Source organism: Mastigoproctus giganteus, chromosome 2 (assembly GCF_048544385.1).
Source record: "Mastigoproctus giganteus isolate SK-2022 chromosome 2, ASM4854438v1, whole genome shotgun sequence".
NCBI lineage: Eukaryota > Metazoa > Arthropoda > Arachnida > Uropygi > Thelyphonidae > Mastigoproctus > Mastigoproctus giganteus.
The window spans coordinates 235812739-235942671 of NC_143576.1; the positions used below are offsets into that span (position 1 = coordinate 235812739).

At 37.5% G+C, this 129933-nt stretch overlaps 1 protein-coding gene across 1 annotated transcript; it reads right to left on the reverse strand.

Annotated features, from left to right (window-relative positions):
• Window positions 1-26037: 26037 nt before the first annotated feature.
• On the reverse strand, window positions 26038-119715 carry LOC150090266 (protein NipSnap-like). The gene is made up of 9 exons (XM_090389789.1): window positions 119618-119715; window positions 94256-94401; window positions 82947-82992; window positions 82686-82774; window positions 70023-70234; window positions 61868-61899; window positions 54286-54374; window positions 40199-40282; window positions 26038-27575 (listed from the first exon to the last, which is right to left on the reverse strand). The coding sequence occupies exons 1-9, from the start codon at window positions 119689-119691 to the stop codon at window positions 27511-27513; spliced, it is 837 nt and encodes a 278-aa protein (XP_090245915.1). The 5' UTR covers window positions 119692-119715; the 3' UTR covers window positions 26038-27510.
• Between the last annotated feature and the right edge of the window lie 10218 nt (window positions 119716-129933).

Sequence of the window (129933 nt, forward strand, 5' to 3'; positions counted from 1 at the left end):
CTAGATGATCCTGCAATGCTTCTTTAACCAGTGGTTCCATTATTTTCCCCGGAACACAAGTTAAACTAACAGGTCTATAGTTACGTGTCAGCTTTTGAGCCCCCTTTGTGAATTAGTGATACATTTGCACACCTCCAATCCAAGGAAGCTCTCATAATTATGTCTAAGGGTTTGCTTACTTCCTTTGCTACCTCCTTTAATATAACTGGATAGATCCTGTCCACACCAGGTGCCTTATTTATGTTTAGCTTCAACAATTTCTCCTCCACTTTGCTCTCAGTTATTACAAAATCACTTAGCTCCCTGTTAGAGTTTGATAAACTTCTGGCATTCTTCTCATTGAATAAGGTCTCCTGTGTGAATGTAGATGCAAAATACTTATTCAGTTTATCTGAATGAGTATTTTGCATCTACATTCACTGATCAATCTCAGTCAATGATCATGCTCAGTCACCTGAGCATGATCACTAATAGTCAACCCATCCATGTTAAGTGGCCCAATCTGATTCATTCCTTTCCTTCTAGAGTTTACGTAAGTAAAGAACTCTTTGCTATTTTTCTTTGCATCCTTTGCCAAAGATTTCAAGTAAAATTGCCTTTGCCTGCCTAACCTCCTTTGTGACTTGATTACAGACTAGCTTATATTTGCCATAGGCTTCTGTGTCACCTGATATGCATCCCATACATTTTTCTTCTCTGCCACAAGCCTCATTAATTCATCTGACATCCATTTAGGCCTAAACCTTGAACATTATTTCTTAGTTGGAATGAAAAGTCTAGCCTCCAAAATTAAGTCCCTAAAGGCTTCCCATATAGAATTCAACGTTGGTAACATCATCAGTTGATCCCACTGTACAGAATTTAAAAACTGTCTGAGACCACTGTAGTCACCTTTACGAAAGCAAAAGCCCTTCCCTTTAGCCTTGATGGTAGTTACATCTTTAAGTAATTCCCACATCAGTACATTGTGATCACTCTCACCCAGTGGTTCCTTTATCTGCAGATTCTTAATGCATGAATAATCACTGCTGATAATCAGATCAAGAACTCCTTCTGGTTGCCTCTGAACATGTTGCTATAGAAAAGGATTCATCCAGTAAATCCGCAATAGTCCTGCTAGTGTGCGAGTGACCAATCTACAAGTTCCAGTCAATATCTTGAAAGTTAAAATTCCCCATTATAAGACATTCTGATTTACTGGCCCACTCTATTTCTCTGCACAATTGTTCATTAGACTCAGATTCATTAGGCCTATAACACACACCTACTCTCATTTTTCCTTTCCCAGTGCTTATGTCACACCAAACAGACTCAACACTGCATTGTCCTCCAACATCAATTGGATGCACTTCCTTAGATTTTGTGTTTTTAACTAATGGCATAACCCCTCCTCCCTTCCTGTCCTGTCCATCCTTTCTGTACACATTGTTCTCCCCAAATTCCAATTCTGCACTGCTTATGTATGTGTAACACCACGTCTCTGATATCCCAACAATATCTGCCTTTGATGTCTTGGCTAGCACTTCAAGCTCATCAAATTTATTGACTATACTCCTAGCATTGGTGTAAATGCAAGTATACATGCACCTGTTTCTACTCTTAGTCATAACACAGCCCATATATTTACTTGTTCCACTATGACTCCCAGCAGTCCTGGAAATCTCCATTGCCTTGCTGTCCAGGGTGCCCCTCATCTAATAGAAGCAGTGCAAGGATCACTTTTCCCTCTGCCTGCGGTCACTGTTAACCTTTTAGTCTGTGTACCTCCCCAAGCTAGCAGTTTTCCGACCCACCTAATACTGCCTCAATAGCATCAGCAAATATTCTTTCACCCTTTCTATATTTAAGTGTACCCTATCCTTGTAGAAGCAATCTCTCCTGTCAACAAGCACAGACCAGGTTGAAAAAAATTCTACCCCTTGAACCTTGCACAGTCTCTCCAGGGCCGAATTGATCGACAAGGCTCTCATCATATACTCCCTCCTATCGTGTATGGGCAGAATTGCAGACACTTTCACATTCAACCCTAACTCGAAAAACTTTAATGTCATTAGTTCCAATGTGTACAACAATATCACCTTTTGTGCCCTTAAAAGATGATATCTGCTCTAGAACATCATCAACTTTTGCCCTTGGCAGACATACCCTGGTCCTGTTCCACATATCCTTCTTGCATAGTATATTCCCCATCTCCCTGACAATAGTCACCAACAATAACTAGTTCCTGTGGGACCAGCGCATTCTGCCTTGGAAATTGCCTCTGTGTTGCCTGATGCACAGGAGTGAGCTCTGTCTTTGAGCTGGGCAGCCAAGAGCTTGATGGGCCACCTTATATTAATTTCTTCAAGGCTATTTACCCTACACCTCAAGCTCTCATAGACGCCTATCAGAACATTGAGTTGGCGCCTAATCTCTTGACACTCTAGACACCCAGCACACACAAAGGCATCCTCCTTGGCTAGATCATGTCCTGTTTTAGAAAGGTCGGCAACCATATCACATTTCGCACATTTTTTGAGACTGTTATGCATTGGAGAATCTCCCCCAAGTCACAGTACTCTCCCTAGTCTGTGATCTTTGCTTCACAGCTCTAGTCTGGGTCATGATTTCTGTTTAAATACAATTTAATTAACAATGAAATTGAATAAGATTAATAATATTTTTGATTAATTGCTAATACTAAAATGAGCTAACAGATTCTTAATACAGTGTTTCGTATTACGCTATCTAGTTTTACATTATACCTTATGCTATCAGTTCGAGATATATATATATACGTTACACTATTTCTTATTGACTACAATATGGTGGCTAGTTCAACAATATTGGTGCCAAACCGGGAGTGTAACTTCCAAAAATCTCTAGTTAAATTCAAAATAAGAAGCTAACGAACGCTGTTAAACCTATTTAATATCTCTGTAAAACACAATGTAGTATGTTAATTAAAGAATATGGTAAAAAATAAAAATATTTATCCTTTACAGCAGCCAAAAATACACCGACTGTTCTCTTCTGCAACCAGAGCACCCTCTGAATATATGTATATTGTCCTGGCATTAAAATCTCGACACCTACATATCTACAAATAATCTTTATTTAAAGGAAAATTAATAACATGTGCTGAAACTTTTAGCCTCTCTGACAGTCTGTAGCCTCTGTGGAACACTCTCTGCCAGCTTTTTGTAGCTGTCCACTGATATTTTCCACCATTTGGCCTTCAAAGCAACGACCAGTTCAACCCCCCCCCCCCTTTTTTTTTTTTTTCAGACAGTCTCCTGACACACACATAACCAATGGTTCCAAGCCCAAGTATGAAAAACAGTTACAGACCATCATGCTATCTGCGCCAAACTTCACTGTTGGGATGATACAGAGTTGCATATAGCTTTTTTCAGGAATCTGCTACATCCAGACATGACTGTCCTTGGTAGACCATGTAACATAGCTTATCATTCCAAAGCACAGCTTTCCATTGGTCTGCCTTGAACTGCAGGACTTACACCAAGCTAGATAGCATCTGTCATTAGTCTGGGTGATAAGCGGCTCTGGGACAGCTACACAAGTGTGATAACCCATATCATGTAGCTTCCTGTACAATGTACTGGTGCTACTGTGTGTCCCAATTGTCTCACTAAGGGCTTGTGTGTACTGCAGCAGCAACAACAACAACTTGCATAACAAGTGGATGATTCTTTGCAGGGTTTTCTAAGTCATTCTGTGTCTTTCACAAGTCAAAATCTTTCCAATCAAACAATGTGAATGAGTGTGCAGTCATAGTGAATGGGAATGGGTGTAATTTGAACTACTCATAGAGTTAATATCTTGTGAACACTGGAAATAGGCTTGTATTAGCAAAAAAGTACACAAAATAGTTATGCATATCTAAAGGTCATGGGCAGAAACAGTAGTTTAGGTTCTAGGAATATAGTAGTAGTAGTAGTGGCATGTGATGCAAGAAAGCAAGTGTATGAGCTTATGCAGCATCAGCCAAAAAAAAAAAATCACACCATTCCCTCCAAATGCCTGTCCAGTTCCTCCTTAAATCTATTCAACTTATCAACTTCCACAATGACAGATGGAAGTTTGTTCCAGCAATTAACCACCCGCTGGCTAAAGGCAAATTTCCGCACATCTATTCTTGTCCTTTCTTAATTTGAATTTATGCCCCTTTAGGTTCGTAATCTTAACAAGTGGAAGGATCCCATCAGAATTCAGTGTGCTCAACCCATTCAAGGCCTTATACACCTCAATCAGATCACCGTGCAGGTGCCTAGTCTCCAGCCATTGCAATTTGCAGAACTTAAGCCTCTCTTGGTAAGAGGATCCCTTCATTCCCCTCACCAATCTTGTTGCCCTTCTCTGTACATGCTCAAGTAAATCTACATCCTTCCTAAAATGAGGCCTCCAGACCTGTACGCAGTACTCAAGGCATGGCCTGACCATTGCCTTATACAGAGGGACAATCACCTCCTTCTCCCTGCTAGCAAAATTCCTATATATCATTGACAAAACCCCATGACCTGCCCTGGCAGGCTGTCTGCATTGCTCAGAAAACTTCATATCTGACTGCACAATTACTACCAGGTCTTTTTCATTTTCTACCACCTTAAGTGTAGTACCACACAGTTGGTATGTTTCTCTGGGATTACTTCTACCCATATGCAGTACTTTGCATTTGTCAAGGTTAAACTTCAGTTGCCACTTCTTAGCCCATCTGCCCAAATATCTAGATCCTGTTGCAGTAGCACACTGCCATTACTGTCATTAACAACCCTGCCAACCTTTGTATCATCTGCAAACTTCGACACTAAGCCTGATATACCTTCATCAATATCATTGATAAATATACAAAACAACAGAGGCCCCAACACCGAACCCTGTGGGACTCCACTAATAACATTAGTCCACAAAGAGCAGCACCCATTACTTACCACCCTCTGTCTTCTCCCACTTAACAACTTACCCTTAATACCATTCTGCTCCAATTTGTACAATAGTCTTCCATGCGCAACAGTGTCATAAGCTTTCCTGAAATCCAAATATATGATATCAAAATTATTTTTTGCATCAAGTTCATTTGTAACCACATCATAATATCCTATCAAATTTGTCAGACAAGACTTTCCCTTAACAAACCCATGCTGTGTCTGAATTATTGCTGCAGTCTTGTCTAGATGATCCTGCAATGCATCTTTAACCAGTGACTCCATTATTTTACCCGGAACAGAAGTTAAACTAACTGGTCTGTAATTACTCGTGTCACCCTTCAATCCCCCTTTGTGAATTGGGATACAATAGTCCTAGAAAAGACTTGGTTCACTGGTGGAACAAAATTTTCCCCACCGACTGCCATCCAGAAAAGTGCCAACAGATATCCCTATATGATTTAAATACCGAATGAAAATAATCAACAAACTAAACTAACTTTTAAATTGTAGAGAGCAATGCCTATGATATAAATCATGTTTATGTTTTAGTTATTACTTTTTGTCCTGATCTGGTTCATATAGGGACACCTATTAATACTTTGCTGGATGACATTCAACAACTGAAATGTGATCCTTTTGGAATTAACAAGGGCTGACATTACCCTACAATATTGGTCCGTGTGGATGCCCTGTATTTATTTTACTTATTGTGATGTGGTACTCTTCCTTTTTGCGAGTATGAGAGTCTGTCAGTCTGTCTGTCTGTCTGTCTGCTTGAGTGGAGAGTCATGCATTTGCACTGCTAGAGGTATCAGTTTGTTCTTTAATTTTATGTTTTCATTTTACTTTGAATGTTAAAGTACTAGGGTAGCAAAATTGCACCTTTCCAAATATGACCTAAGTGTTGCATTAGTATATGTTATATAACTTGGGGGCTCAGTAATGTTATTTTTTTAGGCATGTTTTGGTAGATCTAAAAGGAAGCTGATAGTGGATGAAGAATATGTCTGCTCAAACGTGTCTGGAGAAACCTTGGGAGAGTATCTCGTACAACAGCTTTAAGTCGTGGATTTTGTTTGTAGGGTTTGAAAATTTTTTGAGACTAGAATGACTATAATGTTTCCAGTTAGAGCGGACCAGTCAGTGCCTTAACAAGAATTTGATTGCACAGGATCCGGCAGAATCTGACAGTTTTGTAAATGTTGTAACGTAGGTACTATTGCGAGGTAGTGATGGTGGTTAGTGCTGTGTATACCATTTCAATTGCCAACACGGCGTGGTTGGGTGAACACCGAGCTTTCGCTATTGAAACATATTTCAAAAGTAATGATTCTGTTGTAACACAGCATTTATTTCGAAGACATTTTAACTTAGATCGAAACGTGAGTATTCCCAGTAGGAATACGATATTGCTGTGGGTAAATAATTTCAGAAATACAGGTTTGGCTTTGAAAAAGAAATCTCCTGAATGAAAATGTAGTGTAAGAACACCCGAAAACATTGAAGCCATCAGGTTAGCCATAAGATGTTCTCCACGTCATTCAGCCACAAAGCATGCTCAAGTGCTAGGAATTTCAGATCAAAGTGTAAGGCGAATTTTACACGCAGATCTGAAATTTCATCTGTACAAATTGATGGTTGTATAGGAGTTAAGTGCAAATGACTGTTTTCCGCAGAGCAGCTTGTGAGGCCATTCTCGAAAACGTTGAAGCCAATGCCATTGTTCTTTCCAGTGATGAAGCTCATTTTCACCTCTCAGGATGTGTAAATAAGCAAAATTTTCATTATTGGTCCGAAACTAATCTGTGGGAACTTCACCAACGTCCACTTCACAGTGAACGTGTGACTGGTGTGCAATTTCAAACTACGGAATCATAGGCCCATACTTTTTTGAGGAGGACAATCATGTGGTGACAGTGACTTTGAATCGATATGTGCAAATATTGCGTGACTTTTTAATAAGACCGAAGCTCAATGAATTTGGAGATCAGCCTATTTGGTTCCAACAAGATGGTGCCACCGCCCATATGGCAAGAGATTCTATGGATATTATCAAAGAATTCTTCCCCGGGCATCTCATTTCACGTCATGGTGAACTTCCATGGCCAGCGTGATTGCCCGACCATGCAGTGTGTGATTTCTTTCTTTGGGGCTACCTCAAAAATAGAGTTTAAAAGCAGACATACTTCTATTGATGAACTCAAGGATGCTATCCAACAAGAAATCGCAGAAATACCACAGGAAATGACCCGGCGAGTGATGACAAACTTCAGAGTGAGGCTACATGAGTGTGTGAGAAAAGAGGGCAAACATTTGGATGATTTAGTTTTTAAGATGAAGTAAAATTGTAATAATTACTCTATACAATGACATATTAAAAGTTCGAATATGATGAGTTATTTCTTTTTCGCGGTCGAAACAAAACTGTCAGTTCATTCTGCCGGGCCCTGTATAAGTCAAATAAGATGTATGATAAAAGGAAACTCCCAATTTTAAAGACAATTTAAGCAGCTCTAAGGCAGTAGAGTCAGAGAGGGAATTGAATAGTTACATTTGGTGCAAGTGGGGAGGACTGGATTGCAGGAAATTTTGTTTTTGCCAGTGAGTTGTTAATTAATGAAATAAGTTGCCTCTATGGGTGGTTAAAGCTGACAGTGAATTCAAGGCTCAGCTGGATAGCTACTTATGTGAGGAGCATGTAAAATTGGTGGTTTATTTATTTATTTTTATTTTTTATATTATTATTATTTTTTGCTGGTGCAGAAAAAGCACAGGGCTTCCTTACACCATACCACTAATACACAGAATAGATAACATGCTGGTAACTAGGAAATTGCCAGAAACTGGATTCCTTTATGAAAGAGAAGATACACTAAATCAGATGACATGGTTATCTCAAGGCTCTAGGTGAAAGTATATTTGTGTGAGCTTGTTGCAGATTCCCTGGCCACATCTAGATATGACATAGACAAAAAGAACTTGTACCTTAGCAGTGTTAAACTAATCTTTTGGCTCACAGAATGCTTGAAAACGATTCTTTACATTTCCGATAGGCCTTTTATTTGACTTGATTTGCCATTAAAGTGGGATTCCACTATGGTTTACTGTGAGCTGAGAAGCAGAAAAACCTTAGAGATTGCAATTTTGAAAGGTGACACTTTGTTAATCATAATGCTTTTTTTTTATGTTTAATCAAAGATTTTTCTTCTTCGATTAAACTTACTTTTACTCAATACAGTTGAAGTCAGCATAAGTTTGCTAATACCTGTCACCTAATGACAGATCAGTAAGTCTCAAAACAGCTCTCACAGAGATGCCTCAAGTTTTAAATAAATTTTGTGAATACAATAATACCCCGAAGTTACGCAATAGGTGGGTCCGATGAAAATCGCTTAAGTCGAATTCATGTAAGTCGGGGTACAACTTTGCATATAAATTTTGTTTAATTGGGGCCAAGGACTAACAAAAACACTAGTTTAGAAGAAAAATATTTAATAAAATTGCAGTTCTTTATACATATTAATACAAAATATGTATTAAAAAAATAAATGAGTTACGTAAAAAAGTTATTTCGATGTCGATGGCTTCATAAAATCTAACAAATTCGTCTGACGACACAGTGCCTTGTTTTCTTCACGCAGAATTTCTTCGTAGCAAGCTAATAATTTTTTTATTCCTTGATTTGTAGCTATAACGCGTTCTTCGTTGGAGTTTGTTTTCTAAAATTTTTAAGCCCTTTTCAATTGAGCTGAGACCTTCTGTCAAGCTTGCAATTGTTATGTGCTTTTCTGGTGGAACTGGGTCTGAAGTGTCGGATACTTCAGTGACGTTTTGCTCATGCATCTCTATGAGCTCATTCATTGTCAGCTCCTGACTATGTGAATCCAACAGCTCGTTGACATCATTACCATTGACTTCCAAATCTAATTGCCTGTTGCTCACATGAGCGACATGATCAGTTTCTGTAGTTGTTTTCGTCTCGTTTTTGAAAAAAAAAAATGGACAAAGTTTCTTCCAGACACCATTCAATGTTTTTTGTGAATTTCATCCTAAGATTCTTCAATGATTCTTATGGCATCTAAAACATTGAATTGTTTCCAAGAGTCTTTAACAGATATCTCACTATTTTGTCTCATAGCTTCATTCAGACGTACAAACGAACGAACGTCTCGTGTAATAAGCCTTGAATGTTTTGATGACTCCCTGGTCCATCGGTTGAAGCAAGCTGGTTGTGTTTGGAAGCAAAATTAGGGTGGAAGGAGGGTGACCAGGTGCATTGTCAATAAGAAGCATCACTTTAAATGGAATCTGTTTAGACTTGCAATAACGTTCGACTTCGGGTATGAAGTGGTGACCAAACCAGTCCTCAAAAACGGAAGCTGTCACCCAAGCTTTATGATTTGACTTCCAAATCACTGGTAAGCTAATTTTAGATATACACCAAATGAAAAAATCAATAACCACGTAACTCCGAGTTCGCGTAAGTCGGGGTATTACTGTATAACTGAATTAAAATGTGTAGCTAAAAATATCACCTTAAAATATATGTATTGTTATTATTATCAGTACATTATTTATTACAATTTTAGGTATCTTGGAAAAAGTTATGAATTGTAAAGTTAATTTTTATATGAAAACTTTCTTACACTTCTTTATATATACTTGCAATAATGCCATTTCTTTTTAATATATACAGAGTGGACTTCAAGATGTAGATATTGGCATCATAAGTCCATACAGAAGACAAGTTCAATTGTTGCAGGACATGCTAAAAAAGTATAACCTTGGTAATGTTGAGGTAAATACTGTTGACCAGTATCAAGGAAGAGACAAAGAAGCCATTATCATGTCTTGTGTGAGGAGTACAACAGATGAAAAAAGTGTAAGTTTACACTATTATATTTGCTTCCTTGACTTTGATTTAATTAATTTAATGTCTTTATGACATTAGTTAGTGCATTTGATGATTACTACCTAGTTGAATTTTTTAGACAAACCAAAGTTTGTACATTGGCATCATTATTGTAAAATCTCATATTGCAAGGATAGGTGGAATAGGACTAGAGCATGTCTGCCGGGGGCAAAATTAGATGATGTCATAGAGCAGATACAATCTTTTAAGGGCATAAAACATGATATTGTTGTACACATTGGCACTAATGGTATTAAGAGTAAGAGATCTGAGGACTTACTTAACAAGTAATTCATTGCCTTAAGCCAGCAGGTGATTGATTGCTGGAACAAAGTTCCATCTGTTATTGTGGAGCTTAAATAAATTCAAGGAAGAACTGGACAAACTTTTGGAGCAAATTGATGGGTGAAATGGGAAGTGTTTTTTTTTTTTTTTTGGCTGATGTATAAGAATATAAAAATATACTTAGATACGTATAACAGGTGTTTGGAGGAGGATGTCTTTCCCCAGGCCTGGAAGGAGGCACAGGTGAAGTTTATTTTGAAAGGAGTTGATAAACTTTTAAATGAAACTGTTCCATATCGCTCCATTGCTCTGCTGTCTGTGCTGGGAAAGACTTATGAACGATTGTGTATCAATCGTTTCATGATTAGTTATAATATGAAAGGTTATGGATGCTGTATATAGCTTGATTCAGGCAGTGGATAGGGGGCTTACACTACCGGTCAAAATCTTAATACCGGTATTTCGGTATTTTTAATTTATGAAACCAGGATACTGGTATTCCAAAAAAAAAAGTTTTTCTCAATGAATTTTGATGACAATTAGGTGCAATAAAGTAAGAAAAAAAACAAGTACTGTAATTACTTGAATTCATGTTTTAAATAAACTTTTATTGCAATAATAAATATTCTGAAAAAAATAATTAAAATACAGTTATTCTAAAAACAAAAAAATACATATTGTTACTGCAAAATTTAGTTATGTTTAAGCATCCACACTACTTGTTCGAATAAAGTGAGCTCTTAAGAAACATGAGCAATCAATAGTATGATCATTTAAAATGGATCTAATTTTGGTACATACAGTATTTGATTAGCAGCAGAAAATGCCCTTTCGGATTCTATTCTGGTACTATTGTACTGAGATAATCGTAGACGATCTCAGTCCATATTTTCTAGGCTTTGAACTTTTTTAGCAAAAATAGTTAAAAGTATTTCATTAATTTCCGACTCAAGTTCATCTTTTAAAATCTCATTGGAGTCAGGCAATTTCTTATTTTGGAAAGAATTTGTGGAACACTGATGTTCTGTTCCATGTTGGTCTTCCCTGGTTGAATTATGTTCATCATTTTCTGAAGGAGAAAGACATTTTATTAAGCGAAGTATAAATTTCACTATAGTATCTTTACTGAGTTTGGGAGAGAGCAAAGAGTGGGGATAAGGAATAAAGAGAGCAAAGAGTGCAGTTAAGGAATTCTTCACATATATAAATGCAAAGAACAGAAGGACAAATCAGATTGGATCCTTATGTAATGGACGTGGAACACTATCAAATACCACAGCTGAAGTTGCAGATGAACTCAACAGTTACTTTGCATCAATATTTACATAAAAAAAAAACCCTTTGTGTCAATGAGATATTATGGAAATGAAGTTGAAAAAGATGTAATTAATGATGATTATTTAATGAGAACTTTCGAGCCTACAGACGAGTAAGGCTCCTGTGGTTGATGGCATATACCCTATAATCTTAAAGGAGATGGCAAGTGAGTGCATTGAACTATTAAGGCTAGTTACAAGAGCATCACTAGACTTGGGAGAGATTCTGTTGGATTGGTGTAAATTGGAACATAAAGGCGGTACTAGGAGTGTAACAGGAAATTACCGACCGGCCAGTCTAACTTCAGTAGTAGGGAAAATCATGGAGGAAATGATCAAGGGCGGAATTCAGGATCATTTAGATGTAAATGGAATTCTGTACAGCATGGTTTTGTAAAGGGAAAATCATGTTTAATTAATCTGGTTAGTTATTTTGACAGGATCACTCAAGAGCTGGACTTTGGGAATAATTTCGACATTGTTTATTTGGATTTCAGCAAAGCATTTGGCTCAGTCCCACGAGCGGTTACTTTATAAGTTGGAGCAGGCTGGAATTATAGGGAAAATCCTTAGGTGGATAGCACGATGGCTTGAGGGCACCAGGCAGAGGGTTGTGATAAATGGTTATTCCTCAGATTGGGTTAATGTAAGAAGTGGGATTTCCCCAAGGATTTTGATTATCTTAAATGACATCTATGAAGGGATGGAGGGCGTGAGGTCTTGCGACTTGCAGATGATGTAAAGATCAGTACACTAGTTAATGATTGCCGCCAAGCAGAGCTTCTTCACAGTGACCTAGATAGACTTCTAGGATGGTCGGAAAAGTGGCAGCTATGCTTTAATTCAGCAAAATGCAAGTTCTTACGCCTGGGGAACAGCAACCCCAAAATAACTTATACACTTGGTGGAGTTGAACTAACGTCAGTAATGGAGGAACGGGATTTGGGAGTTACGATACAGTCAGACATGAAGTTGTCAGAGAGTTGTGGACAGGTTGCAATGTTGCATGGTGTCCTATCGATGATTTATCGAACATTTGCTAGTAGAGATAACAATGTCATAATTACATAAAGGTGATTTTATAACCTTTATGTGATTAAATTATAAACAATTATTTTTTTTAAATTAGTACCGTAAAACCAGTATTTTTTGTATCAATACTGGTATTTCAATAGCGGAAAAAAAAACACGACCAGGATCCCAGTATTGTAAGCCCTAGCTGTGGGGACCGGTATGTGCTAGGAATTTTTATAGATTTTAAGGGTGCTTTCAACAGGTTGTGGTGGGGCGGCATCCTTGCTTGTATAAGAGCAACAGAGTGCTCTGTTTTGTTATATAAAGTATCTAGAGACTATTTTAATGATAGGAATGTGAGTGTAGAAACTACGTATACTAAAGCTGAGAAAGTATTACAAAGAGGTTGTCCTCAGGGCTCGGTTATCGGTCCCTTTGCATGGAACATAGTCCTTGATGAGTTTGAATGCACACATCTTCAATTGTGCTTCAGCTGAATTTTTGTATTAATTTGTAAAAAAAAAAAAATTTAAATATTAAAAATTTTTGTAAGTACATACATACATTATTGATTCTGAAGTCAAATATTTGTAAAATAATGTGGCCATTACTACCTCTTATATACAATGACAAGTCCCTTAATGCACACCTCTTGTTGTGGACACTCAAGTTTGGGGCCCTTGCCAAAAGTATTAGAAATTACTTGTTAGAGGACCTCTCTAAAATGGACACTTTCAAGTGTAACTGGCATGTGTGTGCTTTTGTCGGTCAACAGGATTAGCAATGAAGGCAAGTGAAGGTCATTGCATTAATATGAATTAAACTTGTGATAGCCATAGATTACTTACTCATGGAGCTGATGATCTGCATGCGATTCAGTTTCTAGCCCCTAAAAAAGTGTGGAGATGCAGCTATAATACATTCTTTCAAAGAAAAAATAAATAATACTATACCAGCAGACTGCATAAGTAATTTTGACCAGTAGCCCATGGGAATTTTCTCATCCACAAATATGCTTTGATAAAAATGCTATATGAAGTTTACCTTTAGCCAGTGGGTATTTGATTGTTGGAACAGACTTCCATCTGTTGTTGTGGAAGTTGATAGCTTAAATAAATTTAAGGCTGAACTAGAGAAACATTTGGAGTGACTGGATAGGTGAAATGGGAAGTTTTTTTTTTTTTTTTTTGTCTGATGCTCTATAAGCTTGCTTTCTTGCATCATATGCCTAATGCTAATTCCATAATTATCAGTTAGCTAGTGTAAAAAAAAAAGTAAACAAAATTAACGTGATATAAAATTAGGAACTTAATCCCATGTTTCTTATACATGATTTTCAGTTTGTGTTTCAGTTTGCTGTCTGCCAGCATTAAATAATTTGGCATGTTATACATCATGCCTTTTAAAGTTCAACTCAGATACCGTGTCTAGTTCAACTCAGATGCTGCCTCTACAGTAATGTGAACTAATTAATTAACAATGTGAATGAACAAGTTAGTGTAAAACATCATTTTGCACACCTTAACAATTTTTTTTTTTTTTTTTATGTAAACCCCAAACATGAGGTATTAGAACCTATAGTACTTAGTACCGTGCTTGGGTTGGAGGTTGAGAAGACGAAAGAAGATATTTGTTGACATTGGACTTGAACTTCTGTAGACTGTAATTTTCAGGAAATATGTATGAAGGAAGGTTGTTCCAGAAAACGGCAGTTGAATGATTAAACGAGGAAAATGAAAAGTTGGTTCTGTGAGTTTGAAGTTGGACAGTAAATGGATGTTGGCGGCACGAGTTCGGACTGTTTTGAAAGAGAGAGGGGAATTATAGAAGCCAATTCAGAAGAACAGTGCCTGTGGAAATACCTGTACAAGAGGCATGCAGCAAAACAGTACATCTATGAGACAGTGAGTGGAGAGATGAATCATTAATTAACCTAACTGCCCTCTTCCGAATGGAATCAAGAAGAAGCCTGAGAGAGGTTTTGGGGGCACCACCCCAGATGTGGGAACAATATTCCATGGTAGGGCGGATTTGCGATTTATACAGAGTGAGCAGCTGTTTGGAAGAAAAGTAACGCCGAGAGCGAAAGAGAAAGCCAAGTTTTTTAGATGCAGAGGAAGCAATATTTGTAATGTGCTTCTTTGTAATGTTGTAATGTTTTTGTAAATATTTGTAATGTTGCCAAGAGAGATTAGAAGTCAGGGTAATCCCCAAAAGAGATATCATTTTGCCTAGAAATCAGAGTGTCACTAAAGATAAGCATAGAGCAGAAGAATCCTTTTTGCGAGATATAAGACAAGACTGAGTTTTAGAAGGGTTGAAATCAACTAAGTTGTCTTTGCCCCACTGGAGAATTACCTGAAGATTGGCATTTAAGGAATTGGTAGCAGATATTCGATAAGTTGAAGCTGATTGAACAGGGCAAGGTTTCTCAAAATGGAAAGTGGAATGCAATGTGCTATCATCGGCAAAACTATGAATAGGATTTCCAGTCAATGTGAATTAATTAACAATGTTGACTCATATAAGGCAATAGATATGTACTTTGAGTCTATCTGATATTGACTGGGAGTTACATGGTTTCATTATAACAAAAAGGAAGAAAACTGGAAGAGAAATTGTAACAGCTAAGAGTACACAAAGGATCTGGGGCTGATGGAATCCATCCAGTTATATTTAAAGAAGCAGCTCAAAATGAAATCAAAAACATTTAGCTATAATAATGAGAGCATCCTCAGAATCAGGAGAAGTTTCTTACAGATTGCAAATGAGTAAATGTCTTTTCTTTTCATAAGAGTGGTTAAAAAGGTATAGTGAGTAATTACAGGCCCATAATTACTTCACCCTCACTTTCCTTTATTTCTTTGCCAGGAAATTATGGAGTTAATAATTAAAGAAGTAATGTAAGTGCATCCGGATAGGAATCTATCTATAAGGCAATCACAGCATCAATTTTTTTTATTTTTTTTTTTTTCTTGCTTGACCAATCTAAGTGGCTGCCATGATATCTGTAAAGCTTTTGATACTCTCTACATTGGTAGGTGTTGTAATAATTAAAGCAATATTACAGCAGGAGTGGCCAACGAGAATTGAAGCAATATTACAGCAGGAGTGGCCAACGAGTTGATCGCAATCTACCAGTCGAGTGCGGCTTTAATTTCGGTCGATCGTGACGAATTTTAAGTATACAGTCATCCCTCGATTTGCACAGTCAGGTATACTACCAAAATTTTATATTGCACAGCGGGTTTCGTTATCTGCGCGTTATTTATTTTTTTAAGAAGCTTCAAAAATAGGAATGAAGACCAGATTTTGAAAATTTATTTATTTATTTTTATTTATTTTTTTTTTTTTTTGCATGATTGAAGATTTCATTGAAGGAGAAACAACACATTTCACCATAATAATGTAAAATCCCACAGAATTCCAGCTGTTGGTATTATTGCAAATGCAATAAGATTGAGTTTACTACCCGTTTATAATTAGATTGCACTAACAGAAAAGCCCAGTAAACCAGAAAGTGCAAATTGTTTCTATTGTTTTATGGTTGTGACCTCCAGAAATAGCTTTAGAGAAATATCACAAAGGCATTCAGAACTGATTATTATAAGGATATAACCAAACAGAGCAATAAATGGTAGTGTGTTTGTCTGGTTATTTTGGAAACAACTTCCTCATTCGGGAATCCTCTTCATCAGTTATCCTACATTAGCTGTCAGACAATATTTTTACTGTTCGCGCAACTTAAAAAAGTGTTTTAATTGGTAAGCATTGCTTTTGCTGATTTAATAACTGGACAGTACTTATATGTTAATTTAATACCTTTTGATTTAAAACGAATACTACGAAAAGAGTAAAACTTATAATTTTCATCGAGAGTGGGAACTAGAATACTGTTTTGTAATGGTGAAAGAAAAATGTTGCTGTTTGATTTGCAATGTTTCCGTGGCTATACCCAAAAAAGGAAATTTACAAAGGCACTTCAACGCAGTCCATGGTAAATACAATCGGATTTTCTGCCGAATAGTGACCTCAGAAAAAATAAATTAGAACTTAAATCCAGATTATTTACGCAACAAAATTTCTTCATGACACCTAATTTACAATCTAAAGCAGTAACTGTCGGATCATTTAAAGTGAGTCATCTTCTTTCAAAAAAATGCAAATCATTTTCTGATGATCAATTCATCAAAGACACATTTTTAGAAATAACAGATTCTCTTTTTGAAAATTTTAAGAACAAAAATGAAATTAAAAGTGCCCTTCAACATCTGCAATTATCTCGAAATACTGTGATGCGACGCATCGAAAAACTGAGTAAAAATGTAAGCGAACAATTGTTTGCTGATATTGCTAATTGTGTGTCCTTTTCTTTTCAACTGGATGAATCTACAGATGTCAGTTACAGCTCAGTTACTCATTTTTATTCGTATGGTTTTCAATGATTCTGCCTCTAGAGAAGAACTGCTGGGTATGGTTTCGTTAAAAGAAAGAACTAGAGGTCTTGATATCTTTAACTCATTCAAACATTTTATTGAAAAGATTAAATTACCACTATTCAAGCTCGTATCAAGTAACAACAGATGGAGCTAAAGCAATGGCGGGGCATCTTAATGGATTCATCACACTGTGCCAAAAGGATGATGAGTTACCACTGTATATTCACCAACAAGTGTTAGCCAGCAAAAGATTAAATACTAAAAGTGTTATGGACACCGCTTTCAAAATCGTGAATTCCATCAGAGGACAATCTCCTCGAAGGAGACTTTTCAAAATGCAACTCGATGAAAATGAACCAGATCTGATATTACACAGATGTGAGGTGTCTGAGTAAGTTTCTACAGAGATTTCGCAATTTGCTGAATGAAATAAAAAAATTTGTTGATCAGAGGGGAGCTGATTATCAGCAGCTACAAGATACAGAGTGGTTATGTGATCTGGCCTTTTTGGTAGATTTTTACCAGTAAATTAAGTGATCTGAATTTGGAATTACAAGGAAAAAATAAAAATGTGGGTGACATGATTAGTAGTATTTCTACATATAAATATCAATGGCTAAGGATCTCAAAGAAAAAATTCGACCATTTTGCAAATATGCAAGATCATTTGCAAAAATATCCTGTTTTTGAATTTAATAGTGAGAAATATGTTTCTGAAATTGAGAATGTTGTGGACGATTTTGAAACCAGATTCAGTGATTTTAAAACAATTGAAGACATTGTTCAATATAATTCTTATCCATTTAATGTCAACTTAGATATGAAAAAGTTGTAGAAAAAAAATCGCTGCGATTTTTCACATGTAGAAAATATTACTTGAAAATTAGATTATTACATTGCAAAATGATATCTTCCTAAAAGCCAGATCATCAGAAAAGAGTTTTGGAAATATATTTGCCGAGAAAAGTACCCAAATGTAAAAAAAAATGCAGTGAACTTTTAAATTCCTGTTTTGGTTCCACCTGTCGATGTGAATCGGCCTTTTCGTATTTGAAATAAACAAAGAATCGCTCTACTCTTATGGATTTGCATACAGAAGATTCTTTACGGTTGGCCTTATCACAGTATATCCCCAATTTTGAAAGCTTGGCGGATGACATGAAGACACAAACTTCGCATAAATTAAAATTTTAAAATTTATAAACATTTTTCAATATGTGTAGATTAACTTTTTTAACCTTGTGCAATGAAATTTTTGAAATGGTAGATCGCAGCACATTTTGCCACCCCTGGTATATAGGGATGGTTAGATGGCAGGAGACAGTGGGTATTAATGGCCATCGTTATGAAGGGTGTCTCTTGAGGTTTAGAATTGGGCTCCCTTACTATTTTCACTATTTATTAATGTCATCAGTATAGGCATATCAAGTTTAACGTCTAGATTTGCTGATGACACAAAGGTTAGCATAATGGTTAATGAGAGTAATCAGGGTATACTATAAGACCTGGATAAATTAGGCAGACTTGGCTGAAAAGTGCTGCACTTGAGTAGCAATAATCTCAGAATAATTGGGCCTTATACACCTCAATCAGGTGATCTGATTGAGGTGAATAAGGCCTTGAATGGGTTGAGCAAGCTCAGTGCTGATCGGATTCTTCCTCTAGCTCAGATTAAGAAACTGAGGAAAGACAGTTGTAGAATAGATGTGCAGAAGTTTGCCCTTAGCCAGTGGGTAGTTGATTGCTGGAACAGACTTCCATCTCTTGTTGTGGAAGTTGATAGCTTAAATTTAAGGCTGAGCTGGATAAGCATTTGGGGTTTTGGCTGATGATTGATTTTGGCAATAAGCTTGCTTTCTTACATCGTATGCCTCTGCTAATGCTAACAGTAGTATCTGGATTTTTGGCTGAGGGATGATAAAAGTAAGCGACACAGAAATGGAAGTCTGTTCGTCTATGGAGTTCCCCCCCTCTAGAATACTAGTTAAAATTTTCCTCTGCATTAACATTGATTGTGTGTTACTTTTTCAAGAAATGAAATTTCTTGTTTATGGCAGGGCCATATGTAGATTAAAAAGACCAATGAATACAGGCTAAAACTAGTAAGTGATCTAATTATCCATAATGAAATGTTCTAAACAAAGCAATTTATGTTCATTTTTTTTACTGAAGGTTAACTGAAACACATATGTACAATGATAATCAATAAACAAAACTCTGAGTAAGCAGTGAATTTCGTTTTTCTGAATTACTGAAACTGGCTGCACTGACCCCTGCTTTAGAGAGGTTTCACTGTGTTAGAAAAGTGCAGTAGGATTTATACAAGTAATAGTTCTTTAATAATAATTTTGAGCAATATTCATGATAAAATTTTGGTACTATGAAATGATTTTTTTATTGTGGTTCATTATAATAGGATTTTACAGGGCATGCAAATCTGAATAACTCATTTAAGTTTTCCCACAAGATAGGCATTTTGCTTGCACTTCCTGAATGTTCCCATTTTTGAAAAATCAGTTTCCGTCTGTCAATTGTGCCATATATTCATTTACTGAGATCAGTACTCATATCAATATTGATATGTTGAAGCATGTGGTGTCTGTGTAGTAATTTTCAATTTAACATGATTTCTCAATATGCTTTTTATGATTATATAATTAGTCAGTATTTTCATTTAATGTGGGACATGCCTGACATTATGCAGCCAATAACAAACCAGTATCTTGGGAGTTGTTTGGTAATTATTATAATTATACTTTAATTTTTAAATTGGAATTCAGTTTGCAAAGTTAATTTTTTTTAATAAAAACTGAAGTAAATCTAATATTTCCTAGTTAGATATAGCAATTCATCTTCATCAGAGCTACAATAATTATTATTAATTTTCACTAACATATATTTTCTTCCCTACTAGGCTGGTGAAATTCTTCATGATGAACGACGTCTTAATGTGGCAATTTCCCGTGCCAAGCACAAGTTGATAATCATAGGCAGTCAGTCAACCCTCTTATCATATAATCCTTTCTACAGATTTTTAAACTGCTTACGTAACGAGCAGATCATTGTCTTACCAACTGGTGCTAATCTCAAATTACAGAATTTGGAATCTTGATGCTGTGGACAATGTACTGAAGAACTTTAAGGATAGTGTTCTTATATGACATTAATGGCACTTATTTATTAGGAATGGCTTTTTCACATATAATTGTGTTTGGGATACTTCCAAAATACAAATCGATGTTTTAAAATTGACAACAATGGACCTTAAATCAAACAAAGGTTTAATGGAACATTGGTATCATTTACTTTAAATTTTAATTTGTGCACAGAGTTGTTCAAATGGCAGCAGTGCTGTACTTAGTACGGAACAACAAACCTTTGCAATGGTTTTTGCTGGGGTAGTGGTGCAAATCTATTTCATGTCTGGAGCCATGAAGTGTAGCTAGGTTTTTTCCTGTGTGCATTCCTTCATGCTACCCACACACAAGCAGTCTAGTGCTGTTAAATCAAGTCAACATGTTCCTGAAAAATTAAAATTGAGGCATTTACTAACATTGCACTAGAGATGCAGGTCTGTTTTATTTAAATAAATAAATTTTCTGTTTATACTCCTTCGTAATCAGTTAGTTTCCATAAATGGAGATCAGTGGTGTATTTTGTATTGCCATTTGGATTTGAACCTTTGACACACTGAATACCGCCTTGAAAACCACTCACTCTGACCATATTAAGTTCTCTCATATAGCTGATGAATGGCAGGTATAATGGAGGTTTCAGCATCAATAACAGTCCCCTCAAAGAATTTTCTCCACAGTACTCTGCAAGGCATACTATCAATCCTAGAAGATTTTGCTACCATATCTATCTGAATATTTAAATTCTTAGAAACCAGTATACTACAGTACCATCTTCACTTTTGGCATGTAAAGCCATGGCACTTCAGTTTTCAGAAGCTATGCACTGCCTTATATGTGTAACTGCTTACAAAAATAACATTGCTCTCATCATGTGTGAGGTCTCTCAAAATGCAAATCATTCATACTGTACCATCAACCTAACACCTGTCACAGATTCTCAAAATTATCATGTTGGTGATTCAGTTGCATATTTCTTTTGCTACCTTCTTTACACCTTGCACATTCTTTTTCTAATGTAAATATGACACAAGCAGGCTTGTGTCATCTTAATGTTGCCCAATGATGTGCACTCATTCCACGTGTTAATGTCTGTGCTAAGTGTGGGTTGCACTAAGCCTGAACTGTTTGTTGTACTTTTGATTTAGTAAAGTGCATATACATTTGGGTTACAGTGTATTTGTTTTATTTTATATAATGAGTGTGGCCACTTTATTAAATACGCCCATTGTTATTTTTTTTTTAAATTTGCGAGCCCATTGTTCAGACGATCATTTATTTTACAAATGAAATCCTGAATGCAATTATTGAGTATCTAGAGCCGAAACTACGGTGGGGCCCCATTCCCAGTATTTTAATGGCGCAATCAATCGGTTATGTATTTTATTTTTGATTTAATTACAGTCGGACCTCTGTTTAACGAACTTCTTTATAGCGAATTTTTTTGATTCCCCATAACGAACGGGTTAGGAGAGAACTTTGTTGGAAATTGTTCTTACCTCTGGCCTTTAGGTAATTAGAAAGCTCGAGTTAAGGGTGAAAGGGATTACCATTTCACAATGTTAGTGGTGTCCATAAAATCTCTGCAGTCACACACTGAGAAGTCGCACTAGTCAATATGCTTTCCATAGCCAGTCAGAGGATTAAGAAGCTTCTCGACACGGATTATACCCCTGGTCAACCTGTGTCGTGGTTCCCCTTTACTCCTACAAGAAGTCATGTTTTTTTGGAGAAGTGAGTAAACGTTGCCTTCCAGTAAATGTCTCCTGTCTATATTTACATGGTCACAGTAGCAGAATATTCATGTGATTCCAACATTTTGCACTGTATTCAAAGAACTAGTGAGAGTAGCAACGTAGTGTGTGTGTGTGGGGGGGGGGGGGGGGAAATTGAGGCAACTAAGATATTATATAAGCTTTACGAAGAGGAAATGTTGGCAGATTTTGAAACTTCGTCATGGCTTTCACTGTGCAGAAAATGTTCTAAAATATGGCATATGGACAATAATTAAAAATAAAAAAAAAACTATCACCAATCTCCAAAAAACCAGCGTGAATTAAAGATGATTGCTAAAGAACTTGATGCGGAAACTATAAAGATCGGTCGTGTGTTCGGGCCACAATGGACATCTTGTAGCTTACTGACAGCAATTGAGGGTTGGAGGAATTATCCCGCTTTGTGCAATGCAAACATTTTGAATCAGAAAGTTAATTCAATCTGGAATTTCTTAACGATTTAGCACTAATGATCGACATCCTGCAGGAGCTCTCTTACCTTAACTAGAAGCTTTACAAAGTCGCAGCATCATTATAGTAAAAGCAGATAAATTAATTATTCTAACTATCAATGCTATTGCTAATTTCAAAAATTCTGAAGGAAATTATGAAGCTAAAATTGAGAGCATGTTGAAGTTGAAAGAAAGAATTTGAAGGAATCGAAAGTAAGAACACATTTAAAAAATTACCTCGTGACACGTTATTAAGAATAAGTTATTAATGCAACAGAGTAATTTTAAATTAAATAATGATACTATTGACATTGAGGAATTGAAAGAAATTTTAAACATATGCTACCTGGAATCGTGGAATGCGAAAGAACTTTTGTCTCCAATGTCTACATGACAGTGAAAAATGAAGAAATTTAAGTTTTCTGATAAAACATGAAATAAAAATTAGGGCATCTCCATAGCCAGGTGGGAAGGAGCAGCCGTACGTAGCACATGCTTCTTGATTAGACCCGGGGTTCAAGCCTGTCACCACCAAATACGGAAAGGTCAGGGAATGACCACCGCATATTCCCAGAGCAATATGGCCTTAATTGCTAATGCTCCTAAATAACAAACTCCTCTTCAATTATAAAAGCCAGAAATATCTTTGAAACCACTGCAATTAGCAGTGCTTTCAACATAAGGAATAATATTGTATAAATGAATGAATAATGTTGACCATACAGCTAAATGGAAAACCATTGCTTCAATTTGATCCAGATCGTTACGTCAAATCATTCCTCTATAATCATCACTCAGCTTGAGCAAAGCAGAAGATCGACAACAAATATTAATAAAGAAGTAAATTGTATATGGCAATTTTTCATTTTTAGAAAATTTTTCTTGAATATTTGTGTAATAATTTTTTTTATGTAATCTGTGATTTAACCCCGGGGGCTCACATCTGGTGAGTATGAGCTTGGCACACCAAGGGTCCTGAGCTGGATATCATCATCATTCTCTTTCTTGGTGATTCCCTTCTACTTTTCTCGCTCTCTCAGGGTAACTCGGGATTTTTTTTTTTTTTTTTTTTTTTTGGCTGGTGCAGCATAAGCCTCAAGCTTCCTTGCACCATATAGCTAATAATAATAATAATGTACCTTTTCTAAAAGAGTTTGTTTTTTATTTAATATTTGTTTTTATATTGTAGAATGTTTTGTAATATGGGAAATATTTCATGTTATTTTTTATTCGCAATATTAAAATATTTATCTTCCATTATATTTCCCTACTAAAAAAAGAGAGACGAATAAAAAAGTGGCGCGTGTACCGAGCACGCGCGGTACATTGTTTTATGTGAATCCTTCGCGTTTCTTTTAGGTATTTTGATTTGGACATTGATTACGAAATAATAGAGCTTTTGTATTGTAAATATTTTATTGAACATTCGCAAATTTTTATAATTTCTGCAAGACAAGAAGATACAGTGGATTTATGATAACTAAAATAACTGATGTGTACCTGCAATTGCAACGTATCTAATGTCTAGAAAATAGCTTCGATTGAAGTACCGACCTTGTAGTTGAAATGACATATGCAGCTGTGCGGGGTGCCTAACAATGGAATGTTACGAAAATGCGAGACGAAAAAATAAATTGTTGACAAATATTTGTATTGTTGCAGTCATACTTACTTGAAGTATGATTGTGACGTTATACTATTACAAAAAAATCTAAACAGAACTCGAGATACTATCGTATCCAGGTATCATTGTAAAGAGGGGAGGGTGGCATGATGACCAAGCTGACTTGAGATATCATACCGGTCACGAAAAATGCATCATGCGTTCTAATCACACTACTAGTGAATGCTTGGTGCAGACTAGTAGTGTGAACGTGGGAAGTGCCTCTGGCGGAAGCCTGCCGCAGATGACGTCACTTCCATGATGTCATCCGCGGCAGGAATCCCCCAAGGATGTTTCACATCAAAAAGCCGGCAAAACTGCGAGCCCATTGTTAAAATATTCATAGCTCACCACTGGATATGCCTACCCTTTTCACATCATGCCCTTTCAGCATTGTGTTTATAAGATGTAATACAAAGCAAATGAACAGTTATGCAGGGATGCTCTATATGTGTAAATTGTTACGAGGATGGACAATATGAAAAGTATGAGTGGCTTTAAAGGTCTATGCATTGGTGCCAAATATGTACCAGAAAGCACATGAATTTTTTATGTGCATGCACACATCTGGTAACATCCAATAATTTTGATGATGTTATTTTAAGATTTCTACACTGGAGAATGTAAGATAAATAGCAAATGACACTGAATTTCATACACAAATCTGTATAAACTCCTCTTAAAGTCTGTTTTCTTTTTCAAGTCTAAGGGCAAAGAAAAGTAACTAGAAACAAAATTATCTTTGTAAAATTTTACTAGTGCTTATTATAACAACCTGAAAATTTGCCTCCATTACGAATGGCAAAATGAATTTTTTATACATATTTCTACAATGGCAATGTAAAAAATGTATTTTTTATAATTTTACTGACTAGCATTACCACAACATTAAAAGCAGATAAGGGGATGGGTTCATATTTAAAAAAATATAAAATAAACTAGTTCATGTCACTTATTTACAACTGAGCTCAGTTAACTGTCCATGCGTATTAAAGTACGACTTTATCACTTAAACCTTCAAAATAAATAAGTATCTATAGAGAGATATAAATAACATTCCAAATATCAGTGTATGACTAGTGAATAAATTGATACATTTAAAGAACTATCAACAGTAGTTTCTTGCTAAGCATGATCTGAAACAAAACTATCTACAAAACAATCATTAAATATTTATACAAAAGTTGAAAAAATTTCTTGGATACCTAATAATTAAGTATATACTACTAATTTCTGGATTTTGTATATTAGACTATTCCTCCCAATCTCAAATCTAAATATATATATTTTGGAATTTATAACTGAAGGCACATCACAAATCAAGAAAAACTTTTTCTTATAAAATATGTCAATTGAAACATCTCCTACACCAAGGAGAAAAATAGCTTTATATAAAAAGTTTGCTTTTAAAAGTATTCTGTTTTCATATTTATATAACAGCTAATACAAAATATATGCTCATCTTGGGTGGGAAAAAAAGGGCAAAGACCAAAATTAGCTGCACTAGAAAAAGCAATTTAATCAAAACATACCAGTTCCAATCACAACTTGAAATGGTTATTTTTATTTATTTTATATATTTTTTTCTCTCCCACATTTAAATAATTTATCATAACCAACACTCCCCCCCCCCCACTTCTTCTCATTTCTTTTTGGTTGCTGTCAACTCAATATCTAGTTTAATTTGTTATTTTGAACTTTTTTTTCATTCCTTTCATCAAAATACATAGTCAACAATGATGACTGAAAGATATTTTCGATGTAAGATAATGAATAATTCCTTAATGAGCAAATGAAAGAATAAATTCTATCAGCTAAATATAAACATATCTCAGAAATAACATTGTGTTACTAATAACACAAAGTTATTTCACCTGTTTTGGATATGATAAATCAATGGCCAGAGTTCTGTGTTTTAAAAATCAGCTGCATTATAAAAGCATTTATGCAAAAAAATAATCATTACTATATAAATAATTTAATATTTTAGAATAGAGATATATTCAGAAAAAAATTTCTTTTTCCTGCTTGACCTTGTTTGTCTCTTAAATTTATATATATATAAAAAAAATTATATACATTAAGTATTTTATCGATATAATTTCATATGACATTTCCTTATCTCCTTTGACTAGTTTTTACATATTACCTCACTGGATGAAACCTTTTCTCTTAACCAAATTTCATTAAATATGAATTTATCTCTACAAAAGAAATAATACAAGTAATACCAAATTAGATGGATTGATAGTTGTTTTGCATCTGAAAAACAACTGAGCAGAAAATAAATTCTTAAAATGTAAGATCTGATCATAAAGTTCTAGGATAATTAAATGAACTACTGGGATGTTAAACGAGGGACATGATTGGCAACACTTGCTGTTTTATCTGTCAATTGGCAAGCTATTTTGCATATACGGTTTAAATAATCTTGTGTTGTACTGTAAAACATCTTATGTCAGAGAACTACAAAATTCAGTGTGAAATTTGGAAAGACAGACATAGAAACTTTTGCTTATGACTATAATCCTGAGGCAAAGTATTGATTATCTTAAATTGAAGATACCATTATTACCTTGACAAAAAAAAAAAAAAAAGGTTGCAATCAAATGTGAAGATATAGGCTGTGTTTCCTGACAATGAAGAAGCTGTGCACCATGAATTCCTTTTAAAGTACAGATAGTGAATAACAAGTTTTAATAGTCTATTCTGAAAAATGGAAATCATGACTATGGATGGTACATCATGTGCTGCATTCTCAACATGAGATATTTCTGGCAAAGCATTCCACTGGTTTCCCAATTACCACATTTAACAGTTTTGGCACAACTTTTCCACAGATGACAGCATCTGAAATGAAAAGACTGTACGTGCCAACCATCACTCAAAATAGGACCAGTCTCCAGTGTAGAAAGTTACAGAATTTTGTGATCAGAACTTTTTTTTTTCTTTTTGTTCCACTCCTAACACAGCAGATTTGTACATAAATTTAACTGCCTAACAGGATTTTAATGAGATTCGTATAAATATGGTAGTCTTTTGGATGGGTAATAAACTGAGCCTTTGTGTACAGATATCAGGTTTGCTTATTCCAAAGGAGGGAGAGGAATATATATATATCAATAACTTGAGATTCTTTGTGGTTTATGTCAAGCTTTAGAATAGCATATTTGAGATTCTAACTTAACTCCCTGAATAAAAACTGCCTATGCATCTCTCCATGGGATAGCAATATTTAAAACATCATATATACATTTGTAGTGAGTACAGAATCCTTAACTAAGGCATTTCTGGCACAAAAGTTTCTGCACTATAAAACAGCACACCAAAATAACCTATCACTGTTCACTTTTTTAAGGGTTCTGTGTCTTTGCAAGAAATTCTTATAAAAACAAGGGATGGAATAATTATGTATGTTATTTAGATTGCCAATATGCAAAGATAATCTGTTTGGAAAAGTCATCCTCAAGTGAGAAAATGCTATTAAAACTGAATTTTGAGATTCCATCAAAAGATAGCAGCCAAAGTGCTGTTTAACCTCAAAAAACAGTACTATGTCTTGTTACATGCATATTTGTATCCTAAAGTAATATCACTGTACAGGTGAAAAAGGCAATGGTAGCATCCAGCGACTTCTCATTTCTCTGATAAGAGGAACTAGAAAAGAAAGTAAAAAGTAACTCAAACTGTGGAAAAATTTTTTCTAACAGTTTATTTTATTTTTAAATTAGTTTATTAATTTATGCAAACTTTTTATTCAGAAATGGAACAAAATTTATAAAAAGATGAATGTGCTAACTCTTCCTTAGGGTGAACTAATTAAGATTCACAATGATTACGCTCGTACACCAACTGTTAAATTAAAATTTTAATAAATAAAACTGAGATAAAATATACTGTGAAATAATCTATTTACAATAAGTATAGTACAAATAAAAGCATTAAAATAAAATACGATAAAATAAATAAAACAATGAGACCAAAATCTTAAAATACTGGATACCGTAGCTTTCAGAGGCATCCGCCTCCTTTCTCAACAATGCATTTCTATTGTGCAACACATCCTTAAGTAGTAGCAGACTCACGGCACTCAGCACGTGGTTCCATGGGAACCTGAGCAGTATTCCCCTCGTGCGTACTAGAACCGGAAATGGCTCAGGAGCGTGTCAGACGGAACCGATTATTTATTAAAATTTTAATTTAATGGTTGGTGTACAAGTGTAGTCATTGTGAATATGAATTTTCCCAACCTCAGAGGCCTATTTGAAGATATAGTTAGCAGTTATGGCCACTCCGTGTTGCAACACATCCGAGAGTTTCAGAAGTATAGCATAGGAGAAGCCAAACAGAAAAGCAAAAACACTTGAGATTTGCATATTGGTGCAAAGCGTATGGGCTTGTTCCATGTGGATTTCGGGTCAAGGTGCCATTTGAGGACAACCGTTTGTTATGGGCTACTAAATGGTATCAGTAGAAGATATTGAATATTTGGATCTATAAACTGCATAACTTGAGATATACCAGAAGACAAATAGGTTTGTCCTTGGAAAATATTAATGATCGTGTAACTTCAGTACATTTAGCATTTATAAGGAGGTTAGTTTTGGATAAAGCAACCAGAATTTCAGATACCTATAGGCGAAGGCAAATTAGTAAGTTTAACAAGCTATTAGAGGAAGCAGCGGTAATAGTACTGCTAATTTTATACATAACTTGAGTAGTAAACAACTAAGGAGCAAGAGAGGGTATTTAACTTAGGGACCAAGTTTGCCTTGATATCTCCCAAACCCCCTATTGCAGAAATAGCCATGGGTATCGAAAGGGCTATTAGTAAACTTCGGTGACCTTGGCTAATGAAATACGTGTAAAAACTTCTGCCATTCTGAGTCAGACTAAGACTGCTTCTTCCAATCTCAGTCTTAGCCAGAGAAGAGCATTAAAAGAACTTAGACAGGATGACAAAATCGTAGTCTTGCCCACTGATAAAGGTAGATCAACGGTAGTATTGGATAAAGAGGAATATTATAAAAAAGCTTTGGAACTTTTATAGGACAGTACCGCATATAGGGTTACCCAGAGAAATCCATTTGTCGGCTTAGAACGACGGGTTAATAGGACTTTACAGTTTGGGCTGAAGGCGGGAAAGATCACTAAGGAGGTGTTCTGGTCTTTGCATGCAACAGGGTACCAGCTACCCAGATGCTACGGTCTTCCAAAGACGCATAAAGTGGGGGGTCCCACTTAGACTGATAGTATCTTTTATAGGTAGTCTGACCCATGCCTTGTCTAGATTCTTATCCAGGCTGATAGTTGGATGTTCCATCTTTATTATTAAGGACAGTAAGGACTTTGTGAGTTTTGTAAAAGATCAGGTTATAGAAGAGGGGGAGATTATGATATCTTTTGATGTAGTGTCCCTGTGTCTTCCCATTGAATATGGGGTACGATGTGTAAGAATGGCTCTAGAGAAAGGTGATACCCTTAGTAACAGGTCTCTTTTAAGTGTTGATGATATTTGCAGTGGTGTAGAGCTTTGCCTTTCTAACACCACTATGGTTTTTCAGGATGTTATGTATAAGCAGGTTCATAGCACAGCTATGGGTTCCCCCATTAGTGCCATTGTAGCTAACTTAGCCATGGAGGAACTGGAAACTAGGATTTTTGATGGGTTACAGTTCCCCATACGTAAATGGAAAAGGTATGCTGATGACATGTTTACCATTATTCAGAGGGGGAGAGAAGATGAAGTACTTAGTCTGCTTAATAGCTTCTCCCTATTCATTCAGTTCACCTCAGAGGTGGAAGCAGCTGGTACCCTCCTGTTCCTTTATGTATTGGTTTATAGAGAAGGCCCCAGGCTAAAAACAAGAGTGTACAGAAAGCCTATGTGCCGGAGCCAATACACTCACTATAGTTCAGCACAATTCAGCCAGCATAAGAACAGTGTCGCTAAAGCATTATTGGATAGGGTTGGGTCCCACTGCAGTACCTCCGAGGATAGAGAAAAGGAAATTAGTCAAGTCACAGCAGACCTCAAAAGCGGCTACCCCCAGAGGGTCATGGACAAATACATTAGAGGTGGGGAGCCTAATCAAAGTGGGCCGTTCACACCAGTTACCACTGCATACATTCCCTACTATCCGGGCCTTACTGAACGTATAGCACGAGTATTACGTGAATGCCAGGCACGCTGTGTGCAGCTTCCGGGATGGAGGTTGCACACAGTGGTGTCTCAGGTTAAAGACTCCACAGCAAAAGATGCTAGTAGTGGGGTCGTTTATGAGATTAAGTGCCCGGATTGTAGGGAGTGTTATGTTGGTGAAACAAGGCATAGGTTTAAAGATCGTCTGGGGGAACACATGAATGCTATAAAGACTGCAGATTATGGGAAGTCTGCTGTGGCGGAGCATTTTTGGGAGAAGTATCATCAGATCTCCCCAGAGGATGCTGTCATTGTTGACCATGCTCATAGGTTCTGGGACCGCAAGTGGCTTGAGAGCTTACAAATTTGTTCTTCCAACAATAATTCCATCAATAGAAACAGGGGAATCCGTATGCATCCCCTCCTTGAGGCGGTAGTCCTCAGATGGGATGATCGGTTCCGTCTGACACGCTCCCGAGCCAGTTCCGGTTCTAGTATGCATGAGGGGAATACCACCCAGGTTCCCGTGGAACCAAGTGCTGAGTGCCGTGAGCCTGCTACTACTTAAGGATATGTTGCACAATAGAAATGCACTGTTGAGAAAGGAGGCGGATGCCTCTGAAAGCTACGGTATGCAGTATTTTAAGATTTTATTCTCATTGTTTTATTTATTTTATCGTATTTTATTTTAATACTTTTAAAGCTTTTATTTGTACTATACTTATTGTAAATAGATTATTTCACAGTATACAGCCAGGCCTCACATAACGCGATTTTCAGTTAACGCTATTTGAAAAATTATACCACTTTACACGATGCAAATTTCAGTTAACGCGATCTTTTTTTTTTATGCAACAGTTGAAAAAGATTTGAATCGCGCGTTAAACTTACCGCGAGTCGTACGGTCAATAAACAAACGTTTGCCTGCTGCCCGCCTCGGTGTGTTCCATCAACCATCGGAAGAAGACATATCACTTGTTTGTCTCCTGCTAATAAAGTCAATGCACACTTGCATAAAAATTCAAATTTTTAAATGAGCCAGATGAAGATGTTACCGCGAAGGAGATAACGGTAAAAGAATTAGATGAAATCTTTCGTATCGCACAGAACTTCAAACAAAAGGTTTGAGGTTCTCTGTGATATTTATTTCGCCAGGGCCCAGAGAAGATTGTTGTCGGCTATCGAAATTTGATTGATGAAAAGAGAAAGTCAACACTGTTCAAATAATTCTGCAACAGTCATTTCTTCATTGTGTATTTTGAGTCAGCGGTTCCCAAACTTTCTCGATTCACGGCACCCTTGGTGTCTCAGTAATTTTTTCAAGGCGCACCCAGACCAAAAGAAATACCTAACAGTTCCATTTAGTAGTTAGGTCCAAACAACTTAATAAGAAATGCTGAAACTGTGAACTACCTCGAGCTAGTAGTTCGTGGTGTGTCTAAAAGATGTCGAGTATCGCTCTGTTTCCCTCGAAAATTTAACATATTCCGCAGCACACAGTTTGGGAACCGCTGTTTTATGCAATAAACATTTAATTCCATAATTATTTTCATTATCTTTTACATTGTATACAGTTTAAAAAGGTATTTTTAAAATTCTTTATGGACATTCCAGAAGGTCAAGGACCAATTATAATTTTTCCTATTGATTATTATATTCGATTAACGCATTTCCATTTTGCGTGATGCACTCGCGGGAAGAATTAATCACGTTAATCGAGGCCAGCATGTATTTTATATCTCAGTTTTATTTATTAAAATTTTAATGTAACGGTTGCTGTACGAGTGTAATCATTGTGAATATGAATTTTCCCAACCTCAGAGGCCTATTTGAAGATATAGTGAACTAATTAAGGTTGGTCAGTTATAATTTGAAATATTCAAATTTAGTAACATGCCATTTTCTGCGTTCATTAGGCTGTCAGAAAACTTTTTAACTTTGCATCTATATTATCTCCTCACCTGTTTTGCAATTGTGTAATTGAAGGCTGACAAAACTTGATTTTTAACTTGGTATCTCTCCACTTGTTTTGAAAAATAAATGTAATTAAAGCAGATTAAACTTTGACACATATGCAATAAATGCACACAGCTTTTATAACCGCCTAGCCATCAATAAGAGTATAATAAGAAATGGTTCAATATTTAAAATCATTGATCAATTACAGTTTAACTCACACTTCCAGAATTTTTTAAGCACACTTGGCAAATTGATTTTTTTATGCTTGTATTAATGACACTGTTAAGATCAATCTGTATTGGTTTCCTTCTAGGAAACTAATTTGCCATTTATAAAAATTTTATGCTATATAACCATCACCAAGATTATATTTAAAAACATTTCCTGGTGAGCCAGTAATGGATGGATATTAGCACTGCAGTGGTGTAACCAGAATTTGACTGGATGGAGCTTGTATGTTTCAGTCTGGTAGCTTTATAAGCATCAACACACACATTCCTTCTTAGCCCATCATAATATCCTATCATATAATAGAAAACAATATGTTCTTGGAAACATTTTAGCCTCTTAATCCCACTTCCAAGTGGGTGTAGTACTAGTGGCATGTGATGCAAGAAAGCAAGTGTGTGAGCTTATGCAGCATCAGCCAAAAAAAAAAAAAAAAACACACCATTCCCTCCAAATGCCTGTCCAGTTCCTCCTTAAATTTATTCAACCTATCAACTTCCACAACGACAGATGGAAGTTTGTTCCAGCAATTAACCACCCGCTGGCTAAAGGCAAATTTCCGCACATCTATTCTACATCTGTCTTTTCTTAATTTGAATTTATGCCCCCTTAGGTTCATAATCTGAACAAGTGGAAGGATCCCATCAGAATTCAGCGTGCTCAACCCATGCAAGGCCTTATACACCTCAATCAGATCACCACGCAGGTGCCTAGTCTCCAGCCACTGCAATTTGCAGAACTTAAGCCTCTCTTGGTAAGAGAGATCCCTTCATTCCCCTCACCAATCTTGTTGCCCTTCTCTGTACACGCTCAAGTAAATCTACATCCTTCCTAAAATGAGGCCTCCAGACCTGTACACAGTACTCAAGGCGTGGCCTGACCATTGCCTTATACAGAGGGACAATCACCTCCTTCTCCCTGCTAGCAAAATTCCTATATATCATTGACAAAACCCCATGACCTGCCCTGGCAGCCTGTCTGCATTGCTCAGAAAACTTCATATCTGACTGCACAATTACTCCCAGGTCTTTTTCATTTTCTACCACCTTAAGCGTAGTACCACACAGTTGGTACATTTCTCTGGGGTTACTTCTACCCATATGCAGTACTTTGCATTTGTCAAGGTTAAACTTCAGTTGCCACTTCTTAGCCTATCTGCCCAAATTATCTAGATCCTGTTGCAGTAGCAGCACACTGCCATTACTGTCATTAACAACCCTGCCATTTGTATCATCTGCAAATTTCGACATTAAGCCTGATATACCTTCATCATTATCATTGATAAATATACAAAACAACAGTGGACCTAACACCGAACCCTGTGGGACTCCACTAATAACAGTCCACGAAGAGCAGCACCCATTGATTACCACCCTCTGTCTTCTCCCACTTAACCATCCTTTTATCCATTGTAGCAACTTACCCTTAATACCATTCTGCTCCAATTTGTACAATAGTCTTCCATGCGCAACAGTGTCACAAGCTTTCCTGAAATCCAAATATATGATATCAAAATTATTTTTTGCATCCAGTTCCTTTGTAACCACATTATAATATCCTATCAAATTTGTCAGACAAGACTTTCCCTTAACAAACCCATGCTGTGTCTGAATTATTGCTGCAGTCTTGTCTAGATGATCCTGCAATGCATCTTTAACCAGTGACTCCATTATTTTACCCGGAACAGAAGTTAAACTAACTGGTGTGTATTTACTCGTGTCACCCTTCGATCCCACTTTGTGAATTGGGGATACATTTGCACTTCTCCAGTCCGTGGGAACCTCCCCTGAGTCCAAGGGTGCTCTCAGAATTATGGCTAAGGGTTTGCTTGGTTGCTTTGCCGCCTCCTTTCATATAACTGGATAGATCCCATCCACCCCCAGGTGCTTTTCTTATGTTTAACTTCAACAATTTCTCCTCCACTTTGCTTTCAGTTATTACAAAATCATTAAGTATCCTGCTACAATTTGATAACCTTCTGCCATTTTCAAACCTTAATAATTCCTCATGTGTGAATGTAGATGCAAAATACTCATTCAGTTTGTTTGCTATCTGAGCAGGATCATCAACGGTCGAACCATCGATGTCAAGTGGACCAATCAGATTCATCCCCTTCCTTTTAGAGTTTATATAGAGTGTGCTAGGTAGTACTGTAGAAAAACTGAACTTGGCCATCTGCCAATGAATTTTTACTCAAGAAACCATGTCCTATTGTGGCAGCTAAGAACTGAATTGAATTCTAATTGAATAACCAACTACAAGTTTATAATGGAGAGAGAGAGAAGCAGTAGCAAGTTGCACTTACTTCTGCAGAAGGAAGAAATATCTACTTGTATTTAGTATCTCATTCTGATACAACTCTTTTGACTGGCATAGGGAATTATTCCCTGCTTCTAATATTATAATTAAAACAATTCTGTAAAGCCTTATATGGTATCTCCATGGACCATTACAAAATTAATGACTGAATTTTAAGTTTTCAAAACAAAACTTGGTTCCCACAACAGCAATGTGCAATTAAAAAAACTACCCACTTGCTAGTAGGCAACATTACAGCTGCTGAGCAGGAATGTTCATAAGCAGTGTGTAGGTTTGCATGAAAAGACTTGCTCTGATGACAGATAAAATTTGGTAGTAATTTACACATTTGCCATCAATGATTCATTCAGTGGTAAAATACACTTGTCTGTATTACAGTGTAATTTGACTTTACATACGTTTTTGCTGGCCAGTGCAAACTTTAAAAAAAACGTGGAGATGTATTTTGCATCCCCGATGACACTTTTTTTTTTCTTTTTTTTTTTGTAATTCTTCCAAGACCTTGGAAGTTGAAATTTTTGCTATATAACTAAGCTATTTCTCTCTCTAAAAGGTCATTTTTATAATGGAAATTGCACTGCATTTTCATCGTTATCATAAAACAAAAAAATTTTGCACTTTCCGGTTTATTGGAACAGGGTCAAATACGAAAAAGTATTTGGTCCTGTCAGTGTCTGTTTGTTTGTTATTTTGTTTTTAGGAGCATTAGCAACTAAGGCCATATTGCTCTGGGGATATGTGGTGGTCATTCCCTGACCTTTCCGCATCCTCCATATTTGGTGGTCACGGGCTCGAACCCCGGTCTAATCAAGAAGCGTGTGCTATGCACTGCTGCTCCTGGCTACGGAGGTATCTCTGTCAGTGTCAGGTGTTTCACATCCAATATAACATGTGCTATTTATGGTCTTAACACAGTCATCCAAAACATGTGTTCCTGGTGGTAGATAGAGCTCAGGACATGACTTTGTGCAATGTGGTATTATTGTCCACCTTCCATTCTTTAGGCATCTGATTTGATTAGTTCCCTTCATCTCATAACCAGACATGCACTATACCACCTATTCTACCAGAACAAGGATATTTTATCAATCCATGCTTAGGAACTTTGAAGAGAATAATATCCACAATGTGGCATTTTAGACCACTGTTTGTTTTTCACAAGTGATTACAGATGGTCCTTGTATAACCATATCAGATCCACAAGTCACCTAACAGGAGACACCTTCAGCTTTAGTACACTCATCAACAAATTTAACACCATGAGGATCAAAGCAAGCAGTTTCAAGCTGACACGTAAGGACTGGAAGATACCACGTTCCTTCCTCAGTGCAAGAACTGAATCCTTCTTAATGTTTTGCAGGTAATATATAGTATGGCTGACAATAAAAAAAACAAAGGCTTCCTACTGTCCTTCCACAATATCAGATGCTGTGTTGTCCACAGAATTGTTATTAGAAAAAATATTGGTAGCATACTGAAGAGTGTAGTCCATTAGCAGTAGTAAAACTGAAGTCTTTATCACTTTTTCACGATTCCATCCACGACGATACGTTTCATCTGCTGAACTCAGCACTCATTGTTTATTTTAAATTTGGCTTTCGAGCATCACTACCAGAATTAACTCTCCAGTTGATAAGCACGCCACTGCAGAAGTTGGGGCTGTTGAGATTTAGAAGGGGTTTATTCCAACACATCACAAAATTTCTCTGCAGCTGCAGAATCAGCACTGGTGACTTCACCACAGACTTTAATGTTCTGGAAACCAGCGTGATGATTGAACCTATTGAACCTATTTATGGTCTTAACACAGTTAAGACCATAAATAGGTTCAATAGGTTCGTTGCTTGCCATGAACTTGGCTTGGGGTTTGCCATACTTATCCTTAATGTCTTCATAAATACTTCTTGCTTTTGCTTGAATGGCCATTAGACTTTTCTGTTAGCGCAATACATTATAAATGGGTAGTAAACTCAATCTTGTTGCATTTGCGATAATACTGATAACTGGAATTCTGTGGTTTTTACGTTAAGGTATTATGGTGAAATAATTTCCCCTTCACTGAAATCTTCAATCATATAAAAAACAAATTTTCAGAATCATCTCTTCATTCCTATTTACTTATTACAATGGTGAAGGGAAAGGGACCAACGGAAAGTTCAAGTGCTGACAGTGCTAGGAAATGAAACAAAATTGATTTTGAAATGATGATTAATTAATTAAGAATTATGAAGCAGGACAAAGTGTCATCTCTTGCATGGAATTAATTTTCCATGCAAAAATGCATTTTGCACAGAATTAGGTCTCACTGCTTCAACAGTGAATACTATTTTAAGGTATAGTGTGCATATAAAAGAACATGTTAAAGGATCAATGCATTTAAGATCAACAGTGATCACAAAACAGCGTTCAGGTGCTATATCGAAGGTGGAAAAGCTATTAATAATATGGATGGAAAATCAGATTCAGAAGCAAGTGCCCCCTTCCAATGGCCATTCAAGGAAAAGCAAGAAGTATTTACAAAGCTATTAAGGATAAGTACAGCGAACCCCAAGGTAAGCAACAGGTGGTTTAATAGGGTCAATCATCGTGCTGGTTTCCACAACATTAAAGTATGTGGTGAAGTCGTCAGTGACGATTCTGCAGCAGTAGAGAAACTTTGTGATGTGTTTGAAAAAACCCCTTTGAAATCTCCACAGCCCTCAACTTCCGCAGTGGAGTGCTTATCAGCTGGAGAGTTAATTCTGGCAACAATGCTCAAAAGGTAAAACTTGCTGACGTTATGCGTGCTTCCTTTCTCTTTTTGTAATTTTATACACTTTTATAATTTTTCCTGTGCATGAGAAAAAAAATTGAATAAATAATTCTATTTACATATTCGTCGAACATTTCTTTTTTGCCTCAATCCAATTTGCAAGTGCTGCATAAGCATTTAGGGAAATTCCGACTTACATAGAGTTCTGCAGAATGCAACCCTTACATAAGATGGGGAGTGGCTGTATATAATGTCACATGTCCTGACAGTCAATAAAATTATACATCCAACTTGACTGATCCCTGTCAATCAATAATTAATCAGATTCAGACCAATGGAAATTTTAACAGGAAAGCAGGCTACTAATAGAATTTTCATAGTTTCTTAATGTTTCTTGAACTAAGTGCTAATTTTAAATTTTTGTGAAGTTATCAAGAAAGGAACAATGTTATCTGGACTCAATAATACTTAGCACAGCCACCTGCTATAATAAGAAAATACTGAGCAAGACTCCTAGTCAAAATTTAATTACAGCAAAGTATCGTTTCATAATATGAGGGAAAATTTTTATTTTCATTGTAGGAATTTTTTTTTGAATCCAATGGGGCTTAATAATAAATATGGCAGACTAAATACAAAAATTAAATGTGAGAAAATATGAGGGTTATCCCAAATGTAATGCACATGCTCCTAACTCCATACATCTATCAGGATGATAATTTTTGAAGTTTAACTCAGCTTCAATGGGTTTAAAACAGAGTTCTTGCATTGAATGTTTGTATGGAAGCTTTGAAAAATGGATCAATATTGCTTCGGGTCAGAATAGTTTCAGACAAAAGGTCTTATCAAAACTGAAATTTTGTTTGTTCAAACAAATTGTTGCACGAAGTGTGTGGTGAGTCAACAGATCATAGCATAACTTCACAATTGGTCTGAAAGATTTCTTCAATGTCAGACCAATATTCAGAACAGGAAATGTTGAAAACAAGAATGCTCGGGTATTCTGAGAACATCTATGGACAACACAGTGGAAATCATTATTAACACCATTTTGGAGGAAAGCAGACATGACCTGTAAATGAAATATCCAATGAATGTGGAATATAGAAATTGTTTGTACACTAACTTTTAACTAAGTGTTACAGAAATGAAAAGTCGCCACCTGATGGGTCCCACATTCATGATGTCATAAGAATAATGACGAAGCAAAGCATAAAGAAATTGCAATGCAGTTACATGTTACTGACAAGAAAGTGAAGAGTTTTAAAATGTATTGTTATTTGGTATTTTTAGGAGCATTAGCAACTAAGGCCATATTGCTCCAGGATATGCGGTGGTCATTCTCTGACCTATCTGCATCCTCCGTATTTGGTGGTGACGGGCTCGAACCCCGGTCTAATCAAGAAGCGTGTGCTACGCACTGCTGCTCCTTCCCACCTGGCTACGGAGGCACCTATATATTGTTGTCACTGATGAGAGATGGACACATGACTGAACTTAAGATAACATCACAACCAGCTCAGTGACTGAACTTAAGATAACATCACAACCAGCTCAGTGGAAGTATTAATCTGAGCCATTCCCCTTAGTGTTGCTGACAAAAATCAAAGGTGAAACAAATTGTCATCGTGGCTTATGATTATGAGGGAATTATTGCTGCTGATCACATGTTACTTGGAAAAATCAGTAACTGGAGACTACTATGCAACTTTCTTCATCAGAAATTATGCCTAAAAGTTCATCAGAAGCAGGTACAGATGCTGGAAGTGGTGCTCGTACTCCATGACAATGCAAGGCTTCAGATCACAGTCTGTACAGCTTGTTTTTACTAATTATAAGTGGGAACCACTACCTCACAACCCCTTATAGTCCTCTTGAGTCCTTACAATTATGATCTCTTCCCCAAGTTTAGGGAATCGTTCCATTGACAAAGAATTGAGTACAGCCATGACCCACTGCAGCAGAACTGCTAAATGACATTCAGAATTACCCAACCATTGGAAAGTAGTCATAAGGTGTGAAGGCGACTACACTGAAGGTTTTTAATGTAAATTATGTTATAAAACAAATTCATTGTAAATTAACCACTTTTGTGCATTTGTTTTGGGATAACCACTGTAAAATACAATATCATGCAATTCAAACACAGAACTTTATAAATTTCTAAGTGAAAACAATTGTTTACAGGATATTTAGTAGTAATTCTTGGAAAAACAGCAGTAATAATATTACAGCCGCTACATCATATATATAAAATGGAAATAGTCTTGCCTTAATGGCTAACTATTTTGTACTTATTACCAAAGTAACTTTAGATGTCAAACAGTGATGAAATTAACTTGAAGCATATTACAACTAAAATTAATATAGGGCAGTAGTGTCCAACCTGCAGGCCATACCCAGCCAGCAAATAATTTTTATATGGCGAACACAGAGAGTGAACAAAAACAGCATTTTAAATTTTTTAATTATTTCAAGAACCGTGTACATTCGACGCTAAAATAAGTGGAAATAAACAAATTTAAAAGACTGGCACTTGTTGCGGCGAATATGTGAGAGTGTTGAAGTTACGAAGGCACGTGTTGGTGTCATCAATTCTGTTACTTTTATCTATATTTTGTATTAAATATGCACATGCCTGACCAGAAGTGTGTACATACAAGGTGCTATCAAAATGTTCCAGAACTCCAATTATAGGGTGCCTTCTGCTCGACCTTGGTGGCTGCGTGGTACACTTCATTGAAAATGTAACGCACTAATTTTTCTCAAATCACTCACTGCGGCCCACGAAACAAATGTAACTTTGAATATGGCCCTGTATGGGAAAAGGTTGGACAGCACTGATATAGGGCAAACTCCATATATATTTCTTTGTATTACCAGTATGAGCAACGCAGTCATCCCAGCCAGGCTTTCTCCATGCTGCATCTCTCATATCTTTTCTAGATTGAAGGTCTTTGTATCCTAAAAGAAAAAGTGTTATTAATTTAATGAAAACTGTTGAAAAATATGTGAAAAATTCATTTAAATAATTTTGAGAAATTTTGTTATAATTGATGATATAATCTGTACATGATTAACAGGAAATCTTGTATATTACTTTTGCCTTAACTGTTCTATTTTGTAGTGATTGTTTAATGGCATGTTAGCATTTAGGCTATCAACTTCTACAACGACAGATGGAAATTTGTTCCAGCAATCAACCACCCACTGGCTAAAGGCAAACTTCTGCACATTTATCCTACAACCGTCTTTCCTCATTTTGAATTTATGCCCTCTCAGGCGATTATTCTGAGCAAGAAGAAGAATCCCATCAGCATTGAGCATGCTCAAACCATTCAAGGCTTTATACACCTCAATCAGATCACCTCACAGGTGCCTAGTCTCCAGACACTAATTTGCAAAACTTAAGCCTTTCTTCATAAGAGCAATCGTTTGTTCTATTCACTAATCTTGTTGCCCTTCTCTGTACTCGTTCCAACAGCTCTGCATCCTTCTTAAAATGAGGCCTCCAGACCTGTATACAGTACTCAAGGTGTGGCCTCACCATTGCCTTATACAAGGGGGTAATAACTTCCTTATCCCTGCTAGAAAAATTCCTGTATATCATTGACAAGACACCATGAGCTACTCTTGCAGACTGTCTGCACTGCACAGAAAACTTCATATCTGCCTGCACAGTTACCCCCAGTTCCTTTTCATTCTCTACCACTGTCAGTGTAGTACCAGAGTTGATATATTACTCTGGGATTATTACTTCCCATATGTAGTACTTTACATTTGTCAATGTTAAACTTCATTTGCCACCTCTCAGCCCATCTGCTCAACTTTTCTAGATCCTGTTGCAGCAGCGTACTGTCATTAATGTCCTTAACAACCCTGCCAACCTTTGTATCATCTGCAAACTTCGACACTAAGCCTGATTTACCTTCATCAATATCATTGATAAATATACAACAGTGGACCCAACACCGAAACCTGTGTGACTCCACTAATAACATTAGTCCAAGAAGAGCAGTATCCATTGATTACCACTCTATCTTCTACCACTCAACCATCCCTTTATCCACAGCAGCAATTTGCCTCCAATGCCACACTGCTCCAATTTGTGCAGCAGTCTTCCATGTGCAACAGTATCAAAGGCCTTTCTAAGATCCAAATATATGATATCAAAGTTATTCTTTGCATCCAGTTCCTTTGTGACTATATCATAGTATCCAATCAAATTGGTCAGACAAGACTTCCCCTTAACAAACCCATGCTGTGTCCAAGCTATAACTGAAGTCTTGTCTAGATGATCCTACAATGCTTCTTTAACCAGTGTCTCCATTAATTTCCCTGAAACAGAAGTTAAACTAACAGGTCTGTAATTACCTGTCTCTCCCTTTGATGTTAATCATAACTTATTATAATATACAGATAATTATTTAGAAACAATGAATTAAAATAATAGATAGTGCATTTACCACAAGACAAAAATATATTCCAACTGATTGTTGCAATTGAGTTAATGCCAGTTTGCTAGTAATTTGTTCTGTTCTCTATTGTAGGGCACATGAAGCATATTTGAATATCAGCAGAGAAAGTTTTCTCTTTTCCATTACACTGTCTCAGTTACTGTAAATCTGTGATCTCAATATGGGAGACAGCTGTTCATTGACAAATGCAAAGTACTGCATATGAGTAGCAGTAATGTACCAACTGTGCAGTACTAAACTCAGAGTAGTGGAGAATGAAAGACCTGGGGGTAATTGTGCAGTCATATATGAAGTTTTCTGAGCAGTGCAGACAGGCTGCCAGAGCAGCTCATGGGGTCTTGTCAATTATATACAGATATTTTACTAGGAGGAATAAGGAGGTGATTATCCCCTTGTATAAGGCAATGGTCAGGCCACACCTCAAGTACTGCATTAAAGTCTGGAGACTTCATTTTAGGAAGGATGTAGAACTGCTAGAATGAATTCAGAGAAGAGCAACAAGATTGGTAAGGGGAACAAATGGTTGCTCTTACCAAGAAAGGCTTGAGTTCTGGAAATTGTAGCATCTGGAGACTAAGCACCTGCGACGTGATCTGACTGAGGTGTATAAGGTCTTGAATGGTTTGAGCAAGCTCAATGCTAACGGGATTTTTCCTCTTGCTCAGATTACACACCTGGGGGGGGGCACAAATTCAATTTGAAGAAGGACAGTTGTAGAATAGATGTGCAGAAATCTGCCTTTAGCCAGCAGGTGTTTAATTGCTGGAACAAACTTCTATCAGTCATGGAAGTTGATAACTTAAATAAATTTTAGGAGTAAATGGATGGGTGAAATGGGAAGTTTTTTTTTTTTTTTTTTGAGCTAATGCTGTATAAGTTTGCTTTCTTGCATCACATGCCTCTATTAATGCTAATGAGAACACTACAGAAATTTAACGGTAGAATGAAGTGAACTCTACATGGTTTGTGGTGATAAATATTTTCCTTAGTTATGGTGTTACAATATATATTTTTTTTTTGTGTGAGTTTGTGTGCAAAAGTATTTAGTGAAGGATTAAAGTCCAGAAAAACCAGAGACTTGTCCAATTAGAAGATCCATGCTTTTACTCAATTATGGCATGATACAGAAGTCTCTCTGTGAGATTTATCTGATCCAAAAAGAAAGAAAAAATAACTTTTCTTCAGAAAGAACTTTGCCTTCAATTGGCCATGAAGTACAATTTATTAACATAAGCAATGAATTATATTTCAGGTGCATTAGGAAATAATTCATGATTTATAACAAAAAAAAAAACAAAAAAAAAAAAAAAAAAGCAATGACTTTTATGTGCAAACCAAGAAAATTTCATTTATGTGTATGTGCCATATTGCCATTCATTCCTCAAACTAGCACATAGCAACAAACATAATATGCAGTGCTTCAACTAAATTTATACATTATATGAATAGGCTATGTGATATGTATGAAAAGGAGAGATAATAATTGCTGGATTGGTCCAATTTTAATGAAATTTGGGAAGGCTTGGCAAATCATTCTAAAACAGTGAAATAAAAGTCATGAAAATCTATCCACTGGGAGTTCAGTTATTATATGCAGACAGACAAAGAAATAACTGCCAGATTTTTGTTGTCCCAATTTTAATGAAATTTGGGATGGCTTGAAAATCTTTTTAAAAAAGAACAAAATATAAAATTTTATGAAAATCCATCTACTAGGAGCCAAATTATTACAAGTGGAAGGATGGATGGGTAGGATGATGAAGATAATAGGCGTATTATCCTTATATGCTAATGCACCTAGAAATTGTTTTTTTTATTTTTTTTGCTTTAACAACCGAGGCAAGCAATAATGTGTGTGTGTGTGTGTGTGTGTGTGTGAGAGAGAGAGAGAGAGAGAGAGAGAGAGAGAGAGAGAGAGATGTAAATTTATAATTATGTATATTTATCTAAAAGTTAAATAAATGTTTATTTAAAATCCAGAGTGCATTAGATATTAAGAACAAGAATTATATTGGCAATGTTGCATAAGAGAATGATTTGTGTGTTCTACAGCCTTGTTCATAAAAACAATGGGTATCCTTGTGCCCATAAAAAAAGTTCAGTTGTTTATAAATTTTTTTAATGTTCTAATGTTAATAAATTTTTTTAAGGTTTGCAATGCCCGATGGCCATCAAATTGATGAAGTTAGTAACAGAAAATTGCATGGGATGAATATAAATATCTAGAGACACTGAACACCAGTGGCAGATTCAGGGTAGGGGCACCAGGGCATGTGCCCCCCTCTCGTTTTTTGGAGAATATATACCAATAGTTTAATTTCCCTTTAGCTAAAAAAAATTTTTTCTTGTTAACATAGGATTTTATCTATTTTTGCATTGTGGCTCAGCTATTTTCAACTGACTACAGTTGGCAACACTGATGCTTATGTGATTGCCATTCCAGTTCCAGATGTCACGCAGTTTGGTCGTGCGTAATGTTTACTTCAAAGTAATTCAGACTTTAGCTGTGTGCACGTGTCCACCAGTCACTTTATCTTTGAGTGTTATTTGTTTTGTTCTGTGCATTATTTTGTGCCCCCCTGTCACAAATGGTGCCCCTCCTGTCATTTTTTTCTAGATCTGCCACTGCTGAACACTATGACAAATATGGAATAATCTGTAATAAAGTTACTCAGTAAGACATTCTAAAGAAAACTTAGAAAAGATTTTAGCAAGGAGGATAAAGCTGCAATAATAAAGAGTTTATTTGCATACGGAATCATTAGAAGGAGGGAACTAAACTATATTGGTCTTATAGAGTATAGCATTACTAGGGCTTACAATACTGAGATTCCAGGATCACAGTAATTTTTTCCGGTATTCAAATCCTGGTATTGATACAAAAACACCAGTTTTTCAGTACTAATTTAAAAAACAATTGTTTATGATTTATTCACATAAAGTCGGCAACATTAATACTGCTGAATTTGCAAATGAGGGATTGTTATGCACAATACAAATGCAACAGAAACCTGAAAACATCATGAAACTAAGACAAAATCTTACAAATATACTTCTCTTAGTAAGTATAGTGTGTGTGTGGAAGTAAAGCATTTAAGGAATAACGAAAACATCATTACGGAAATATTTCCATTAGTGGCAGTAGGCCTGGTAATGCAATTAAGGAATATGGTGAACAATGGTATGGCAGGTGCGGATTAAACAATAGTTTAATCCCTCTATTACACCGCTACTTGAGGATGCGACACTTAGTGCATTTTGGGAAAGGGTGTCAGTATGGAGCAGTTCAGAAGTATTGTGAACAGGTGATCTTGAGGTAAAAGGTGAAAGCATTTCGTTGTGTGGGAAAAATATTTTGTTTTTTCCATGAAAAGAAGAAGAACGAGTTTAAAGAATAACACTGTGATTGGCTCAGGTTTAAATTAGATAGGTAAATGCGTGAAAACCCTGCTGGGGTTTGCACATAAGCTTGTGTATAAAAAAGTAGTACAAGGGATGATTGTAACTTGCAATCAATTCAATACATAAATAAATGAGAAGGAAATAAATAAGGTGCTCGCACCAAAAGAGGGGTTTGTGGTTGTTGTTCGAAGGGGTTGCAGACTTCCAGTGGTAGTTCTGGGTTCAATTCGGGTCCAGTTCTGGGGGTGTCCAGCTATATAGTGAAGGGTTCTGCCGGGCATGTTCCTGTACTAGAAGTTAATCTGGAAGTTGAATAACAAGCCAGTCAGACAGTGCCCTGGCTTCTACTACTGCTGTGGTAATTTCCTTCAGTATTAACAGAGAACTGTTCTTGAAATCCCAAAATAAGACAGTACTGGAAGAGCTATACAGAAGAGATGCAGAGTTCAACTGAAAAAAGAGAGAGAGAGAGACGTCACTGTACTCCATGGAATGAACCACACAAAGAAATCCCACCATGAAAGAGAAGGAAGGTAAGTCCTCTGAACTGTGTTGTTTTGGAAATGGTACTTAGATAAAGTGGGAGATTATTTTAGAGTAAGGTTGAAGTTGAAGAAACACGAGAAATAAGGAGATGTTCAGTACTGAGTTGGTTTATTGGTTGAAGTTGTAAACAAAATTGATATTGCCAAATTAAAAGAGATTATGTGGAATTGTTAGCATTAAGTTAGTGACTTATGGATTGCTGCTGTGAAGAGAAATGATATTGCTGATTAAGAGAAATATGAGGATGTGATTAAGATTGAATTAGTTTAGCATTTGAAGCTGTAGAGAGAGTTGAGATTGTTAATTGAGATAAATTTTATGGAAATGATAGCATGTATTAACATATTAAATGACAAAAATGAATAGATTAGATGTAAATGACTACCAGTTATGTATTGTAAGTAGTTTTGTATGATAAATGACTTTTGTTTTATATTTGCTCTTGAGAAACTGACAGCTCACATATAATATATATACTCGTGTATGTGGGAGGGGGAATATCCCTCAGCTCCTGGAAATTCTCATTTTTTAACGCAGTCAGGTAGCTTGTGGGGAACTGCTGTACGAAAATCATAACAATGGCCACTTACGGCAATACTAAGATACAGGGAAATAAAAATTAATAAATAATTCCCCCACAACTTAGATTTGGTTTCCTCACCAAGCTTAACCGTCAGTCTCTTTCGTTAATATGGATATAGTGCCATAAAAAGTCAAAAAGGAAATATTTTTTATTTTTGATAAAAAGGAAATAAGATTTTTCGAAGAAGAGGGAATAAGGGGGGGGGGGGTAAACTGCAACTTTTCTACGACTATCTCAGTAAAAAGCACCAACCAGCACAGAATCCAAAAGGACGTTTTCTGCCGTTAATTAAATATGTACCAAAATTAGATCCAGTTTAAACCATAACACTATTGAGTTTCTTAAGAGCTCACTTTATGCGGACAAGTAGTGTGGATACTTATTTTTTGCTAGAATATTTATTATTGTAATAAATATTTGATTTAAACGTGAATTCAAGAAATTACTTGTTTTTTTCCTTACTTTATTGCACCTAATTGTCATCAAAATTTATTGCAAAAAATGTTTTTTTTTGGAATACTGGTATCTCGGTTTCATAAATTAAAAATACCAAAATACCAGTATTAAGATTTTGACCAGTATTGTGAGCCCTAAGCATTAGTAACATCACTGATGACCATACCTCATTGACATAAAAAATTTATATAGGACAACTAATGATCTAAATAAATTTTTCACATCAATATTTAAATGTGAACATACTTTTAGGCTTGAGTATACTACTGCCACATCAAGTACAAGTGGTGGTCATGCCTAAAGTACAAAGGGTACTAGGAAAGTTTTGCAATATGACGCAACAATGAATCACAGGAAGCTGCTTGTTGCTGCATGTTGAGACATGTTCATACGTGCACAGTAGCCCCCGCGCCAAGTCGATGGGCTCAGTTATTCATTAGTAGTGAGAGTGTAAAGTGCTTGCGATGGCATCGTGGTCACAAAATGAGATAAGGACAGTTTTGCGGTATAATTTCGTGCGGGGTTTAACCATAGACCAGTGCTTAGAAGAAATGACTCTTGCACTAGATGATGATTGTCTACATCGTACAACGATATTCAGGTGGTATAGAGAATTCCAAAGGGGAAATTTCACTCTGGAGGATTCTGAGAGGCCGGGAAGGCCACGAACGTCAGTTACGGAGGAAAACGTTACTGCTGTGAGGAAAATGATTGACGAAAACAGGCGAGTGACCTACCAACAGATAGAGGATACTTTGGGCCTAAATGCACCAGCAATTCGTTCGATTCTGCAAGATCATTTGCACGTGAAGAAACTTTGTTCTCTCTGGGTGCCGCATCAACTGACTGAAGAGCAGATGACACGACGTGTGACTTGGTGCCGGGAGATGTTAAAAAAGTTTGATAAGGGACAATCTCGGTATGTGAACAACATCGTGACAGGTGACGAGACTTGGCTGTACTATTACGATCTGCCGACCAAGGCTCAAAACAAAGTTTGGGTCTTTGATGATGACGACACACCCGTAATTGTCAGAAAATCCCGATCTGTAAAGAAGAAAATGATAGCTGTATTTTTCAAATCGAGTGGAATTGTGGACCATGTCGTTTTGGACACGCAGAAGACAGTCATAGCTAAGTGGTATACTGAACAATGCCTGCCTAAAGTCATTGGATCTATGAGGAACCTGCGGCCAAAGTCAAGAATGGACACCTGGTACCTCCATCACGATAATGTTCCAGCTCACTGCGCCAAAGCCTGCACCAAATATTTGACCACGACAGGACTGAAACTTCTCGAGCACCCTCCCTACAGTCCAGACCTTGCTCCCTGCGACTTTGCACTGTTCCCGCATGTGAAAATGAAGCTAAAAGGGAGGTGGTTTTCCAGTGATGAGGACCTTCTACGAGCTTGGGGACAACGAGTGTGCTTTACTCCCTAGTGAAACTTGGCAGAACTGGTTTAAAGATTGGTTTCGGAGGATGGAGAGGTGTATTGAATGTAGAGGAAATTACTTTGAAAAAATTAAATAAACAAAACTGTATTGCAAAACTTTCCTAGTACCCTTTGTAACACATGAAGCACCTTGAAAAGGTCCTAAGATGAGTAGTGCAACTTGTGGGACATGCTAAAGGGTACTGATATAAGGAGATGACTCACTTACCAATCAAAAGTAAGTGAGGCAAATTTAGCATTAGCATTAGTAGAGGCATATGATGCAAGAAAGCAAGCTTATTCAGCATCAGCCAAAAAAAAAAAAAAACACACCACTCCCATTTCACCCCTCCGTTCGCTCGAAATACCTGTCCAGTTGAGCCTTAAATTTGTTTAGGCTATAAACTTCAACAACAAGTGATGGAAGTCGGTTCCACCAACCAACCACCCGCTGGCCAAAGGCAAATTTCCGCACATCTATCCGACATCCGTCCTTCCTCAATTTGAATTTATGCCCTCTGAGCTGATTATTCTGAGCAAGATGAAGAATCCCATTGGCATTGAGCATGCTCAAACCATTCAAAGCCTTATATACCTCTATCAGATCACCTCGCCAGTGCCTAGTCTCCAGACTCTGTAATTTACAAAACTTAAGCCTTTCTTCGTAAGAGCAACCCTTTGTTCCATTCACTAATCTTGTTGCCCTTCTCTGTACCCGTTCCAGCAGCTCTACATCCTTCTTGAAATGAGGTCTCCAGACCTGTATACAGTACTCAAGATGTGGCCTAACCATTGCCTTATACAAGGGAATAATCACCTCCTTATCCCTGCTAGAAAAATTCCTGTATATCATTAACAAGACACCATGAGCTACTCTTGCAGCTCGTCTGCACTGCTCAGAGAACTTCATATCTGCCTGCACAATTACCCCCAGGTCCTTTTCATTCTCCACCACTGTCAGTGTAGTACCGCAGAGTTGATACGTTGCTCTGGGGTTACTGTTTCCCATATGTAGTACTTTACATTTGTCAATGTTAAACTTCATTTGCCACCTCTCAGCCCATCTGTTCAACCTTTCCAGATCCTGTTGCAGCAGCATAGCGTCAGTGGTGTCCTTAACAACCCTGCCAACCTTTGTATCATCTGCAAACATGGACATTAAACTTGATATCCCATCATCAATATCATTCATAAACACCGAAAACAACAACGGACCCAACACTGAACCCTGAGGAACTCCACTAATAACATTAGTCCATGTTGAGCAGTGTCCATTGATTACCACTCTCTGTCTTCTGCCACTCAACCATCCCCTTATCCATAGCAGCAATTTGCCTCCAATGCCACACTGCTCCAGTTTGTGCAGCAGTCTTCCATGTGCAACAGTATCAAAAGCCTTTCTAAGATCCAAATATATAATATCAAAGTTATTCCCTGCATCCAGTTCTTTTGTGACTACATCATAGTATCCAATCAAATTGGTCAGGCAATACTTGCCCTTAACAAAACCATGCTGCATCTGAGCTATAACTGAATTCTTGTCTAGATGATCCTGCAGTTCTTCTTTAACCAGTGCCTCCATTAATTTACCTGGAACAGAAGTTAAACTAACAGGTCTATAATTACTTTGTCAGCCTTTGATCCTCCTTTGTGAATTGGGGTTACATTTGCACATCTCCAGTCTATGGGTACCTCCCCTGAGTCCAAAGAAGCTCTCATAATTATGGCTAGGGGTTTGCTTACTTCCTTTGCTGCCTCCTTTAATATAACTGGATAGATCCCATCCACCCCAGGTGCCTTTTTTATGTTTATTCTCAACAATCTCTCCTCCACTTTCCTCTCAGTTATTACAAAATCATCCAGCTCACTGCCAATATTTACTTTACCTACATCATTCTCCTTCCTGAATAACTCCTCATGTGTGAATGTAGATGCAAAATACTTGTTTAGATTGTTAGCCACCTGAGCAGGATCCTCAACTGTTGAACCATTAATATCCAGTGGACCAATCTGATTCATCCCTTTCCTTCTTGAGTTTAAATAGGTAAAGAACTCTTTTCTGTTTTTCTTTGCATCCTTTGCCAAGGATTTTTCGTAGTCTGCCTTTGCCTGCCTAATCTCCTTTGTGACTTGGTTACAGACCAACTTATATCTATCATAGGCTTCCATGTCACCCATTAATTTGTATGTATCCCATGCACTTTTCTTCTCTGCCACATGTCTCATTAGTTCATCTGACAACCATTTAGGCCTAAACCTTGAACAATATTTCTTAGTTGGTATGTAAAGCCTGGTAGCCTCCAAGATTAGTTCCTTGAATGTTTCCCATTTTGAGTTTGCTGTTGGTAACATCATCAGTTGGTCCCACTGTATAGAATTTAAATACTGTCTCAGACCATCATAGTCGCCTTTACGAAAACAAAAACCCTTCCCTTTACTTCTGATGGTAGTTACCTCCTTGAGTAAATCCCACTTCAACACACTGTGATCACTGCCACCTAGTGGTTCATTTATCTGCAGATTCTTAATGCATGAAAAATCACTACTGATAATCAGATCAAGAGTATTGCTCCCTCTTGTTGCCTCACGAACATGCTGATGTAGAAAACAATCATCCAATAAATCCACAAAAGCCTTGCTAGTGTGCGAGTGACCAACCCACAAATTCCAGTCAATATCTGGGAAATTAAAATCCCCCATTATAAGACTCTCTGATTTACTGGCCCACTCTATTTCCCTGTACAATATCTTATTATACTCATCAGAGTCATTAGGCCTATAGCACACTCCTACTCTCAATTTTGATTTCCCTATGCTTATGTCACACCAAACTGACTCGACACTGCCCTGTCTATCGATGTCGACTGGCTTCACTTCCTTGGACTTTATGTGTTTCTTAACTAATAGCATAACCCCTCCTCCCCTCCTGTCCTGTCTATCCTTTCTATACACATTGTATTCCCCAAATTCCAGTTCCGCATTCCTTATATCTGTGTGACACGTCTCTGATATCTCAACAATATCTGCCTTTGATGTTTTGAGCAATACCTCAAATTCATCAAATTTATTTACCAAACTCCTAGCATTGGTGTACACGCAGGTATACATGCACCTGTTTCTATTCTTGGCTACCCTAACACAACCCATGTGTTTACTTGTACCGCAATGACTCCCAGCAGTCTCTGAAATATCCTGCATCTTGTTTTTCAGGCTTCTGCTCATTTCAATAGAAGCAGCGCAAGAATCACTTCCACCTCTGCCAGTGGCTACTCTTAATCTATTAGTCCTTGTATCCCCCCCCAACTAGCAGTTTTCCGACCCACCTAACTCTGCCTCGACAGCATCAGCAAAAATTCTTGCACCCTTTCTATTTAAGTGTATCCCATCCCTGTAGAAGCAATCTCTCCTGTTAACAAGTACAGTCCAGGCTGAAAAAAATTCTACCCCTTGAGCCTTGCACAATCCCTCCAGGGCTGAATTGATCGACAAGGCTCTCATCATATTCTCCCTCCTATCGTGTCTGGGCAGAATTGCAGACACTTTCAAATTCAACCCTAATTCACGGCTTTTTTTCAACAGTGACCTGTACTTGCTAAGTAATTCCGCCGGTCTCCTACTCTTAATATCATTAGTGCCAACGTGTACAACTATATCACCTTTTGTGCCCTTAAAAGATGATATCCGCTCTACAACGTCACCAACCTTTGCCCCTGGCAGACATACCCTGGTCCTATTCCACCTATCCTTTTTGCAAACATGTTCCCCGCTTCCCTGACAATAGAGTCACCAATGGTATGGAAATGTAGAGAGGACAGAAGAGAAAATAGCATCGAACAGATATTTTAAGAAAAAGTGATAGGTAACAGGCCCAGAGGTAGATCAAGAGGTCTCTAGCTAGGGTTAAAAATCTATAGGAAATAGGATAACATGGAAGTAAATAGTGAATGGAAGGTTCATGATTCAGGGCTGATTTTCACTGCCACGGGTGCACCTTGTAGGATAACAGATTTTAATGATGGTGATGACGGCAGTTGCAGACTGAATATAAGGAAATAACTGGACACAACTAGAGTGCTAAATTTAGGGAAATTTGACAGATACTGAATTGAAACTAGGCAACTTTTTTCTTTTTAAAGCTAATGGATAAGCCTGCCTTCCTTGCATCAATTTAGCTTTATTAATACAAATATTCCCTAATTTTTAATTCATGTCTATTTGTGCAATTTACATGAGTCATGTGAAAATTACACTGTATGTAGCCATAACATTGATGGAAACAGCTGTTTTTCAATGTAATCCCTGTCTTTCTGAGCAATTTTCTTTCAGCAGTCACCAATAGGTATTCCTCCCACTCTTGCTCTCCCCCCCCCCCAAATTTTGTGATAATCTGAGAGTTGCAGACACGTGTGTTTGGGATCTGCCATTGTTTGCTTCTCCTGTTTCCACTTAATTGATATATTTTGGCTATCAGTGGGCAGTACTTGCATTTGAATCACCATACACTTTTTTCAACTGTTCACATATATGAATCATGCAATTTACAGGAGTCGTGTGCAATGACTTGTCCCTTCAGCAAATAAAATCCTATCATTGCACATTGTTTTAATTGTACATTAAATTTTGCCATTTCTTAATTAATTGCTGCTGTGCTACCATCAATCATATCAAACTAATGCAAAACTAATGTTGAATGTTCCAGTACTATCACTGATATAACTATCATTCTTATATAAGGATCTAAGGGAAAAGGAAAAAAAAAAAAACATAACAGATATTGACATAGCCAAGTGGTTAACAAGAGAGTGCAGTAATAACAATTTTTTTCTATGAATATATCCATTTACTCTAAATCCCTGGCAACTCACTATGATGGGAATAAAAATTGTTTAATTATTTATTTAAACAAGTTCACTGTGGGTTGAGCCTGTGTGATTGCTAAATACAATTAATGTTACATTGTTGAATTATTGGTTGTAAATTCTGACTGATGGGACCATGCCAGAGTATTAACATGTAAAAAATACGTGAATAGAAAAGAATGGAATTTGAGATCGTGGTGGACACCATGGTAAAATACAATATTCCTTACATTTTGAAGATACTATAAGTTTTCACAGCTGGTCACTAAACAGTTTGCCACACCAAACCTGCTGGTAACTCTCTATGAGGCACCTTGATCAGCTGATCTATAATCATGATGCCTCAACTCTGCCAACTTGTGGCTGGAGGGAGTCTGAGTGGTGTGTATGCAGGAGGCATAGTCAAAGTCATGTTGTGTCAAGGAGTTGAATATATCTAGCTGTTTGTATGGTATGTCCTAAAATTGTTAATTGATACAATACATTTCACACTTTTACTTTAGCTACTGAATGAATCATGAATAGTCAAACTAATAGATCAAGCTTATCTGTGATGAGACCTATACCTCCTAAAAACTTCCTTATTCATTTCACAAATATATATGGTCTTGGTTCCAATAATATCAATTATTGTCCATTTTCACCTAAAATCCACCAAGCCACTTACTTTTTCTGATCGAGTCTAAGTCTAAATTATAAGGAAATGATCAGGCCACACCTTGAGTACTGTATACATGTCTGGAGGCCTCGTTTTAGGATGTAGAGCTGCTGGAATGAGCACAGAGAAGGGCAACAAGATTGGTGAATGGAACAAAGGGTTGCTTTTATGAAGAAAAAGGCTTAATTTTTGCAAATTACAGTGTCTGGAGACTAGGCACCTGAGAGGTGATCTGACTGAAGTGTATAAGGCCTTGAATGGTTTGAGCATGCTCAATGCTGATGGGGTTCTTCCTCTTGCCTTTTCTTCTGGCAAACAAGAAAAATTTTCTTCTTTCATTAAGTATAAAGATTAAATGTGTTCCACAATACACAGAACAGGAGTTACTGTGATTAAACTGTAATTAAGCTAAAAAAAATAAAAGAAATCACTGACTGTAAAAAAGCATTTTCTTTGATATGAAATGGACAGTAGCTTCACATAGGTAATCATTACATTAAAGTAAATTAAAATTATTAAACGAACTGAGGCCCTTAAAGTTCAAACATACCCCATATGTGATGAACCATATACAGTTGACCAATTTGTGAAAAGAAACCACCAACAGCACTGTCTTTCCTGTACAGAATTCCACGAGCCCTTCAAAAGGAATGAAAAGAAACTGTTAAACATGGGAGAGACATTAATACAGGAATCTCAAATTTTACAATACCACAGCACTATAAAATTATAAACCCAGCCATATACATAAAATTAACAATTTTATATAGATTAGAATTAAACAAGAATAATTAAATGGTAATAATTAAATTTTAATCTCTATATCAAAAGAATTAGAATGACAGAACTTTACAATATTATAAATAAAGCCTAGACCCGGTGCTAAGGGCACACAAGTGAGGCACTTGCCACAGGCGCTGCTTAAAATAGGTATTACTAGATGCACTACTGCATATATATGTGTATTAAGATACAATATGAATTAGGTGCTGTTACAAGGTTTTGCCTCAGGAACCACAAACACTAGTTCCAGCCCTGGTAAAGCCATTAAATTGGAAATAAACAAAAAAATAATCACAATTAAAACCCGAGGCAAAATTTTAAAAATCTGGGACGCTTCCCCCAATAACTTGTTTTTATGTTTGAGCTTTTATATATAAATACAGTGGACCCCGGCTTTACGATATTAATTCATTCCAGAGACACCATCGTATCGTAAAAATATCGTAATGTGAACCCAATAATGTTTTTTGATAATTCGTTCCAAGTCCTCGGAAGTTGAAATTTTTGCTATATAACTAAGCTATTTATCTCTGTTAAAGGTGATTTTTACAACAGAAATTGTATTAGTCTTATACAGAATACTGAATACCTATTTTCTAGTGTATACCACGCACCTTTTATCTAAAAATAACTCGCTCTAAAATTATGGTGTGTCTTATACACTGGAATAAACAGTAGAGCATGATACAAATTTTTAAAAAAAGATACAAAATGCTGATGGTGCCACACATTTTTACTTATTCCCTCCCCCCAAAAAAGGCGCCTCCGTAGCCAGGTGGGCAGGAGCAGCAGTGCGTAGCACACGCTTCTTGATTAGACCGGGGTTCGAGCCCGTGACCACCAAATACGGAGGATGCGGAAAGGTCAGGGAATGACCACCGCATATACCGGAGCAATATGGCCTTAGTTGCTAATGCTCCTAAAAACTAAAATAACAAACAATAACTAACAATCCCCCCAAAAAATGTTGTTTAAAATGATAATTGATAATTATAAACACTAAAAAAAACAAAAATCGTAATTTTCATTTAACTTACATTGGAAAAGCTGTGTGAATGGTGGTGTGGTGATGAAGCTGGAAGAGAATCTTTTACCATCAAGATATCAGGACAACCTTCAGGATCTGGTGTTCTTTCCAATCGCTGCCTCTTGCTACTTATGGTATAAAAACTGTCCAAAGTGGTTTGCTTTTGGTGCTTTCTCTGAAGATTCTTGAAATAACTTAACACCTGATCTTCAAATTTGTAGGTCATCAATTCAGTCGTTTCAATATCTGGATTTTTTTCTTACTGTCCTCTTCACAACATCCCACACAGCAAACATGTCCTTAATTTCTTGAGTTGTTGCTACACAGTCATCCTCCTCATGTTCCTCATCTTCACTGTCGTTCTCGCCCATCTGCTCTAATTCCTGGAGCTCCTCTGTTGTCAACTCCCTTCCGTAGTCCACAATTAACTCCTCCACACCTGCTGCATCAATCTCTAGAGCCAAGGACTCACCAAGAGTGATAACTTCCTGCTCTAGAACACCTTCAGCTTCAAATCCTTCAAAATCATGGATGACAGAAGGCCATAAGTTCTTCCAAGCTGCATTGAGGCACCGAGCTGAAACTTCATTCTAAGAACTGACAATCATTTGTACACAGTCTAAGATGTTAAACCTGGTCTTCCAGAATTCCTTTAAGGTGATGGCTCTGCTCCTCAAGTCTCTTCAAAGCATCTTCTTTGTGTAATTTTTTTTAAAGTTGGCAATCGCTTGCTGATCCATCGGCTGAAGCAGAGGGGTGATATTGGGTGGGAGAAATTTGACAGTAATAAAGATAAATTGCTCCTCCAGAGATCGAGCAAGTTGGGGATCATGACCTGGACCATTATCCAAAATTAACAGTGCCTTTAAAGGAAGTTTTTTTTTTTTTTTTTTTTCTAGGTAACCTTTGACTGAAGGACAAAACACTTTGAATACCCATTTATTGAAGAGGTGTCTTGTCATCTAAGGCCTTCTTGTTTCACTGCCAAAAAAGACACCCAACCTGCTTTTGATGTTTAAACACTCTGGGAGTTTGAGTGGTAAACCAACATTGGCTTAAGTTTAAAATCACCACAGGCATTAGACTCTAATAGCAGAGTAAGCCTATCCTTCATAGGCTTTTGACCAGGCAACGAGGCCTCTTCTTTTGTGATGTATGTTTGCCTACGCATCCTTTTCCAAAAGAGGCCCGTTTCATCTGTATTAAAGACTTTTTGAGGAAGGTAACCCTCCTTCTCAACGAGCTCTTGAAACTCAATCTTAAAGTTTTCAGCTGCTTCCTGATCAGCACTGCAAGCTTCTCCATGCCTTATGACACTTTTAATATCAGACCCTTTATGGCTAAGGGTTTGCTTACTTCCTTTGCTGCCTCCTTTAATATAACTGGATAGATTCCATCCTATGACTCCCAGCAGTCCTGGAAATCTCCATTACCTTGCTTTCCAGTCTGCTGCCCATTCTAATAGAAGCAGTGCAAGAATCACTTTTGCCTCTGCCTGCAGCCACTGTTGACCTTTTAGTCTGTTTGTTTGTTATTTGGTTTTTAGGAGCATTAGCAACTAAGGCCATATTGCTCTGGAATATGCGGTGGTCATTCCCTGACCTTTCCGCATCCTCCGTATTTGGTGGTGATGGGCTCGAACCCCGGTCTAATCAAGAAACGTGTGCTATGCACTGCTGCTCCTTCCCACCTGGCTACGGAGTCGCCTTTAGTCTGTGTATCCCCCCACACTAGCAGTTTTCCGATCCACCTAACACTGCCTCGATAGCATCAGCAAATATTCTTGCACCATTTCTATTTAAGTGTATCCCATCCCTGTAGAAGCAGTCTCTCCTGTTAACAAGCACAGACCAGACTGAAAAAATTTTACCCCTTGAGCCTTGCACATTTCCTCCAGGGCCGAATTGATCGACAAGGCTCTCGTATACTCCCTCCTATTGTGTCTGGGCAGAATTGCAGACACTTTCACATTCAACTCTAACTTGCGACTTTTTTTTCCAACATTGACCTGTACTTGTTGAGTAAATCTGCAGATCTCTTACTCTTAATGTCATTAGTTCCAACGTGTACAGCAATATCACCTTTTGTGCCCTGAAAAGATGTTATCTGCTCTACAACATCATCAACTTTTGCCCCTGGCAGATATACCCTGGTCCTGTTCCACCTATCCTTCTTACATAGTATTCCCCATCTCCTTAACAATAGAGTCACCAACAATAACTAGTTTCTTTGGGACCAGCGCATTCTGCCTTGGATATTGCCTCTGTTGCCTGATGCACAGGAGTGAGCTCTGTCGTTGAGCTGGGCAGCTGAGAGCCTGATGGGCCCTCACATTAATTTTTCGAGGGGCCGATCAAGCTCTCATAGACACCCATCAGAACACCGAGTTGGCGCCTAATTTCTTGACACTCCAGACACCTAGCACGCACAAAGGTATCCTCCTCCTTGGCTAGATCATGTACTGTTTTATAAAAGTCAGCAAACATTTCACATATTTTTTGAGGCTGTGATGCGTTGGAGACTCGCCCCTTCGTTTCTCCCCTGAGCCACAGCACTCTCGCTAGTCTGTGATCTTTACTTCGCAGCTCTAGTCTGGGTCATGATTTCCGTTTACATACAATTTAATTAACAATGAAATTTAATAAGATTAATAATATTTTTGATTAATTAATAATACTATAATAAGCTAACAGATTGGAAGTAAAGTAAAGATCACAGACTAGCGAGAGTGCTGTGGCTCAGGGGAGAAACGAAGGGGCGAGTCTCCAACGCATCACAGATTTAATACAGTGCTTCGTATTGCGCTATCTAGTTTTCCTTTGTACCTTCGCTATCAGTTGGAGATATATATATGTTAAGCTATTTCTTATCGACTACAATATGGCGGCTAGTTCAACAATATTGGCGCCAACTCCGGGAGTCATAACTTCCAAAAATAGCTGGTTAAATTCAAAATAAGAAGCTAACGAATACTACTAAACCTATTTAATATATCCATAAAACATAATACACTGTGCCCTATTGACTGGGCATGGCTCATTTAGAAAGACTATAACTTCGGAATCTCAGCTACTCCATGGTGCTCCTGTGGATAGGAGGAGTCCTGGGAGCATCTGGTCTACGAGTGTGACCACTACGAGGACCTCAGATTTAAACTATACACCAAGATTCACTTGCTTCTTCGAAACTAGGAGCACATTGTTCTGCAAGAGGAACAGACCCACAAAGCCTTCACACTTTTTGCACAAAATCTGTTCACAAGACAATGGACCCTCCCCTTGAGTGGAGGTATCCCAAAAGTTCAAAAATTCACGAATAGGACAATCAATCATGAAACAACAGCTATCCCTCAATGGCCCAGAGTAACGAAACACAACTAAGACCTGACTAAATTCAGAGAAACCCCTCTCCAAGGAACAACATAAATAATGACAGAAATAATATACTTCAGATATTTTGCGCTGGATCAGCAACTGACCAAGAAAAAACTACACCCCACACTGTATCACTGGAATGACTTTCAACCTGTGAGGCAACCAGGATCTGGTCGGTCCACATTAGTGACAACAAATTTTATGCAACCTACATGGTCCAAAACAGGGATGAGACTAGTATACTACTTTGAAAAGAAACCCATTGATAAAGATCAAGCAGTTGGTCTCCCTCTTGACCTCCTAAGCGAATGACAACAGGAATAGATACCCAAACTGACAGGCAGTGGGGTGTGTTAAAGTTGACCTTCTAAGCGACAAACTGCTATGATATAACTGGACCAAAACATGGAAGAGACTTTCTTACCACAGACAAAGAAAACACACCAATAAAAATTGGAGGTAGGACATATCAGTATCCTCCACTGTGACTCAACTCATCAAGACACCACAGAAGACCAGAAGAACCTCATCTTGCCTTGTTGGGCACGTGGACTAAAGGAAACCCAAGGTGGTCATATGACTTATCATGCACTGTTTCTCTTGTGAATGGTGCTTTCTTTCCCTTCTCGTGGGGAGAGGGGGCTTCCCCCACTCCTACCCCTCCCCAAATCTCTTTCCTCTGGTGGGGCACGGGCCTGCTCCACTGCAAACACAAGGCCATCCTCTCTATCGGTCCCTTACTTCCTTTTCTTCCCTCCAGTCTTCAGCCTCCCCCCCCCCTTTGACTGTTGACTTTCACAGCATTTTCAGCCCTATGTGTCCAAATTTAACTACATCAAAATTTCTTGCCCGACCCAATTAGGCATATAGAAAGTATTATTTCAGTGTAAAACCCCTCGCAAGCTTCTTCTAAATTATCCTAACAAAGGCTAATGACTAATTGCAAGCATTTTTTTTTTAGGTTCTAGCCACTGAAATCCAAGGAAAGTAGGTGGCAGGACCCAGCAGAATACTATATATTACAGGTAACAACCGGCCTGCCTTCCTGTGGCAAGGTATGAACAAAGGGCACAACATGCTACATACCACATGACCCATATACTTTTAAATCCCTGGCTTGTCCGATACAGTGTACATATGCGGAGATGGGAGAAATCCCAGGAGCTATTAGACCCAAATATACCTATACATTACTGCTGACCAGTTACACCCTATCATGGCAGAGGTCTTCCCCTCTGGCTGTGCCGTCTTTCAGCAGGATAATGCGCCATGCCACACCGCACGGATTGTTCGAGACTGGTTCGCGGAACAGGAGGAAAACTTCCAGGTATTGTCCTGACCTCCAAATTCTCCAGACATCAATCCCATCGAGCATCTGTGGTTTGTGTTGGAACAGCAACTCCGAACTGCGCGTCTCAACCTTGCAGCAGTTAAAGGATCTGCTTGTTACGTGTTGGTACCAAATACCACAAAACACATTTAGAAAGCTTGTAGCATCCACGCCTCACTGGGTACGAGCTGTTTTGGATGCACATGGAGGAACAACATCATATTAGGTAGGTGGTCATAATGTTTTGGCTCATCAGTGTATTTTTTCCCGAGTCTAAAAAAAATGTTTCATGGGTGTTTTCTCCGTGATTTTATTCTTTAATTGATCTAAATAAAAGTAATTAAGTTAACTTTATTCAGAGCAATTTTAAGTTATTTTGAAAAGAGTTAACTAAATTACTTTCAATTATTATTTATTATTATTTTTTTTAAATCTTACGCTACCCAAGCAGGTTTAGGAGAAAAACATCATGATATGAGTGATGTTGAACATACTAATATAATTTTAAATAAATTAAGTACAACTGCATTGTTGCTTTAAAATATTCTTTGTATGTCTCCACTTTTTAAATATGGCTTATGAGGATGACTTTTTAAATGAACTTTTTGTTTAGATTTAGTTTTGCTAAGAGTAAAAAAAAAAGTACATAGGTCAATTTGAAAGCATATAACATGAATCCTTAACTTTTACGAGATTTTTATACCTTTTACTTTACTTGGAAAGATAAAAAAGGGTTAATTTACTGAAAATAAAATTTCCTGTAACTTAACAGCTAATTTTATAGTTTGTCATTTCTCATGTCTCATCAAAATGCAGTAATTGTATGGGCATCTTCCTTTACTTTAGCTTGAAAAAAAAAAAAAAAAGTAGTAAAAATTATTATCCATGTCCAAGCCCTATGGCATCATGCTATCCACTTTCATGAAATGCTTCCTTTGACAACTATGTACTGCACGAATTTTTAGTTATATATGGACACATTTGGATATGTATTGTATTTTATGTAGCATATTTTGCAATGAAAAAATTTCTTTTCCATAATTTTACTAAGGAGAAAACACTGAAAAATGTGTGATACTGCACCCCCCCAACTTGAGAACTCCCTACTGTAATGTATTAGAATGCCATAAATTGGATCTTTCACCAATATACAAATTTCAAAAATGCCATTTAGAACAATTCAGCAATTACTTAGAAAACTTAATAACCAAAATATAATCAAATAATTAAAATTCCTGGCAAGAGCCAGAAAAGTTACATATAAAATAATAACAGAAGCTAGATGGGCATTCCTGAATGGCATATAACTATATAGGATCACTCAAGTCAATAGTATAGCTTAATTTTACGGTACTCACCTTTTGTATAATCTGCAGTTGATGCGTCAACTACAGATTGGATCCACAGCTAAGCATCAACTGCAGATTATACAAAAGGTGAGTACCGTAAAATTAAGCTATGCTATTAACTTGAGTCAATCTAAATCGGTATCTTAAGAAATTCTACAAATTTTACCAACAATGCCAACAATTGGCCCTCGTATTAAAATTTATATAGCAGGTAAAAATTACATTCTGTAATAAAAATAACTTATTTTAAATACATAATCTTAACTTACCAACTGTTTCCCCACTCTATCATGGTTCCTGGCTAAAAAAAGAAGAAAAATGCTAATAATTAATAAGCCATTCTTAGTCACCAATATACATTAGTCACTATTATTACACAGCTAAATGATGCAATTTCCAATATAGATCAGTGCCTAATTATATATAAAAGTACATTAAATAGTAAAAAGGTATAAAAATCAGCATCAAAATTTGTTTGGAGGACTAATGTGTTTCTGGAAGTCACGACCATAAAACAATTTGCACTTTCTGATTTATTGGGCTTTTCTGTTACTGCAAGCAATTATAAACAGGTAGTAAACTCGCATTTGTGAAAATACCGATAGCTGGAATTGGGTGGGTTTTTACGTTATTATGGTGAAATGTGTTTCCCCTTTACTGAAATCTTCAATTGTATAAAAAACATAAATAAATTTTCAGAATCTTCTCTTCATTCCTTTTTTTTAAAGCTTCATAAAACTTGTTACTCCGCACAAATCGTGTTAGTTGCACTTTGTACGTTCCGTTAAAAAATGCTTATGCATGCTATTGAAATTTATAAAGAAAAGAGAAGATTATCTTGAAAATAAACGCCTCCTGAAGTATTTCTGAACAAGACGACTCCTTGTGCAACAAACCAATGAGTACCAAGCCAATAATGAGTGATCAACGAGTGTGCATTTAGTCGATGATGATGATGAAGAATAAACATTCTTTAACATTTGTAAGTCATAAATAATTTCTCTATTATTATAATTTGCTTGATTTTACAGGCTACATTTTAATTTCTTTGGATAAATCAATCATTGTTTAAACAAACTAATTAGTTAACTAATTTCATTGTTGATAACATAACCGCTTTTTAACATTATGTCTATGAGAAATAAATTCCTGCTTTACGAGCATGCGCTAGGAATGAATTAACTCGTAAAGTCGAGAACTGTTTGTTTGTTTGTTATTTGGTTTTTAGGAGCATTAGCAACTAAGGCCATATTGCTCCGGGAATATGCAGTGGTCATTCCCTGACCTTTCCGCATCCTCCATATTTGGTGGTGACGAGTCAAGAACTACCTGTAATAATAGAAGCTAGATGGGCATTCCTGGATGGCATATAACTGTATAGAATCAAAAATGCAATCTGCAGCATTCTCTACTAGATTATTTGGATAAAAAAACTGGGTTTCAAAAGACAAAAAAAAAAAAAAAAAAAAAAAAACCCATAGCAGAGACCAATTAACTTGGCCAAAATTTAAAAATGTCCATAATTTCTCTCACTGAGACAGACCTTGAACAGAGACCTTTCTAGTGTGTAAGGATGGTGATTGCAATCATTGTAGTAGTGGTGAGGGCTTAGTGCACCATGTGCAGTTTCAGCATTTATTCTCAAACCAAACTTAAAATATTATTATCATTATTTTTTTTTTTTGTATTAATGAACAAAATTAAACTTTCGTGCATTCTAAATTCACAGATTTTAAACTGGCATAAAGTTTAATTGTACTACATATTCTAATACTTTTTTGCCAAAAAAAAATACACTACTTACAGAAATATTTCTAGAGTGAATAAATTAAAACAACAAAAACATGGCATGAATTTAATCTGTAACTACAATGGTCTCATACAGTTTTCAAATTCTCTGATCAACTAATAAAGTTACCAGCAAATTCTAAATGGGAAGCATTCAGTAATGCCACAGTAAAAGCTACTGAGCATTTTATACTGACTAAGTGATACTGTTCAAGGCTTAGACCTAAATGGATGACAGATGAACTGGTGAGACTTGTGGCAGAGAATAAAAATGCACAGGATGCATATAAATTATCAGGTGATAAAAATGTCTACAGTAGACAAACTAGTCTGCAGTCAAATCACAAAGGAGATTAGGCAAGCTAAGGAAGATTACAAGAATGCTCTGACAAAGAAAAGCAGCAGACTTCATTACTTATGTAAACACTAAAAGGAAGAGGACAAATCACATTGTATATGATTCGATTGTTGATGATCCTGTACATGTTACTGACAAAGTGAATAGGTATTTAGTATCTAAATTTGCACGAGGAATTTTTTAGGCCTGGGAATGCTGGAAGTGTGTCAAATTTAAACAGGGAGTTGAATGATTTTGTAATAACTGAGAGGAAAGTGGAGGAGAAACTGTTAAAGCTACATGTAAAAAAAGGCACCTGGGGTGGATGAGATTTATCTAATTATATTAAGGGATACAGCAAACATTTAGCCATGACTACGACAGCATCCTTGGATTCAGGGAAGAATCCTTTGGACCAGAGATGTGCGAATGTATCCTAAAATCAGAAAGGGGGATCAAAGAGTGATATGAGTCATTACAGACCTGTTCAAGGAAAAATAATGGAGTCATTGGTTAAAGAGGTAATACAGTTACACCACAGTCACAGCATGGATTTGTTAAGGAGCAATCCTGTCTGACCAATCTGATTGGATACGTTGACACAGTAACAAACAAACTGGAATAAAAATAATTTTGACATCATATACTCGAATGAGTATATTCGAGTCATTCAAATGACTCGAATGAATACAATGGACAATTGTACAGAGAAATAGAGTGAGCTAGTAAATCAGAATGTCTTATAATGGGGGATTTTAACTTCCCAGATATTGACTGGAACTTGTGGGTTGGTCACTCACACACTAGTAAGACTTGTGGATTTATTGGATAATTGTTTTCTGCAGCAGCATGATCGAGAGGCAACCAGAGAGGGTAATACTCTTGATCTAGTTATCAGCAATGATCATTCGTGTATTAAAAATTTGCAGATAAAGGAACCACTAGGTGGCAGTGATCACAGTGTACTGATGTGGGATTTATTCAAAGAGGTAACTACCATCAGGGGTAAAGGAAAGGGTTTTTGCTTCCGTAAAGGTGAGTACAGTGGTCTCAGACAGTTTTTAAATTCTGAACAGTGGAATCAACTGACGATGTTACCAACAATAAATTCTAAGTGGAAGCATTCAAGGAATTAATCGTGGATGCTACTAAAAGTTTTATACCTATGAAGAAATTTTGTTCAAGGTTTAGGTCTAAATGGTTATAAATGAACTAATGAGACTCATGACAGAGAAGAAAAATGCATGGGATGCATATAAATTTTCAAGCAACTCAGAAGCCTATGGCAGATATAAGCTAGTCTATAATCAGGTCACAAAGGAAGTAGTAGTAGTAGTGGCATGTGATGCAAGAAAGCAAGTGTATGAGCTTATGCAGCATCAGCCAAAAAAAAAAAAAAAATCATACCATTCCCTCCAAATGCCTGTCCAGTTCTTCCTTAAATTTATTTAACCTGTCCACTTCCACAATGTCAGATGGAAGTTTGTTCCAGCAATTAACCACCCACTGGCTAAAGGCAAATTTCCGCACATCTATTCTACATCTGTCTTTTCTTAATTTGAATTTATGCCCCCTTAGGTTCGTAATCTGAACAAGTGGAAGGATCCCATCAGAATTCAATGTGCTCAACCCATTCAAGGCCTTATACACCTCAATCAGATCACCGCGCAGGTGCCTAGTCTCCAGCCACTGCAATTTGCAGAACTTAAGCCTCTCTTGGTAAGAGGATCCCTTCATTGCCCTCACCAATCTTGTTGCCCTTCTCTGTACACGCTCAAATAAATCTACATCCTTCCTAAAATGAGGCCTCCAGACCTGTACGCAGTACTCAAGGCGTGGCCTGACCATTGCCTTATACCGAGAGACAATCACCTCCTTCTCCCTGCTAGCAAAATTCCTATATATCATCAAAACCCCATAACCTGCCCTGGTAGCCTGTCTGCATTGCTCAGAAAACTTCATATCTGACTGCACAATTACTCCCAGGTCTTTTTCATTTTTTACCACCTTAAATGTAGTACCACACACACAGTTGGTACATTTCTCTGGGGTTACTTCTACCCATATGCAGTACTTTGCATTTGTCAAGGTTAAACTTCAGTTGCCACTTCTTAGCCCATCTGCCCAAATTATCTAGATCCTGTTGCAGTAGCACACTGCCATTACTGTCATTAACAACCCTGCCAACCTTTGTATCATCTGCAAACTTCGACATTAAGCCTGATATACCTTCATCAATATCATTGATAAATATACAAAACAACAGTGGACCTAACACCGAACCCTGTGGGACTCCACTAATAACATTAGTCCACGAAGAGCAGCACCCATTGATTACCACCCTCTGTCTTCTCCCACTTAACCATCCTTTTATCCATTGTAGCAACTTACCCTTAATACCATTCTGCTCCAATTTGTACAATAGTCTTCCATGCGCAACAGTGTCAAAAGCTTTCCTGAAATCCAAATATATATGATATCAAAATAATTTTTTGCATCCAGTTCCTTTGTAACCACATCATAATATCCTATCAAATTTGTCAGACAAGACTTTCCCTTAACAAACCCATGCTGTGTCTGAATTATTGCTGCAGTCTTGTCTAGATGATCCTGCAATGCATCTTTAACCAGTGACTCCATTATTTTACCCACAACAGAAGTTAAACTAACTGGTGTGTAATTACTCGTGCCACCCTTCGATCCCCCTTTGTGAATTGGGGATACATTTGCACATCTCCAGTCCGTGGGAACCTCCCCTGAGTCCAAGGATGCTCTCATAATTATGGCTATAGGTTTGCTTAGTTGCTTTGCTGCCTCCTTTAATATAACTGGATAGATCCCATCCACCCCAGGTGCTTTTCTTATGTTTAACTTCAACAATTTCTCCTCCACTTTGCTTTCAGTTATTACAAAATCATTAAGTATCCTGATACAATTTGATAACCTTCTGCCATTTTCAAACCTTAATAATTCCTCATGTGTGAATGTAGATGCAAAATACTCATTCAGTTTGTTTGCTATCTGAGCAGGATCATCAACGGTCGAACCATTGATGTCAAGTGGACCAATCAGATTCATCCCCTTCCTTTTAGAGTTTATATAAGTAAAGAAATCCTTGCTGTTTTTCTTAGCATCTTTTGCCAAGGATTTCTTGTAATCTGTCTTCGCCAGCCTAACCTCCTTTGTGACCTGATTACAGACTAGCTTATATCTGCCATATGCTTCTGAGTCGCTTGAAAATTTATATGCATCCCATGCATTTTTCTTCTCTGTTACGAGTCTCATTAGTTCTTTAGATAACCATTTAGGCCTAAACCTTGAACAATATTTCTTAATAGGTATGAAATTTTTAGTAGCATCCACGATTAATTCCTTGAATGCTTCCCACTTAGAATTTACTGTTGGTAACATCATCAGTTGATCCCGCTGTACAGAATTTAAAAACAGAATTGAAAGGTTAGGCAGGCGAAGGCAGATTACGAGAAATCTTTGGCAAAAGATGCTAAGAATGATATACAGGCAACTCTCGATTTATGAACGTTCGACTTTAGACGGTCAACCATTGGTTCACTTAGGTTCTGGGAAAGGGAAGCTTCCTCATCCCTTTCTCTTCCAGTCACAAAGATACCTGAAACGGATAATAGCAGCACTGCAAACACACAGCAAAAAATTCGCCCAACCGATCTTTCGCTTCACATAACAACAAATGAGGTCAGTTATTTAATACACACTGTTAAGTGTAGTTCTGTATTTGGTGACTTAAAAATATATTTTTTAAAATTTAAGCCCTCATGGGTCCAAAGCGAAATAGTGCTGGTGCTGATAGTGGTAGTAATAAAAGATGCAGTATTAATTTAGAAACTAAGCTAGACATCATAATTATGACTCGTGATTATGGTGTAAACCGATTGAGTATCGCCACAATTATTAAAGATAAAGAAAGAATTGTGGAGGCAGTTAAGGAAACAACTCCTGTTTTAATGAGTAGAATAGTAAAAAATAGAAGTTTTTTGTTGCACGAAATGGAAAAAAACTCTTAATTTTGTGAACTGAGAGGCAAACATACGACCATGTGCCTCTCAGCTCATTAATAATTTAGAAGGCTAGGAGTTTATTTGAAGATTTGAAGAAAAGAGCTAGACCTGAATATTCACATTACTGTTTTGCATATTTTGTATAATGCATACATAAATTATAATAAAAATTAGTGTATAGACCATTCGATGTTTAATACAGTACACGGTTTTTGTTTTAAAATGGCTGCTAACGTATACGATACGTATCGTAATAGCCAGCGGATGGTTAATTGCTGGAACAAACTTCCATCTGTTGTTGTGGAAGTTGATAGCTTAAATAAATTCAAGAAGGAACTGGACAAACGTTTAGAGGGAATGGTAGTGTGAAATTGTTTTTTTTTTGGCTGATGCTACATAAACTCTGCATGTTTTCTTGCATCACATGCCTCTATTACTACTACTATTACTACTAATTCAAGATACACATAATGAACAAAGCGTATAATGAACAACATCTTGGAATGGAACTTGTTTGTAAGTTGCCTGTACAGGAATTTTGCCAGTGGGGATAAGGAGGTGATTATCCCACAGTATATGGGAATGATCAGACATCTTGAGTACTGCATACAGGATACTCTCATCAGGAAAGGTTTCTAGAAAGTGCAGCATCTAAAGACTAGGTATTTAAAGCTTTGAATTGATTGGGTAAGCTCAATGCTCATGGAATCCTACCTCATGCTCAAACTAAACACAAGACAGGACATAAATTGAAATTGAGGAAGGATGTTTGTATCTCAGTAGTTTGGGAATCACTGGACTAAACAACTAACCTTTTGTATTTCACAGTAAATTGAAATGAGAACAGAAAATGTTGCATCATTTAGCATTAGCATATAATGCAAGAAAGCAAGCTTATATAGCATCAGCCAAAAAAAAAAAAAAAAAAAAAACTTTCCATTTCACCCATCCATTTGCTCCAGTTCTTCCTTGAATTTATTTAAGATATCAACTTCCACAATGACCGATGGAAGTTTGTTCCTTGAATCAAATTTGAATTTGTCTCCTCAGGTGTATAATCTGAGCAAGAGGAAGAATCCCATCAGCACTGAGCTTGCTCACACCATTCAAGGCCTTATACACCTCGACCAGATCACCATACAGGTACCTAGTCTACTGCTGCTGCAATTTGCAGAACTCAAGCCTTTCTTGGTAAGAGCAATCCTTTGTTCCCCTCACCAATCTTGTTGCTCTTCTCTGTACTCATTCTAGCAGTTCTACATCCTTCATAAAATGAAGTCTCCAGACCTGAATGCAGTACTCAAGGTGTGGCCTGACCACTGCCTTATACAAAGGGATAATCACCTCCTTATCCCTGCTAGCAAAATCCCTGTCTATCGTTGACAAAACAACATGAGTTTCTCTGGCAGCCTGTCTACACTGCTCAGAAAACTTCATATCTTACTGCACAGTAAGGTCTTTTTCATTCTCCACTGAGGCGTCTCCGTAGCCAGGTGGGAAGGAGCAGCAGTGCGTAGCACACGCTTCTTGATTAGACCAGGGTTCGAGCCCGTCACCACCAAATACGGAGGTTGCGGGAAGGTCAGGGAATGACCACCACATATCCCAGAGCAATATGGCCTTAGTTGCTAATGCTCCTAAAAACCAAATAACAAACATTCTCCACTACACTGAGCATAGTACTGCATTGTTGGTACGCTACTGTGGGGTTACTGCTACCCATATGCAGTACTTTGCATTTGTCAATGTTAAACTTTAGTTGCCACCTCTCAGTCCATCTGCCCAACATTTATAGATCCAGTTGCAGTAGCATGCTGTCATTACTGTCAGAGAAAAAATATGGAAACGAACATGAGAGGATATGACTGTGCCCTGTATTCAGAAAAATAGCGAGACAAAAAAAAAAAAAAAAAGTTCACATTGTCAATAGCCACGAGTCACAGAAGATTAATAAGTCAACCAAGCTCTAGGAATATTTTTGTTATAGTGAAGTTTCTTTAAAGCAGTATTCGCTGTAAGGATTTTATACAGACAAATTACTCTTTTTAAATACTTTTATTATAAATAATCAGTCCACTATAATCTTACATGAAAAGACAATGCAATTATTTAGATTTAATGATTAAATAAATAGAAATAGAAAGTAAAATTTCCATAATTTTAATGATATGAAGTTGCTTGTTCTTGGATTATCAGCAACACAATCTAAGTATATCTTTACAGTATTATCCTTGTTATCATATTGAAGTTTTTTAGAGAACTTACCTTCAATACGTAAGACCTCATTTCATACATGTAGTTCTCTTTCATAGGTTTTGGATGTCCCCAGAAACTAAATGCTAACATATACTGATTTTCACGATTACGAAGGAAATTCACTCTTTCCTTATGTAACGACTGCAATTCTTGATCAGTACGGCAGAGGTCAAGGACAGCTGAGACATTAGGATAGCCATGCTTCATTCTCCAAATGTGAACTACAAATTTGATTAAAAATAAATACTTAAGTTTAAATGTACCAAATATATATTAGATATGAATTGTAATATTAAACTGATTAAACTTATCATATTACATAACAGAAAATTCCAATTTAGAATACCAAGTGTTAATTTATTCATTTCACATAATGGTACCATGTGTTATCTCTATACATTAAAGTTTTCCTCCTAGTGATATTTATTCGAGCCAATGGGAGAAGAGAGAGAGGCAATTATGTCACTACAAATGCAATAATTATTGACAACTGCCTCCATAAAGTTCACCAACCTCTTGCACGTGCTTTCCTATCTAACATTTGATGTTCCATTGTAACATTTTTTTTTGTATATTAATGAGTATCGTATATTTGTAAATAGTTTAGTCATTTATAAATATTTTAAATATTTACAAATGACTAAATATTTTTATAGTTTGTAAATATGTCAGTTAAATATTTTAGTCCTGCTCTTTCAGATGCAACAATATTCCTCATGCATTATGGGAACCCAAAGCAAAAGGCCTTTTCCAAAGTGACCTATGAGAATGCAGGTAAATAATTACTTAAGTCATTTCCTGATTAGATGTCGATCACAGTGACATAGTGTTTTTTTTTTTTTTTTGTCTGGCAGAACCGGAGATCTCCCCAACACAGTGTTTTTACTCTGTGTAGAATACAATACTCTGCATAAGGCCAGGGTGTGTGCTAGTGTGTGTTTTGTGAAGTATTAGTGTGGGTTGTGTTGTTCCTCTGGCCACTTAACCTAGTGGCTGCGCAAAGCCATTAACCCCAGTTTCCATCACTGCCATGGGGAGGAGAGCCATGACACTTGGATAATCAACAAATATACTATGATTTAAGACAGTAATAGCAAAGAATGTACTAAAAAGTAATTAACATGAGAATAATAGCGATTAATAAAATTAAAAACCGTCAAGTCTAATTAAATTAAAATTAAAGACAGATTATGAAGTAAAATATTGAAGTAAAAGCCAAGACATCAAAGGCAGATATTGTTGGGATATCAGAGACATGGTGTCACACAGACATAAGCAGTGCAGAACTGGAATTTGGGGGAGTACAATGTGTACAGAAAGGATAGACAGGACAGAAAGGGAGGAGGGGTTATGCTGTTAGTTAAGAAACACAAAATCTAAGGAAGTGCATCCAATTGATGTTGGTGGACAATGCAATGTTGAGTCTATTTGGTGTGACATAAGCACTGGGAAAGGAAAAATGAGAGTAGGTGTGTGTTATAGGCCTAATGAATCTGATGAGTATAATGAGCAATTGTGCAGAGAAATAAGAGTGGGCCAGTAAATCAGTGTCTTATAATGGGGATTTTAATTTCTCAGAGATTGACCGAATTTGTGGGTAGGTCACTCACACACCAGCAAGGCTTTTGTGGATTTATTGAATGATTGTTTTCTACATCAGCATGTTTGGGAGGCAACTAGATGGTTTGTTTGTTATTTGGTTTTAAGGAGCATTAGCAACTAAAGCCATATTGCTCCAGGGATATGCGATGGTCATTCCCTGACCTTTCCGCATCCTCCGTATTTGGTGGTTACAAGCTCGAACCCTGGTCTAATCAAGAAGCATGTGCTACGCAATGCTGCTCCTGCACACCTGGCTACGGAGGCGCCGCAACTAGACGGAGTAATACTCTTGATCTGATTATCAGTACTGATTCTTCATGCATCAAGAATCTGCAGATAAAGGAACCACTAGGTGGCAGTGATCACAGTATGCTGAAGTGGGATTTACTCAAAGAGGTAACTACCATCAGGGGTAAAGGGAAGGGTTTTTGCTTTTGTAAAGGTGACTACAATGGTCTGAGACAGTATTTAAATTCTATACGGTGGTACCAGCTGATGATGTTACCAACAGCAAATTCAAAATGGGAAGCATTCAATGAATTAATCTTGGAAGCTACTAGGCTTTTCATACCAACAAAGAAATATTGTTCAAGATTTAGGCCTAAATGGATGTCAGATGAACTAATTAGACATGTGACAGAGAAGAAAAATGCATTGGATACATATAAATTAACATGTGACAGAAAAGAATATTATAAATATAAGCTGGTCTGTAACCAAGTTACAAAGGAGGTTAGGCAGGCAAAGGCAGATTACAAGAAATCTTTGGCAAAGGATGCAAAGAAAAACAGCAAGGAGTTCATTACTTATGTAAACTCTAGAAGGAAGGGGATGAATCAGATTGGTCCACTCGATATCGATGGTTCAACTGTTAATGATCCTTCTCAGGTAGCTAACAAACTAATTGAATATTTTGCATCTACATTCATACATGAGGAGTTATTCAGGGAGGGGATTGCCAGAGGTGTATTCGACTCTGGCAGTAAGCTAGATAATCTTGTAATAACTGAGAGTACAGTGGAGGAGAAATTGTTGAAGATAAACATAAGAAAGGCACCTGGGGTGGATGGAATCTATCCAGTTATATTAAAGGAGGTGGCAAAGGAAGTAAGCAAACTCTTAGCCATAATTATAAGAGCTTCCCTGGACTCAGGGGAGGTACCCATGAACTGGAGATGTGCAAATGTGACCCCAATCCACAAAGGGGGATCAAAGAGAGACACACAGGTAATTACAGGCCTGTTAGTTTAACTTCTGTTCCAGGGAAATTATTGGAGGCACTGGTTAAAGAAGCATTGCAGGATCATCTAGACAAGAAATCAGTTATAGCTTGGACACAGCATGGGCATGTTAAGGATAAGTCTTGTCTGATTAATTTGAATGGATACTATGATATAGTCACAAAGGAACTGGATGCAAAGAATAACTTTGATATCATATATTTGGATCTTAGTAAGGTCTTTGATACTGTTACACATGGAAGACTGCTGCACAAATTGGAGCAGTGTGGCATTGGAGGCAAACTGCTGCTATGAATAAAGGGATGGTTGAGTGGGAGAAGATAGAGTGGTAATCAATGGACACTGCTCCTCGTGGGCTAATGTTATTAGTGGAGTCCCTCACGGTTCAGTGTTGGGTTCATTGTTGTTTTCTGTATTTATAAATGACATTGATGATGGTATATCAGGCTTAATGTCCAAGTTTGCAGACGATACGAAGGTTGGCAGAGTTGTTAATGACAGTACACTGCTGCAATAGGATCTAGAAAAGTTGAGCAGATGGGCTGACAGGTGGCAAATGAAGTTTAACATTGACAAATGTAAAGTACTACATATGGGAAGCAGTAATCCCAGAGTAATGTATCAACTCTGTGGTACCACACTGACAGTGGTAGAGAATGAAAAGGACCTGGGGGTAATTGTGCAGGCAGATATGAATTTTTCTGAGCAGTGCAGACAGTCTGCAAGAGTAGCTCATGGTGTCTTGTCAATGATATACAGGAATTTTTCTAGCAGGGATAAGGAGATGATTATCCCCTTGTATAAGGCAATGGTCAGGCCACACACATTGAGTACTGTATACAGATCTGGAGGCCTCATTTTAAGAAAGATTTAGAGCTGTTGGAGCGAGTATAGAGAAGGGCAACAAGATTAGCGAACAGAAGAAAGGCTTAAGTTTTGAAAATTACAGTGTCTGGAGACTAGGCACCTGCGAGGTGATCTGATTGAGGTGTATAAAGCCTTGAATGGTTTGAGCATGCTCAATGCTGATGGGATTATTCCTCTTGCTCAGAATAATCGCCTGAGAGGGCATAAATCAAATTAAGGAAAGACAGTTGTAGGATATATGTGCGGAAGTTTACCTTTAGCCAGCGGGTGGTTGATTGCTGGAACAAACTTCCATCTGTTGTAGAAGTTGACAGCTTAAATAGATTCAAGGTAGAACTTGACAAACATTTGGAGCGAGGAGATGGGTGAAATAAGGGCTTTTTTTTTTTTTTTTTGGCTGATGGTATATAAGTTTGCTTTCTTGCATCATGTGCCCTTGCTAATGCTAAAAAATACCTATGCAGTTTGTCAGCAACTTCAATAGGATCATCAACAGTTAAACCATCAACATCAAGTGGACCAATGTGACTCAACTTCTTCCTTCCTTCTACTGTTAATATGTATAAGTAAACAAGTCTGCTGTTTTTCATTGCATCCTTTGCCAAAGATTTCTCACAATCTGCCTTAGCTAGCCTAATGTCCTTTGAGACTTGATCAGAGACTAATTTATATCTACCATAGGCTTCTGTATCACCTGACAATTTATATGCATCCTGTGCCTTTTTTCTTCTCTGCCACAAGTCTCACCAGTTCATTTGACATCCATTTAGGTCTGTCCCTTGAACAGTCTTAGTTGGTATGAAAAGCCTAGTAGTCTCTGATTATTTCCCTGAATGTTTCCCATTTAGAATTTTTGCTGTTGGTAACATTATCAACTGGTCCCACTGAATAAAATTTGAAAAATGTCTGAGACCACTGTAGTCACCTTTACAAAAGCAAAAGCACTTCCTTTTACCGTTGACACTAGTTATGTTTTTAAGTAAATCCAGCAGCAGTCCACTGTGATCACTTCTCTCCAGTGAGTCTTTTACTTGCAGATTCTTATTGCAGGAATTATCGCTGCTGATAATGAGGTCAAGTGTTTTGCTTCCCCTTCTTTCTTCTCTAACGTGCTACTGTAGAAAACAGGCATCCAATAAATTCACAAAATCTTTCTAATGTGTGTGTGAGTGACTGACCCACAAGTTCCAGTCATCTGTAAAGTTAAAATCCCCAGTATCAGACATTCTGATTTACTAGCCCACTCTAATCCTCTGTATAGTTGTTTGTTATACTCATCACAGTCATAAACCTATAACATGCACCTACTGTAATTTTTGTTTTTATATTTATTATGTCGGACAAAACTGATCCAACATTGCACTGGCCACCCATATCGACTAAATGCACTGCATAACCCCTCCCCCCTTCTGACCTGGCTGCCCTTTCTGCACACATTGTACTCCCCTTATTCATATTCTGCATCCCTTACGTCTGAGTAGTAGTAGTAGTGGCATGTGATGCAAGAAAGCAAGTGTGTGAGCTTATGCAGTATCAGCCAAAAAAAAAAAAAAAAACCATTCCCTCCAAATGCTTGTCCAGTTCCTCCTTAAATTTATTCAACCTATCAACTTCCACAATGACAGATGGAAGTTTGTTCCAGCAATTAACCACCCGCTGGCTAAAGGAAAATTTCCGCACATCTATTCTACATCTGTCTTTTCTTAATTTGAATTTATACCCCCTTAGGTTCGTAATCTGAACAAGTGGAAGAATCCCATCAGAATTCAGCGTGCTCAACCCATTCAAGGCCTTATACACCTCAATCAGATCACCGCGCAGGTGCCTAGTCTCCAGCCACTGCAATTTGCAGAACTTAAGCCTCTCTTGGTAAGAGGGATCCCTTCATTCCCCTCACCAATCTTGTTGCCCTTCTCTGTACATGCTCAAGTAAATCTACATCCTTCCTAAAATGAAGCCTCCAGACCTGTACGCAGTACTCAAGTCTTGGCCTGACCATTGCCTTATACAGAGGGACAGTAACCTCCTTCTCCCTGCTAGCAAAATTCCTATATATCATTGACAAAACCCCATGACCTGCCCTGGCAGCCTGTCTGCATTGCTCAGAAAACTTCATATCTGACTGCACAATTACTCCCAGGTCTTTTTCATTTTCTACCACCTTAAGCGTAGTACCACACAGTTGGTACATTTCTCTGGGGTTACTTCTACCCATATGCAGTACTTTGCATTTGTCAAGGTTAAACTTCAGTTGCCACTTCTTAGCCTATCTGCCCAAATTATCTAGATCCTGTTGCAGTAGCAGCACACTGCCATTACTGTCATTAACAACCCTGCCATTTGTATCATCTGCAAATTTCGACATTAAGCCTGATATACCTTCATCAATATCATTGATAAATATACAAAACAACAGTGGACCTAACACCGAACCCTGTGGGACTCCACTAATAACATTAGTCCACGAAGAGCAGCACCCATTGATTACCACCCTCTGTCTTCTCCCACTTAACCATCCTTTTATCCATTGTAGCAACTTACCCTTAATACCATTCTGCTCCAATTTGTACAATAGTCTTCCATGCGCAACAGTGTCACAAGCTTTCCTGAAATCCAAATATATGATATCAAAATTATTTTTTGCATCCAGTTCCTTTGTAACCACATTATAATATCCTATCAAATTTGTCAGACAAGACTTTCCCTTAACAAACCCATGCTGTGTCTGAATTATTGCTGCAGTCTTGTCTAGATGATCCTGCAATGCATCTTTAACCAGTGACTCCATTATTTTACCCGGAACAGAAGTTAAACTAACTGGTGTGTAATTACTCGTGTCACCCTTCGATCCCACTTTGTGAATTGGGGATACATTTGCACTTCTCCAGTCCGTGGGAACCTCCCCTGAGTCCAAGGGTGCTCTCAGAATTATGGCTAAGGGTTTGCTTGGTTGCTTTGCCGCCTCCTTTCATATAACTGGATAGATCCCATCCACCCCAGGTGCTTTTCTTATGTTTAACTTCAACAATTTCTCCTCCACTTTGCTTTCAGTTATTACAAAATCATTAAGTATCCTGCTACAATTTGATAACCTTCTGCTATTTTCAAACCTTAATAATTCCTCATGTGTGAATGTAGATGCAAAATACTCATTCAGTTTGTTTGCTATCTGAGCAGGATCATCAACGGTCGAACCATCGATGTCAAGTGGACCAATCAGATTCATCCCCTTCCTTTTAGAGTTTATATAAGTAAAGAAATCCTTGCTATTTTTCTTAGCATCTTTTGCAAGGATTTCTCGTAATCTGCCTTCGCCTGCCTAACCTCTTTTGTGACCTGATTACAGACTAGCTTATATCTGCCATAGGCTTCTGAGTCGCTTGAAAATTTATATGCATCCCATGCATTTTTCTTCTCTGTTACGAGTCTCGTTAGTTCATTAGATAACCATTTAGGCCTAAACCTTGAACAATATTTCTTAATAGGTATAAAACTTTTAGTAGCATCCACGATTAATTCCTTGAATGCTTCCCACTTAGAATTTACTGTTGGTAACATCGTCAGTTGATCCCAATGTACAGAATTTAAAAACTGTCGGAGATCACTGTACTCACCTTTACGGAAGCAAAAACCCTTTCTTTTACCCCCGATGGTAATTAAATCTTTAAGTAAATCCCACATCAGTACACTGTGATCACTGCCACCTAGTGGTTCCTTTATCTACAAATTCTTAATACACGAATGATCACTGCTGATAACCAGATCAAGAGTATTACTTTCTCTGGTTGCCTCTTGAACATGCTGCTGCAGAAAACAATCATCCAATAAATTCACAAAAGTCTGACTAGTGTGTGAGTGACCAACCCACAAGTTCCAGTCAATATCTGGGAAGTTAAAATCTCCCATTATAAGACATTCCGATTTACTAGCCCACTCTATTTCTCTGTACAATTGTTCATTGTACTCATTCGAGTCATTAGGCCTATAACACACTCCTACTCTTATTTTTGCTTTAGCAGTGCTTATGTCACACCAAACTGACTCAACAGTGCACTGTTCATCTATATCAACTGGATGCACTTCTTTTGATTTTATGTTTTTCTTAATTAACAGCATAACACCTCCTCCCTTTCTGTATACATTGTACTCCCCAAATTCCAGCTCAGCATTCCTTATATCTGTGTGACACCACGTCTCTGCTATCCCAACAATATCCGCCTTTGATGTCTTGACCAACACTTCAAATTCGTCAAATTTATTTACTATACTTCTAGCATTGGTATACATGCAAGCATACATGACTCCCCTGAGTCCAAAGAAGCTCTCATAATTATGGCTAAGTGTTTGCTTTCTTCCTTTGCTGCCTCCTTTAATAATCACTGGATAGATTCCCATCCACCCTGGTTGCCTTTTTTATGTTTATCCTCAACAATTTCTCCTCCACTTTCTTCTCAATTATTACAAAATCATCTAGCTCACTGCCAGAGTTTACTTCACCTCTGGCATTCCCCGTCCTGCAGTGACACCATATCTCCTACATCCCTACAATGTCTGCATTTGATGACTTGAGCAGTACTTCAAATTCATCAAATTTATTTACTATGCTTCTAGAATTAGTGTACATGCAGATATACATGTACTTGCATTTTACTTGTAGGTATACATGTATCTGTTCTTACTCTTAGTTACCCTAATACAGTCCATGTATTTACATGTTCCAAGATGACCCATAGCAGGGCTTGAAATTCCCAACACCTTGCTTTCCAGACATTCCAGTAGAAGCAGTGCAAGAATAACTTTCACTTCTGCCTGAAGCTCTTGTTAATCTATTAGTGTGCACATCCCCCAGGCTAGCAGTTTTCCAACCCACCTAACACTGCCTCAACAGTATCAGCAAATATTCTTGTACCCCTTCTATTTAAAGTGTATCCCATCCCTGTAAATACAGTCTCTCCTGTTAACAAACACAGACCTCACTATGAAAAATTCCACCCCATGAGCCTTGCACAGTATCTTCAGGGTCAAATTGAATTGAATGAAATGGCTCTCAACATGTACTCCCTCCTATCACGACTGGGCAAGAGTGCTGACACTATCAAATGCATGATAGTGTATGACTTTTCCAAACAATGCCCTGTACTTGTTAAGTAAATCCTCGGATCAACTATTCTTAACATTATTAGTGCCAACATGTACAACAATATCACCTTTCATGTCCTTAAAAGATACTGGTCTGTGTCATCATCTTTCTCTTCTTTTGCACTGTGCAAACATACTCTAGTTCTTTTCCACCTATCCTCTTTGCACAATATATTTCCCATTTTTCTGACAATATAGTTACCAACAATAACTACCTCCTGTGGGATCAGCAGATTCTGCCTTGGGGATTGACACTATGCTACCTCTTGCACAACTCTGGCATTGAGTTGGGTAGCTGAGAGCATGATCAGCCTACATTTTCATTACTTCAAGGGCACCCACCACGTTCTTCAACCTCTCATAAATGCCGAGTTTGCACCCTATGTCTTCATAATCTTTGCACCAAAAACAAAAACATCCCCACTGGCTGTATCACTGCTACTAGTAGTTGGAAGTAATCACAGTGTATTAATGTGTGATTTACTTAAAGATGTAACAACCATCAAAGGTAAAAGGAAGGGTTATGCTTTCATAAAGGAGACTACTGTGGTGTGAGACAGTTTTTAAATTCTATACAGTGGAACGAACAACAAATTCTAAATGGGAAGCATTCAGGGAAATAATCAAAGAATAGGCTTTTCATACCACCTAAGAAATACTGTTCATGGCTTAGATCTAAATGTTCACGTTTTAGATCTAAAAAGAAAGGCTTCAGTTCTGCAAATTTTAGCATCTGGAGACTAGGCATCTGCATTGTGATCTGATTGTGGTGTTTAAGGCTTTGAATGGCTTGATCAAACTCAATGCTGATGGGATTCTTCTCTTGCTCAGACTATGTGCAAACTGCAGCCATTATCAATCCACTGCAGGATGGAAACCTCCTCAACAGTTTATGCTGAGGGAAATGGACCACAATCTGCCATGCTGGTTGGCAGATCAACCGTACAGGCGGGCCTCGATTAACGTGATTAATTTGTTCCGCGAGCGCAAACGTGTTAATCGAATATCATAACCAATAGGAAAAATTATAATTGGTCCTTGACCTTCTGGGAATGTCCATAAAGAATTTTAAAAATACCTTTTAAATAACTTTTTAACTGTATATAATGTAAAAGATAATGAAAATAATTAGGGAATTAAATGTTTATTGCATAAAACAGCGGTTCTTAAACTGTGCGCCGTGGAATATTTTAAATTTTCGAGGGAAACACAGCGATACTCGACATCTGTCGGACACAGCGCGAACTACTAGCTCGAGGTAGTTCACAGTTTCAGCATTTCTTATTAAGTTGTTTGGACCTAACTACTAAACGAAACTGTTAGGTATTTCTTTTGGTCTGGGTGCACCTTGAAAAAATTACTGAGACATTAAAGGCGCCGTGAACCTAGAAACTTTGGGAACCTCTGACAAAAAATACACAATGAAGAAATTCCTGTTGCAGAAATATTTGAACAGTGTTGACTTTCTCTTTTCGTCAATCAATTTCCGATAACCGACAACAATCTTCTCTGGGCCCTGGCGAAATAAATATCGCAGAGAACATCAAACCTTTTGTTTGAGGTTCTATGCGATACGAAAGATTTCATCTAATTCTTTTTCTATTATCTCCTTCGCGGTAACATTTTCATCTGGCTCATTTAAAAATTTGAATTTTTAAATTCAAGTCTGCATTGACTTTATTAGCAGGAGACAAACACGTCTTCTTCCGATGGTTGATGGAACACACCGAGGCGGGGAGCAGGCAAACGTTTGTTTATTGACCGTACGACTTGCGGTAAGCTTAACGCGCGATTCAAATCTTTTTCAACTATCGCATAAAAAAAAAAAAAAAAAGATCACGTTAACTGGAAATTTGCATCGTGTAAAGTGAAAAGTGGTATCATTTTTCAAATAGTGTTAACTGAATATCGTGTTAATCGAACTCACGTTATGCGAGGCCTAGCTGTATTTAGTAGTCAGGGGCTTGAACTACAGTCTACTCAAAGAGCATGTACTACTGCACTCCCGCTCCTGACCACTTGGCTATGGAGGCCTCCATCCTGCAGTGGATTAATAATGGCTGCAGACTATGCACATGAGAGGGCATAAATTCAAACTGAGGAAGAATGGTTGCTGAATAAATGTGTAGAAGTTTGCCTTCAGCCAAGGAGTAGGTGATTGCTGTAACAAGCTGCCATCCATCGTTGTGAAAGTGGATAGTTTGAATAAATTCAATTAAGGAAGAATTAGACAAACTATTGGAAGGCATGGATAAGTAAAATGGGATTTTTTTTTTTTTTTTTGGCTGACACTGTATAAGCTTGCTTTCTTGCATCATTTGCCACTATTAATACTTAGCAGCACATTTTGGAAAGTCATGATTCATAGGAGAACAGCCCCCTTCAATTCTCCCCTGAGCCACAGAACTCCTGCTACTTTGAGCTTGCTGCTTTGTTGCTCTAGTCTGAGGCATGCTTTCTGTTTAAATTCAATTTAATTTGAAAATAGTACACTAAACTGATATATACCTAAATACAATAATACATGTATTACACTAGAAACTTAACATTTTATGAATTATGCTATACTGTTATGTTCATAGAGTTTTAAATTAGTTATATTGCTACTAGAAATAAAATTTATTGGCTGGCTAAAACAAAAAATATATGCAAACTTATCTTCAAGCTTCTTATTTACCACAATTCTTGCACTGATCGTAAGAAGCCAACGTTTTTCTTCATACATGTTGAATGCCTTACACAAACAGTAAACATAGGTGGACAGTAGTATACACATTTCAGTTGACTGTGGTTCAAGTTCATAACTGCTAAATATGGTACTATTTTTTGTATTCTCTATCTTAACTCTTCTGAGCCCATTTGCCACGAATTCAACATTATAAACAGAATTTTTTTTTACCCTGTAGTTTTCATAAAGTATTCTTTTGCTTGCTTGATATCTATACACTACTTATTAATAAATAAATAGATAAATTTTCTGTTTATATTCTGAGATTACCACATGGTCAGAAGAGTTCACAAGATAGAACACAAGAAACAGCACCATATTTAGCAGACAGCGACACAGGCTTGAATCAAGGTCACTCAAAGTGAGTGTGCTTGTGCACCCTCATGCCTAACCAGTTCCAGGCAATTTACTAAAGTTCTTTATTATTATGAATATCATAATAATAATTATTATTATAAACACTTATGAACACTCAGTGTTTACTAATGACCAGATATCTAGTTTATGCTGAGTAGTACTAATTGTAAAGCTTAACTTTTTGCAGTTGTTCATAATGTAAAACCTGTAATGCAGCCACCAACCACAAATGTCCCAAAGTGCAATATTATAAAGATTAACTACTGCATAGCTGTTCACTCTGAATGCCCAAAAGTGCAATATATGGTCCTTTGCAAAAATATTCAATATAAAAAAAAATCAATATAAAAAATTCATATAAAATCCTTTTTTTTAGATATTCATGGAAGGAGGGAAAAAAAAAAAAAAATCAATTATATCATTTCTTTATTTAAATAGAAAATTAATTATATTATTGGTGTAACAAATATTTACTCAATTTGCTCTTTTGTTTTATATTTTAATTTTAACAGGCATCCAAGTTTTGGCCACAAATGAATGTGGAGGGGGGAGAATCATTGGATCGAATGTTCTTCCATTAATTACACTATTCCATTAAAATTCCTTTCAAAATTTTCAATACCTTATTGATATCATACCTATTCAAGAAACAAAAACATGCCCTATTTCTAAAGTACCAATTATGTTATTTGCTCTGATTTACAATTTATTATAACAAATGAATGCAACCATACTTACTGAATTCATCCTGATCCCCAATTTCAACTCTCCAACTACCTACTAATTCTGTTCCCTCACTTTTATCAAGTGCCTTTATCCATTTTTCACTATAAGTTTGGGATAAATCAAAATATTAATTAAACACATAAATATGTAACTAAATTATTACAGAATGAAAACAAAAATAACAGAAGCAATTAACTAATCATCAAGTGAAGATATGTTAACAAAAGGATAAAAAGTCATTTATCTGCTAAAAAAATAAAAAACCTTACTTACTAATTTTTAAGATAGCCATCTACACAGTCAGGTTTGACATCATGAACTGAAAATGTTAATATGAATATAATAAATGCATTTATTTAATTTCTGAACTTGATATGATTTTAACACGTCATCTTACAGCAATTTTGCTAAATACTGAATACTGGTTTATAAGGTGAAGACTAAATTTTAAATTCCAATTTTGTTATAATACTATGTTTTATGGGCATTACTACATAATTTAAGTAAATTATCCACTTCAATGGAGACTGCTACATAATTACTACATACATAATCAAAAAGTCCTGAAAATTTATGGGGGTTTTCATGATACAGTCAACATACAACATATAAAACTTACAGCATAATAATGATATATTTAATTTCAGAAACATAATACAAACAATTCTAAAAACTCAAATAAAGGGTCTTTTTTTTTTTGAGGTTATATTGATGCAACACAAATTTCTATAATACTGAAATGGCCTTTTTTTTTACCAGAAGCCACAAGCTATTGCATGCAATAGCTTGTGGCTTCCAGTAAAAAAGTAAAAGTAGATAAGAAAACAGATAAATTATGTGCTTCCCTCCTCACATAGACCCTTGAATTTCTTTGAGTTCCAGTAATTAACAATTCACTGGCTAAAACAAAACTTTCTATAATTTACTCTAAATCTATTTCCATATAATTTGAATTTGTGGATCTGTTCTGGAAACCTTTATAACAGTGAAAATTTCACCTTCATTCATTTTACTAACCCCTTTCAGAGCTTTATAAACTTCAATCAGGTCCCCTCCAAAGTGCATGGTTGCCAAGATCTATAGCCCACATAATCAATGTCACTTCTCATATGGTTGTCATTTTACTGATCCCACTATGCAAGCTGCCCATCTTTGGAGCCTTTCAGGAGGCTCATTGTGTTTTTTTTTTAATGAGGTCTCCAAACCTGAACACATTATTCAAGGTGTGGTCTTACAATTGCCTTATACAGTGGGATTATGACCTCCCTACCTTTAGAGGCTACTGTTCAATAAATTGTTGACAGAACACCATGCAGCCTGTTTACACTGCTCAGAGAACTTCATATCTGCCCATATCATACTTCCCAGATCACTTTCTTCCTCTACTGTTTTCAATCCAACCCACACCAAGGGTATAAGTTATTTTAGGATTGCTATACCTCAAGTAAATACCTAAAGTACTACATATGGGAAGCAGTAACCCCAGAGTAATGTATCAACTCTGTTGTACTACACTGACAGTGGCAGAGAATGAAAAGGACCTGGGGGTAATTGTGCAGGCAGATATGAAGTTTTCTGAGCAGTGCAGATGGTCTGCAAGAGTAGCTCATTGCGTCTTGTCAATGATATACAGGAATTTTTCTAGCAGGGATAAGGAGGTGATTATCCCCTTGTATAAGGCAATGATCAGGCCACACCTTGAGTACTGTATACAGGTCTGGAGGCCTCATTTTAAGAACAATGTAGAGCTGTTGGAACGAGTACAGAGAAGGGCAGCAAAATTAGTGAATGGAACAAAGGGTTGCTCTTACGAAGAAAGGCTTAAGTTTTGCTGATTACAGTGAAATGGAAGCTAGGCACCCTGCGAGGTGATCTGATTGAGGTGTATAAAGCCTTGAATGGTTTCAGCGTGCTCAATGCTGATGGGATTCTTCCTCTTGCTCAGAATAATCACCTGAGAGGGCATAAATTCAAATTGAGGAAAGACAGATGTAGGATAGATGTGTAGGCGTTTGGCTTTAGCCAGCAGATAGTTGATTGGCAGAACAGACTTGATTTTTTGTTGTGGAAGTTGATAGCCTAAATAAATTTAAGGCTGAGCTGGACAGGTATTTGAAACAAATGGAGGGGTGAAATGGGAGCGGTTTTTTTTTTTGGCTGATGCTGCATAAGCTTGCTTTCTTGCGTTGTATGCCTCTACTAATGCTAAAGTGTAAGACCGTGTATTCTGCTGCATTAAAACATAGCTTCCAGTTTTCTGACCATTCCTGAAGCATGTCTAAGTAATCCTAAAGAAGTACTGCTTCGTACTGATCATTAACGACTCTCCCAATCTTTACATCATCTGCAAATGTTAACACCTCACTCCCTAACCCTTCATTGATGTTGTTTATGAAAATCAGAAATAACAGTGATCAAAGGACCAATCTTCAGAGGAACCCACTTCTTCCAATATAGCAATCTGAAGAATATCCATTAAACACCACAACCTTCTGCCCTGCAGTCATCCTGCAATCTATCTTAGAATCTTGCCAGTAATCCCAACATGTTCCAGCTTACACAATAACTTCTCACAGGGGACTGAGTCAAATGCCTAGCTAAAATCCAAATAAACTATGTTGAAATTGTTCCCTACATCTAGCTCATGAGTAACTGTGTCAAAATAGCTTACCACATTGGTTAAACATGATTTCTTTTTACAAAACCATGCTGTGTTTCCTTCAGAATTCCATTTCTATCTAAATGATCCTGTGCTGCACTCCTGATCATTGCCACCATGATTTTCCCTATCACTGAAGTCAGACTAACCAGTCGGTAGTTACTGACTTCACCCTTAGAACCACCTTTATATACTAGCGATAATACACCAACACTTCTTCAATACAAAGGAATCTCTTCTGAGTCCGATGGTGCCCTCACAATTAACCTCAATGGTTTTCAATGCACTCTCTAGCCACCTCCTTTAAAATTACTGGGTATATCCATCACCTGCAAGAGTCTTACTTGCCTTTAAGCTTGAAAATTTTCTTAATAAATAATCTTCTGAAATTTTTTCTCATTTTATGCTTTCCAGCTTCACTCACACAACCTCTCTTCATCGATTCATCAGCTGGTTTATCTAAGGCTTTCCCACACCCAGAACAAAAGGGTCTGATCTGATTTGTTTACTTCTTTGTATTCACATACACGAAAAACTCCTTATTCCCATTCTTTGCTCTCTTAGCCAGTGCTTTTTTATAATCAGCTTGACTGTCCTAATCTTTTCTGTTAAAGTATTACAGATCAATTCGTAGCTGATGTAGGCTTCAGTAACTTTCCCATGCCATCCTTTTCTGCTCTATTAGATTGGCCAGCTTCATATTCGCCTATCTTGGCATTCTCCTCACGCTATATTTTCTTAATGGTATATACAGTTGTGCCCCCGTATCTGCTTATTCGGTATCTGCTGATTCAGTTACCCATGGTTAACCATGGAAAAAAAACTTAACACATACTACTTGCGTGTCTGATACGATGCTTCAATTTATTTTTTACGATGTCGGTTTTAAATCGGATGGCTTCCCTTCATTTTTTGTAGTCGCGATATAGTTTGGTCACCAACATTATAATGGTTCTTGAGAGATTTAATGGATGCCCCGTTTTCAAACCTTTGAATAATTTCAAGTTTTTGTTTAATTTGAAAGCACAACTCTTGCATTTGCCCATAATTTTCGCAATTTCTAAACAAAAATAAATAAATAGTTATTATAAAAAAAAAAAAAATTCCGACATCCCTGACATAAATGATGAAACAAAATTTGTCCTTTTGCAGTGCAACAGAACACAACAATCGACGCAACGCACTAAAACAAACTAAACATTTGTGTTTTTTTTGTTTTGAGCAGTAGGTTTGAAGACAGTGGGGGTTGCAAGATAATAGATACACTAATCTCCCAATGACGACTTATAACGCTGGTTCTTGTCGCTTATTTACAACTTGCAAAATAAATGTTTATACCTTATAGCTATTACTTTAATTTTATGATTTCTGTGTTTTTTTATGTTTTTTTTTTAATTTGGAGCCTTGAAGTGTCCCGGTTAATCCAATCCTGGTAAATTGAGATTCTGCTGTACTTTATTATTACCGTATTTAACATTGGTAATGTCTTACTGTGTGTTTAATTTATCAATTAAACTTTATTATACGTATGTATGTACAAGAAAATCATGTTATTTAAGGGTCAGCAGGTGTTCGCTTATATTCGTGGTCTCAGCCATCCACGGTAGGTCTTGGAACATATCCTCTGTGGATCCACGGGGTGGGGGGGGGGTCTTACTGTATATTCACAGCTCCTGTTATTATTGCTTTAAAGGTATTCCATAATTCCAATATATTCACCCTCCCTCTGCAACCCACCTACTTCATAGATGTAGCATCTTAAATTGTCATAATCCTCTTTTCTGAAATTAAAACCTGTGCTTTAACCTTTAACTACTGCAATATCTTTCTTCATCTTCCAACTAACAACTGTGTAATCACTACCTGCCAATGGTTCCTGTACTGTAATCACTGTGATGTCATTTGATTCGTGAATAATGATGAGGTTTAGAATATTCTTACCCCTAGTATTTTCTCTGACATGCTGGTACAAATAATAATCATATAGTTTATTTAAAAATTTTGTTTTCCATGGTGAGTTCCCCCTCCCACTTATTCCAATCAATTAGTGGTAAATTGAAATCACCCATAATAAAACATTCACACTTGCTCACCCATTCCATCTGCATGTAGATACTCTCGCCATATACTTCACACTCTTCTGGTCTGTAAATTACTTCCACTCATTATACCTTTGCTTTTAACTAACTCGCACAGATTCTATGATGGCTGGCGTACCGTCTAACTCAGCAAAAGCTCTCTTTGTACTTGGCCACTTTTCATAACATTTTACATACCATAGCAAAAGTCATTATCTCCGATTTCCGGGTGCCACCATATTTTCGTTATCCCTATTATGTCAGCATTAGGTGGCCTAACCAGGAGTTTGAATTCACCCATTTTATTGACAACACTAATGGCGTTACTGTAGACACAGTTAAGAAGTATTCCTTAGTTTACCACCATAACACACTGCTTTTTTGAAGTTTTTTAAGCCTGTTTCCCTAGCTTTAACATTAGCATTAGTAGAGGCACATGATGCAAGAAAGCAAGCTTATGCAGCATCAGCCAAAAAAAAAAAAAAAACCATTTCACTCCTCTGTTCATTCCAAATACCTGTCCAGCTCAGCCTTAAATTTATTTAGGCTATCAACTTCCACAACAAAAGATGGAAATCTGTTCCACCAACCAACTACCCGCTGGCTAAAGGCAAACTTCCGCACATCTATCCTACATCTGTCTTTCCTCAATTTGAATTTATGCCCTCTCAGGTGATTATTCTAAGCAAGAGGAATAATCCCATCAGCATTGAGCATGCTCAAACCATTCAAGGCTTTATATACCTCAATCAGTTCACCTTCAGGTGCCTAGTCTCCAGACATTGTAATTTGCAAAACTTAAGCCTTTCTTCATAAGAGCAACCCTTTATTCCATTCACTAATCTTGTTGCCCTTCTCTGTACTTGTTCCAACAGCTCTACATCTTTCTTAAAATGAGGCCTCCAGACCTGTATACAGTACTCAAGGTGTGGCCTGACCATTGCCTTATACAAGGGGATAATCACCTCCTTATCCCTGCTAGAAAAATTCCTGTATATCATTGACAAGACGCAATGGGCTACTCTTGCAGACCGTCTGCACTGTCAGAAAACTTCATATCTGCCTGCACAATTACCCCAGGTCCTTTTTGTTCTCTACCACTGTCAGTGCAGTATCACAGAGTTGATACTTAACTCTGAGATTACTGCTTCCCATATGTAGTACTTTACATTTGTCAAGGTTAAACTTCATTTGTCACCTGTCAGCCCATCTGCTCAACTTTTCTAGATCCTGTTTCAGGAGCGTACTGTCATTAGTGTCCTTAACAACCCTGCCAACCTTCATATCGTCTGCAAACTTGGACATTAAGCTTGAATTACCATTATCAATATCATTTATAAATACAGAAAACAACAATGGGCCCAACACTGAACCCTGAGGGACTCCACTAATAACATTAGTCCACGATGAGCAGTGTCCATTGATTACCACTGTGTTCTCCCACTCAACCATCCCTTTATCCATAGCAGCAAGTTGCTTCTAATGCCACACTGCTCCAATTTGTTCAGCAGTCTTCCATGTGCAACAGTATCAAAAGCCTTTCTTACTTCCACTCATTATACCTTTGCTTTTAACTAACTCGCACAGATTCTATGATGGCTGGCGTACCGTCTAACTCAGCAAAAGCTCTCTTTGTACTTGGCCACTTTTCATAAGATCCAAATATATGATATCAAAGTTATTCCCTGTAAGATCCAAATATATGATATCAAAGTTATTCCCTGCATCCAGTTCTTTTGTGACCACATCATAGTATCCAATCAAATTGGTCAGGCAAGACTTTCCCAAGACTTCAGGCAAAACCATGCTGTGTCCGAGCTATAACTGAAGTCTTGTCTAGATGATCCTGCAGTGCTTCTTTTACCAGTGCCTCCATTAATTTTCCTGGAACAGAAGTTAAACTAACAGGTCTATAATTACTTGTGTCACTCTTTGATCCTCCTTTGTGAATTGGGGTCACATTTGCACATCTCCAGTCCATGGGTAACTCCCCTTAGTCCAAAGAAGCTCTCATAATTATGGATAAAGGTTTGCTTACTTCCTTTGCTGCCTCCTTTAATATAACTGAATAGATCCCATCCACCCAGGGTGCCTTTTTTTTTTTATGTTTATCTTCAACAATTTCTCCTCCACTTTCCTCTCAGTTATTACAAAATCATCTAGCTCACTGCCAGAGTTTAATTCACCTCTGGCATTACCCTACCTGAATAACTCCTCATGGCCGACTAGGCTAGCCGGGTGGGTAAAGTGCCTGCTTGGCAACCCAAAGGTCGCGGGTTCGAATCCCGCCTCGGGCTTGGATCAAAGTACTGCAAAAACCTTGGAAGGTGCATTATGGCCACAGAAGCCGATGCGCCAACAACTACCCAAAAAAAAAAAACAACTCCTCATGTGTGAATGTAGATGCAAAATACTCATTTAGTTTGTTAGCCACCTGAGCAGGATCATCTACAGTTCAACCATCAATATCCAGTGGGCCAATCTGATTCATCCCTTTCCTTCTAGGGTTTACATAGGTAAAGAACTCTTTGCTGTTTTTCTTTGCATCCTTTGCCAAAGATTTCTCATAATCTGCCTTTGCCTGCCTAATCTCCTTTGTGACTTGGTTACAGACCAACTTATATCTATCATAAGCCTCCATGTCACCCATTAATTTATATGTATCCCATGCATTTTTCTTCTCTGCCATATGTCTCATTAGTTCATCTGACATTCTTTAGGCCTAAACCTTGAACAATATTTCTTAGTTGGTATGTAAAGCCTAGTAGCTTCAAAGATTAATTATTTGAATGCTTCCCATTTTGAATTTGCTGTTGGTAACATCATCAGTTGGTCCCACCATATAGAATTTAAATACTGTCTCAAACCATCTTCCCACTCATTTGAAACATTGCCACCTTCAGAACAGCTTGCCAACATTGGCTGTTGCAGCAACAAATAAGAATTCTTGAGACATGTGCCGGTATTCCTTTGACACATATTGTCAGATATAAACATGTGTCTACATTACCTTTCTCCTCCCTAACTAGCTGTTTCTCTCTGAACATTTAAGGTATCGTTAATGATACTAGCAAAAACCCTTGTACCACTTTTGTTCAAACGAATACTGTCACTATCAATAGATTCATTTTACCTACAAGTGCTGACCATGCTGATAAAAATTTCCTTACAAAAGTTTCGCAGAGTCCCTCAAGTCTTGAGTTAATCCAAAAAACTTTCAGCATATAAATTCCTCCTGTTGTGTCTGGACAGAATTGCAGACATACACATTTTGACCTGTGCTGAAAAAATGCTCCGCAACTTGCAGCATTTTTTCATCATGGTCCTTTATTTATCCAACAAATCATCAGGTCATGTTCATTTAATATCATTTCTTCCAGCATGAATAATAATGCTGTCTTTACCTGTCTTAAAATCTGACAATCTGTTGATAACATCATCAATTGCTGCTTCCAGCAAACGCAACCTGGTTCTAATCCACCATCTTTACTGCAAAAATTGTTACCCGTTTCCCTGACAATAGTTACATGTAGAGGATTCATTAAAGTCACCACAGAGATAAAGACATATACAGTATATGGGGTTTTATTAAAGATAACAATATACGTCCACTCCCTACTGATTACATTGTAGGAGCTGAAGGGACAGTTCACAGCGATTGTGCAATTTTTGGACAGTCAACTGAATAACATGTGGGAAGAATTTGACTATTGCCTGGACACGTGTAAAATCACTTAAAGTGCACACAATATCTATATATATTATAAAAAATAATAATAAAAAAATCAATTGAACATTCACCTTTCTTCAAATTGAATGTATGGTTATTGTGCTTTAAATTTTTTTTAAATCTTGTAAAAAAAAAAGTGTTGATGATAATTATTAAATAACAAAGAAGGTTAAAATAAACTCTGACACAATTTAAGGATACTTTTAAAATACAGTGAAACTTCTCTATTTTTAACTTCTATTTAATGAATTTCTCTATATTATGAAATTTTTCACAAAACATTGCACCCTGAAACAAAATTACATATAAAATTAACCCCATATAGCCAAGTGTTAGTCTCTCTATAATGAATTTTTTAAAAAAATTAGCAAAAGCATTTTTAAAGATTTTAAACTATTTACTGCTGAACAGAAACTCAAATATAATATGGCCTCCTTCTCTCCAGGATTGCCTTTGGCATCTGGAATCACCCATCCTTTTAGTGACCACTTGTGGCCATTGACACCCATATGAGGTCTCTGTTTCATTTCAAAGGTTTGTTACAGGGGAGAAAAAAACCAAATGAGTTTTCTTAAGTGTGGTCATAAACTTTGCAATAAATAGGGCAGATCTGTAAATTGATGTTGCCGAAGTACAATAAGGTGAAAAGGAAATTCGCTCCAGTAAGTCTTTAGCACTCTGCAGTAGCAATACACAGAATGTTTCAGTAGTCGGTTTTTAGTACTGCCTACTGAGTGACATTCACTTCTCACATAAACCATATCATGTGACCTTCCTGTCAATCATTACATGTATCTATCCACTCTCATCTAACTTGACTCCCAGCAGATGGATTTTCATGAAATTTTATATTTCGCTCTTTTAGTCTTTTAGAACGATTTTTCATCAGACCAATAGAAATCATTCAATTACTGTATTATTTCTTTTATAAAAACAGAATAAAAGGATTTCACAAAGTCACATATTTCTTCAAAGTGATTGATAGGAAAGATTACGTGATATCTGCTAATTGAAAAGCGGAGATCACTAAGTAGGCGGTACTATCAATTCACCGTGTAACCAGTGCAGTGAAATTTGCAGTGTTGCTACATGGTGAACGTATTGGAGATGAACTACAGTTTGTCACAGCAGAGTAATTTTTACCATCATAGAAACAATATCAAAAAGAAAGAGTTTAAATATAAATGATAAAGTCAAGATTCTTCATGAAACTGGCCAGAGTTATAAGAAAAAAGATACTGCCAATAAATATAACATACCCGCAAGCAGTTTATCTATGATTTTAAAAAAATCAAGAATAAATTTTAAATGCAACTGAAGAAAGGGGACCTGACAAGAAGTGAATTAAGTTGCGTGTATACAAAAATGTTGATAAAGCTGTTATAAAATGGGTGCAAATGATAAGCGAAAAGAATATGCCAATATCAGGTCCAATATTGTAGTTTTAATTAAACAACAAGCTTTGAAATTTGTATAGTCTCTTGAACATACAGAATTTAATGCTAGCACTGGGTAGTTAGATAAATTTAAGAAGCACCACAGAATTGTGGAAAAGAAAGATTCACTGTGCTGATTGGAGCCAATATGACAGGAAGTGAAAAATTAAAACTTTAGTCATAAGAAAATCAAAAACCCAAGATGTTTTAGAGGCATAAAATCAATAGAAGTTGACCACACCTTTAATAAAAAAAAGAGCATAGATGACAAGTGATATTTCTGAAGAATAGATATGAAAACAAGACAAGCGTACAACTAAAGAAAAAAGTAAAATCGTTAGTAACTGTCCAGCACATCCTGCCAAACTTAATAAAAGTGTGAAGTTGCCATTTTCACTACCAAACATAACAGCAACACTCTAGCCAATGAACCAAGGCATTATTAAAAACTTTAAATTTCATTACTGAAAGAGAATATTAATGAAGATTATCAATGCATTACAAGAAAATAGAAATCTGGAAGTTAGCATTAGCAGAAGCATATTATGTAAGAAAGCAAGCTTATAACAACATCAGCCAAAAAAAAAAAAAAAAGCCCCTCCCCATTTCACCCATCCATTCACTCCAAATGTTTGTCTGGTTCTGCCTTGAATTACAATAAACCTTAGAGATTGCATCTCTGAACTGGCAAAAGTTTGGACAAACAACAACGGGACAAACAAGATGAACTACCGCTTTCACAAGTGAAAAACTTTTGGACATTAGAATCATCTGGAAACGTTGAAAATCATAACACTGGATGATTATGTTAATTTAGATCAAGATCTGACTACAACAGAATATTCAAATGAAGATGGAATACTACTAAACAGTGTTAGGTGTGACCATGTTCACAAAGAAATCAACAATGATGCTGAAGATGCATCAGAACAACCCACAGAAAAGCCAACCTGCAAAGAAATGATTCAAGCTTTTAAAACGGTTCATCTGGATCTACAATTCTGTGAAATATTCCTGATAGTGTTTTTAATGCTCTGAAAAATGTGATGTTTTCTTTGAGAATCAGACATTTTTTAATTGTCTGATTTAATTAGTAATACTACCCATGAAAATTGTGTAAGCACATAATTAAAATAAGTTTGTTTTTTAAATAAAATATATTAAATAAATGTACATTCATTTTCGTTTTCTAATTAGGTGACAATTTCCAATAAAAGAAGATATTCTCCGTATAACAAATTTTCTCGCTGGATTTATTGAATTTTTTATAAGGAAGTTTGACTATCAAGATTGGAGTAAACCACAAAAATTCTGGATTATGAGAGTACAGATTTGGGAGTATTATTTGTTTAGAAACCTCAGTTCTCCTCATATGCGGAGACCATATTGTGGAACTCATTTTAAAAATGATAAAGAGCTAAAAGCAGCTGGGGAAACCCAGTTTGATGGCCACCTAAAAAAAATTATTTTTTTTTGAAGGATTGGAATCATTGTAGATTAAATACAAGAAGCGTACTGAACTTTGGGGTGATTACATAGAAAACCAAAAAGAAAGAATTTTGTATATTTATGTCTTTTATTCTTCATTCTCAGAGCTTTTTGATCACCACTCACAATAGGTTTAGAAGGGAAAGTGAATATTTTTGCAAAGCAACTTATCATGATATTGTTACACTTACTTTGCATTTCATAAACCGCTTCTGAATCTGAAAGTAATTTGGAGTGGGAATCATGACCTGGTTCAATTTTTCGTACGTGAAGGAGTTTACTAAGCCATCCTTCCCCTCCACTGCCTTGGTTCCCGATATTACCTGTGCTGAATGTCCTATAGAGAGGGCAAAATGAAATACAGAATATCAATTAAATTTCACTTAAAAATAAAATATATACAGTATATATATAAATAATGTGTGGTTTGTAGCGTAAATAAAGTGTCTGTGAAAATGGAAATGAAAAATACGAAGTGCCTGAACTAAGAAGTTTAAGGGATAGCAGAAATTGGAAGTGAAGTAGTGGTGAAAAAGTGAAAGAATTTCAAAAACCTAGTACAAAAAATGAACTTCTGACAGAAATAATTTTATACAAATAAATAACACAGTATTCAGATATGGGAGGACAATTTTAGCAAGAGGTCGAATCAAGGGATGGCAAATATGCAAAATCTGAATACAGATTTGAAAATGAAAAGATGAAAAGAAAAGATGATACAAAGCCAGGAATTTCATCAGGGGACTACTCCTGACCATGTATCAGGCACTGCATTTCCAAACTTGTCTATAGTATTAGAAAAAGGGTGGGAGCAAATATGTGGCCTTTATCATAATACTAACAGACAAGGTAGTCTCTACCTTGTCTGTTAGTATCATTTTTTTCAACGATAGAGGTCATCACTATCTGTATCTCTAAATCTATATAACTCTGTGACTTGTCATTGTTTCCCCTTTTGCATCTTGGCTGTGTATGTCTCTCCTCCATTTGACTTAATGACTCCAGGTAACACCCACTTTTAGTTTTGATTTCGCTTCTTCTCTACAAGCCTATGGTATTAACACCCAGTTTTACTAATGCTTGCTTATACCAGAACCCTTTCTTTAAGGTTGAGCCTTACACACCCAGTAAGTTCAGTATTTTTAATGGCTTTTTCTACACTTTATCTTTATACTGTCTTTTTATATTTTTTTCCCCCGTTTGTAAAACTATTAGGGTAATACGAGGGTGATATGAACACACCGACCATCCTACATTCTATCACTATTTTTGCCTTCTTTTGACCATCTTTTACTCTCCTTCTCACCGACCATCCTACATTCTATCACTATTTTTGCCTTCTTTTGACCATCTTTTACTCTCCTTCTCCACCCCAAGAATTTTATCATTCCCTATACCATTTGCTTGTCCACACTTTTGGATCAAATTTCTCTGCTGTATATTTGAATTTTTACATTTTTTAACCACGTTAATTTAATTATTTTTTCTCCCTCCAAACAATACAAACATTTGTATTATATTTCACATTACACTTTTGTAAATTTGTATTAAATTTAAAAGTTACATTATTAACTTAATTTTTACACTGTATAGGGACTACCTTGTCTGTTACTATTATGATAAAGGCTCCCACCTATTTGCCCCCCACCCTTTTTCTAATACTATAGACAAGTTTGGAAATGAATTGCCTGATTCATGGTCAGGAGTAGTCCCCTAATGAAATGCCTGGCTTTGTATCATCTTTTCATTTACTGTATTCAGATTTTGCATATTTGCCATCCCTTGATTCGACCTTTAGCATTAGTAGAGGCTAAAATTGCCCTCCCATATCTGAATACTGTGTTATTTATTTTTTATTGATTTTTATTTATTTGTACAAAATTATTTTTGTATATTGTTTGCTTCCTCAGTCCCGGTTCATTTTTGTACTAAGTTTTTCAAATTCTTTCACTTTTTCACCACTACTTCACTTCCAATTTCTACTATCCCTTAAATTTCTCTTAGTTCAGGCACTTTGTAAATTTTTCATTTCCATTTTCACAGACACTTTATTTACATTACAAACCACACATTATTTATATCCTTTTGCTTCCTTTACTGCTGTGCGGCACATTTTGCAGCATTAGACATATGATAACTTTTGTTATTTTCCTTTTTCTGCTTATTAACTTCTTAACAGTTTAATATTTCTACTATATATATATATATATATATATATATATAGTTGCCTTTCCATTAACAACACCCCCTTGTGTAAAAATGGACTGGTCTGTGATGCTGGGAAAGGCTCAAAGTTGGGAACTGCTGATATAAGATTGTAGTTTGCACATGTGGAGGTCAGTTTTTGAGTGTCTGAACATCCAATGATTGTGGGAGAAAAACATGCAAGTGCCAATATCTTGACAATAGTCAAGATAAATGGTCCACCTATTCTATGGTGTCACAAGTCTACTATGACACCATAGAATAGGTGCACTTAACCAAGGTATCACAAGTCTACTATGACTGGGTGAACTGTGGATGAACAACCAGCCAAAGGTCACACACATGGGACAGCCGATGCCAGTGGTGAGCATCATGTCTTATCTCATAACACAGCACAGTAGACAGCTAACCACTCAGTACAACCAACATATGGAAATCTGTCACCTGATGAATCCTGTTTCCAACTCTACCATGCTGATGGGAGCATCCACATTTGTAGAAAGCAACATGAAGACATGGCACCCGGATGCCCTGTTAGTGTTTGGGAAGTTGGAGGCAGTGGTGTTATGGTTTCAGGCCAGTTTTTTGTGGCATACTCTGGGTCCTCTGATCACTGTTAATCAATGGATTTATGGGAACACCTAACTTTCTATCATCACCACCAAAGTACACCCTTCATAATTACAGCATATTCAGATAACTCCAGTGTCTATCAACAAGAGACAATGTGCCATGGTAAGTTGTTAACTGGTTTCAGGAACATGACAATAAATTCTCCATCCTCCCATGGCAGCCCAACTCACCCAATCTCAACTCAAATGACCATGTTTGGGACCTACTGGAAAAAGACATTCGATGCTATACCATGTCCCTGACAATATGCAATGCATGGGTGGTACTACCACAGGACACTGCAACACCTTGTGGATTCCATGCCATATGTACAGGCTGTATTATGAGCAAAAGGTAGTTCATTCGATTATGACTTGTGACACCATAGAATATTAAAGTAGTTACAAGAGTATTAGGTAGGTGTTGTTAATGTAAAGTCAACTCAATATACAGTATACTTACTGTTCAAGAATTATGGTGGCCAAGGATCATATTCAAAATTCTAAAACATCTTTTGAAAAGCATAGCTGTACAATACAGTAATGAAATCTAATGAATAAAAAACAAATAATTTTTGGTTACAGATGTATTTTTATTGCTCAGTTCCTTTGTGCTGTAGATATGAATAACTGTCGTTGCATCTCAATAAATTTTATATTGTTTTCAATCTATAAAAGCAGATTTCACTTTTAATATAACCCTCATTTGCAATCACTGAGGAAGGCCTACAAAGAGGGGTTGTAATATATGCCCCCAAAGTTACTGTAATCTTTCTTAATCTTAACACTATTTCCATAACTAATACAGTGAAGTGCATCTTATGCATCAGAAAAAAATTCAGAAAACATACTGTTTAATACATGTTGAGAACTAACAAGAGAAAGCAATATTTTAAATCTAGTTAATCAGCAGTAATTCACCATGTACAGATTAAGATACTTCAGGTAAAGGAACCTTTACGCAGTGATTATGTGTATGAGTTCACATGTTAAAAAGCATAAATGCCAAATAGGAAGTATTTAGTAGTAGCAAATGATGCGAGAGAGCAAGCTTATACAGCATCAGCAAAAAAAACCTTCCCATCCCCATCTAACAGTGTGTCTTGAATATATTTAAACTACTAACTTCTGCAATGACAGATGGTAGTTTGTTCTAACAATCAACTACCCACTGGCTGAAGGCAAATTTCTGCACATCTATCCTGTTTGTTTGTTGTTTGTTATTTGGTTTTTAGGAGCATTAGCAACTAAGGCCATATTGCTCCGGGGATATGCAGTGGTCATTTCCTGACCTTTCTGCATCCTCCGTATTTGGTGGTCACGGGCTCGAACCCCGGTCTAATAAAGAAAGCATGCGCTACGCACTGCTGCTCCTGCCCACCTGGCTACGGAGGCGCCAACTATCCTTCAATTTGAATTTATGACCCCTGATGTGTAGGCTTGAGATGATGGCAAACTTCCTCTGGGCAGGCAAAAGGATGCCATTAGCATTGAACTTACTCATCAAAGCCTTAAAACACCTCAATCAGATCTCATAAGTGCCTAGTCTCCAATTGTGCAATTTGCAGAACTGGTAAAAGCACCCTTTTGTTCTCCTCACTAATTTCATTGCTTCTCTCTGCACCTGTTGCAATAGATCCACATCTTTAAAATGAGAGAGAGAACAAGACTCAGAAGTAGAAGGGAATCATCAAGAAAGAGAAGAATGATGATATCCAGCTCAGGACCCTAGGTGTGCCAATCCCATACTCACCAGATGTGAACCCCTGGGGTTCTATCAATGTTAAACTTAATGCCATTTCAATGTTCAGAGAGGTAATCATTAGTGATGAGCATAACTGAATGATTTTCATAATCGAATGATTAATAATTAATTATTTCAATAATTAAAATAGTTGATTATATGTAAATTAAAATGCCTCTACAACAATAGTGACCGAACAGAACTACACACACATACACAAAGCGAGTGAATGGAACTATGAACAAGTGGAATCGAATCTTTCCACTGTCTCTCTTTTTTTTAATTCTTCTTGTTGATTTTGTAATCACCTAATTTGTATATAATTGATTACAAAATCATTTCAATTATTGGTCATAATTTATTATTTAGATTATGATGCTTGATTATGCTCATCACTAACAATCACAGAGGCCACTAAACATTCTATACTAAGAGATACTGTTCAAAGTTTAGATCAAAACAGATGTTAGTTGAATTAACAGCATAGTGAAAGAGAAGAAAAATGCATGCGATGATTATAAATTCTGAAGGAATACAGTATTCTTGAGTTTTTATTATTATTATTTATTGAATTATGAGTATCAGCTACCTTTCCAGGCAATCCAGCAACCTATTTACAATGCTGCACCACTAACAATGTCGATTTACAGTTTTCTCAGATTCCCTCATAGAGGGTCAATTCGTTCTCAATGTAATGTCCACATCACAATGCAACACCACGAAGGTACCTGATAAAGTCCCAAAGTAAGGTTGTGATGATTTCCAAAGATTCAATTGACACTTGCAGGTCTACTATGAAGATTCAAAATGAGAAGTCCAATCCAGGACGTAGATGTCTAAATCAGGAATTATGGTCACAATGAAGAAGTCAACTTTTCCTCAAACCTGAACGAACAGTCCTAATAGTGCAGCAGTTAACAGTAAAGGGGAATACCTCAATCAGTCTGAATGTACAGTCCCTGGAACCACAATAACACCACGGGTCATCCATTAAGGAAGTAACCACAATGCAATCCAACAGGCTCATTGTGGTGGTCTAACCCTCCACTGGAGCCCAATTTCTCCAATACAAGCCTGCCTGAAAAGTGTCAGCAGTATCCTCAACAACTGCTCTGAATCACCTGTTAGTGAAAGAAGAATCTGGAGGATGTGTCATGAGATTCCTTAGAAGCCATAGTGTTCGCAGGGTAGAGACTCCCATCTATAATCAGAACAGTACCACTCATCCTGTGTCCAACCTGTCTACCATAATAATATTCCATTCTAATGTAGCACATCATGACCTTTTCAAGGCCTTTTTAATTGTCATTCAGTATGTGGCACATACTCCTCCAACTGCAACAAGTTCCTCCTTCTTCTGAATAGCTGAACTGCAAAATTTTGAAGTGCATAAAAATCCTTTGTACTAACTAACACTAGTTTGCATCCAGGAGTAAGGGAGTGAAAATTAGGAGTTTCTTTGATTACTTGTCCCCTTAAGTCACAATACTCAACACATTCGCAGAAGGGATGGGTCCAATCTTTCAGACTGCAAGTACACAGAGTATGCTCAGTGATTCCGAATTCCCTTAACTTTGCCAAAAAGAACCATAACCAGTCAAAAGATATGTTATATGGAGACTGGGATTAAACAAAGTTGCCCACTATTTAGCATTAGTAGAGGCACATGATGCAAGAAAGCAAGCTTATGCAGCATCAGCCAAAAAAAAAAAAAAATAAATAAATAAATAAAAATAAATAAAAAAAAATAACCACTTCCACTTCACCCCTCTGTTCGTTCGAAATACCTGTCCAGCTGAGCCTTAAATTTATTTAGGCTATCAACTTCCACAACAAGGGATGGAAGTCTGTTCCACCAACCAACTACCTGCTGGCTAAAGGCAAATTTCCACACATCTATTCTACATCTGTCTTTCCTCAATTTGAATTTATGCCCTCTCAGGTGATTATTCTGAGCAAGAGGCAGAATCCCATTAGCAGTGAGCATGCTCAAACCATTCAAGGCTTTATACACCTCTATCAGATCACCTCGCTGGTGCCTAGTCTCCAGACACTGTAATTTGCAAAAGTTAAGCCTTTCTTCTTAAGAGCAACCCTTTGTTCCATTCACTAATCTTGTTGCCCTTTTCTGTACTCGTTCCAGCAGCTCTACATCCTTCTTGAAATGAGGTCTCCAGACCTGTATACAGTACTCAAGATGTGGCCTAACCATTGCCTTATACAAGGGAATAATCACCTCCTTATCCCTGCTAGAAAAATTCCTGTATATCATTGACAAGACACCATGAGCTACTCTTGCAGCCCGTCTGCACTGCTCAGAGAACTTCATATCTGCCTGCACAATTACCCACAGGTCCTTTGCATTCTCTACCACTGTCAATGTAGTACCACAGAGTTGATACGTTGCTCTGGGGTTGCTGTTTCCCATATGTAGTACTTTACATTTGTTAATGTTAAACTTCATTTACCACCTCTCAGCCCATCTGCTCAACCTTTCCAGATCCTGTTGCAGCAGCATTGTGTCCTTAACAACCCTGCCAACCTTTATATCGTTTGCAAACTTGGACATTAAGCTTGATATACCATCATCAATATTATTTATAAATACAGAAAACAATAATGGCCCCAACACTGAACCCTGAGAGACTCCACTATTAACATTAGTCCACGATGAACAGTGTTCATTGATTAACACTCTCTGTCTTCTCCCCCTCAACCACCCCTTTATCCATAGCAGCAATTTGCCTCCAATGCCACACTGCTCCAATTTATGCAGCATTCTTCCATGTGCAACAGTATCAAAAGCCTTTCTAAGATCCAATTATATAATATCAAAGTTATTTCCTGCATCCAGTTCTTTTGTGACTGCATCATAGTATCCAATAAAATTGGTCAGGCAAGACTTCCCCTTAACAAAACCATGCTGTGTCCGAGCTATAACTGAAGTCTTGTCTAGATGATCCTGCAGTGCTTCTTTAACCAGTGCCTCCATTAATTTTCCTGGAACAGAAGTTAAACTCACAGGTCTATAATTACATGTGTCAGCCTTTGATCCTCCTTTGTGAATTGGGGTCACATTTGCATATCTCCAGTCTATCGGTACCTCCCCTGAGTCCTTTTTTTTTTTTTTGGTAGTTGTTGGCGCATTGGCTTCTGTGACCATAGTGCACCTCCCAAGGTTTTTGAAGTACTTTGATCCAAGCCCGAGGCGGGATTCGAACCCGCGACCTTTGGGTTGCCAGGCAGGCACTTTACCCACCCGGCTAGCCCGGTCGGCCCCTAAGTCCAAGGAATCTCTCATAATTATGGCAAAGGGGTTTGCTTACTTCCTTTGCTGCCTCCTTTAATATAACTCCATAGATCCCATCCTCCCCAGGTGCCTTTCTTGTGTTTATCTTCAACAATTTCTCCTCCGCTTTACTCTCAATTATTACAAGATTACTAGCTTACTGCCAGAGTTGAATACACCTCTGGCATTCCCCTCGCTGAATAACTCCTCATGTGTGAATGTCGATGCAAAATATTCATTTAGTTTGTTAGCTACCTGAGCAGGATCATCAACAGTTGAACCATCGATATCAAGTGGACCAATTTGATTCATCCCCTTCCTTCTAGAGTTTACATAAGTAAAGAACTCTTTGCTGTTTTTCTTTGCATCGCTTGTCAAAGATTTCTCGTAATCTGCCTTCGACTGCTTAACCTCCTTTATAACTTGGTTACAGACCAGCTTATATCTATCATAGGCTTCTGTGTCACGTGTTAATTTATATGTATCCCATGCATTTTTCTTCTCTGCCATATGTCTCATTAGTTCATCTGACATCCATTTAGGCCTAAACCTTGAACAATATTTCTCAGTTGGTATGTAAAGCCTAGTAGCTTCAAAGATTAATTATTTGAATGCTTCCCATTTTGAATTTGCTGTTGGTAACATCATCAGTTGGTCCCGCTGTATAGAATTTAAATACTGTCTCAGACCATCTTAGTCCCCTTTACGAAAGCAATAACCCTTCCCTTTATCCCTGATGGTAGTTACCTCTTTGAGTAAATCCCACTTCAGCATACTGCGATTACTGCCACCTAGTGGTTCCCTCTATCTGCAGATTCTTAATGCATGAAGAATCACTACTGATAATCAAATCAAGAGTGTTACTCCCTCTAGTTGCCTCCCGAACATGCTGATGAAGAAAACAATCATCCAATAAATCCACAAAAGCCTTGCTAGTGTGTGAGTGACCAACCCACAAATTCCAGTCAATATCTGGGAAATTAAAATCCCCCATTATAAGACTCTGATTTACTGGCCCACTCTACTTCCCTGTACAGTTCCTTATTATACTCATCAGAGTCATTAGGCCTATAGCACAATCCTACTCTCAATTTTGTTCTCCCAGTGCTTATGTCACACCAAACTGACTCGACACTGCACTGTCCAGCGATGTCGACTGGCTTCACTTCCTTGGATTTTATGTGTTTCTTAACTAATAGCATAACCCCTCCTTCTTTCCTATCCAGTCTATCCTTTGTCGACGTTGTACTCCCCAAATTCCAGTTCTGCATTCCTTATATCTGTGTGACACCACATCTCTGATATCCGCCAACAATATCTGCCTTTGATGCTTTGAGCAATACCCCAAATTCATCAAATTATTTTACCAAACTCCTAGCATTGGTGTACACGCAAGTATAAATGTACAAGTTTACAATTAGCATTTACCACCAATGGAAAAAAATTTTTTGTCACCACTCCTTTCACACAATTAATCCAATGTTCTTGCCACCATTTTACCAATTCTGTCCACAGATGCTTCCTTTCCTCTTTGTAACTCACATCACAATCTAATTCCGGTGACATACATTTATATGGCAACCCCTTTCTTAGATGATAACTGAGTAGTATAAACTAGTCTGTGATCAAGTTACTAGAGCAAGCTAAAGTAGATTATGAGAAGTCTTGTGTACATTCATTAACCGGTGAAATAACACCACTTTGCTTATTGGAGGCTTGAAGTGGTGAAACCCATGTTTAGTGTCTAGAGCAAAGTTTCCGGCATCCCCCTCCCCCATACTTCTCCTTCAACCCATGCACGGTACTAAGTACTTTAGGTTGTGATACCTTTTCTTATTGATCTACTTGATATGAATAGCATAACTACTAATCAATCTGTATGGATTGCTAATAAACTGAATAAATACTTTGTATCTACACTCACACAAAAGTTTTTAGACACAGGGTTTGCAGAACTATCTATGGGCTTGTTAAACGGAGGTCTAGGTGGAAGTGATCACAGTGTGCTGAATTGGGATTTACTCAAAGAGGTAACTACCATCAGGGGTAAAGGGAAGGGTTTTTGCTTTCGTAAAGGTAACTACGGTGGTCTGAGACAGTATTTAAATTCTATACGGTGGGACCAACTGATGATGTTACCAACAGCAAATTTAAAATGGGAAGCATTCAAAGAAATTATCTTGGAAGCTACTAGGCTTTACATACCAACTAAGAAATATTGTTCAGGGTTTAGGCCTAAATAGATGTCATATGAACTAATGAGACATGTGGCAGAGAAGAAAAATGTATGGGATACACATAAATTAATGGATGACATGGAAGCCTATGATAGATATAAGATGGTCTGTAACCAAGTCACAAAGGAGATTAGGCAGGAAAAGGCAGATTATGAGAAATGCTTGGCAAAGGATGCAAAGAAAAACAACAAAGAGTTCTTTGCCTATGTAAACTCTACAAAGAAAGGGATGAATCAGATTGGTCCACTGGATATTGATGGTTCAACTGTTGATGATCCTGCTCAGGTGGCTAACAAACTAAATGAGTATTTTGCATCTACATTCACCCATGAGGAGTTATTCAGGGAGGGGAATGCCAGAGGTGAGTTAAACTCTGGCAGTGAGCTGGATAATTTTGTAATAACTGAGAGGAAAGTGGAGTAGAAACTGTTGAAGATAAACCTAAAAAAGGCACCCGGGGTGGATGGGATCTATCCAGTTATATTAAAGGAGGCAGCAAAGGAAGTAAGCAAACCCTTAGCCATAATTGTGAGAGCTTCTTTGGACTAAGGGGAGTTATCTATGGACTCGAGATGTGCAAATGCGACCCCATTCACAAAGGAAGATCAAAGGGCAACACAAGTAATTACAGACCTGTTAGTTTAACTTCTGTTCTAGGAAAATTAATGGAGGCACTGGTTAAAGAAGCACTGCAGGATCATCTAGACACGACTTCAGTTATAGCTCGAACACAGCATGGTTTTGCTAAGGGAAAGTCTTGTCTGACCAATTTGATTGGATACTATGATGTGGTCACAAAGTAACTGGATGCAGGGAATAACTTTGATATCATATATTTGGACCTTAGAAAGGCTTTTGATACTGTTACACATGGAAGACTGCTGCACAAGTTGGAGCAGTGTGGCATTGGGGGCAAACTGCTGATATGGATAAAGGGATGGTTGAGTGGGAGAAGACAGAGAGTGGTAATCAATGGACACTGCTCATCGTGGAGTCCCTCAGGGATCAGTATTGGGTCCATTGTTGTTTTCTGTATTTATAAATGATATTGATCATGGTATATCAAGCTTAATGTCCAAGTTTGCAGATGATACGAAGGTTGGCAGAGTTGTTAAGGATACTAATGACAGCACGCTGCTGCAACAGGATATAGAAAAGTTGAACAGATGGGCTGAGAGGTGGCAAATGAAGTTTAACATTGACAAATGTAAAACAGCAACACCAGAGAGACGTATCAACTCTGTTGTACTACACTGACAGTGGTAGAGAACAAAAAGGACCTGGAGGTAATTGTGCAGGCAGATATAAAGTTTTCTGAGCAGTGCAGACGGTCTGCAAGAGAAGCTCATAGTGTCTTGTCAATGATATACAGGAATTTTTCTAGCAGGGATAAGGAGGTGATTATCCCCTTATATAAGGCAATGGTCAGGCCACACCTTGAGTACTGTATAAGGTCTGGAGGCCTCATTTTAAGAAGGATGTAGAACTGTTGGAACGAGTACAGAGAAGGGCAACAAGATTAGTGAATGGAACAAAGGGTTGCTCTTACAAAGAAAGGCTTAAATTTTTGCAAATTAGTGTCTGGAGACTACGCACCTGCGAGGTGATCTGATTGAGGTGTATAAAGCCTTGAATGGTTTGAGCATGCCCAATGCTGATGGAATTCTTCCTCTTGCTCAGAATAATCCTTTGAGAGGGCATAAATTCCAACTGAGGAAAGACAGATGTAGGATAGATGTGCGGAAGTTTGCCTCTAGCCAGCGGGTGGTTGGTAGGTGGAAAAGACTTCCACCCTTTGTTGTGGAAGTTTATAGCCTAAATAAATTTAAGGCTGAGCTGGACAGGTACTTGGAACAAATGGAGGGGTGAAATGGGAGCGTGTTTTTTTTTTTTTTTTTTTGGCTGATGCTGCATAAGCTTGCTTTCTTGCATCATATGCCTCTACTAATGCTAATTTGATTGGATACTATGATGTGGTCACAAAGGAACTGAATGTCAAAAATAATTTTGATATCATATACTTGGATTTCAGGAAAGCTTTTGATACTGTTGCACATGGAAGACTGCTGTACAAATTGGAGAGGTATGTCATTAAGGGTAAGTTGCTACAATGGATAAAGGGATGGTTGAGTGGGAGACGACAAAGAGTGGTAATCAATGAACACTGCTCTTTGTGGACAAATGTTATTAGTGGAGTTTCCCAGGGTTCAGTGTTGGGCCCATTGTTGTTTTATATATTTATCAATGAAATTGATGAAGGTATATCAGGTTTAATGTCCAAGTTTGCAGATGATACAAAGATTGGCAGGGCTGTTAACAACAGTAAAGACAGTATGCTACTCCAACTGGATCTATATAAGTTGGAAAAATGGGCTCAGAAGTGGCAACTAAAGTTTAACATTGAAAAATGCAAATTACTGAATGTGGGTAGCAATAACCGAAGAGAAACGTATCAACTGTGTGGTACTACACTCAGGGAAGTGGAAAGTGAAAAAGACCTGGGGGTAATTGTGCAGTCAAATATGAAGTTCGCTGAGCAGTGCAGATGGGCTGCCAGGGCAGGTCACGGAGTCTTGTCTATGATATATAGAAATTTTGCTAGCGGGGACAGGGAAGTGATTATCCCATTATACAAGGCAATGGTGAGGCCACACCTAGAGTACTGTGTACAGGTCTGGAGGCCTCATTTTAGGAAGGATGTAGAGCTGCTAGAACAAGTACAAAGAAGAAAAACCAATTATTAGTATTAGCAATATGGCATAATGCAATCCAAGGCCTCTGCTGAATCAGCCAAAAAAAAAAAAATAAATAATTGAACAATTAAAATATAATGAAAATTAAACTACCTATATGACTTCCTCCTCACATAGGCATCTAGCCAGCATAGCTTTGAATTTTCTCAATCTGTCAGCATTAACCACCCACGGAGGCAACTTATTCCAGTAATCAACAATTTGCTAGCTAAATTTGTGGCCCCTAATTCTGAAATCATATGTGAAAGTTTCTCTCATCATTTTACTTTCTCCTTTCAGAGCCTTAGACACATCAATTAGGTCTCCTCTAAGGTGCCTAGTTACCAAAACATGTAACCCACATATTCCAAGTCCTTCCTCACATGAATGCCCTTATGCCAATCTCACCAGGTGCATTGCACACTTCTGGACTCAAGAAGCTCAATGTCTTTCTTAGGTGCAGTTTTCATATCTGAAAACAGTATTCCAAGTGTGGTCTTGCAATTGCCTTATACAACAGAATTATGACCTCTCTATCTCTACAAGCAAATGTTCAATAAATCACTGATAGGAAGCCATGAGCCTTCTATGCCACCTGCCTGTCTACACTGCCATATCATAACTCCCAAATTCCTTTCTTCTTCTACTGATTTCAGTTCAACCCTACCAAGTGTGTAAGTTCTTTTGGGATTGCTATTCCCTACATGTAAGAACATGCATTTTGCATGTTCTTACATGTAGGGAATAGCTTGCCTTTTAGGCTCAAAAGTTTTTCTAATAAATAAGCTTCTGAAGTTTCAATATCGCACCCAACCGGCATTATAGCTGTCACTTTTCTGACCATCCCTGAACTCTCTCTGTCGTCCTGAAGCACTGCTTGTCAGTTATCATTAACTATTCTACTGATCTTGGTATCATCTGCAAATTTTGACATCACACCCTCTATCCTTTCATTCAATATAATTTAAGAAAATCAAAAACTAGTGGTCACGGTACTGATCCATATGGAAACTCCATCTCTTACATTAGCCCGATCTCAAGGGTAACCATTAACACAACCCTCTGCCTCCAACTCTGCAGTCATCCATCTAAGAATTTCTCCTCTGAGCCCAACATGCCCCGGCTTATATGGTAACATCTCAAGCAAGGCTGGCTGAGTCAAATGCTTTGATGAATGCTCTGCTATCAAAATAGCTAACCAGGCGGTGGTTAAACATAGTTTTCCCTTTAAAAAACCATGTTGTTTCCTTCAGAATCCCATTTCTAAGTGATCCTGTATTGCATTATTGATTGATGCCTCCATGATTTTCCCTACAACTGAAGACAGACTGACTAGTCAGTAGTTACCCACCTCACACTTAGAACCATCTTTATGCATTGGCAATACAGTTGCACTTCTCAAATCACAAGGAATCCTTTTGAGTTCAGCGAGGACCTTAAAATTAACCTTAATGGTTCAATGTACTATCTTTCTGTCACATTCAAAATTACTGGATATGTGCCATTAATTCAAGGAGCCTTACTTGCCTTTTAGGCTCAAAAGTTTTTCTAATAAATAAGCTTCTGAAGTTTCAATATCGCTTTCCAGCTTCATCTCACTGTGAAAGGTCTTTTGTCCATAAATAGCAATGCAAAGTACCTGTTTAATTCATCTGCAGTATCAGCTGGGTTATCTAAGATTTTCCTGTACCCATTATATCAAGGCCTGATCTGATATGATCATTTCAATTGTAGCAACAGAAGCAATCATAATCTCTTTTCCTAAAATTAATGCCCATGTCTTTAATAACTACTAACTCTCTCCTCATCATCAAACATAGGACTACGTGATCACATCCCACTAATGCTGCTACACTGTCACCCCTATAGTTTCATCTGGTTCAGGGTGTGACTCAAGTCTAGAATATTCTTACCCCTAATACTTTCCCTAACATGCTGATATAAATAACAATCAACTAGTTGATTTAAAAATTTTGTTCTCCATGGTGAGATTCCCTCCCAACTACTCCAATCAATGATGGGAAAACTGAAATTACCCATAATAAGATATTCACATTTGCTTGTCCATTCCATTTGCACACAAAGACTCTCATCTTATATTAAAAGAAACTGCAAAAGAGGTGGTTACACTTTTGGCAATAATAACAAGCATCCATAGATTTAGTGAAAGTCCCTAAAAATATCAGGTATGCAAATTTTATTTCCTATTCACAAGGGTGCTTCAAAGGATGAAGTAGGTAACTAACGACATGTAAGTTTGACCTGTGTCAAGGAAAATAATGAAGTCAATAAAGAAGTAATGCAAGATCGTATGCCAGGTGGGCAGGAGCAGCAATGCATAGCACACGCTCCTTGATTAGACCGGGGTTCGGGCCCATGACCACCAAATACAGAGGATGCGAAAAGGTCAGGGAATGACTACCGCATATCCCCGGAGCAATATGGCCGTAGTTGCTAATGCTCCTAAAAACCAAAATCACAGCAAGATCATATTAATAAAAATGAGGCCATAAGGCAAATACAGCATGCATTTCTTAAAGGCAGATCATACATGGCAAATCTGATTAACTAATATGAGGTAAAAATTGGTGGGTTCTTTTTAAATCTTGTTAGGCATAACAGTGGTGGCTGAGTGCAGCTTTTTGAACCAAAATATAAACTATGCCTTCTGGAAGTTGCTAAATCCCACTATGATTAGAGTTGTAGATAATGCTGCAATCCACTGAAATGCGCACATTTTTTTAAATGTAAACCCCAAACACGAGAGGTATTAGAACCTATAGTACTTAGTACCGTGCTTGGGTTGGAGGTTGAGAAGACGAAAGAAGATATTTGTTGACATTGGACTTGAACTTCTGTAGACTGTAATTTTCAGGAAATACTTATGAAGGAAGGTCGTTCCAGAAAACGGCAGCTGAATGAATAAACGAGGAAGATGAAAATTTGGTTCTGTGAGTTTGAAGTTGGACAATAAATGGATGTTGGCGGCACGAGTTTGGACTGTTTTGAAAGAGAGAGCAGGAATTATAGATGCCAATTCAGAAGAATAGTGCTCATGGAAATACCTGTACAAGAGGCATGCAGAAGAAACAGTACATCTATGAGACAGTGAGTGGAGAGACTGTGTTAGAGATGAATCATTAATTAACCTAACTGCCCTCTTCTGAATGGAATCAAGAAGCCTGAGAGAGATTTTGGTGGCACCACCCCAGTTGTGGGAACAATATTCCACGGTAGGGTGGATTTGCCATTTGTACAAAGTGAACAGCTGTTTGGAAGAAAAGTAAGGCGAGGCGAACCAAGTTTTTTAGATGCAGAGGAAGCAATATTTGTAATGTGCTTGTGCCAAAGGAGAGATTAGAAGTCAGGGTAATCCCCAAAAGAGATATATCATTTTGCCTAGAAATCGGACTGTCACCAAAGATAAGCATAGGAGAAGAAGAATCCTTTTTGTGAGATATAAGACAAGACTGTGTTTTAGAAGAATTGAAATCAACTAAGTTGTCTTTGCCCCACAGGAGAATTACCTGGAGATCAGCATTTAAGGGATTGGTAGTGGATATTCGAGAAGTTGAAGCTGATTGAGCAGGACAAGGTTTCTCAAAATGGAAAGTGGAATGCAATGTGCTATCAACAGCAAAACTATAGATAGGATTTCCAGTCAATGGAAGAAGGTCATTAATATACAAGAGGAAAAGAGTGGGGGAAAGAACTGAACCTTGGGGGACACCGGCATTAGTGGAGAAGTTAGAAGACAGAGAGCCATCTACCATCACCCTCAGTGAGCGATTGGAGAGAAAACTGGATAACCAATTACAAAAAACAGTTGGCAAACCATAAGATGGAAGCTTGTTTAAAAGACCTTTATGCCAAACACAATCGAAAACCTTTGAGATGTGAAGAGCAACTGCTTGTGTTTCAACCGAACTTTTCCATTGAATTAGTCCATAAATGGGTAACACAAGCCAGAATATCACCAGTGGATCGAAACTGACGGAATCCATACTGGCGATCGTTGATCAGACGGAAGGTTTCTAGATAGTTTAAGAGTTGGCGATTAATTGTTTTCTCCATTACTTTAGAAAGAGTAGAAGTAATTGCAATGGGACGATAATTGGATGGGAGGGATTTGTCACCCTTTTTAGGAACTGGCTGGATATGAGCAAATTTCCAAGCAGAAGGAAAAACACCTTTGGAATAAGAAAGTGAAAAAAGGCGGCAAAGAACAGGAGTAAGTTCAGGAGCAGAGGTTTTGAGAACAAATGGAAAAATACCATCGGGACTTGGAGCTTTCTTGGCATCAAGATTAGTCAAAATCCTTTTGACGGAAGACCACAGGAGGCATTGAATGGAGCATGTTGGGAATGATGGGAGGTGTTTTACCAAGATCATTGATACATGAGTTAGAAGAAAAGTGGGATGCTAGATGGTCAGCTTTATCCTTGGCTGAAGTGACAAGAGGACAATCTGGTTTGGACAGAGGTGGGAGCAGAGATGGGCAAAAGTTGCACCCAATAGCTTTAGCAAGAGACCAGAATGCTCAGCTACCATTAGGGCAAGAAACAAGTTTTCTACTCTTAGCCTGTTCAAAATCTAGTTTGGACTGATTAATAACTGCTTTACAATTGTTACGAGCTTTGGTGTAGGCAGAAAATGAAACTGAAGAATTAGAAACAAGCCAATTACAATATGCAACATTCTTCTCTTGAACAGCCTTAGCACATTTATTGGAAAACCAAAGTTTAGATAAAGGACAAGATTTTAAAGTGGAGTGTAGGATAAAGGATTCCATTCCTGCAAGAATAATTTCACTGACACTATCCGAGCAAACGTTGACATCAGAAGTTTTGAAACAGTAATCCAACCAAGGAAAAGAAATCTCGCAGGTCATTCCATTCTGTATTCTTGTAATGCCAAACAATACGAGGTTGGGAATAACCATGAGATAAAGGTTCCATTGGAGAAGAGATAATCACTAAGTTGTGATTGGAGGTGCCTAAAGGACTTCTCACTTCGACCATGTACTTAGAAGAATTGTTTGTGAGAAAGAGATCAAGGATGTTGGCTGTATGGCGAGGATTGTCCGGTATTCTTATAGGTAAATGAACAATCTGTGCAAGATCATTAGTAATTGCAAAAGTCTCAGCATCTCGACCAGCTGGGTCAGTGTGACTAGAAAATGGAAGCCAGCTGGAGTTGTAAACATTAAAATCACCAAGGAAAATTACCTCACTGTTAGGAAAGTTGGACTGGAGAAAGTCAATTTGCAAAGAGAGGAAGTCAAACAGCTCCAAGTGATTAGTGGAGTTGGGAGAATGGTAGAGACAACAGATGAATTTGACACAATGAGGTAGAGCGATTTTAAGCCAGACAAGATCGAAAAGAGGAGATTCCAAATTACCAAGTCTCTGACAGGGAATATCAGAACGGACATATGCATAAGTACCACCTTTGAGGCGAAAGGAATCATACAGCGAATAAATTGGGCAACTGAGATCAAAAGTAGTTGAATTAACAGATAACTGAGATTCTGTAAGAAAAAGGGTTTGGCACATTGCAAGTGGAAATGGACATCATTGAGATTAGAATTCAGACCACGTATATTTGTGAAATGAATTAGGAAGTGTTTGGGAGGTTTAGATCTTTTTGCAGATAAGCTTACTCTATTAGTTTGAAAATTTATGGTGTATTCAATAGTAAGAAAAAGTGGGTGGGACACGCTGTATGAAGTAATAAAATTTTTGGATATGGCGTACACGTGGTAAGAATGTATCCAGATCCTTGACATAACGTGGCCTCGACAATGCCCCCCGCATACACACTACTCGGACTCCCTCCAGTCACTATCTGAAAGAGTAGAGGTAGCAAGATTATACACTAGCTGATCCGGAAGCCTCCTAGAGAGTTACCAATAGGTTCAGTCCGGTGTACTAACTAGTGGCCAGCCTGCGAACACCGTTTTAGAGCTGTACCCTTGAAATGTAAGGAAGACTGGATCTCGCCACGATGTTCATCATAACCTCAAAAGTCATCAATCATACTGCATGATGAAAGAGATGGGGAAGGGTTGACCAGAACTTAGCTCTGGAGACTAAATATAGTGAAACTTCCCTTTAACGGACAGCCATGGGGAACGAAAATGTGTCCGTTAGAGAGAAGTGTCCGCTAACAAGAAGTCTGAGGGAGAAAAAAAAAAAAGAAAGAAAGAAAAAGCGTTAAACATTTAATGTAAAATTAAATTAAAATATATACAGATTTTGAACAATATTTTTGTAAATAATATACAATTACATACACAAGAGATAAAGAAAAATCGTTAAACATTTAATGTAAAATTAAATTAAATTATATACAGATTTTGCACAATATTTTTGTAAATAATATGCATACAATTGTGCTATGCATATTATGACTTTATCTTAAGAAAAATACATACAGTAATCACTTATTTTCTTCTGCACCTTCTTCCGGATGATAATTTTGTTTTCAACATTTGTTTGGAGTGAAGAAACCATCGAAAGTCCTTCAGTATCTTCTTCAGCGGCGAAAAACATTTTTAAACGATTGATTTGTATGAGCGCTTCTTATATTTTCATCGGTGGTTCGTCGTTAATATGTTCTTCGACAGAATGACCTCCTTCCATTTCTTCATTCTCATGAGGAACTTCTTGAAAAATATCGATGATAATGTCGTTGATATCTATAGCACCATCTTCTGTAGTGAGGTTCGAGTCTATATCTTTGTAGCCAGGGTCACTTGTAGCTGAAGTGTCGTACATTATCAATAGATGTTGAAGTACTTGTTCTTCTTGGTGCTCCACATTGCTGTTCACAACTTCAATTTTTGCGTTTGAGAAGCCAGACTTTACAAAACAATTCACGAGAGTTTGTTTTCTGCGTTTACTGAAGAGGAAATCCATTGAATCGCATCTAGGATGCTGATTTTCTTTGCAAGGTCACTCACACATGTTACATCGTTCATGTTTGCAATGAGATGTCTTAAAACACGTTTTCTGTAGTGAAGTTTAAAATTTTTTATTATCCCTTGATCCAAACTCTGCAGATGTGTTTGGTGGCAGATAAACGATTTGAATGTTGGACAATTCAATGTGTGGGTGAGATGCAGCATTATCCGTGAAAAGAATAATTTTTCTGTTTTGACGAATCACGTTTTGGTTAAAGTGACTTATCCATTCGCTCATGATATCTCGTGTCATCCACGCTTTTTTATTAGACTTCCAGTCAACATTCAAAAGATTCAACTTTATGCCCTTGAAACAACGAGGATTTTGTGGTTTTCCTATAACAAGAGGTTGTTTAAAGTCTCCCAGCATATTTGTACACAATAGTACAGTCAAGCATTCCTTAGAAATTTTCCACCCTGGCACTTTTCGTTTTTTACACTCATTGTTTTTTCAGGAACAGTTTCGTCACAGTTGTAAATATCCTTAGCTTCAAAATCACGACATAAATCTTCAATTTGACAGTCCACTCTGTTACAACCCCAGTATCAACAGATCCACCTTCACCACTTACGGTTTTCCAAGAAATTTTATGCCAAGTTTTGAACTTGTCTAGTCTTTGTCTAGTTCTTTGAACTTGTCACAGAAGCTTTGAACTCATTTACTCCCATAGATTTCGCAACCTCCAAAGCTTTTCCCTAATAATAGGCCCATTAATGGGAATTTTTTTAGCACGTGCGCGACAAAACCACTCATACGTAACATTGTCAATTTTGAAGTCCAACAGTTTTCGGGAATGATTTTTGAACCTGATCATTTCCGTGTTGCCAAAATTGTTTGAGCAGTTAATTTTTTTTTCTTTAGGATGTCGCTTACCTGCGTCTTCCCGATTTTGAATTTTGCAGTGAGATTGCGAACACTATTTTTTTGCCGATCACACGCATTAATGAGTTCGACTTTATCTTTTAAAGTTAAATGTTTACGAGAAGACATTGTGCACTTCACACGACACTGAACAAAACTGAAAAGACGAAAGGCCGACCATATCCCTCCCCCTGCACACACAGAATTCATCAGAAGTTTTACACGTGCCTTAAAATTCTTGAAAAAGGGTTTAGAACCGCGACGTAAACCTTGATAAAATTCAGAGAATCGGAAATAGAAAATAAACACACGATTGAGGCAATACGTGGAAGAAACGTTCCTAGAAAAAGGGCCTAAGCTCGCCCGCTGTCTGTCCGTTATGGGGAGATCAAATTAAGTGCTAATCTAAACGAAACAGTGCAGATTGCCTGTCCGCATCCGTTACAGAGAATGTCCGCTAGACAGAAGTTGCAAACACGTTAAAACCAATAGAGGTGAGTTGGGGAATTTGAAAATGTCCGTTGTAGAGAGATGTCCGCTAACGAGAGGTGTCCGTTAGGAGAAGTTTCACTGTATGGGTTCCACCACTTCAGGCCTCCAATAAGCAAAGTGGTGGTATTGCACCGGTTGATGAGAGTCATCTACCACCTAGTAACACATTTTCTGGTTGGTGAAAAACTTGAAGGTATCCTCAATCACCTGGAATGGTTAAGTTTGTTGCACGTACCCCATTCAGGATTTTTTTTTTTTTTTTTTTTGATTTGGTAGTTGTTGGCGCATCGGCTTCTGTGGCCATATTGCACCTCCGAAGGTTTTTGCAGTACTTTGATCCAAGCCCGAGGCGGGAATCGAACCCGCGACCTTTGGGTTGCCGGGCAGGTACTTTACCCACTCGGCTAGCCCGGTCGGCTCCTATTCATGAGATAACATTTTAGTTTTCTAAAGATTTGTGGACACCTGTATTATGGGAGGATCCATTTCAAGAGACTTTGTTTTGCATCTCTATTAGAGCATAGCTTATGCATTACTTACTTAATGTATATACTCCATATAATTTTTTAAGTGCAATGCAGTACATCATTATGCAGTGCTATGATCAATAAGACTGAACAAGTGTCAATATTCTGAAATCTGGCAACGGCATGGCACCAAGACTGCCAAATTTCAGGCTTTGTACTATATTTATTCATTTTAAATTTATTTAAAATAATTTTTAAAACTGTGTAAAATTCTTAATTCTAGACAGGTAACCTTTAATTTTGAATTTAATTCTATTCGTCCCTGATAGAGGAACTTGGGGTATTCTCTGAATGGTTAAATCAATTTGAGATCTTTGTTTTTATAAACGAAGATCTCAGATTGATTTAACACATTGCCACATATTTCTTTACTTGTGTAAACTCTAGAAGGAAGGGGATGAATCAGATTGGTACACTTGATGATGGTGGCCGACCGTTGATCATCCTGGTCAGAAAACTGACAAACTGAATGTGTATTTTGCATCTACATTCACACATGAGGAATTCTGTAAGGAAGGGGAGGACAGAAGTTTACTAACTCTTAACAGGGAGCTAAATAACTTTGTAATAACAGAGAGTAAAGAGGAGGAGAAATTGTTGAAGTTAAACATAAAAAAGGCACCTGGGGCAGATGGAATCTATCCAGTTATATTGAAGGAGGCAGCGAGGGAAGTAAGCAAACCCTTAGCCATAATTATGAGAGCATCATTAGATCCAAGACATCCCCATGGACTGGAGATGTGCAAATGTATCCCCAATTCGCAAAGGAGGTTCAAAGGGTGATGCAAATAATTATATATCTGTTAGTTTAACTTCTGTTCTGGGGAAAATAACGGAGTCACCGGTTAAAGAAGTGGTGCAGGATCACCTAGACAAGACTGCAGTAATAGTTCAGACAGCATAGGTTTGTTAAGGGGAAGTCTTGTGTGGCCAATTTGATTGGATACTACGTGGTCACAAAGGAACTGGATGCAAAAAATAATTTTGAGATCATATACTTGGATTTCAGATAAGTTTTTGATACTGTTGCGCATGGAAGACTGTTGTACAAATTGGAGTGGTATGGCATTGAGGGCAAGTTGCTGCAATGGATAAAGGGATGGTTGAGTGGGAGATGGCAGAGAGTGGTAATAAATGGACACTGCTCTATGTGGACTAATGTTATTAGTGGAGTCCCCCAGAGTTCAGTGCTGGGCCCATTGTGGTTTTGTGTATTTATTAATGATATCAATGAAGGTATATGAGGCTTAACGTCCAAGTTTGCAGATGATACAAAAGTTGATAGGGTTGTTAATGACAGTAAAGACAGTATGCTACTGCAACAGGATCTAGAAAAGTTAGGCAGATGAAGCCAAGAAGTGGCAACTAAAGTTTAATGTTGACAAATGCAAAGCACTGCTTATGCGTAGCAGTAAACCAAGAGAAACATACCAACTGTGGTACTGCACTCAGGGAGGTGGAGAATGAAAAATACCTGGGGGTAATTGTGCAGTTGGATATGAAGTTCTCTGAGAAGTGCAGACGGGCTCCCAGAGCAGGTCATGGAGTTTTGTCAATGATATATAGGAATTTTGCTAGCAAAGACAAGGAGGTGATTATACCTCTGTATAAAGCAATGATCAGGCCACACCTTGAGTACTGCGTACAGGTCTGGAGGCCTCATTTTAGGAAGGATGTAGAGTTGTTGGAATGAGTACAGAGAAGGGCAACAAGATTGGTGAGAGGAACAAAGGGGTGCTCTTACAAATAGAGGCTTAAAGTCTGCAAGTTACAGTGTCTGATGACTTGGCACCTGCAAGGTGATCTGACTGAGGTATACAAGGCCTTGAATGGTTTGAGCAAGCTCAATGCTAATGGGATACTTCTGCTTACTCATATTAAGAACCTGAGGGGGCATAGATTCAAACTGATAAAAGACAGTTGTAGAATAGATGTCAGATGTTTGCCTTTAGCCAGCAGGTAGTTGATTGCTGGAACAGACTTCAATTTGTTTTTCCAGAAGTTGATAGTTAATAATAAATTGAAGGCTGAACTAGACAAACATTTGGAGTGACCAGATTGGTGAAATGGGAAGGGTTTTTTTTGGGCTGATGATCTATAAGCTTGCTTTCTTGTATCATATGCCTCAACTAATGCTAATATATATACACATATAAATCAATAAATTTTCTGTTTATATTCTGGGATGACCACACAGGGTAGTTCACAAGACAGAAAATACAAAAAACAGCACTGTATTTAGGTATACATAGTCATAGACTATGTATACCTTCCAAATTGCCTGGCTCTGTTCATTCTTGGAAGTGAGATGAACAGCCAGTCTAAAATCACCTGATCAAATATGGCATTACTAGTTCACTTTTGACCTCGCCCATTCAGAGCAGGATCCTGTAATATTTTTGATTTGGGGTTACTATGAAGATGAAACCTCATCATCACAGTTGCACTAAATCTATATCAAGTGCAACTGGTAAAAACATAATAGATTTGAATCCATATGTCATCACAAAATGCACAATGAATTGTTAATGAAGTGCTTATATTGGCTGCTGTTAGACAATGCCCAGGGGCTCACATCTGGTGAGTATGGGCTTGGCAAACCCAGGGTCCTGAGCTGGATATCATCATTCTTCTCTTTCTTGGTGATTCCTTTCTACTTCTCTCTCTCTCTCTCTCTCAGGGTAACTTGGGGGATTTTTTTTTTTTTTTTTTTTGGCTTGTGCAGCATAAGCCTCAGGCTTCCTTGCACCATATGGCTAATAATAATGCAGCTGTAAACTACCAGTGAGAGATCAGATTTTATTATGGCCATACTTTGTAAATTCTAACAAAAGTAATGACACAAATAAAAGTCAAAATGATAACAACGGAATAGTAAAAATCACATGGTCACAATTTTTTTTTATATGTAATGAAATTTCATCAACACTTTTTCACTTGTAATATTACATGTTTTGGCAATCAGTTTGGAAATTATTATTCACCAATTAATAATTCCATGTCTCAAATTGTGCATTATTATTTTCAGTTATTTTGTAAAAGCATAATGATTTTATGAATCATCATCAGACTTCTAGTAACATCATGAAATTACATATATAAATATGGTACTGCATTTGACAAGCCAACTGTTTTGCTAACCATATTCACATAAAATATGTACTTTTCAAAGTAAAGATCATGTCAAAAACTTTAAAAAACTCCTGAATGCAGTAGCTTTCATATCATCAGAGCCTTGATTAAGAAAGAACTTTTCATTGTGTCAGCCTGGACTAGTAAAATAAAAATATAATGGAGAGGGTGCTTGTGGAAGGGCCTTCGTTAAGATAATCAGTACACCTACAGATCCAAACAAAATTGTATTTTACTTTTTCTGAGGGGAGCTTTTCTTTCCACTACGATACTGACCTAACCCACTGCATTTGCATAACAAATTTTCAATTTTCGTGATTGTGTCAGTTTATTTTATTTTATTACCTACATACGCATATATATTTTCATACCAGTCCACTAAACAAAGTGTATCCTAGTTTTTGGTTCACAGAAATTTGAGCTCAGGCCATATTTTATAACAGCACAAAATAAATTCTGCAATACTAGCCTTACAAATTACTATGTTTCTTAGCATACATATAATCCCTACCCATTAAAAAAGTCATATAATCCATATTAAGTTTGATAAAATATACTCCGGAGAAGGACTAAATATAGACATTCAAAGGTTAACATGTTCTTGCTCGGGACGCCAGGATCACATGAAACTTGTAGTACGAACGTGAAACCGGCAAACTGCAGATAAAAAGGAAGAAAACAAGCCAACTACTTAAACAAAAATAATTATTCCAATAAGATTGCAACAAACGCTAATTAATTTTATTTTTCGATTTTACCTTGAAACAGCAGGAAGATAACATACGGATTTGTGGAAGGACGAGTAGATAACTGCTTTCGTTAAGGATGCCATCTTCTCGTCCTTCCCTGGCGCTAATGAAGCATCCGTAACACGAAACATTAATGAACAGACACATATCAAAAAAATCTGAATAGTTTTAAAAATGGTTTGTAATGATTTTAAAATTAAAAAGTTATGTCCAATTTATTTTAAAATGTGAAAAAACTTAAAAGTCCCATCAAAAACTCCCATCTCATTTTTAAATAATAACTCCACGTACAATTCCTCTAGTATTGAAAGGGGGAATTTTATATGAGTGGATGTGTTGTTATTTTTTTAATTTCTCTGTTCTAATATCTTATACTATGCTGCCACTGTATTAGGTTCACCCCTGCTCTGCACACAAGTGGTTTGTCCCCACAACTTTGCAAGTCACATTTGTGGATACACAAGTCACAAACCACAGTTGTGGATACAAATGTAGCAGAACAACTTTTCTAGTATTAGTTAAGTGTACAAACTGTAGCAAGAATGGTGGGGGGAAAGGAGTGATCTAACGCGGCATGGTAGTAGGCGCAAGACGTGCTGGATGCTTTCATCTACCCCAGGGGCTTACATCTAGTGAGTATGGGCTTGGCACACCCAGGGTCTTGAGCTGGATATCATCATTCTTCTCTTTCTTGGTGATTCCTTTCTACTTCTGACTCTCTTTCTCTCAGATTCACTGACTCAGGTAACTCGGGAATTTTTTTTTTTTTTTTTTTGGCTGGTGCAGCATAAGCCCCAGGCTTCCTTGCACTATATGGCTAATAATAATAATAATAATAATAATAATAATAATAATAATAATAATAACATCATGCGAGCATACAATGAAATAACCAGTCTAGAGACCGATATGACAATGAATCCCGGATATTCAGGTCACCGAACAGCGATTAGCGGACCAAAGCAGGACCATAGTGACGAAGAATCTAATAGCTCCTGCCATCTTGGAAAAATCAAGCAGGATGTGAGCGATCAACCTGCAAAGAACAAAGATTATGATCAATATGTAACCAGAGGAGGAACACCATACTACTGAACCAGAGGAGGAAGAGCAAGAAGAAATACAAAACACAACAGCTGAAGTAGAAAGAGAGGAGGGAATGATATCCAGAATAGAAGACGAGTGGAAGAAAGCCCTAACATAATTCGAAGGAATGAACCCCACAAGAACCCATGTGATACATAAGCAGAGGCCAAATAAAATCCTGTGGAGAGTAACAGACTACCTCAATCGGCAAATAATACCACATTACTACCTTGACAACAATGATGCAACGCTGGAGGCTATCCACACAGCCGTATACTGTGCTGCCATAGCAGCCACTAGGATTAATGGAAAAGAAACGAGAGACCAGCAACAGAAGAACCGAAAACAGAAGGAACCACCAGCTTGGGAAAGAAGACTTCAGCAGAAGATAGAAGAATTAAGAGTCAAGATAGGTCAGTTGACCCAAAACCAACAGGGTAATAGAAGTAAGAAATTGATTGGAAAAGTGAAGAGCATCCTAAAGAGAGACAGCATCCACATCATCTTCATCTTTGTTTCTGTTCTATAGTGGCCCCATGACTCTCGTCCAAATACACCTAGAACTATAATTAAACATGTACTCTATTCATATTACAGATGGCCTACACGTTATATTCAGGCCACCTCACTACCAGGAAGCAATCACCCTTGGGCAGCTGCTTCCTGGTGCCTGTTCCAGGCATGTTTTCCAACCTGGGTCTACTAAAACTCTCATTGTGCGAATTGGCACCAATCCCGTACCCACCTGAGGTAGTGCTATACAAGTGGGTGCCAACACCCCGCACCCAGGCTGCCAAATCCCAAGTGCCAGCAAAAAACAAAATAATAATAAAATAAAATAAATAAATAAAAGAATAAAATAAATAAATAAAAATAATAAATAAATAAAAGAATAAAATAAATAAAAATAATAAAATAAAAATAATAAAATAAAATTTTAAAAAAATAAATAATAAAAAAATATAATAAAAACTAAACAACCTGCCCTTCCATTTATGGAAAAACACATTAGAATCCCACACCAAGTAGTCAATACTAATTATCCTGGTGCCAGCATGGCGCATTCTAGTAACTCACTAGATTGCCAGCAAATATATACACTTATGTTTGAAATAATTGAAAACTGAATCTTACATTAAAAAGGGGTAAACTTAAGTGAGAATAATGATTAAAATAAAAATAATAAAATAAATAAAAAAGCCAGCAGCATGGCAAGACAGAAGAGCGAAAATTGTGAAATTATACGTAACGATCAAACCAAAAAGGAGGGAAGAGAATAAAATTATTGCAGCAGAAACTCACGAAGATAATTTAGAAAGCCTAAATACAAAGATAATAAAATATAATGCGATGCCTGCGGCAGATCTTGGGCATCTCTCTTCGCGACCGCATCACTAATGATACCATCCGCGCCAGATGCCAACAGCAACCAACCATTGCCGACCAAATCCAGAAGCGAAGGCTTAGATGGTTTGGCCACGTATGTAGAATGGGCACGAACAGAATACCATCCAGACTCCTTTGGAGACAACGACCCACCCAATGGAGCATCCAACGGACCGCGCCTAGGAAAACGTGGGCTAAGCAAGTGGAAAATGACTTGAAGAGCCGACGTCTCGACCTTAACCAGGCCAGGACTGACGCCATTGATCGTAAGGTATGGAAGAACATCACAGAGCAAGTCCGAAACCCTGCGGCACCTACAGCAGCATACTGGTTGCGTGGCCAACCGCCTCCCCCAGCTGCCAGCTAAGGACCAAAGAAGAAGAAATTTTGAATAGCCAATTAAATAAAATTTAATTTAACGGCGCCCCCTCTGACGGGCACCAGGTCCAAATTTATGTGAAATATCATGGGCAGAGATGTGAACAACTACAAAAAATCAAATTATTGTTTTAGGGTTGCCCGTAATTAAATACATTAACCCGTATTTGTGTCTGTAAATTGCGTATGTTCTATGGTCGATTTGCCTGTTTTGCTGGACGAAAAAACCCCAGTTACTGGGGAGAAAAACCTTGCTATCTACGCCTGAGACCGACTAACTCAGCCACGGAGTGAAAAAATCCCATTAAAGTTCCTCGCGTCATCGACGGGATTCGAACCCAGGCCTTTTCCACCCGGTGTGGGGAGGACGGTGACGATACCACTGTGCTACTCGCGCAGACTGCGAACAACTACAATAAAATAAAACAAAAACAGACTGACCATTATGCCCCAACTCAACAGAGGACCACAAGGCCAATAATGGTCAGGGAAATGCTGCATTTCGATCTCTAGACATGTTGCCGCTGTATATATATATATATTTATTTATTTATTTTATTTATTTTTTTTTTTTTGCTGGCAATCCAGTGAGTAAAATAAAAATATAAAAATAAGTAAATGACAATAAAAAAATAATAATAATAAAATAAAAATAAATAAATAAATAAAATAAAAATCCTCACCCCCCCCCCCCCAACCCCACAAGGCCAAATTAAGCCAGGGAGGAAAAAAAAAAAAAAAAGAATCAAGCATTTATGAACTGCACAGAAAAACAGAAAAAGCAACAGAAAAGCAATAGAAAAGAGAGTTCTCCTCTTCTTAAAAACTAATCTTGCAAAAATTTGTAAGGCCTGAAAGACTTTTATTATCTACACATACGTACTCTTGTCCTCTGACAAGGTGTGGCACAACAAGCATTAACTCCCTTCTGTAGTCCTCATATATGAGGCAATCAAATAAAATATGATCCCACGATTCTGGCAGTGTGCATGTACAATCAGGATGAGTTTCTAACCCAAAATAAAACAACTTTTGGTTCAAAGACTCATGCCCCGTAATTAAATGTGATGTTTCCATATTTGGGTAAAACCATTTCTTATTTTTCTCATTGTGATTAAACCTCACATTGGGAATAAATAATCTGGTAACTTCTCACGTTAAACTCTGCTCCCAACGATATTGCCACATCTCTACTAATCTACTTCTAATCACTTCCTTTTCTTTTTTAACATCATTCGTACAAGAAACATTAATCCCCCAAAACTTATTTTTACCCTTTTTCTCAAGAAATAACAAAACGGTCTATAAACAGCATATAAATCTAAAGGCAATACCCGTCCAATTACCTGTAAAGCATTTGTTGAAACGGTCTTGCATGCTCTTATAAAAGCCAACATTATTACTCTCTGTAGGATTAATAACTTTTGTCTAAACTTAACAATATTTACACGCTTAAATCATACAGAGACAGCGTATACTACGATTGGGAGAAATACCGCCTTAAAATATAAACTCTCGACCCTTCCCAATCAGTTTTTGTTACTCTAATAATTGCCAATGTAATTTTGTTAATCTTATTACTTAAATAATCAAGATTTGGGAAAAATGACAATTTGTCATCCAGTAAAATTCCTAAGTATTTAACTTGACACCTCAAAGCTATTTGCTTTCCGTTAATTATTAATTTCGGTGGCTTTCCATAATCTAACTTGCCTTTCAGCAACATCATTACTGTCTTACTATTTGAGATCTTAAGTTTATTTACACCTGACCACATACTCCGATCTTTTACTACAACTCCCATCATCTGCTCTAATACTAACCTGGATTTACCCTCGGTACATATTACTAAATCATTTGCATACGCAACCAATTTACAATGCGGAATTTCTTGTGGACAGCAGCCACAGCAAACATGAGACCAGAAATCAGAGAACAGGAGAATACTTGGACACACTGAAGCAGAACCTCCTCGCACTCAGCAAGTGACTACGCCGATACAAGAACTCCAAATGGAAAACAAACAACCGAATCTTCGATGAGGAACAAAGAGCCTTCTACAGGAAACTGGAAGATGATGAGAAAGGAGGAAACGAACCACCCGAGAAGACGATCGAGGATTTCTGGGGAAATATCTGGAGCAGTGAAGTAAGACATAATAGTTGAGCCCCCTGGATAGTAATAGTTGTAGAACGGAAGAAAACCAAGGACGTACAACAGATGGGAAAGTGGGAGATTCGAGAAGAAGAAGTAAAACAGTCGATCAGAAACACCCACAACTGGCGAATCCCAGGAATTGATAACATCCGCACCTACTGGTACAATAAGTTCACTTGCATGCACAAGCACCTAGCAGAACAGTTAACTCGAATGATAAGGCACCCGGAGACAATCCCAAAGTTTCTCACTGAAAGAGTCACATATCTAAAGCCTAAAGACGAAGATACAAGAAACCCGGGGAAATACAGCCCAATCAGCTGCCTTCCAATGATGTACAAGATCCTGACCAGCTACATAACCAAGAAGATGTTAGATGACTTAGAGAGTCACCACATAATGGCCGAACAGCAGAAAGGATGAAAGTGGAGGAGCAAAGGATGCAAGGAGCAATTAACCATAGATGCCGCAGTTATGGAGCAAGCCTACAAGAAGTACCACAACCTATGCACAACCTACATCGATTACCGCAAGGCCTTCGACTCCGTACCTCATAGCTGGCTAATAGAGACCCTGAAGATCTACAAAGTCAATCCGATAGTGAAAAATTTCCTGGGAGTAACGATGGCGAAATGGAGTACCACCATTAAGGTCGCGAACATCACAATCAGACCAATTTCCATCAGAAGAGGAATCTTTCAGGGAGATGCTCTGTGCCCACTGGTGCTGTCTAGCACTCAAACCGCTGTCCACCAGCTTAACGGCAGCAAGTATGGATATAACCTCAAAGAACGAAGAAAGAACCTGTACACGCTCACCCACCTGATGTACAAAGATGACATCAAGCTCTACGCGGCAACCGAGAAGCAACTACTCCGGATCACCGAAGAATTCAGCAAGGACATCAGGATGGAACTTTGACTAGACAAATGGAAGACCCACGCACTGCACCAGGGAAAATTAGTCGGCCGAAACTACCAGCTGCTGACTGGTAAAGAGATCGAAGCTATGACAGAAGGAGAAACCTACAAATACCTAGGGATGAGGCAGGCTCAGCAGTTAGAGCACACGGAAATCAAGAAGTGCCTGACCGAAAAATATCATCAGAGACTCAGAAGCCTGCTGAAAGCAAAATTGAACGGAGGGAACACAGTTAAATCCATAAACACCTATGCAGCTCCAGTATAACATACTCCGTGGGGGTTATAGGTTGGACTAACACCGAGCTAGAGGATATCATGCGAAAGACAAGGACAATGATGATGATCAAGAGCCGCCAACACCACCGGTCGTCAGCAGTTGAGAGACTAACAATACCTCGGAAAGAGGGAGGAAGGGGCTTGATAGACCTGATAGAGCAACAGAAAACAGCAATAGTTAACCTGAAGGATTACTTCGAGAACACAGCACCAAGCCATAAGGAAGATTGATAAGTGGTATACCCCACTAAACCTAATCGAGGAGCCCCCTCCTGCCCATACAGCACAAGAAACGAAGTTAGAAAGATGGGCAAAGAAGACACTCCATGGCAGACACTACAATGACCTCCATCAAGATCACTTTGATAACATTGCTTCCAATGCATGGCTCACAAGCTGGACCCTCTTCCTCGAGACTGAAGCATTTATGCTGGCCATCCAAGACCAAGTAATCAACACCAGAAACTATAGAAAATACATCGCAAGGGAGCCCGGAATGTTGGGTGACACATGTCGACGATGCCACCTGGCCTCAGAAACGATCCGACGCATCATAGGGGAATGCAAGGTGATCACCCACACTGAGTACACTCATAGACACGAACAGGTAGTCAGTATAATACATCAGAAGCTAGTGAGGAAATATCAGTTGACCAAATAAAGTGTATCATACTGCGAGTACGAACCCCAGGAAGTACTAGAGACCCTAACCCACAAGCTGTACTGGGACAGTGCTATAATATCGGATAACACCATCCCGCACAACAGACCGACGACATAATCCTTATGGACAAGATGGAAACGGTTACCTACCTGATTGACATACCGGTGCCCAACACTAGCAATGTCCAAAAATCTCATGAGGAAAAAATTAGGAAGTACACGAACCTGAGTCATGAGTCAAGGAGATGTGGCAGATGCAAGAAATAACGACCACATCCCGATCATCGTGTCAACCGCCGGTATGGTTCCAAAGATCTTACATAGCAGCCTAGCAGCAATAGGTCTCCCTGAGAACACCTACAAGGAACTCCAGAAAGTCGCTATTCTGAACACCTGTAGGACAGTCAGAATTTCTCGACCACCAGACATTACGTTCTTGGTAGTAGTACCCGTCACGGAGTGGAATCCGTTAATCAGGGAGAAATAATATCAGAGCATAAATAATAATATATTCCACATTATTAGCTTTTAACAATCCAACACGAAACGGTACATTTGTATACCCAGGGGTTTACATCTGGTGAGTATGCGCTTGGCACACCCAGGGTCCTGAGCTGGATATCATTATTCTTCTCTTTCTTGGTGATTCCCTCCCCCATCTCTCTCTCTCTCTCTCTCTCTCTCTCTCTCTCTCTCTCTCTCTCTCTCTCTCTCTCTCTCTCTCTCTCAGGGTAACTTAGAATTTTTTTTTTTTTTCGGCTGGTGCAGCATAAGCCTCAGGCTTCCTTGCACTATATGGCTAATAATAATAATAATAATAATAATAATACCGTAAAAAAATTCCTGAGATTTTGTTCCCTCATGGTTAGCGTTACAAGTCTGTCCATGACCATGGGGACTATTTCGGTAGCGAGTGATCGTAATGACGCAGTTACAAGATGTTACAATTAAAATGTACCAAGATCATTTCGCTTAATTTTAGGTTTAGAATCTTTTCGTCTTGCCTGTTTTCTCATATTTGAGCTGAAATGTTTTAAACTGTTTAAAAATCGACATTGTATTCATTGAGTTTCAATAAAGATTCTCTCTCGCTCTCTAAATTAATTGAACTTCAAAAATATTTTGTTAAAATTGGATAAAGTGTTTCCGTTTAGATTTATTGAAATTTAAATTTAACCTAATCGCCTGCTTTTTTTCTTAATGGGAAACTTTCACTGTCTCAGTTTAATCTAAAAACTTCATTTGTGTGCATCAACGAATAGAAACAAATTTTAATCGAACAAAGAAAGATTTTAGACTAAACTGAGGACATTGAACAATTGACGTATAAACAGTGGGTACTACACTCACGGTAATGGAAATGAAAACGATCTAGGAGTAATTGTGCAGTCAGATATAAAGTTCCCTGAGCAGTGCGGACAGGTTGCCAGGACAGCTAATGGGGTTTTCTCAATGATATACAGATACTTCGCAGGTATAAGGAGGTGATTGTCCCATTGCACAAAACAATGGTTAGGCCGCATCTTGCATATTGCATACAGTCTGGAGATTTCATTTTAGGAAGGATGTAGATCTGCTGCAATGGGATTACAGTAAGATTGGTGAAGTGGACAAAATGGTGGTCTTACCAATAAAGACTTCAATTTTGCAAATTGCAGAGTCTGAAGACTAGCATTAGCATTAGCATTAGCATTAGTAGAGGCATATGATGCAAGAAAGCAAGCTTATTCAGCATCAGCCAACAAAAAAAAAAAAAAAAAAAAAAACACACCACTCCCATTTTACCCCTCCGTTCGTTCGAAATACCTGTCCAGTTGAGCTTTAAATTTGTTTAGGCTATCAACTTCAACAACAAGTGATGGAAGTCGGTTCCACCAACCAACCACCCGCTGGCCAAAGGCAAATTTCCGCACATCTATCCGACATCCGTCCTTCCTCAATTTGAATTTATGCCCTCTCAGGTGATTATTCTGAGCAAGATGAAGAATCCCATTGGCATTGAGAATGCTCAAACCATTCAAAGCCTTATACACCTCTATCAGATCACCTCGCCGGTGCCTAGTCTCCAGACTCTGTAATTTGCAAAACTTAAGCCTTTCTTCGTAAGAGCAACCCTTTGTTCCATTCACTAATCTTGTTGCCCTTCTCTGTACCCGTTCCAGCAGCTCTACATCCTTCTTGAAATGAGGCCTCCAGACCTGTATACAGTACTCAAGACGTGGCCTAACCATTGCCTTATACAAGGGAATAATCACCTCCTTATCCCTGCTAGAAAATTCCTGTATATCATTGACAAGACACCATGAGCTACTCTTGCAGCTCGTCTGCACTAGGCACTTGCATGAAGATCTGATTGGGGGCGTATAAGGCTTTGAACTGATTGAGCAAGCTCAATGCTGATGGATCCCCTCTTGCTCAGATTGCATATATGAAGGGGCATAAATTTAAATTGAGGAAGGTTGGTTGCTGGATAGATATGCTGAAGTTTTCCTTCACTCCGAGGGTGGTTTGTTGTTGGAACACATAATACCTTGTTGTGGATAGTTCTGATAAATTCAAGGAAAAACTAGATAACTTATTGGTGGGTATGGGCAGGTGATGCAGGAAGGTTTTTTTTTTTTTTTTTTTTGCTGACGCTTAATAATTTTGCTTTCTTGCATTATTTTCCGCTACCAATACTAATTTTCTATCGGAATTGTAGCTGTATTTCAATGCAGTAGTTGAAATAAAATCAATGGTCAGAACAGCGAATAAAAATATTTGCCTCTGAGTTTAACATAAGCCTCAGCGCGGAAGTCTTGGTGGTTGGTCTTTGGTGACAGCCGATAATCTCTCCATGATCGAAATCATACACTAGTAGCGCGTACGGTTTTTATTTGTAACAGAATTGTGGTTGAGAAGAAGGCAGTTGAAAACTAAAAATTTTAATTTAGAAATTTTAAAATCTAAACAGTAATACTTACTCCCACTGTTTTTTTCTCCTGGAAGCTGGTGTTTTTCGTTCAGCAAACAAAAATCGACCTCGGAACCAGTGGCGTATCCAGGTGTCATCGTAAGGGGGGGGGTAGAAACCAGGTCCAGGTGTCATCGTAAGGGGGGGGGTAGAAACCAGGTCCAGGTATCATCGTAGGGGGCATGGTGGTTTTTTTTTTTTTTTTTTTTGTGGAATGCCTCTTGCGTTCTTTTTCTTTAATTTAAAATTTTTGGTTAAGGAGTGGCATATGCCCCCCTCTGCCCACCCCTGCTCAGAACAAACGCAATTTACAGACCATACGAAGACTATACGGAGCAATATGGTCTTAGTTCACCCCAGGGGCTCACATCGGTGAGTATGGGCTTGGCACACCCAGGGTCCTGAGCTGGATATCATCATTCTTCTCTTTCTTGGTGATTCCCTTCTACTTCTGACTCTTGTGTTCTCTCTCTCTCTCGCTCTCTCTCTGGGTAATTCAAAAT

Coding starts and splice junctions, on each gene's coding strand:
- LOC150090266 (XM_090389789.1), bottom strand. CDS start 119,691: ATGGCATCCTTAACGAAAGCAGTTATCTACTCGTCCTTCCACAAATCC. Junction 61,900..70,022: donor TGAGGTCTTACGTATTGAAG/GTAAGTTCTCTA, acceptor TTCTTTTTTTAG/CCAGGAACCATGATAGAGTG. Junction 27,576..40,198: donor TGACTGCGTTGCTCATACTG/GTAATACAAAGA, acceptor TTTCTTTTCTAG/TTCCTCTTATCAGAGAAATG.